The sequence below is a fragment of the Callospermophilus lateralis genome, chromosome 1 (assembly GCF_048772815.1).
Source record: "Callospermophilus lateralis isolate mCalLat2 chromosome 1, mCalLat2.hap1, whole genome shotgun sequence".
In the NCBI taxonomy this organism is placed as follows: domain Eukaryota; kingdom Metazoa; phylum Chordata; class Mammalia; order Rodentia; family Sciuridae; genus Callospermophilus; species Callospermophilus lateralis.
Genome location: NC_135305.1, coordinates 164,216,943 through 164,359,068, shown reverse-complemented (window position 1 = coordinate 164,359,068; position 142,126 = coordinate 164,216,943).

Sequence of the window (142,126 nt, the reverse complement as noted above, 5' to 3'; positions counted from 1 at the left end):
GGTTTAGAGTTAAAAACAGAATTAGGACTAGGGTTAGGTCTAGGGATAGGGTTAGTGTTTGCTTTTGGTTAAGGATTATGTTAGGGCTAGGGCTCAGGGGTTTTTTTAGGTCTAAGTCTAGAGTTATGGTTATATTTAGGATTAGGCTTAGGTCTAGAGCTTCTATTAAGGCTAGGTTTAGGTATAAATTTACTGGTAGGGCTAGTTTTAGGGTTTGGTTTAGGGTTAGGGTCAAATTTAGACTGAGGATTTGTGTTAGGGTTAGGATTTGAGTTAGGGTTAGAGCTAGAATGAGGGCTAGGTTTAGAACTAATAATAGGGTGAGGGTTTGGATTAGGCTATGGATTAAGATTAGGACTGAGTTTAGCATTATGGATAGGGTTCGGCTTAGGGTAAGTGATAGAGTTAGAGCTAGGGTTAGGGCTAGGTTTAGGATTAGGGTTAGGGCTAGGCTAGGTTTAGGTTTAGGTTTACTTCTAGGGTTAGGTCTCAGATTAGGGCTAGTTGTTCTGTTAGGTTTAAGACTATGGCTAATATAAGAACTGAGGTTATGTTTAGAGTTAGTATTTGGTCTTGATTTAGTGTTAGCGCTATCTTTAGGGTTAGTGTGATATTTAGAATTAAGGTTAGTGTTAGAATATAAGTCAGGATCAGGGTTATTTTTTGGAATAGGACATGAATTAGAGATAGAAGCTTATGGCTAGGTTTAGGGTTAGGGTTTGTTTAGGTTAACATTTAGGGTTATGACAATGGCTCTGTTTTGTTTAAGGGATAAGGCTAGGGTTATGGCTAGTTTTAGGATTAGCAATAGTGTTAGGTCTAGTCGTAGGTTGAGGATTAGGCTTGGGTTTAGGGTCAAATATAGAGTTATGGTTAGATCTATGAGAGGATCTGGGGCTTTGGTTCAGGCTAAGGTTAGGGCTTGTGTTAGGTTTATTGTAATGGATACGGTTAGATCTAGAAAAAGGGCTAGGGGGAGAGTTAGAGTTAGTCTTAGGCCAGGGTTAGGGGTAGAGTTAGGATTAGGGCTAAATTAGAGATAGGATTAGTGCTAGGGTTAGTGTCAGGGTTAGGCCTATGTTTAGGGCTAGAGATATGGTTAGTGTTAGCGTTAGGGGAAAGGATGGGGTTATACCTAAGTTCAGGTCTAGGGCGAGTTTTAAAATTAGAGATAGGGCTAGAGTTAGGGTTTGGTTTAGGATTAAGGCTAGGTATAGGCCTAAGATGAGGACTAGTGTTTGTGTTAGGGTTAGGGCTAGGATTAGGCCTGGGGGTAATGTCAGGTCTCAGTTTCTGGTTATGATTAGTTTTAGGGTTAGGTTATGGCTAGGTCTAGCGTAAGTGTTAGGTTTAGGTTAAGGGTCAGGTTTAAAGCTTGGTGTATTATTAGTGTCAGGGTTCAAGTAGGGTATGATTTAGTTTAACAGTTAGAGTTAAGGCTTGAGTTAGTGTTAGGGATAGGGTTAGAATTCAGGTTAGGGTAATTGATAGGGTTAGGTTGAGGGTTCAGCTTAGGTTTAGAGTACGGAATAGGGTTAGTGTTAGCAATAGTGTTAGCATTAGGCCTAATGTTACCATTTGGGTTAGGCTTATCTTTAGAATAATGGATAAGGTAAGAGCTAAGGTTAGGGCTAGGGTTAAATTTAGAATTAGAACTAGGGTTAGGGTTAGGCCTAGGGTTCATGTCAATGTTAGGTTTGGGGTAAGTATTAGCATTTGAGCTAGGATTAGGGCTAGTGTGAGGGTTAGGGTTAGATTCATGGCTAATGTTAGGGTTAGGGTTGGGTTATGTTTAGATTAAGGTTAGAATTTGAAGTAGAATTAGGGTTAGGGCGAGGATTAGGGTTAGGGTTAGGTCTAGGCTTATGGATAGGATTACAAAAAGGCTTAGGTTTAGGGCTAGGATAAGGTCAATGTTTTGTGTGAGGTTTATGGCTATCATTAGGGCTATAGGTAATTTAAGAGCTAGGGATATGATTATGGCTAGTTTTACGGTAAGGGTTATGGATAAGTCTAGTGTTTAAGTTAGGTTTTGGGTTAGGTTAAGGTTTAGAGCCAGAGTTTGTTTAGGGTTAAGGGTCAGTGTTCATGATAGATTAGGTTTAGGGTGAGTGCCAGAATTACGACTAGTGTTGGGTCCAGGGATAGAGTTAGTCTTTAAGTTAGGTTAACAGTTATTTTTAGGACTAGTGCTAGGTTTTTGTTAAGGGCTAGAGCTAGATTTATGACTATATTTAGGATTAGGTTTTGTCTAGTGCTAGGATTAATGTTATGTTTGAGTATAAGTTTACCGGTATGGGAAGTGTTAAATTTCGGTTTAATGTTAGGGTCAGGTTTATAATTAGGGTTAGTGTTAGGGTCAGAACAAGGGTCAGGGTTAGGGTTACGTTTAGAGCTAGAATGAGGGCTAGGATAGGACTAGTAATAGAGTTAGACTTTGGGGTAGGTGAAGGATTAATTTTAGGACTATGGAAGCATAAGAGTTAGGGTTTGACTTAGGGAAAGGGATAGGGTTTAAGGTAGGGTTAGGATTAGGGTTAGATTTAGGGTTAGGGTTAGGGTTAGGATTAGAGTTAAAAATAGGTTTAGATCTCAGATTTGGGCTAGGATTCGTGTTATCATTAGGGCTAATGAAAGAACTAGGTTTCTGTTTAGGGTTAGTTCTAGGGTTAGTATTAGGTCAATGTTTAGAGCTAGGGTTAGTGTTAGGGGCCGAGTTAGTGTCAGGGTTATTTCTAAAGTTAGGGTTAGGACTAAAATTAGGGCTAGGTTTAGGACCATGTGTAGTTTTAGGGTTTGGTTTAGGTTAAGGGTTAAGGTTATGGCTCAGTTTTGTTTTAGGATTAGGGAAAATTTAGGGCTAGTTTTCCAATTAGCATTGGGGTAGGGCTAGTATTAGGGTGAGATTTATACTTGATTTTAGTTTCAGATCCAGGTTTAAGCCTTGGGCTAAGGTTAGGGCAATGTTTGGGGCTAGGGATAGGCCTAGCTTTAGGGTTATGGTAAGGAATAGATTTAGAACTAGTGATAGGGCTAGGGTGAGAGTTAGAGTTAGTCTTAGGGATAGGGATAGGGTTAGGTTTACTGTTAGGGCTAAATTAGGGCTAGGAATAGTGCTAGGGTTAGTGTTAGATTTAGTCCTAGGTTTAGGGCTAGGGTTAGGGTTAGCATTTGGGTTAAGGTAAGGTATGATTTTACAGCTATGTTTAGAGCTAGAACAAAGGTTAAAATTAGGGTTAGGGCTAGGGTTAAAATTAGGGGTAGAATTAAGGCTAGGCTTAGAACTAGGATTAGGTCTAGGAATAGGGCTAATGTCAGGTCTCGGGTTAAGGTTAGGGTAGGGTTAGGGATAGGGCTATGGCTCAATTTTGTTTTAGAACTAGGCCTAAGGTTAGGGCTAATTTTATGATTAGCAATAGTGTTAGGGCTAGTGGTAGGGTGAAGTTTAGGCTTAGATTTATTGTTATGGTTACATCTAGGTTTAGGGCTATGGCTAGAGTTAGGGCTAAGTTTATGGCTAGTGTTAGAATTATGGTAACAGATAGGATTAGAATTAGAAAGAGGGCTAGGTTGAAAGTTCAAGTTAGTCTTTGGGCTAAGGTTAGGGTTAAGTTTAGGCTTAGGGCTAAATTTGGGCTAGGATTAGCGCTAGAGTTAGTTAGGGTTAGGCCTAGGGTGAGGGTTAGTCTTAGTGTTATGGTTAAGGTTAGGTTTAGGGGAAGGGATAGGGTATTGCTAGCTTTAGGGCTAGGGCAAGGGTTAGAATTAGGGTTAGGACTAAGTTTAGGGTTTAGGTTAAGATTAAGACTAGGTTTAGGGCTAGGCTGAGGGTTTGTGTTAGGGATACGGCTAGGATTAGGGTAAGGGCTAATGTCAAGTCTAGGTTTATGGTTAGTATTAGTTTTAGTGTTAGGATATGGCTATGTCTATGGTAAGGTTTACTTGTAGGTTAAGGGTCAAGTTTAGAGCTAGGTGTATTATTAGGGTCAGGGTCCGGGTAGGTTTTGGTTTAGGTTAAGACTTAGAGTTAATGTTTGTATTAGTGGTGGGTTCAGTTAAGGGTTAGGGTAATGGATAGAATTAGGTTTACGATTCTAGTTACGTTTAGAGTAATGGATAGTGTTAGTGTTAATGATAGGGTTATCGTTAGGCCTAGGGTTAGCATTTGGGTTAGGCATTTCTTTAGGGTAATGGATAAGGTTAGAGCTAAGGTTAGGGCTAGGGTTAAGGTTAGGATTAAGGTTAGGGTTAGGGTTAGGCCTAGGGTTAATGTTAGGGTTAGGGTTAGGGTAAGTGTAGGCATTTGAGGTAGGGATAGGGCTAGGGAATGGGTTAGGTTTTGAGTTATGTTTACAATTAGTGTTAGGGTTACTGTTAGGTTTAGGGTTACAGTTAGTGTTAAGTTTAGTGTTAGGGTTTGGGTTAGGGTTAGGGTTTGGGTTAGGGTTGGGGGGGTTACAGTTAAGATTAGGGTTACATTTAGGGTTAGGATTAGGCTTAGGCTTAGGGTTAGTGTTAAGTTTAGGGTTAGTGTTTTTGATAGGGTTGGGTAGGGTTAGGGTTCAGGTTAGGGTTATGGTCAGTTTTAGAGTTAGGTTTAGGGTTAAGTTTAGGTTTAGTGTTAGGGTTAATGTTAAGTTTAGGGTAAGGGTTTGTGTTAGGGTTTGGTTTTGGGTTAGCGTTAGCGTTATATTTAGCAAAAGGATTAGGGTTAGGGTTAGTGTTATGCTTAGGGTTATTGTTAGGGTTAATTTTAGTGTTACAATAAGAATAAAGGTTAGGTTTAGGATTAGTGTTAGGTTTAGGCTTGGGGTTAGGGTTTGTGTTAGTTATACAGTTATGGTTGGGGTGAGGATTTGTGTTAGGTTTAGAGTTAAAATTAGTGTTAGGGTTAGTGTTATGGTTAGTGTTAGGGTTAGGATTAGGCAAGGATTAGGGGTTAGGGTTAGGTTAGGATTAGGGCTTGTGTTAGGGTTAGAGTTACAGTTAGGGTTTGTATTGGGGTTATTGTTAGGACGTAGGTTAGTGTTAGGGTTACAGTTAGGGCTAGGGTTAGTGTTCGTGTAAAGGTTAGGCTTGGGGTTAGTGTTAGGGTATGGTGTAGGTTTACGGTTAGTGTTAGGGTTACTGTTGCAGTTATGGTTAGGGTTTGGGTTAGGATTAGTGTTGAAGTTAGGGTTATGGTTAGTTTTATGGTTAGTGTTAGGGTTAGGGTTATATTTAATGTTAAGGTTAAAGTTAGGTTATAGTGAGATTCAGTGTTAGTGATAAGGTTAAGTTTATGCTTTTTATAAGGGTAAGGGTTAGGGTTAGGATTAGGGTTAGTGTTCGAGTTATTGTTTAGGTTAGGGTTTGTGTTAGGGTTAGCTTTAGGGTTAGGTTTAGGGTTACTCTTAGGATTAGATTTAAAATTAGGGTTGCAAATTTGGTTAGTATTAGTGTTAGGGTTAAGTTTAGGGTTAGTGTTAGTGTTTGGGTTAGGGTTATAGTTAGGCTTAGGCTTAGGGTTAGTGTTAGGTTTAGGATTAGGATAAGGTGAGTGATAGGGTTAGGGTAACAGTTAAGGTTAGGGTTAGTGTTAGGGTTAGTTATAGGTTTAAGGTTACGGACAGGTTAGGTTTAGGGTTAGGTTAGTGTTTTGTTAGGGTTAGTGTTAGGATTAGGGTATGATTAGGATTAGATTTAGGGTTAGGGTAATGGTTAATGTTAGGGTTAGGGTTATTGTTTGTGTTATGGTTAGGATTAGTGTTAGTGTTAGTGTTAGTGTTAGGCTTAAGGTTATTTTGATGAAAAGGGTTAGATTTTGTGTTAGGGTAAGGGTTAGGGTTAGGGTTAGGATTAGGATTACCCTTAGGGTTATGGATAGGGTTAAAGTAAGTGTTAGTGTTAAGGTTAGGGTTAAGAGTAGTGTAAAAGAGTTAGGTTTAGGGTTAGGGTTGGTGTTAGGGTTAGGATTGGTGTTAGGGTTATTTTTAGGGTTAGGGTTAGGGTTTGGTTTAGTGTTACAGTTAGTGTTAGTGTTAGGTTTAGGGTTAGTGTTATGGTTACCATTAGGAATAGAGTTAAGGTTAGGATTAGTGTTAGCATTAGGGTTAGGATTAGGGTTAGTTTTAGTGTTTGGGTTATTGTAAGGGTTAGGTTTAATATTATGGTTAGTGTTAGGTTTATGTTTATTGTTAGGGTTAGGGTTAGTATTCGGGTTTTGTTAGGGTTACAGTAATCTTTAGGTTTGATGTTAGGGTTAGAGTAAGGATTAGGGTTAGGGTTAGGATTAGGGTTAGAATTATGGTTAGAGTTAGTGTTATGGTTAGTGTTAGTGTTACTGTTATGATTAGGGTTATGCTACATTTAGGTTTAGTGTTAGCGTTAGGGTTAGGGTTAGTTTTAGTGTAAGTGTTAGTGTTAGTTAAAAGTTAAGGTTAGTGTTAGGTTATGTTTAGGGTTATGTTTTGGATTAGGGATTGTGTTAGGGTTATGGTTAAGGTTAGGGTTAGTGTTACGTCAGGCTTACGGTTATGGTTAGAGTTAGGATTACTGTAAGAGTTAGTGTTAGGATAGGGTTAGGGTAAGGGTTAGGTTTAGTGTTATGGTTATGTTTAATTTTAGTGTTAGCATTAGGGTTAGGGTTAGGATTAGAATTTGTGTTAGGATTAGGGTTAGGGTTAGATTAGTGTTAGGGTTAGGCTGAGGTTTAGGGTAAGTTTTATGGTTAGGGTTAGGGTTATGGTTAGTGTTATGGTTAGGGTTTGGGTTAGGGTTATGGTTTAGATTACGGTTAGGTTTAGTGTTATGTTAGGGTTAGGTTTAGGGTCAGGGTTAGGACTCGTGTTTGGGTAAGGGTTAGATTTAGGTTTAAGGTTAGTGTTATGATTACATTTAGTATTAGTGTTTAGTTTAGGGCTAGGGTTAGAGTGAGGTTTTGGGTTAGTGTTTGGGTTTGGGTTAGCTTTAGGTTTAGGATTATGTTTGGGGTCAGGGTTAGTAATGTTAAAGTTAGGATTTGATTAAGGTTTTCTGTTAGTGTTAGTGTTAGGGTTAGTGTTATGCTGAAGGTTAGTGTTAGGGTTAGGTTTGGTTTAGGGGTTAGGTTTAGGGTCCTGTCAAGTTTAGGATTAATGTTAGTGTTAGCTTTAGGTTTAGGGTGAGGGTAGAGTTAGGGATAGGGTTAATGTTAGTGTTGAGTTTAGGGTTAGCGTTAGTGTTTGGGTCTGGGTTATTGTTAGGTTAAGGATTAGTGTTAGGGTTAGAGATAGGGTTAGTGTTAGGTTTAGGGTTAGGATTAGGTGAGTGTTAGGATTAGGGTCAGGGTTAGGGTTACTTTTAGGTTTCAGTTTAGGGTTAGGACAGGTTTAGGTTTAGGGTTAGGTTAGGGTTTGTGTTAGGATTAGGGTAAGGCTTAGTAGGGTTAGGGTTAGTGTTAGGGTTAGGGTTAGTGTTAGAGTTAGGGTTAGTGTTAGTGTCAGGGTTAGAGTTAGGTTTATTATTAGGGCTAAGGTTAGTGTTAAGATTAGAATTACAGTTAAGGTTAGTATAGGGTTACGGTTAGTGTTAGGGTTAGTTTTATGGTTTCTGTTAGGGTTAGGGTTACAGTTACGATTAGGGTTACATTTAGGGTTAGGGTTAGGATTAGGGTTAGGTTTAGGGTTAGTGTTTGGGATAGTTTTAGGGTTAGAGTTAGGGTTAGGGTTAGGGTTCGGGTTAGCGTTAGGGTTAGATTTAGCATTAGGATTAGGGTTTGGGTTATTGTTATGGTTAGCGTTATGCTTAGAGGTAATTTTAGGGTTATGGTTAGAGTTAGGGTTAGGTTTAGTGTTAATGTTAGGTTTAGGCTTGGGTTATCATTAGTGCTAGTTATAGAGTTATGGTTGGGTTTAGGATTTGTGTTAGTTTTAGGGTTAAAGTTAGTGTTAGGGTTATTGTTAGGTTTAGGGTTAGGCAAGGGTAAGAGTTAGGCTTACGTTAGGGTGAGGGTAAGGGTTAGGGTTTGTTTTAGGGTTAGGGTTAAATTTAGGGTTTGTATTAGGTTATTGTTAGGATGTGGGTTAGTGTTAGGGTTTGTGATAAAGTTAGGTTTGGGGTTAGTGTTAGAATAAGGTGAGGTTTACGGTTAAGGTAAGGGTTAGTTTTACAGTTAGGTTTAGGGTTTGGGTTGCATTAGTGTTTGGGTTAGAGTTAGAGTTAGTTTTATGGTTACTGTTAAGGTTAAGGTTAGATTTAGTGTTAAGTTCAGAGTTAGGTTCATAGTGAGATTTAGTGTTAGTGTTAGGGTTTGGTTTATGTTTAATATTAGGGTAAGGATTAGGGTTAGGATTAGTTTTAGGGTTTGGGTTAGTGTTTAAGTTAAGGTTTTGTGTTAGGGTTAGCTTTAGGGTTCAGGTTAGGGTTAGAGTTACTGTTAGGATTATGTTTAGGGTTAACGTTGTGGTTTGGGTAGGTATTAGTTTTAGGGTTAAGGTTAGGGTTAGAGTTAGTGTTCGGGTTAGGGTTACAATTATGTTTAGGGTTAGTGTTAGGTTTAGGGTTAGGATAGTGTTACGCTTAGTGTTAGGATTAGGTGAATGTTAGGGTTAGGGTAATGGTTAAGGTAAGGGTTAGTATTAGGGTTAGTGTTAGAGTTAGTGTTATGGTTAGGATTAGGGTTAGGGAAGTGGTTAGTGTTAGGATAAGGTTTATTTTTTTGTTAGAGTTAGTATTAGTTCTAGGGTTAGTGTTAGTGTTACTGTTATTGAAAAAAGTTAAGGGTTATATTAGGGTTAGGGTTAGGGCTGTGATTAGGATTATCTTTAGGTTTAAGGATAGTTTTAGGGTTAGTGTTAGGGTTAAGTTAAGGGTTAGGAGTAGGGTAAAATTTAGGTTTAGGTTTAGGGTTAGGAATGGTGTTAGGATTAGAATTGGTGTAAGGGTTATTTTTAGGGTTAGTGTTAGGATTAGGTTTAGTGTTACGGTTAGCATTAGGGTTAGGTTTAGGGTAGTGTTATGGTTAGCATAAGGAATAGAGTTAAGGTTAGGGTTAGTTTTAGCATTTGGGTGAGAATTCGTTTTAGTGTTTGGGTTACGGTTAGGGTTATGCTTAATTTTATGGTTTGTGTTAGGTTTATGGATAGGGTTAGGGTTAGTGTTAGTGTTCGGGTTAGAGTTAGGGTTATGGTAAGATTTAGGGTTGATATTAGTGTTAGTTTTATAATTAAGGTTAGGTTTAGGGCTAGGTTTAGGGTTAGGCTTAGGGTTATGTTTAAGTTTAGTTTTAGGGTTAGGGTTAGACTTAGGTTTAGGTTTAGTGTTAGGGTTTGTGTTATGGTTAAGGTTTGGGTTCGGGTTAGTTTTACAGTTAAGATTAGTGTTACAGTTAGAGTTAGGGGTAGTATTACGGTTAGGATTAGAGTTAAAGTTAAGGTTAGTGTTAGTGTTAGGGTTAGTGCTAGTGATTGTGATAGGGCTAGGTTTCGGGTTAAGTTTCAGGTTAGTTTTAGAGTTAGGGTTAGGGTTGGGTTTATGGTTAGTGTTAGGGTTACTGTTAGGGTTAGGTTAGTGTTTGTGATAGGTATAGGGTTAAGTTTATTATGAGGGTTATGTTTAAGATTAGAGTTAGATTTAAGTCTAGGCTTAGGGTTACGGTTAGTGTTAAGATTAGTTTTAGGTTTAGGGTTAGGGTTACTGTTAGTTTATAGGGTTAGGATTGGGTTTGGGGTTAGGGTTGGTGTTAGGTTTAGGGTTAAGGTTAGGTAAGCGTTAGGGTTAAAGTTAGTTTAAGGTTTGTTTAGGGTTTGTGAAAGGGTTAGTGTTAGGGTTAGTGTTTGTGTTAGGGTTAGGTTTAGGGTGTTGGTTAGTGTTAGGGTTACGGTTAGGGATAGGGTTAGTCTTCATGTTAGATTTTCGGTTAGGGTTAATTTTAGGGATAGTTGTAGGTTTATGGTTAGATTTAGGTATAGTGTAACAGTTAAAATTAGGGTTAGGTTTAAGATTCGTGTATGGGTTAGTGTTAGTGCTAAGGTTAGTTATAGTGTTAAGGTTAGGGATAGGTTTAGGGCTTGGTTTAGGTTTAGGGTTAGGTTAGGGTTCATGTTAGTGTTAGGGTTATAGTTATGGTTAGTTTTAGGGTTAGGTTTAGTGTTATGGTTAGGTTTTTGTTTAGTGCAAGTGTTAGGGTTAGGGTTCATGTTAGTGTTAGAATAGGGTTAGTGTTAGGTTTAGGTTTAGGTTTAGGGTTAGCTTTAGTGTCAGGGTTAGGGAGAGTGTTAGGGTTAGGGATAGGTCTAGGGTTAGGGCTATGGTTAGGTTTAGTGTTAGTGTTTCAGTTACTGTTAGGGTTAGTTTTGGGGTTCATTTTAGGCTTAGGTTTAGGGTTATGTTTAGAGTTAGTTTTAGGATTAGGGTTAGTGTTAGGGTTCAGGTTAGGTTTAGGTTTACTTTTAGAGTTCAGGTTAGGGTTAGGTTTAATTTCAGGATTGTGTGTGTGTAAGGGATATGGTTTGTGTTAGGGTAAGGTTTAGGGTTAGGGTTTGTGTTAGGGTAAGGGATAGGGTAAGTGTTAGCGTTAGGGTTTGGATTAGAGGTAGCGTGAGGCTTAGGGTTAGGTTTAGGTTTACTTTTAGGGTTACTTGTAGTTTAGGGTCATTGTTAAAGTTAGGGTTTGTGTTAGGTAAGAGGGTGAGGGTTAGGGTTAGAGTTAGGTTTAGGGTTAGGTTCAGTGTTAGTGTTAGTGTTAGAGTTAGGGTTAGGGATAGTATTAGGGTTAGGGATAGGTTTTAGTGTTACTACTAGGTTTAGGGTTAAGATGAGGGTTAGGGTTAGTGTTATGTTTAGGTTTAGTGTTGGGTTAGGGTTAGGTTTTTGGTTAAGGTTAGTTTTTGGGTTTGGGTTGCTGTTAGGGTTCAGGTTAGGGTTAAGATTATTTTAGAATTAGGATTATGTTTTGGGTTAGGGTTAGTATTAAGGTTAGTGTTAGTGTCAGAATTATGGTTTATGTTAGGATTAAGGTTAAGTTTAGGTTTTGTGTTACGGTTAGAGTTAAAATTAGGGTTTTGGTTATGATTGGAAAGAGGGTTAGAGTGTGGCGTCGGGTTAGGTTTAGGGTTAGTTTTAGGGTTTTGGGTAGTTTAGGTGTAGTGTTAGCCTGAGGGTTAGGTTTAGTGTTAGGGTTAGGGTTAAAGTAAGGGTCAGGGGTAGAGTTAGTGCTAGGTTTAGAGTTAGGTTTAGTGTTAGGGTTAGTAATAGGCTTAATGTTGGGGTTATGGTGAGTGTTAGGATTAGGGTTAGGTTTAGTGTTAGGGTTTGTGTTAAGTTTAGGGTTAGGATTAGGGTTAGGGTTAGTTTTAGGGTTACGGGTAGTTTAGGTGTAGTGTTAGCCTGAGGATTAGGTTTAGTGTTAGGGTTAGGGTTAAAGTAAGGGTCAGGGATAGAGTTAGTGTTCGGTTTAGAGTTAGGCTTAGAGTTAGGGTTAGTAATAGGGTTATTGTTGGGGTTATGGTGAGGACTAGGGTTAAGTTTAGTGTTAGGGTTTGTGTTAGGTTTAGGGTTTGGTTTAGGGTTAGGGTTAGTTACAGGGTTAGGATTGGGGTTAGGTTTAGTGTTAGGTTTAGGGATAGTATTATGGTTAGTGTTATGGTTAGAGTTAGGGTTAGGGTTACGTAAGTGTTAGGGCTAGGTTTATGGTTAGGGTTAGTGTATGAATTAGTGTTAGGAATAGGATTAGTTTTAGTGTTAGGGTTATATTTAGGTTTAGGGTTACTGTCAGGTTTAGGGTAAGGGTTAGTGTTAGGTTTGGAGTTAGGTTTAGGATTAGGTGAGGGTTAGCATTAGGGTTATTGTTAGGTTAAGTGTTAGGGTTAGCCTTAGATTTACTGTTAGTGTTAGGGTTAGGTTTAGGTTTGGGTTTAGTGTTAGGGTTAGTGTTATGGTTAGGTGTAGGTTTAGGATTAGATTTTATGTTAGAGTAGGGTTAGGGTTAGGGTAAGTGTTTCGGTTAAGTTTTGGGTAGAGTTAGGGATAGTGTTATTGATCAGTATAGGTTTAGGGTTAGGGTTAGTGTTAAGGTTAGGGTTAAGTTTACATTTAGTTTTAGGGTTGGCATTAGGTTTAGGGTTAGTGTTAGGGTTAGGGTTAAGTTCAGTTTTAGGGTTAGTGTTAGGATTAGAGTCTGTGTTAAATTTATGTTTAGGATAAGGTTTATGTTTCGTGATAGGGATAAGTTTAGGGTTTGTGTTATGTTTAGGTTTAGGGTGAGGGTTACGATTAATGTTTTGGGTTAGGTTTAGTGTTAGTGTTAGGGTTAAGATTAGGGTTAATGTGAGTTTTAGTGTTAGGATTAGCTTTCAGGATAGCGTTAAGTTTACGGGTAGGGTTAGGGTTAAAAACAGGTATAGGTTTAGTGTTAGGTTTAGGGTTAGGTTTAGTTTTAGGGTTAAAGTTAGGGTTAGAATTTTTCTTAGTATTAGGGTTAAGATTAGGGATTACGTTTATGCAAGTGTTAGTAATAGGATTAGGGTTACGGTTTAGATCTGGGTTAGGACTGGTGTTTGGGATACTATTAAGGTAATGGTTAGGGTTAGACTTAGGGTTAGTGTTATAGTAAGGGTTAGAATTTGGTTTAGGTTTAGGGTTAGTGGTAGGGTTAGGTTTAGGTTTCAGGTTAGTGTTAGGATTAGTGTTAGGGTTAGGGTTAGAAAAAGAGTTAAGTTTAGATATACGTTTAGAATTAGTGTTTGTGTTAGAGTTAGGGTTAGTTTTAGGATTAGTGATAGGTTTAGTGTTAGTGTTAGGTTAAGGGTAAGAGTTAGGGTTAGGGTTAAGGTTAGGGTTAGTGTTATGGTTAAGTTTAGGGTTTGTGTTAGTGTCAGCTTTAGGGTTTCGGTTAAGATTAGGGTTAGTTTAGTGTTAGGATTCGGGTTTGCGTTAGTGTTACGTTTAGGGTTAGGGTTAGATTTAAAGTTAGTGTCAGTGTTAAGGTTAGGGTTAGAATTAGGCTTAGGTTTAGGGTTAGAAATAGTAATAGGGTTAATGTTAAGGTTAGGATTAGTGTTAGTGTTAGGGTTATTGTTAGTTTCAGGGTAAGAGTTAATATTAGGTTTAGGGTTAGTGTAAGTTTAGGGTTAGGGTTAGGTTAATGAGAGAATTAGGGTTAGGGTTAGGGTTCGGGTTAGGTTTCCTGTTAGGGTTACGTTTAGTGCTCATGTTAGGGTTAGGGTTATGATTTGGTTTACAGTTAGTGTTAGGGTTAGAGTTAGTGTTAGGATTAATGTTAGGGTTAGTGTTAGGGTTAGATTTAGTGTTAGGTTTAGGTTTAGTGTTTGCGTTAGTGTTAGTGTTAGGGTTATGTTTAGGTTAAGGTATAGTGTTAGCTTTAGGGATAGGTTTAGGGTTAAAGTTAGGGTGAGGGTTACGATCAGTGTTAGGTTAGAGTTAGGATTAGGGTTAGTGTTAGGGTTAGTGTTATGGTTAGATAAGGGTTAGCGTTAGGGTTGGGTTAGGTTTAGTGTTATGGTTTGTATTAGGGTTTGTGTTAGAATTAGGGTAAGTGTTAGGGCTAAAGTTAGGTTTAGTAATAGAGTTAGAGTTAGGGGGAGTTAAGTTAGTGTAAGGTTTAGAATTAGTGTTAGGGTTATGGTTAGTGCTCAGGTTAGGGGAAGTGTTAGGGTAAGTTTGAGGGTTAGGGTTAGGGTTATTTTTAAGGTTAGATTTCATGTTGGGTTTTGGTTTAGTTTTAGGGTGAGGATTAGTGTTAGGGTTAGGTTTTGGTTAGTTTAAGGCTTAGTGTTACTGTTTGTGTTAGGGTTAGGGTTACTATTAGGGTTAGGGTTACAGTTCAGATTATGCTTAGGTTTCGTGTTAGGGTAAGTGTTACAGTTAGGGTTAGGGTTAGTGTTAGAATTAGTGTTAGGATTAGGGTTTGGGTTAGAGTTACAATAAGGGATGGGTTTAGGGTTAGTGTTAGGATTAGAGATAATATTAGGGTTATTGTTATTGTTAAAGTTTGAGTTCGTGTTAGTTTTAGAGTTAGGATGAGTGTTAGGGTTAGGGTTAGGTTTAGGTTTAGGGTTAGGGTTAGTTTTGGTGTTTGAGTTAAAGTTAGGGTTAGGGTTATGGATAGTGTTAGGCTTAGAAATAGATTAAGGGTTAGTGTTAGGCTGAGATTAAGGTTTATTTTGTGGTTAGTGTTAGTGTTAGTCTTAGGGTTAGTGTTAGGGTTAAGTTTAGGGATGGGATTAGTGTTAAGACAAGGGTCAGTATCAGGGTTAGTGATAAGTTTACATTTAGTTTTAGGGTTAGGGTTACTGTTAGTATTAGTATTAGGATTAGGATTAGGGTTAGGCTTAGTGTTAGGGTTAGTGTTAATTTTTGTGCTAAGGTGAGTGTTAGGTTTAGGGTTTGGGTTATGGTTAACTTTAGGATTCAGATTAGGTTTAGTGTTGGGGTACGGTTAAGTTTGGGTTAGTGTTAGGGTTAAGGTTTGTGTTAGGGTTAGTATTAGTGTTAAATTTAGGAGTAAGTTTATTGTTAGTATTATCGTTAGATTTAGATTAAGGTTAGATTTAGGTTTAATGTTAGGGTTATGGTAAGGTTTAGTTTAGGTTTAGGGTTGGGGTTAGGTTAGGGCTAGGGTTATGGTTAGCATGAGGGTTTGTGTTAGGGTTAGAGTTAGTGTTAGGTATAAGGTGAAGTTTAGGGTTAGGGTTCAGATTAGGGTTTGTATTAGGGTAAGGGTTAGGGTTAGGTTTTGTGTTCAGGTTGGGATAGAATTAGGGTAAAGGTTACGTTGGGTTTTGGGATACAGTTAGTGTTAGCAATAGGGTTAGAGTTAGTGTTAGGGTTAGAGTTAGGGCAAGCTTTAGGGTTAGGGATAGTGTTGTGTTGCGGGTTAGAGTTTGGGATAGGTTTATGGTTAATGTTAGGTTTAGTGTTAGAGTTAGGGTTAGGGTTAATTTTAGGGTTAGTTTATATTTACAGTTAGGATTAAGATTACATATAGGGTTAAGGTTAGTTTAGGGTTAATGTTAGTTATAGGGTTAGAGTTAGAGTTAGGGTTATTGTTACGGTTAGGATTAGGGTTAGTTTTAGGGTTAGTAAAAGTGTTAGCATTACAATTAGTTTTAGTGTTAGTGTTAGGGTTAGAGTTAGGTTTAGTGCTAGTGTTTGGATTAGGTTTAGTGTTAGTTAGGTTAGGTTTAGGGTTCGGGTTAGTGTTAGGGTTAGGGTTAAGGTTTCTGTTAGGGTCAGGTTTAGGGTTAAAATTTCAGTTCAGATTAGGGTTAGTTTAGTGTTAGGATTAGGGTTTGGTTAGTGTTATGGTTCGGGTTAGGCTTAGTGTTTCATTTAGTGTTAGGGTTAGAGTTAGAATTAGGATTAGAGCTAGTAATAGAGTTAGGGTTTCTGTTAGTGTTAGGATTGGAGTTAGGGTTCCTGCAAGTGTTAGTTTTAGGGATACAAACAGTGTTAGGTTTAGTGTTAGGGTAAGGGTTATGGTTACTGTTAGGTGTAGTGTTAGGTTTAGGGGTAAATTTAGGGTTAGTTTTAGGGTTAGGGTTACAGTTAGTTTTATGGTTAAAATTAGGGTTAAGTTTAGAGTTTGTGTTAGGGTTAGGGTTAGTTTTAGCTTTAGTTTTATGGTTAGTGTTAGGATTCGGGTTAGAATTTGGTCATGTTAGGGTAAGGGTTGGGTTAGGTTTAGGGTTATAGTTTGTGTTAGGGTTTATATTAAGCTTAGAGTTAGGGTTAGGGTTATGGTTAGGTGTAGGGTTCAGGTTAGGTTCAGGGTTTGGGATAGGGTTATGGTTAAAGTTAGGTTTAATGTTAGGGTTAGGATTAGGGTTAGTTTTAGTGATAGAATATATTTAGGGTTAGGATTAGGTTCACGTTTGAGGTAAAGGTTATGTTAGGGTTCTTATTAGTGTTAGAGTTAGTGGTAGGGTTAGGTTTAGATTTAGAGTTAGGGTTAGCTTTAGGGTTACGGTTAGAGTAAGTTTTAGGTTTAGTGTTAGGGTTAGGGTTAGTTTTAGGGTTAGTGTTAGGGTTAGTGATAGGGTTAGGGTTAGATCTTGGGTAAGGGATATGGTTAGGGTAAAGTTTAGTGTTAAGGTTAGGTTTAGGTTTAAGGTTAGGTTTAGTGTTAAGGTTTGGTTTAGGGTTAGGTTTAGGGTTTGGTTAGGGTAAGTTTTAGGCTTAGTGTTAGGGTTTGTTTTAGGGTAGGGTTAGTATTTGGGTTAAGGTTACAGTTTGGATTGGGGTTAGGTTTAGGATTAGGGTTAGAGTTAGTGTTAGAGTTAGGGTTATTTTTAGCATTGGGGTTACAGTTAGAGTTAAGGTTAAGGTTTAAGGTAGTGTTAGGGTTACTTATAGGGTTATGGTTAGTGTTAGAATTATGGTTAAGGTTTGTGTTAGGGTTAGGGTTAAGATGAGTCTTAGGTTTAGTTTTAGGTTTAGGGTAAGTTTTAGTGCTTTGGTTAAAATTAGTGTTAGGGTTATGGATAGTGTTAGGGTTAGAGTTAGGGATATGTTTATTGTTACGATAAAAGTTAGGTTTAGGGTTAGTGTTAAGTTTACATTTATTTTTAAGTTTAGGGTTGGTGTTACTGTTAGGTTAGTTTTAAGATTAGGGTTAGTGTTAGTGTTCGGGTTATGGTTAGTGTTAGGTTTAGTGATAGGTTTAGTTTTATGTTTAGTGTTAGTGTTAGTGACAGGGTTAGGGTTGTGGTTAGTTTTAGTGTTACGTTAGAGTTAGGATTAGTGTTAGGGTTAGTGTTAGTGTTAGGGATACAGTTAAAATTAGTGTTAGGGTTAGGGTTCATGTTAGGTTAGGGTTAGGTTTAGGTTATGAATAGGGTTAATGTTAGGGTTAGGTTTACGGTGAGTGTTAGGACTAGTGTTAGATTCAGTGTTAGGGTTAGTGTTAGGGTTTGTGTTAGGGTGAAGTTTAGGGTTAGGGTTAAGTTTACAGTTAAAGTTAGGATTCATGTTAGGTTTATGGTTAGGCTTAGTTTTAGGCTAGGTTTAGGGTTGAGGTTTGTGTTAGGGGTAAATTTAGGGTTAGGTTTTGGGTTTGGGTTATTGTTAGTGTTTATCTTTAGTTTTAGGGATAAGGCTAGTTGTAGAGTTAGTTTTAGGTTTAGAGTTAAGATTAGGTTTATGTTAGGGTTAGTGTTAGGTTAGGGTTAGCGTATGGTTAGCATTAGGGTTTGTTTTAGGGTTAGGGTTAGTGTTAGTGTTATGGTTAGGGTTGTGGTTAGGGTTTGTGTTAGCGTTTGGGTTAGGGTTAGGGTTTGTGTTAGGGTTAGGGATAGGGTTAGTGTTAGGGTTAGAATTAGGGTTAGAGTTAGTGTTAGGATTAGGGTTAGGGTTAGTGTTAGTGTTAGGGTTAGGGTTAGTGGTTGTGGTAAAGTTCCGGTTAGTGTTAATATTAGGGATAGTGTTATGTTTGGGATTAGGTTTAGGGTTATTGTTAGCATTACGATTAGGGTTAGGATTTATGGTAGTGTTAGGGTTAGGTTTAGGATTATGATTAAGGTTAAAATTAGCATTAAGTTTTGGTTAGTATTATGGTTAGTTTAAGATTCATGGTTAGGTTTAGGGTTAGTGTTAGGGTGGGGTTAGGGTTAGGGTTAGTTTTGGGTTTGCATTATAGTTAAGTTTAGGGTTAGTGTTAGGGTTAGCATTAGGGTTAGTTTAGGGTTAGGGTTAGTGTTAAGTTTAGGGTTAGGGTTAGTGTTGTTTTTAGGGTTAGGGTTATGATTAGTTTTAGGTTTAGTGTTAGGCTTAGTGTTAGGGTTAGTGTTAGTGATTCAGTTAGGGTTAAGTTTAGGGTTAGTTTTATGATTGGGGTTAGTTTTTGTGTTAGAGTTAGGATTAGGGTTAGTTTTAGGGTTAGTGTAAGAATTAAGGTTACAGTTATGGATAGTGTTAGGTTTTGCCTATGGTTAAGGTTAATCTAAGGCTTGGGTTATGGTTACAGTTACTCTTAGGGTTAGCATTAGAATTAGGTTTAGGTTTAGTGTTAGGGTTAGTGTTAGGGTTATGGTAAGGTTTAGGGTTAGGGTTATGGTTAGGTTTAGAGTTAAAGTTAAGGTTTGGGATAGAGTTATGGTTAAAGTTAGGTTTAGTGTTAGTGTTAGGGTTAGGGTTTCTTTTAGGGTTAGGTTATATTTAGTGTTAGGATTAGAATTAGGTTTAGAGTTAAGGTTAGGTTTAAACTTAGTGTTAAATTTTGCATTAGAGTTAATCTTATGGTTAGGTTTAGGGTTAGGGTTAGGGTTAGTGTTTGGATTTGGGTTAGAGTAAGGTTTAGTGTTAGGGTAAGGATTAGGGTTTGTTTTAAGTTTAGGTTCAAGGTAAGTGTAAATTTAGGTTTACAAGTAGGATTAAGGTTAGGGTTAGGGTAAGTGTTAGTGTTAATTCTTGTTTTAGAGTTTGTGTTAGGTTTAGTTTCAGGTCTATGTTTATAGTTAGGGTTAGTTTTAGTTTTAGGGTTAGGGATATGTTTAAGGTTTTTGTTAGGGTTAGGGTAAGGGTTAGGGTTAGGTTTAGGCTTAGGGTTAGTGTTAGAGTTAGGTTTAGTGTTAGGGTTAGGTTTTGTGTTAGGGTTATGGTTAGGTTTTGTGTTAGGGTTAGGGTTAGGTTTTGTATTCGGGTTAGTGTTAGGTTAGGTTTTGGTTTACAGTTACAATTATGGTTAGATTTAAGGTTATGGTTAGTTTTAGGGTTAATGTTAGGGTTAATGTTTGCTAGGGTTTGAGTTAGTGTTAATATTAGGTTTAGGGTTAGGGTTAATGTTAGGGTTTGGTTTAGTTTTATGGTTCATGTTAGTGTTTGTTAAATGGTTGTGGTTAGGGTTAGGGTTGTGATTACTGTTAGGATTAGATTTAGAGTTGGTTTAGGGTTCAGATTAGGGTTTGGGTTAGTATTAGGGTTAGATTTAGGGTTAGTGTTAGGGTTACCGTTATGGTTAGGTTTAGTGTTAGTGTTAGTGTTAGGGTTAATGTTAGGTGTATGGATAGTTTTATGGTTAGGGTTAGAGTTATTATTAGTTTTATGTTTAGCGTTAGTGTTTGTGTTAAGTTTGGGGTTAAATGAAGGCTTAGGGTAGTGTTAGTTTTAGGGTTAAAGTTAGGGTTAGGGTTGCAATTTGGATTTGGTTAGAATTAGGGTTAGGGTTAGTGTTAGGGTTATTGTTAGATTTTGTGTTAGGGTTAAGGTTAGCTTTAGTGTTAGGTAAAGTTTATGGCTAGGATTATGGTTATGGTTAGTGTTAGTGTCAGTGTGTGTTATCAGGTTAGTGTTAGGTTTAGGTTTTGGGTTAGGTTTGGGTTAGGGTTAGTGTTAGAGTTAACGTTTGTGTTAGGCTTCGGTTTTGGGTTATTGTCAGGTTTAGTATTAGGGTTAGGGTAACAGTTATTGTTATGTTTAGGGTTATGTTTTTTTTAATTTTTTTTTATTGGTTGTTCAAAATATTACAAAGCTCTTGACATCACGTATTACATATATTAGATTCAAGTGGATTATGAGCTCCCATTTTTACCCCAAATACAGATTGCAGAATCACATCGGTTACACATCCACATTTTTACATAATGCCCTATTAGTATCTGTTGTATTCTGTTACCTTTCCTATCCTCTACTATCCCCCCTCCCCTCCCCTCCCCTCCCATCTTCTCTCTCTACCCCATCTACTGTAATTCATTTCACTCCTTGTTTATTTTCCCCTTCCCCTCACAACTTCTTATATGTAATTTTGTATAACATTGAGGGTCTCCCTCCATTTCCATGCAATTTCCCTTTTCTCTCTCTTTCCTCCCACCTCATGTCTTTGATTAATGTTGGTCTTTTCTTCCTGCTCTTCCTCCCTGCTCTGTTCTTAGTTGCTCTCATTATATCAAAGAAGACATTTGGTATTTGTGTTTTAGGGATTGGCTAGCTTCACTAAGCATAATCTGCTCTAATGCCATCCATTTCCCTGCAAATTCCATGATTTTGTCATTTTTTAGTGCTGCGTAATACTCCATGGTGTATAAATGCCACATTTTTTTTTATCCACTCATCTATTGAAGGGCATCTGGGTTGGTTCCACAGTCTAGGAATTGTGAATTGTGCTGCTATGAATATCGATGTGGCAGTATCTCTGTAGTACGCTCTTTTAAGGTCTTCAGGGAATAGTCCGAGAAGGGCAATGGCTGGGTCAATGGTAGTTCCATTCCCAGCTTTCCCAGGAATCTCCATACTGCTTTCCAAATTGGCTGCACCAGTTTTCAGTCCCACCAACAATGTACCAGAGTACCCTTTTCCCCACATCTTCGCCAGCACTTGTTGTTGTTTGACTTCATAATGGCTGCCAATCTTACTGGAGTGAGATGGTATCTTAGGGTGGTTTTGATTTGCATTTCTCTGACTGCTAAAGATGGTGAGCATTTTTTCATGTACTTGTTGATTGATTGTATGTTCTCCTCTGAGAAGTGTCTGTTCAGGTCCTTGGCCCATTTGTTTATTGGTTTATTTGTTATATTATTGTCTATTTTTTTTTTTTGAGTTCTTTGTATACTCTGGATATTAGAGTTTTATCTGAAGTGTAAGGAGTAAAAAATTGTTCCCATGATGTAGGCTCCCTATTTACCTTTCTTATTGTTTCTCTTGCTGAGAAAAAACTTTTCAGTTTAAGTAAGTCCCATTTGTTGATTCTTGTTATTAACTCTTGTGCTATGGGTGTCCTATTAAGGAATTTGGAGCCCGACCCCACAATATGTAGATCAGAGCCAATCGTTTCTTCTATCAGACGCAGAGTCTCTGATTTGATATCTAATTCCTTTATCCACTTTGAGTTAACTTTTGTGCATGGCGAGAGGAGGGGATTCAGTTTCATTTTGTTGCATATGGATATCCAGTTTTCCCAACACCATTTGTTGAAGATGCTATCCTTCCTCCATTGCATGCTTTTAGCTCCTTTATCAAATATAAGATAGTTGTAGCTTTGTGAATTGGTCTCTGTGTCCTCTATTCTGTACCATTGGTCCACCCGCCTGTTTTGATACCAGTACAATGCTGTTTTTGTTACAATTGCTCTGTAATATAGTTTGAAATCTGGTATCGCTATACCACCTGATTCACACTTCCTGCTTAGAATTGCTTTTGCTATTCTGGGTCTTTTATTTTTCCATATGAATTTCATGATTGCTTTCTCTATTTCTACAAGAAATGCCATTGGGATTTTGATTGGCATTGCATTAAATCTATAGAGAACTTTTGGTAATATCGCCATTTTGATGATGTTAGTTCTGCCTATCCATGAACAGGGTATATTTTTCCATTTTCTAAGATCTTCTATTTCTCTCTTTAGGGTTCTGTAGTTGTCATTGTATAAGTCTTTCACCTCTTTTGTTAGGTTGATTCCCAAGTATTTTTTTTTTTGAGGATATTGTGAATGCAGTGTTTTTCCTCATTTCCAATTCAGAAGTTTTGTCGCTGATATACAGAAATGCCTTTGATTTATGCGTGTTGATTTTATATCCTGCCACTTTGCTAAATTCATTTATTAGTTCTAGTAGTTATGGTTATGATTAGGTTTCATGTTATGGTTAGGGTTAGGAGTAGGGTTAGAATTAGGGTTAACAATAGTGTCAGGGTTCGGGATAGGTTTAGGTTTAGTGTTAGGGTTAGGGTTAGGGTTAGTGTTATGTTTAGGGTTAGGCTTAAGAATAGAGTTAGTGTTATTGCTAGCGTTAGGGTTAGGTTTAGGGTTATTGGTAGGGTTAGCATTCGGGTTAGGTTTAGGGTTACCAGTAGGGTTAATGTTAGGATAAGGATTAGTATTAGGGTTAGGGTTATGGTTAGGGTTAGGTTCAGTGTTAGGTTTAGGTCTCGAGCTAGCATTAGGGTTAAGATTACAGTTAGGGTAATGATATTTTTAGTGTTAGGTTCAGGTTAGTTTTAGGGTAATGAGTAGGTTAGGTTTAGGAATAGTGGTAGGGTCAGGCTGAGGATTAGCATTAGGGTTAGGGTTAGGGTTAGGATAATGGATAGGGTTAGACCTAGTGATAGAGCTAGGGTTATGTTTAGATTCAGGATAGGGTAGGGTTAGGTTTAGGTTTAGTGCAAGGATTAAAGTTAGGGTTAGGTATAGGGTAAGGGTTAGGGATAGGTTTAGGGTTCAATTTAGGGTTAAAGCTAGGGTTGTTTTTGGACTAGGAATAGATTTTAGGTTACATTAGGGCTCTTCTTAGGGATACAGCTAATGTTAGAACTAGGGTTACGATTAGGGTTAGTTTTAGGGTTACATTTAGGGTTGAGTATAATTGTAGGATTATGTTTAGGTTTAGGGTGTAGTTTTTAACTAGGTTTAGTGTTAGGGTCACAGTCAGAATCTTGATTCATTTTATGGTTAGGGATTGGACTCAAATTAGGGGTAGGCTTAGGGCTAGATGTAGGGTGAGGATTTGGTTTAGGTTAAGGGTTAGGGTTTCAGCTCAGTTTTGTTTTAGTGATAAACCTAAATTTAAGGGAAGTTTTATGATTTTCATTAGTGATATTGCTAGTGATTGGGTGAGTTTAGGCTTAGGAGTAGATTTAGAGTTATGGTTAATTCTAGTGTTAGTGCTATGACTAGGGTTAGAGCTAAGATTAGGACTAATGTTTTGTTTATGGTGAAGGATAGGATTAGAACTAGGAATAGGGCTATGACAAGAGTTAGAGTTAGTCTTAGGGCAAGAGTTTGGGCTAGGGTTAAGACTAAATTAGGAATAGGAATAGGCCTAGGATTAGTGTTAGGCTTAGGCCTAGGATTAGGGCTATTTTTATGGTTAGGTTTAGGGTTAGGTTTAGGGGAAGGACTGCCTGTTTGATTTCCACCTCCATTTCCTTTTACCCATAGGTGACAAAATGAAGTGAAACCTTAAAATACAAAGTGTTAATGATAGCGAACCATTGAATTGAGAAGACCACTCCTTGGGAGCATACTAATTCTACTAAAGATGACTCATGCCCAGTATCAAAAAAAATTGAACAAAACTAACTCTCATCTTAACATTACCTCTAACCCTAACCCTAAACCTAATATTAACCCTAACCTGATTAGAGAACCATTGATCCTAGAATTCCCACCCTTGGGGAGCCTTGAGGGGCAAGCTAAGTGATGAATCCTATGCAACATCAAACAAATCTGACCAAATAATTATGGGCGGTATTTCAGTACATGCATATTTTCCTGTTTGCTCCCAAAGGTCTCTCAGATTAAGTTGTTTTTGCATGCTTAAGCATAGCCCTACTTTTACAAGGAACATACCAGAGTTTCTACAGAGAACTCATGGAGTGTGTAAAGTTTCAAGCAGCTACCACAAACCCTGTTTGATTTTCAACTCCATTAACTTTCCCATATAGGTCAAAATGAAGTGAAATCTTAAAATACAAAATGTTCCTGAGAGTGAACCTGTGAACAGAGAAGTTCTAAACCTGGGGAAGAGAGTAAATCTAGCTAAAAGATAAATCATGCCAAGTATCAAATAATTTTGAATAAAACTAACTCTAACCCTAACACTAGCTCTGACCCTAGCTCTTTCCCTAACCCTAACTTTTTATGAAACCTTTGACTGTAAAAATCCAAACTTGATCATCCCAGTGAGAAAAGCTAAGGGATGAATGCTTTACAGTATCAATGAAATTTATCCAAAAAGATGGTGGAGTATATCAGTACATGCATATTTCTCTGTTATCTCATAAAGGACACTTAGATAAGGTTGCTTTTACATGCTTCAGCTTAGGCCTACTGTCACAAGAACAAACCAAAGATTTCTTCCAGAAATTTGATGGAGTGTGAAGTTTCAATCAGATAGCACCAAGGCTGTTTGATTTTAGGCTCCATTTCCATTTACCTGTATAGGACAAAATGAACTGAAACTTTAAAATACAAACTGTTCCTTACAGTGAACCATTGAACCTCAGAGGCCCAAACTTGTGGGATACAGAAAGGATAGGAGAAAAATGAATCCTGCCCAGTATCAAAAAGATTTGAACAAAACTCACTGTAATCCTAATACTAGCTCTAACACTATCCCTAACACTGTCCTTAACAGAAATCCTAACCTGTTTGAAAAACTTTTTATCCTAGAAAACCCAAACATGGGGAGCCTAGGGGGCTAAGATATCAGATGAATCCTATGCAGTATCAAAGAAATATGACCAAATAATTGAAATGGTATTTCAGTTCATGCATATTTCTGTTTTCTGCTAAAGGGCTCTCAGATAAATTTGTTTTTGCCATCTTGATCTTAAGGCTACTTTCACTAGGAACAAACCAGAGAGTTCCCACACAGAACTGATTAAAAGTTTGAAGTTGCAAGCAGCTAGCACCAAACCAGTTTGATTTCAACCTCCACTTTCATTTACCTATATAGGTCAATATGAAGTGAAACCTTAAAACACAGAGTGACCCTGTTAGTGAACCATTGAAATGAGAAGGCCCAAACCTGAGGAGCATATTAAGGCTAGGTAAAAGATGAATCCTTCCAAGTATCAAAGAAATTTGTATAAAACTTACTCGCACCCTAACACTACATCTAACACTTCCCCTAACCCCGAAACTAACACTAACCTTAACCTGATTAGAGAACCATTGATTCTAGAATTTCCACACTTGGAGAGCTTTGTGGGTCAAGATGAATAATGAATCCTACTCAGTATCAAACAAATATGACAAAATAATTATGGGAGGAATTTCAATGCATGCATATTCCCTGCTTTCTCCTAAAGGGCTCTCAGATAAAGTTGTTTTTGCATGCTTCAGCTTAGACCTACACTCACAAGGTATGTGGGAGAGTGTCCCCACAAGAATTGAGGGTGTGTGTGCAGTTTCAAGCAGCTAGCATAAACCCTGTTTGATTTCCAGGTCCATTTACATTTACTCATATAGATCAAAATGAAGTAAAATGAAAATATTAACTTTTCCAGACACCAAAACGTTGACCCAAAATGCCTAAACCTGGGAAACAGAGTAAAGTTAGATAAAAATGAATCCTGGATTTTATCAAAGAAATTTGAATTAATAACTTTAACCCTTATACTACCTCTCAACTGAGCCCTAATCCTAACCCTAAACATTAACATAGCCCTATCCCTAATCCTAACTTTAACCCTAATTTTAACTGTAACCTTTGCCCAAACCCTAGTTCTAACTCTATCCACTACGATAACTCTAACCCTAACCCTAATGATAAATGTAGCCCTAACCCGAACATTTACCCCTGCTCTAACTGTAACCCTTGCCCTAACCCTAAATCTAGCTCCAACCATAAACTTACCCTAAACCTAACTCTAACCCTAGGCCTAACCCTAACCCTAATCCTAACCCTAACACTAGCCCTAATCCTAACCATAAACGTAGCCCTAACCCTAGCTCTAATCCTATCTTTTACCATAAACTGAAGCCTAACCCAAATGCTAACAATAGAACTAAAACTAACTGTACAGCTATCCCTAAGGTCATTCAAAACTCTAAAACTTACCTGAACCTTTTGGGTTCATATCCATTACTCTAAACCTAATGCTAATTTGAGCCTTAACTCTAAACCTTAACCAAAACCAATCCCTAATCATGACTCTGACCGTAATAACACACCTAGCTCTAAGCCTGACCTTTACCCTAAACCTAACCCTTACAGTAGACCTAATCAAAACCCAACATTACAACAACCAACCATTAACTGCAATACTAGACCAGACATTAGCCCTAACCCTAACACAAACCCTCATCCGAGCCGTAAACCTAGCTTTAATCCTAACCCTCACCCTAACCCTAATCCAAGACCTAATCCTAACCATAACCCTAGCCCTAACCTTCACTGTATCCATTACCCTAAACACAACCTTTATCCTAATGCTAACCCTAAGACTAATCCTAACCCTATCACTATCCCCCAAACTATCAATTACCCTAAACCTTACCTGAATCCTAAACCTAACCCTACCTTTACCCTAACCCTATCTTTAATTTGAGCCATAACCCTAAACTCAAACCTAAATCAAGCACTAACACTGGCCCTAATCCTAATAATTCCCTTATCTGTAAACCTGATTCTTACTCTATACCTAACCCTTAAAATAGACCTAGCCGTAAACATTTCACTAAAACTATCCCTAACTGTAACCCAACATTAGCCCTAGCCATAGTTCTAGACCTAACCTTAACATAAACTCTAGCCCTTATCCTAGCCCTAAACAGCCTTAATTACAAACTAAACCTATCATTACTCTAACCCTAACACTAACATTGATTCAAGTCCTAACTTTAAACCTTAACCTATCCCAAACAATAACCCTGACCTTGACCCTAATAAAACCCCTAGCTCTAAACTTGAACATAACACTACACCTAACCCTTACCCTAGTCAAAGCCATAATTTTAACCCTAAAACTATCTGTAACCATAATTCTGGACCTGAAATTAGCCCTAGACCTAGCCCTAATCCTAGTCCTAAACATAAAACAAACCCTAGCCCTCATTCTAGCCCTCCACCTAGCTTTAATTATAACCCTAAGCCTAACCCTACCCCTAACCCAATTGTAACCCTCACCCTACCTCTATACCTAGCTATAATGCCATGTCTTACCCTATTTTAAACCTAACCTTAACCCTGACTCTAGGCTTAAGCCAAAAGATAAACCTAGCCCTAATCCTAGCACTAATTTAGCCCTACTCCAACCCTAACACTAACCCTAGCCCTAAGACTCACTCTAAATCATGGCCTATAACTATCCCTAATTCTAACCCTATCCCTTACCATAACCCTATCTCTAGCCCTAATCCTTGACCTATCCTTAGTCCCAGCTCTAACCCTAGATCTAAACCTAACTCTAAATCTAACCCTAACCCTAAGCCTAAGAACACTTACACTATCCCTAAACCTAACCTTAGAACTAAACCAAAACCAAGCAAGAGCCCTAACCCTAAACATTAACTTAATCCAAACCCTAACACTAAACCTAGTCCTATCCCTAGCCCTAATTCTAGTTCTCACAGTAAATTTAAAACTAACGCTGACCCTGATTCATATCCTAACAATCAACCTAGCTCTAAACACTGCCCTCAAGTTAAACCTTAAACTGAATGCTAAGATTAACCCTACCAATAATTCGAGTTCTATCCCTAATCCTAAAATGAACCCTGACCTGATATTTATTTTAACACAAACCCTAGTTATAAATATCACCCTAAACTTAAACCTAACCCTAACACTAAACCTAACGATAAGACTAAAACTAACCTAAATTTAACCCTAGTTCTTACATTAGCAGTGACCCTAATCCTATCTCTAAACCTAACACAAACACTAGCCCTAATCTGAGCTGTAAATCTAGATTTAACCCTAAGTCTAACCCTAACCATAGCCCTAAACCTAGCTCTAAAACAATCTTTTACCCTAAGCAAACCCCTAAAACTAAGGATAACCCTAGACCTACCCCTAATCCTTAGGCTAAACAAAACCCTAACTCTATTAATAGCCCTAACCCTAGCTCTCATTCTACTTCTAAACCTATCCCAAATTCTAAAATTAACCCTGATGCATATACTGACACTACCACTAATCCTAGGTCTAACTCTAACCCTAACTCTAAGCCAAAACCTATGGTAATTCTATCCCTAGACCTAACCCTGAAGCTAACTCCCAGCCTAGCCCTAACCATAGCTCAGAACCTAACATTTACACTAAACATACCTAAAACTAACCCTTGTTCTAACTCTCAACGTAACCCTAACTCAAGACCTAATCCTCACCATAACCCTAGCCATAACCTTAACTCTAACTATATCCATTACCCTAAACATTACGTTTTAAGCTAATATAACCCTAGGCCCAATCCTAACCCTACCATTATCTCCCAAACTGTCAATTAACCTAAACCTAACCTGAACCCTAAAACTAAGCTAATCATTACCCGAATGCTAACCCTAAAGCTAATTTGAGCCCTAACCCTAAACTCAAACCAAAACCAAAGCCCAACCCTGTCTCTGACATTAATAATTTCCCTAGCTCTAAACCTGACTATTACCCTATACCTAACCCTTACACTAGACTTAGCCATAAACCTAACTCTAAAACTATCCCTAAACATAACCCAAGACCTGACTTTAGCCCTACCATAATCCTAGACCTAACGCTAGCACAAACCCTAGTTTTTATCCTAGCCCTAAACATAGCCTTAATTATAACCCTAACCCTAACCCTAGGCCTAACCCTAATACTAAACTTTGCTCTAATCTTAGCCCTAATTTAGCCCTGTCCCTGTTCCTAACCCTAACCCTAGCCCAAAGACTAACTCTAACTCTCACCCTAGCAATAACTCTAGTTCTAACCCTCTGCTTTACTGGAAGCCTAATCCTAGGCTGAACTGTAGGTCTACCCGTAGCCCTATTCATATCCCTGGCCATAACCCTAGATCTAACCCTAACTCTAAATATAACCCTAACAATAAACCTTAGCATAAACCTAACCCTAGCCCTAACCCTAGTTGTAGCTCCAAAACAAACAGAGCCATAGACCTAACCCTAATCCTTACATAAATTAAGCACTATTTGTGCACCTAGCCCTAACCCTAACAATAATTCGAGTCTTAAGCCAAACCCTAAAACTAACCTTCAAACTGACTCTGACCTTAACACTTACCCTAGGTCTAAACATTACCCTAACCCTAAACCTAATCCCAGCACTAGACCTAGTCCTAACCCCTAACACTAAAATTAGCCCTAATCATAATCCTCGTACTTACATTAGCCATAATCCTAACCCTAGCCCTAACTTAACCCAAATCCTAGCCCTATTCCGAGCCCTAACCCTAGCTTTAACCCTAAACCTAACTCTAACCCTATCAGTAATTGTAGCCATAACCCTAGCTGTAACCCCAGATCTAACCCTATTCATTATCCTAACCATAAACCTAACCCTAATGTTAATCCTAGGCCTAAACCTAACTCTATTCCTAATCTTCACTCTATCCATTACCCTTAATCTTACCTGAAACCTAAACCTAACCCTATCATTATGCTCATCCAAACCTTAATGCTAATTTGACTCCTAACTTTAAACCTTATCCTATCCAAAACACGATCATGACCATGACCCTAATAATACCCTTAGCTCTAAACCTGACCCTAACTCTAAACCTAACACTTACAGAAAGTGTAGTTATAAACCTAACCTTAAACTATCTTTAACTGTAAACATAGACATGAAATTAGCCCTAACCATAATCCTATCCCTAAACCTAGCCTTAATCCTAACACAAACCATAACCCGAGCCCTAACCCTAATTCTAACCCTCTCCCTAACCCTTAAACTATCTATAACCCCATCCCTTACCATAAACCTAACCATAACAATAAACCTAACCCTAACTTCCGCCCTAACCTTAGGCCTAATACTAACACTAAGTCTAGCACTAATTCTAGCTGTAATTTAATCCTATCCTAACCCTAACCCTAACCCTAAGACTAACTATAATTCTTGCCCTAGCCCTAGCCCTAACCCTAGTTCAATACTTAGTCCTATCTTAACTCTAGATCTAAACCTAACTTTAAATCTAAACCTAACTCTAAATTTAACTGTAATCATAAGCCAAACCAAACCCTAACACTACCCCTAATCATAATGCTAATCATAAAACTTGCCCTAGCAATGGCCCTAGACATAAAACAAAACAAAGCCATATCCTTAACCAAAATTCTTAACCTAAACCAAACCCAAACCTTGCACCTAACCCTAACCCTAACTCTAAAAATTACTCTCACCCTGATGCTGACCCTAACACTAATTTTAGCTCTAATCATCACCCTAACTTAAATTAACCCAAACACTAGACCTAGCCTTAACCATAACACTAAAACTAGCCTTAATTGTAATCCTAGATTGTACATTAGATGTTATCATAACACTAGCCCTAACTCTAACACAAATTCTTCCCCTAATTCTAGTCCTAAACTTAGCTTAAACCCTAATCTTAACCCTAACACTAGACCTAACCCTAACCCTAACCCGAGCTCTAACCCGAGCTCTAACCCAATCCCATAGCCTAAGCCAAACCCTAAACCAAATGTAAACCCTAGTCCTAACCCTAATCCTTAGCCTAACTTCAACTCTGACCATATTACTAGTCTTATCCCTAGCCCTCATTATACCTCTAAACCTAACCCTGACCCTTATCTGACCCTACGGTAACCCTAGGTTTAAACCTGACCCTAAACCTAAACCAAAACCTAACACTAGACCTACCAGTAATTCTATATTTATACCTAAGCCTAACACTAGATGTAGACCCAAAGCTAATCCTAAATATAGCTATAACTCTAGCCCTAGACATAAGCAAAATCTTAGCACTAGCCCTAACAATAACCCTTAACCTAAATCAAACACTTACCCAACCCCTAAACCTAAACCTAGTTCTAATTCTGGCTCTAACCCTAAACCTAACCCTATCCCGAACACTGACTTTGATCCTAACACTTAAACTAGTTCTAAACCTGACACTAACCCAAAACCTGGACCTAACACTAGACCTAGACATAACCCTAAACCTAAAACTAGCCCTAAACATAACCCTAGATTTTACATTACCCACAGTCCTAACCGTATCCCTAAACCTAACACAAAACCTAGAGCTAATCCTAGGCCTAAACTTAGCTCTAAGCATATACCTAAGCCTAGCCCTAACCCTAAATCTAACTCTAACCCTAACCCTCTCCTTAGACCTAACCCTATCTCAAATCCTAACCCTTACACCTAACATAATCATAGTCCTATCCTAAATCCTAATCCTAAACCTAGCCCTAATCCTAACCTTAACCCTAGACCAAACTTTAGCATTAACCATATCCATTACCCTAACCCTAACCCTAACACTAATTAAAACCCTATCCCTAACACTAAACCTAACTCTAACCATCATCTTGAACTCAGAAGTGAAGCTAAACCTATCCCTTTCACTAGCCCTAACCCTAGCTCAAACACTAACCCTTATCCTAAACTAACCATACCTTAACCCTAAACTAACACTTACCCTAACTCTAACACTTACCTTAAATTAAACCCTAGCCCTATCCCTAAACCTAACCCTAATCCTAGACTTAATCCAAACCATAATGTAGCCCTAACCCTAGTTCTAAAACTATCAATCAAACTAAACATAACCCTAACCCTAATGCTAACCCTAACCCGATCTCTGAAACCTAACGCATCCATTACCTTAAACCTTAACTAAAACCTAAAGTAAACCCTTCCATTACCTTAACTTTAAACCTAACCCTAATTCTAATTTGAGCCCTAACCCCTTAACCTTAACATAAACCAAACACTAACCCTGACCCTGATCGTGAAACTAATAATAATTTTAGCTCTAAAGCTGACCTTTAACATAAACCTAACCCTTACACTAGACCTAGCCATAAAGTAACACTAAAACTATCTTTAACCATTACCCTAGACCTGATATTCTCCTAGCCTGAGTTCTAGCCCTAACCCTATCAGAAAACCTATCCCTCATCCTAGCCCTAATCATATCCTTAATCCTAAACTGAACCATAACCCTAGGCCTATTCCTAATTCTAAACCTCACCCTAGCTATAACACCACCCATTCCTCTAAACTTAACCCTAACCCCAGTGCTAATTATAATCCTAGCCCAACACCTAGGCTTAACCCTAACACTAACTCTAGTCCTAATTCAAGCCCTAATTTAGTCCTAACCCTAACCCTCACCCTAAGCATACTCTAAAGAAGAAATCTAATTCTCACCCTAGACGTATCCCTAGTTCTAACCATATTCTTTACCATAAACCTAACTCTAGCCCTAACCCTAGCACGAGCCCTAACTATATATCAGCCCTAACTCTAAATCTAACCCTAACCCTAAGCCTAAACTTCACTCTAACACTAGCCCTGACCTTGATGCTAATCCAAAATCTAGCCTTAACCCTAGCCCTAGCCCTAAAAAAAACTGAGCCATAGCCCTAACTGTAACCCTTAACCTAAACCAAAACCTAACCCTACACCTAGCACTAACTTTATCTCTAATTCGAGTGCTAAACCTAACACTAAATCTAACCCTGACCCTGACACTGACACTAAATGTAACCCTTGCTCTAAACATCACCCTTACCCTAACCCTAAAACTGGCACTAATTGTAATAGTAGTTCATATATTAGCCATAGCCCTAACCCTAGCCCTAACCAAACCCAAAACCTAGCCCTTATTTGCTAATTAACCCTAGTTTTAAACCTAACCCTAACCCAAAACCTAGCTCTAAACCTTACCCTTACCCTAGCCAGAATCTTAACCATAACCCTAGCCCTATCACTAGCTCTAACCCTATTCATTACCGTAACCATAACCATAACCCTAATGGTAACCCTAGGCCTAACCCTAACCTTATCGCTAACCCTAGCCTTATTTATTAACCTAAAAATTATCTGAATCCTAAACCTAACCGTATCATTACCCTAAACCTAATGCTAATTTTAGCCCTAATCCTAAACTTAACCTAAGCCAAACCCTAACTCTGACCCTTCCCGTAATAATATACCTAGCTCTAACCCTAACCCTACCCCTAAACCTAACCATTATACTAGACCTAGCCATAAACCTAACCCTAAAACTATTCCTAATGTAACCATAGATCTAACATTTGCCCTAGCTGTAATCCTAGCCCTAACCTTAAAACAAACAATAGCCCTAAACCTAACCCTAACCCTAAACCTAACCCTAATCCTATCCATTACTCTAGCCCTAAACTTAGCTCTAACCTTATCAATTACCCTATACATAGCCCTAATTCTAATGCTAACCATAGGCCTAAATCTATCCCTATGTCTAACCATAAACCCATCCATTATGCTAAATATAACCTGAACCCTAAACCTAACCCTTTCATTACCATAACCCAAACCCTAATGCTAATTTGAGCCCTAACCCTAAACCCTAACCTAAAAAAACCCTAAACATGAACCTGACTATACTAATACCCCTAGCTCTAAATTTGACCCTTACCCTAAATCTTTTTTTAAAAGAGAGAGTGGGAGAGAGTGGGAGGGGAGAGAGAGAGAGAGAGAGAGAGAATTTTTAAATATTTATTTATTAGTTCTCAGCGAACACAACATCTTTGTTTGTATGTGGTGCTGAGGATCGAACCCGGGCTGCATGCACACCAGGCGAGCGCACTGCCGCTTGAGCCACATCCCCAGTCCCCTTACCCTAAATCTAACCCTTACACTAAACATAACCATAACCTGATCCCCAAAACTATCTCGAACCGTAACCCTAGAACTGACATTTGCCCTAACACTAATCCTAGCCCTAACCAAACACAAACCCTAGCCCTCATCCTAGCCCTGAACCTAGCCTTAATCATAACTCTAACAAACCCTAGCCCTAATCCTAATTCTAACCTTTGTCCTAGCCATAAACCTAGCTCTAACCCCATATTTACACTAAACCAAACCTAAGCTCAAAACTAACCCTAGGCCTAAAAATAAACATAAACCTAGCCCTATTCCTAGCCCTAATTAAGCCCTATACCTAACCAAACCCTAAGCCTAGCCCTAAGACTAACTCTCACTCTCACCCTAGCCCTATCCCTAGTTCTGACCCTATTTTTATCATAATCCTAATCCTAGCTATAAACCTAGTACTAATGCTAGCCATATCCTTAGCACTAGACCTTACTATAGATCTAATCCTAACTCTAAATCTAACTCTAAACCTAAGATTAGTGTTAGTGTTAGTTAGAAATAGGTTTATTTCTAGTGCTAGTCTTAGATTTAAAGTTAGATTTACAGTTAGATTTAGAGTTAGGATTACTACACTAGTCCTAAACCTAATGCTAATCTTAAAACTAGCCCTAACTATAACCCTTGCCCTAAAACAAAATCAAGCTATAGACCTAACTTTAAAGATTAACGTAAACCAAAACCTAACTCTAAACCTAGTCCTAACCCTAGCCCTAATTCTAGTCCAAACCCTTACCCTAAAACTACCCCTGACCTAAATTTTGACCCTAATACTAACCCTAGGGCTAAACATCACCCTAATGTTAAACCTAACACTAAAACTAGACCTAGTCTTAACTGGATTTCTTATAACTAGCCCAAATCATAACTCTATGGCAAACATTGGCTGTAACTCTAAATCTAGCCCTAACTCTAACCAAAATTTTTTCCTAATCTGAAACCTAACCCTAGCTTTAACACTAAACCTAATCCTAACACTAGCCGTAACCCTACCCTAAATGTAGCCCTAATCCTAGGTCTAACCCTATCCCTTACACTAAGCAAACCCTAAACCTAATAGTAACCCTAGTCCTAACCCTAAACCCATTACTATCCTAATCCTAGTCCTCATTCTATCTCTAATCATAACTCAAATCTGACACTTATTCTGACTCTAATGGTAACCATAGGTCTAAACCTGACCCTAATCCTATAGTGAACCCTAACACTAGCACTAGAAACAAACCTATTCCTAAACCTAGTCCTAACACTAGCCCTAGACCTAAACCTAATCCTACATCTCGCAATATCTCTAGCCCTAGACACAAATAAAACCTAGCCCTAGCCCAAATAATAAACCTTAACCTAACGCAAACTCTAACCCTACCCTTAGACCTAACCCTAGTGATAATTCTGGCTTTAACCCTAAAGCTAACTCTAACCTGAACACTAACCCTGACCCTAACACTAACTCTAGCTCTAAACATCATGCTAGCACTAACCCTAACCCTAACACTTACTTAGCCATAACACTAACCCAAAACCTGGCCCTAATCATCACACTAGTTTGTACATTAGCTGTAGCCCTAACACTCTAGCCCTAACCTAACCCACCTATTCTGAGTGCTAACCCTAGCTTTAACCCTAACACTAACCCTAGCCATAAGCCAGTCCCTAACTCTTCCCTAACCCTAGCTCTTATCCAATATTTAACCTTAAGCCAAAACATAAACCTAATAGTAACCCTAGTCCTAACCCTATTCCATAGCCTAACCCATATACTAACCCTATTACTAGTTTTAACCTAGCCCTCATTCTAGCTCTAACCGTAACTCAAACTCTAATCCAAAACCCTGAAACTTATACTGACCCTAACACTAACCGTAGGTCTATACCTGACCCTAACCTGAACCTGAACCCTAACATTAGCCCTACTGGTAATCCTATAACTAAACCTAAACCTAACACTAGTCCTAGACCTAAACCTAATCCTAAATCTACCATGACTCTAGCCCTAGACCTGAACAACAACCTTACACTATCCCTAAAAATCACCCTTAACATAACCCAAACACTCACCCTACTTCTAGACCTAACCCTAGTCCTAATTCTGGCACTAACCCCAACATTAACTCTAACCTGAATACTGACCCTGACCCTAACATAAACTTAGCTCCAAAGCTCACCCCAACTCAAAACCTAATCCTAACACTACACCTAGCCATAACCCTAACTCTAAAACTAGCCCTGAACATAACCCTAGCTCTTAACTACCAATGGCACTAAAATGAGGCTTAAAATAACATGAAACCTAGCCCTAATCCTAGGCCTAAACCTAGCCCTAAGTGTAACTCTAAACTAACCATAGCCCTAACCCTAACCCTAACCTTCCCCTTAAATCTAACCCTAGCTCAAAGCCTAACCTTTACCCTAAACATAACCATAGCTCAATCCCAAACCCTAACCTAACCCAATCCCTAATCCTACCATTAACCATAGACCTAATTATAGCTCTAATTCTATACACTACCCTAACCGTAGCCCTAACCCTAGCTCTTAACCTATCCATTACCCTAACCATAATCCTAACCCTAGGCTTAAGCCTAACACTATCACAATCTCTAAACCTATCCATTACCCTAAAACTAACCTGTACCCTAATCCTAAGTCTATTCACTACCCTAACCCTAACTCTAACTCTAACGTTAATTAAAGACCTAAACCTAAACCTTAACCTAAACTGAACCATAAGCCATACCCTGACCTTAATATTACATCTAGTTCTAAATTGACCCTTACCCTAAATCTAACGCTTACATTAGACTTAACCATAAACATAACCCTAAATCTATCCCTAACCGTAACCCTAGACTTCACCCTAGACACCCTAACACAAACCCTAACTCTAAACCTTATCCTAACTGGAAAACTAACCCTAACACTACACAAACCCTAAATCTACCCATAACCATAATCTTAGCTCTTACATTACTCATACACCTAACACTAGCCCTAAACCTCACACACAACCTAGCCCTAATCCTAGCCCTAAATATAGAACTAAGCATAACCCTAACCCTGTCCCTAGCACTAATCTTAACACTAACCCTGACCCTGGCACTAACCCTACTCAAACTCTAATCCTTATCCTAAACATAACAATAGCCCTAATGCTCAACCTAACCCTAAACCTAGCCCTAATCCTAACTGTAACCGAGCACAAATCCTAGCACAAACTCTATCCATTTAACTTTAACATAACCCTAACCCTAATGCTAACCCAAGCCATAACCCTAACCCTAACCCTAACCATAGCACTGACTCTTACTTTTACCCTCACCCTAGCCCTTACCCTAGCTCAAACCCTAACACTTCTGCTAAACTAACACTAACATTATTCCTAGGCCTATCTCTAAACCTAGCAAAAATCCTAATGTTAACACAAGCCCTAACACTAGCACTAACCCTATCCTTTACCCTAAACATAAATCTAACCCAAATGGTAACTGTAGGCCTAATCCTAATTGTATCACTAACACTAACCCTATCTATTACTCTAAACCTAACCTGAACACTAAACCTAACGAAATCCATTTCTTTAACCCTAACCCTAATGCTAATGTGAGCCCTAACCCTAAACCTCATCCTAAAACAAACACTAAACTGGACTCTAACCATAATAATACACCTAGCTCTAAGCTTGACCTTTACACTAAACCTAACTTTCCACTAGACATAGCCATAAACCTAAAGTTAACATTATTCCTAAAAATAACCCTAGGCCTGGTATTAGCCCTAGCTCTAATCCCAGCGCTAAACCTAACACAAACCCTAGCCCTCATCCTAGCCCTCATCCTAGCCCTAAACCTAGCCTTAATCCTAACCTGAACAGTCACCATATTCCCATACCTAATTTTAACCCTCGCCCTTCCCCTGAAGCGAACCATAACCTCATCTCTTCCCCTAAAACTAACATAACCCTAACACTAACACTAACCCTAATTCTAGCCCTAACCACAGGCCTAACCCTAACACTAAACCTATCACCAATCTAGCCCTAATTTAGCCCTAACCATAAGCAAATCCCTAACTCTAACCCTAAGAATAACTCTAACTCTCAACCTAGCCCTATTTCTATTTCTAAACCTGTCCATTACCGTAACCCTAACACTAACTCTAAAATTAGCCCTAACCCTAGATCTATCCATAACTCTAAATTAGGTTATAAACTCTAAATCTAACTCTAACCTTAAGCCTAAACCTCACCCTACCACTAGCTGAACACTATCGCTAATCATAAAACTAACCCTAACCCTAGCCCTAGCCATAAAACAAAACTGAGCTATTTCCCTAAACCTAAATCTAACCTAAACCAAAACTTAACCCTACAACTAGCCATAACTCTAGCTCAAATTTGAGTCCTAGGACTAAACCTAACCCGACACTGACTCTTATCCAAAAACTAACCCTAGCTGTCTATATAACCCTAACCATAAAGCAAATACTAACACCATTCCTAGCCCAAATCCTAACCCTAAAACCAACCCTAATAATAACCCTAGTTCTTACATTAATGTTAGTCCTAACCCTAGCCCTAACCCCAAACAAAAATAGCCCTAATATGAGACCTAAAACTAGATTTAACCCTAACCCGTGTCCTAAGCAAAACCCTATCCATAATGCTAACCCTAATTCTAATCATAATCTTTAGCCTAAATCAAACACTAACCCTATTACTAATCAAAATTTTAGCCCTCATTCTAGTCCTAAACCTAGTAAATAACCTAACCCTAAAGTTCACCCTTATTCTGACCATATCACTAATTTTAGGTCTAAACTGGACCCTAACCCTAAACTGAACCCTGAAACTAGCCCTACCAGTTAACTTTTACCCAAACCTAACCCTAACACTACCCTTAGACGTAAACCTAATCCCAAATCTAGCAATAACTCTAGCCCTAGATCTAAACAAAAACTTAGTCTTAGCTCTAAAAATAAACTTTAACCTAAAACAAACAATAAAACTATCCCAGACCTAACCCTACTCCTGATTCTGGCTTTCACCATAACTCCAATCTGAACACTGACCCTGACACTAACACTAAACCTAGCTCTAAAAATGACTCTAAACCAAAATCTAAACATAACACTAAAATTAGCCATAACTCTAACCCTAAAACTAGCCCTAATTAAAACCCTAGATCTTACATTACCTATAGCACTAATACTAGATCTACACCTAACACAAAACCTAACCCTAATTCAAGGCCAAAACCTATTATAAGCATAACTCTAACTCTAAACCTAGCCCTAACCCTAAGCCTAACCCTCACCTTAGACATAACCATAGCTCAAAGCCTAAACTTTGGCCTAAACATAACCCTGGCCTTATCCCTAACAATAACCCTAACCCTAGCCCTAACCCTCACACTAACTTTAAACTTATACATAAACCTTATGATAACCCTATTCCTAATGCTAACACTAGGCCTAACTCTAACCCTATTGTAAACCCTAAATCTCTCCATTATTGTAAACTTATGCTGAACCCTAAACCTAACCCTATTCATTAACTTAATCCTAACTCTAACCCTAATGCTCATTTGAACCCTATCCCTAAATCTTAGCATAATACAAACCATAGCCCGGACACTGAACCTAAAAATACCCCTAGCTCTAAAACTGATCCTTGCCCTAACTTTAACAAATACACTAGACGAAGACATAGACCTAATCCTAAATCTACTCCTAACTGTAACACTAAACCTGACATTATCCCTAGCTCTAATTCTACACCTAACCCTACAACAAACCCTAGCCCTCATCCAAGCCCTAAACCTAGCCTTAATCATAACCCTAACCCTAACCCTAATCCTAGCCCTTATCCTAATTCTAACCCTCACTCTACCTCTAATTGTAGCTATAATACATCCCTTACCCTAAACTTAACCCTAAACCTAGCCCTAATGCTAGGCCTAAGCTGAACACTAACCCTAGTTATAATCCTTGCCCTGATTTAGACGTATCCCTAAAAATAACCATAACCCTAGCCCTAATACTAACTCTAACTCTCACCCTAGCCTTATCCCTAGTTCTATCCCTATCATTTACCATAACCCTAAACCTAGCCCTAACCCTTGCCCTATCCTTAGACCTAGCCCTAACCATAGACCTAACCCTAACTCCAAGTCTTAACTAACCCTAAACCTAAGCCTAACAGAATCATTGGCCCTAATCCTAATGCTAATCATATAATTTTTGACTAAACAAAACTGAGTAATAGGGGCTGAGGTTGTGGCTCAAGTGGTAGCACATTCACCTGGCATGTGCGGGATGCTGGGTTGGATCCAGCCATTATGAAGTCAAACAACAACAAGTGCTGGCGAGGATGTGGGGAAAAGGGTAGTCTTGTACATTGCTGGTGGGACTGCAAACTGGTGCAGCCAATTTGGAAAGCAGTATGGAGATTCCTGGGAAAGCTGGGAATGGAACCACCATTTGACCCAGCCATTGCCCTTCTCGGACTATTCCCAGAAGACCTTAAAAGAGCGTACTACAGAGATAAGGCCACATCGATGTTCATAGCAGCACAATTCACAATTGCTAGACTGTGGAACCAATCCAGATGCCCTTCAATAGATGAATGGATAAAAAAAAATGTGGCATTTATACACCATGGAGTATTATGTGGCAGTAAAAAATGACAAAATCATGGAATTTGCAGGGAAATGGATGGCACTAAAGCAGATTATGCTTATTGAAGCTAGCCAATCCCTAAAAAAACAAATACCAAATGTCTTCTTTGATATAATGAGAGCAACTAAGAACAGAGCAGGGAGAAAGAGCAGGAAGAAAAGATTAACATTAAACAGAGACATGAGGTGGGAGGGAAAGGGAGAGAAAAGGGAAATTGCATGGAAATGGAGGGAGACCCTCAATGTTATACAAAATTACATATAAGAGGTTGTGAGGGGAAGGGGAAAATAAACAAGGAGGGAAATGAATTACAGCTGATGGGGTAGAGAGAGAAGATGGGAGGGGAGGGGAGTGGAGGGAGGATAGTAGAGGATAGGAAAGGTAGCAGAATACAACAGTTACTAATAGGGCATTATGTAAAAATGTGGATGTGTAACTGATGTGATTCTGCAATCTGTATTTGGGGTAAAAATGGGAGTTCATAATCCACTTGAATCTAATGTATGAAATATGATATGTCAAGAGCTTTGTAATATTTTGAACAATCAATAAAATAAGTACAAAAAATCTATCAAAAACTAAAAAACTATTAAAAAATTAGAAATTCTCTCTCTCTCTCTCTCTCTCTCTCTCTCTCTCTCATTCTAAAAAAAAAAAAAAAAACCTGAGCAATTGTCCTAATCTTAAACCTTAACTTAAACCAAACCCTAACACTAAACCTAGACCTAACCCTAGCCCTAATTCGAGTCCTAACAATAACCTTAAACTCTTGAACTTGAGAAGAGTTTGTTTGATGAACGTAGCTGCCCCATTGTTTGGGGCATATATATTAATGATCGTCAAATCTTGTTGGTGTATGGTTCCCTTGAGCAGTATGTAGTGTCCTTGTTTATCCCTTTTGATTAACTTTGGCTTGAAGTCTATTTTATTTTATATCAGTATGGACACCCCTGCTTGTATATCAGTGACAAATCCACTGAAATGAAAATGAAGACAACCACCCCATTCACAATATCCTCAAAAAAATGAAATACTTGGGAATCCACCTAACAAAAGAGGTGAAGGACCTATACAGTGAAACTGCAGAACCCTTAAGGAAGAAATAGAAGAAGATCTTAGAAGATGAAAAAATATACCCTGATCATGGATAGGCAGAACTAACATCATCAAAATGGCGATAGTACCAAAAATTCACTATAGGTTCAATGCAATGCCAATCAAAATCCCAATTGCATTTCTTGTAGAAATAGATAAAGCAATCATGAAATTCATATGGAAAAATAAAAGACCCAGAATAGCAAAAGCAATTCTAAGCAGGAAGCGTGAATCAGGAGGTATAGCGATACCAGATTTCAAAACTGTACTACAGAACAATAGTAACAAAAACAGCATGGTACTGGTACCAAAACAGGCGGGTGGACCAATGGTACAGAATAGAGGACACAGAAACCAATCCACAAAATTACAACTATCTTATATTTGATAAAGGGGCTAAAAGCATACAATGGAGGAAGGATAGCATCTTCAACAAATGGTGCTGGGAAAACTGGAAATCCGTATGCAACAAAATGAAACTGAATCCCTTTCTCTCACCATGCACAAAAGTTAACTCAAAATGGATCAAGGAGCTTGATATCAAATCAGAGACTCTGCATCTGCTAGAAGAAAAAGTTGGTTCCGATCTACATATTGTGGGGTCGGGCTCCAAATTCCTTAATAGGACACCCATAGCACAAGAGTTAAAAACAAGAATCAACAAATGGGACTTACTCAAACTAAAAAGTTTTTTTTCTCAGCAAAAGAAACAATAAGAGAGGTAAATAGGGAGCCTACATCCTGTTAACAAATCTATACTCCTCACACTTCAGATAGAGCCCTAATATCCAGAGTATACAAAAAACTCAAAAAAATAAGCAATAAGAAAACAAATAACCCAATCAACAAGTGGGCCAAGGACCTGAACAGACACTTCTCAGAGGAAGATATACAATCAATCAACAAGTACATGAAAAAATGCTCACCATCTCTAGCAGTCAGAAAAATGCAAATCAAAACCACCCTAAGATAACATCTCACTCCAGTAAGATTGGCAGCCATTATGAAATCAAACAACAAGTGCTGGTGAGGATGTGGGGAAAAGGGTACACTTGTACATTGTTGGTGGGACTGCAAATTGGTGCGGCCAATTTGGACTTAACCCTAGACCAAACCATAACACTAGTTCTAAACCTAAACAAAAACCTATCCCTAGCCCTTAAAGTAACCCTTAACCTAACACAAACACTAACCCTACACATAGATCTAAACCTAGTTTTAATTCTGGCTGTAACCCTAACTCTAACTCTAACCCAAACACTGACCCTGCCTTTAAGAGTAAACTAACTCTAAATTTGACCCTAACCAAAAATCTAAACATAACACTAGACCAAGCCAAAATCCTAACCCTCAAACTAGCCCTAATCATAACCCTAGCTCTTACATTACCCACATCCCTAACCCTACGTCTAAACCTAGTACAAAACCTAGAGCTAGTCCTAGGCCTAAGCATAACCCTAACCCTAACCCTAACCTAACACTTGATTAGTCCTAACCCTAGCTCAAAGTCTGATCCTTATCCTAAACATAAACCTACACCTATCCCTATATATTCCCCTAACACTAGCCCTAATCCTAAACTTAACCCTAGCCATAAACCTACCTCTAAACCTACCCATTACCCCAAAACTAACCCTAAACCTATTGATAAACCTAGGCCTAACCATAACCCTAAACCTAACCAGAAAAATAACACTAGACCTAACCCTAAACCTCACAATTGCCATAGACCTAACTCTAGCTCAAACCCAAACCCTTACCATAAATCTAAACATAACCATATCCCTAAACCTGAAACCTAAACCTCAATCTAACAATAACAATAACCCTATGCCTACATATAACCATATCCATTACTCTAACCCTAACACTACCCCTATTGATGATGCTAGCCCTGATCCAATCTTAACGCTAACCCTACTGTAATCATATCCCTAGACCTAACTCTAAACCAAACCCTAACTCTAACCTGATCTTGACCCTAATAATTCCCCTAGCTCTAAACCTGACCCTTAACCCTAAACGTAACCCTTCAACTAGACCTAGCCATAAACCTAATCCTAAAATTGTCCTCTCCTCAACCGAAACCCCACACCAGACATTAGCCCTAAACCTAACCCTAACCCTAACAAAAACCCCAGCCCTTATTCTAGCCCTAAAGCTAGATTAATCCTAACCCTAACCCTAACCCTAGCTCTAACCCCAATACTAACCCTAGCCCTAATGTTAGCCCTAATTTCACCCTATCTTTAAACCTAATCATAACCTTAGACCTAAGAATAAATCTAACTCACACACTAGCCCATCACTAGTTTTAACCCTATCCCTTAACATAACCCTAACCCTATCCCTAAACTTCGTTCTATCTCTTGCCCTATCCATAGCCCAAGCACTAACCATAGATCATAATCTATCTCTAAATATAACCCTGATGCGAAGCCTAAACCTAACCCTAACACTAGACCTAACCCTAACACTAATCCTAAAACTAGCCGAAATTCTAGCCCTAGACCTAAAACAAAACTGAGCCATAAGCTCCATCCCTAACCCTTAAAATAAACCAAACCATAACCATACACCTACCCCTAAACCTAGCCATAATTCGAGTTTTAAGACGATCCCTAAAGCTAACCCTGACACTGACTCTGACATTTACACTAAACCTAGCCCTAATCTTAACCATAAAATTAGACCTAATCATAAACCTTGTACTTACATTAGCCACAATGCTAGCCCTACCACTAACTTAACTCAAATCGTAGCCCTATTCCGAACCCTAACACGACCTTTAAAGCTAAACCTAACCCTAACCCTAGCTCTAGCCCTAATCATAACCATAATACTAGCCCGAACCCTATACATTACCATAAAAATAACCCTAACTTTAATGCTAACTCTAGGCCTAAACCGAACCCTATCTCTAATACTATCCCTACCCATTTCCCTAAACCTAACATGAACCCTAATTCTAAGCCGATCATTATGCAAACCCTTACCTTAATGCAAATTCAATCCCAAATTTAAGCCTTCATCTATTCCAAACCCTAGCCAAGACCTTCACCTTAATAATACCCCCAGCCCTAAACCTGACCCTAAAGCTAAACCTAAAGCTTACACTAGAGGTACACATATTCCTAACTCTAAAAATATCTTTAAACATAATTCTAGACTTGAAATTATCCATACTCCTAATCCTAGCCTTAACCCTAGAAAAAACCCTAGCCCTCATCCTCGCCCTAAACCTAGCTTTAATCATGACCCTATATCTAACCCTTATTCTCAACATCACCCTACCTCTAAAACTAGCATAACACCATCCCTTACCCTAAACTAAATCCTAAATCTAACCCTAGTTAAATTCTTAAACTGAACACTAAACATAGACTTAATCCTAACCCTAATTTAGCCCTATTCCTAACCCTAAACCTAACCTTAGCCCTAAGAATAACAATACTTCTCACACTAGCTTTGTCACTAATTCTAATCCTAGCCCTTACCAATACCCTAACCCTAGCCCTAACCCTTGCCCAAACCTTAGTCCTAGCCCTAACCCTAAGCCTTAGCCTCATGCTAACACTAAACCTAATCCTAACGCTAATCATAAATCTAGCCCTAACCCTACCACCAGCAGTAAAACAAAACTGAGTAATAGCCCTAACCCTAAACCTAACTTAAACCAAACCCTAACACTACACCTAGACCTAACCATAGCCTTAACTCGAGTCCTAACTCTAACCTTAAAAGTATACCTGACACTGACTCGTATGCTAAACTCACCCTAGCTTGAAACACTATCCTAAACTTAAACAAAACTTAACAGTAACCCCAGCCCTTATGTGAGTCCTAACCCTAAACCTGACCGTGACTCATATCCTAAAGCTAACCCTGGATCTTAATATCACCCTAAACTTAAACTTAACCCTAACACTAAAACTACCCCTAACCCTAAAACCAACCCTAATTGTAACCCTAATTCTTATATTAGTGGTGGCCCTAACCCTAGTCCTAACCCTAAAACAAAACTAGCCCTAATTTGAACCCTAAACCTAACTTTAACCCTAACCCTAACCTAACTCTAGTCGTAAACCTAGCTCTAACTGTCTCCCTTACCCTAAGTGAAAATGTAACCCTAATGGTAAACCTAGATCTATCCCTAATCCTTAGGCTAACCAAAATCCGGATCCTCTCAATAGTCCTGACCCTAGCCCTCATTCTCACTCTAATCCTATCCCAAACCCTTACACAAACCCTTACCCTTATTCTGATCCTAATACAAATCCTAGGTCTAAAACTGACCCTCAACCTAGAGCAAACACTAACACTAGCCATACCGCTAACTTACATGTAAACCTAAACCTAACCCTAGACCTAAGACTAACTTTAACACTCACAGTAACCCTCTCGCTAGTTCTAAGTCTATCCATTACTATAAAACTAACCCTAGCCCTAACCCTTGCCCTATCCTTAGTCCTAGCCCTAACCCTAGATCTAACCTAACTCAAAATCTAACCCTAACCCTAGCGTAAGCCAAACACTAAAATTATCCCTAACCCTAACCCTAGCAGTAAAACAATCTGAGCAATAGCCCTAACCATAAACCTTAACCTAAACCAAACCCTAAAACTACACCTACATCTATTCATAGCCTTAATTCGAATCCTAAACTTAACCTTAAATCTAACCCTGATCCTGACTCATATCCTAACACTCACCCTAGCTCTAAACACCCTCCTAACGTTAAATTAAAACCCTAAAGTAAACCTACTCTTAATTCAAGTCCTAACCCTAATTCTGACCCTGACTCATGTCCTAACACTAATCCTAGCTCTAAATATCATTGTAACCTTAAACCTAATCCTAACACTAGACCTTCCCCTAATGTGAACCCTAAAACTAACCCTCATTGTAACCCTAGTTATTACATTAGTCATTGCCCTATAATTAGCCATAACCCTAACCCAAAAACTAGCCCTAATCTGAGCCCTAAACCTAGATTGAACCCTAACCCTAACTCTAGCCGTAAACCTAGCTCTAAGGATATCCTTTACACAATAAATATCCCTAACCCTAATGGTAGCCCTAGACCTATGCCTAATCCTTAGACTAACCATAATCCTAACCTCATTAATAGTCCTAACCCTAGCCCTCATTCTACCTCTAATCCTATCCCAAATCCGAACACTAACCCTGACCCTTATTCTGACCCTAACACAAACAATAATTCTTATCCTGACCCTAACACTAGACTAAAACCTAACATTAGCCATGGATCTAAACCTAATCCTAAATCTAGCTTTATCTCTAGCCCTAGACCTAAACAAAAACCTAGTCCTAGGCCTAACAATAACCCTTATTTTAACACAAACAATAACCCTACACCTAGACCTAAACCTACTCCTAATTCTAGTGGTAAAACTAACTTGAACTCTAACCCAAACACTGACTCTGCCTTTAATAGTAAACCTACTTCTAAACATGACCCTAACTGAAAATCTAAACCTAACACTAGATCACGGCATAACCCTAATCCTAAAACCAGTCCTAATCATAATCCTAGCTCTTACATTCCCTCGGCTTTAACCCTAGTCCTAAACCTAACACAAAACTGAGAGCTAATCCAAGGCCTTAACCTAGCCCTAAGCATAAACCTAAACCTAACTCTAGCCCTAACCCAAACCTAAACCTCGCCTTAGTCCTAACCCTAGCTCAAAACCTAACTCTTACTATAAACATAAATCTAGAACTATTCCTGAATCTAACCCTAAACCTAGTCCTAATCCTAACCCTAACACAAGCCCTAATCCTAGCTCTAAATTTGCCCATTACCGTAACCCTAACCCTAACCCTAATTGTAACCCTAGCCTTAACCCTAACCATAATCCTAAACCTAAACAGAAAACAAACCCTAGACCTAACCCTAAGTTATTATTCGCTATAGCCCTAACCATAAATCAAACCCTAACCCATACCATAAACCTAAACATAACCATAGACCTAACCCTAACCCTAAACTTAAATCTAGCCCTGTTTATAACCCTAAACTTGCATCTAACTGTATTTATTACCCTAACCAAAACCCTAAACTTAATTATAACCATACTCTAACCCTAAACTAAAACCTCAACCTACCGTAATCTTTTCCCTAAACATAATTCTGAATCTAATCCTTGTTCCAACCAAAATCATAGCTCAGAATCTAACTCTTACATGAAACATAACACTAACCCAAAACCTAGTTCTAACCCATACCCCAACATTAACTCAAGACCTAATCCTAACCATAAGTCTACCAGTAAACCTAGCTCTAACGGTATCCATTAACCTAATCATAACCCATACTCTAATGATAATTCTAGGTCTAACCTTATCTCAAGACCTAATCCTAACAATAACCCTAGCCCTAATCTTAACTCTAACTGTATCCATTACCCTAAACATAACTCTTTCCCTAATGCTAAACCTAGGCCTATCCCTAAACCTATCACTAACTCCAACCCTATCAATAACCCTAAACTTAACCTGAACCATAAAATCTAACCCTATCATTTCCCTAACCATAACCCTAATGCTAATTTGAGCCCTAACACTAAACTCAAACCTAAAAGAAACGCTAACCATAACCTTGAACCTAATGACTACACTAGCTCTAATCTGATCCTTACCCTAAACCTAATCCTTACATTAGACTTAGCCAAAACCTAACCCTAAAACTATCCATAACCATAAACCTGGACCTGACATTAGCCCTAGATATAATCCTAGCCCAAACTTGAACACAAACCCTAGCCCATATTAGCCCTAAACATAGCCTTAATTATAACCCTAACCTTAAACCTAGGCCTAATTTAAAACTAACCATATCCCTGGTTTTAGACCTAACTTAGTCCTATCCCTAACCTTAACCCTAACCCTAGCCCTAAAATTAAGTCTAACTCTCTCCCCAGCCCTAAAACTATTTCTAACACTATCCCTTACAGAAACTCTAAACCTAGCCCTAAACCAAGGCCTAACCCTAGCCACTTTCTTAGCCCTCTCCCTAACTCTAGATCTAACCTTAACTCTAAATCTAACCCTAATGCAATGTCTAAGCCTAAACCTAACACTAACCAGAACCCTAACCCTAATGCTACTCCTAAAACTAGTCCTAACTCTAGCCGTAGCCCTAATACAAAACCGAGCCATAGCCCTAACCCTAATTCTTAACCTAAACCAAACCCTAACCCTACACCTATCCCTAACCCTAGCCCTAATTCTAGTTTTAAGCAGAACCCTAAAATTTACCCTAACACTGATTCTGACTCTAACACTAACCCTAGCTTTTAAAATCACCCTAAACATAACCCTAAACATAAAACTAGGTCTAGCCCTAACCCTAACTGTAACCCTAAAATTAGCCCTAATTGTAAACCTAGTACTTACATTAGCCATAACCCTAACCCTAGCCCTAACTTAACCGAAAACCTAGCCCAATCTGAGCCCTAAACTGACCTTTAACCCTAACCCTAACCATAACCCTAAACCTAGCACTAATAATAAATACAACCTTAGCTCTAAACCTAGCTCTAACCCTACCAATTACCCTAACCATAATCCTAAACCTAATGCTATCTCTAGGCCTAAACATTACCATATCCCTAATCCTATCCCTATTCATTATCCTGAACCTAACTTGAAACTTAAAACTAACTATATGGTTAACCTAATCCTAACCCTATTCTAATTTAAGCCCTAAATTTGAACCTTAACCTATCCCAAACACTAATAATGACATCGACTCAAACAATACCCTTAACTCTAATCCTGACCCTAACCCTAAACCTAACCCATACACTACATCTAACCTAACCCTAAAACTATCTTTAACTTGAAAGCTAGGGAACTGAAATTAGCTGTAGCACTAATCCTAGCCCGAAACCTAGCCTTAATCCTAACCAGAAGCATAACCAGAGGTTTAACCCTAATTCTAACCCTCGCCCTAGCCCTAAACCTTGCTATAATTCCATCCCGTACCCTCAACCTAACCATAACCCTAAACCTAGCCATAATCTTAACCATAATCCTTGCCCTCAACCTATGCCTACCCCTAAAGTAAGCCTAGCACTAACCCTAATTTAGTCCTATCCTAAACCTAAACCTAGCCTTAAGACTAACTCTAATTCTTGCCCTAGGCCTAGCCCTAATTCTATCCTTAGCCCTAGCCCAACACTGGATCTAAACCTAACTCTAAATTTAAACCTAACTCTAAATTTAAACATAACCACAATCCTAAACCAAACCCTAACACTAGCCCTAACAATAAGGATAATCCTAAAACTGGCCTTACCACTAGCCCTAGTATTAAAACAAAATCAAGCCATATCCCTAACCCTAACCCTTAACTTAAACCAAATCATAAACCTACACCTAGCCCTAACCCTAACTCTAAAAATAATCCTGAATCTGACACTGATCCTAACACTAATCCTAGCTCTAAACATCACCCTAACCTTAAATTAACCCTATCACCAGACCTAGCCTTAACCCTTACCGTAAAACTAGCCCTGATCGTAACCCTAGTTCATACATTTGTCGTTGTCATAACACTAGCCTTAACCCTAACACAAATCCTACACCTCATTCTAGTCCTAAACCTATCTTAAACCATAATCTTAACACTAACACTAGTCCTAACCATAACCCTAACCCTATCCCTTACCCTAAGCCAAACCCTAAACAAAATGTTAACCCTAGTCCTAACCCTAATCCTTAGCCTAACTTAAACACTAACAGTATTACTAGTCTTAACCCTAGCCCTCATTCTAGTTCTAATCCTAACCCTTACCCTTACTCTGATCCTAACAGCAACCCTAGGTCTAAACCTGACCCTAACCCTAAACCAAACCAAAAAACTAGCCCTACCAGTAAGCCTATATGTATACCTAACCCTAAAACTAGATCTAGACCAAAACTAATCCTAAATATAGCTATAATTCTATCCTAGACCTAAACAAAATCCTATATCTATATCTAGCCCTAACAATAACCCTTAAGCAAAATTAAACACTTATCCTACCCCGAGACCTAATACTAGCCCTAATTCTGGCTCTAACCCTGACTCTAATCCTATCCAGAACACTGACTCTGCCCTAAAATTAACCTATCTCTAAACCTGACCCTAACCCTAGGTCTAGTCCTAACATTAGACCTAACCATAACCTTAACCCTAATACTAGCCCTAATCATAACCCTAGCCCTAACCCTATTTTAACCCTAATCTTAATCTAACAGTAGCCCTAACCCTAAGCATAGTTCGAACCTAGCCCTAAACCTAACACAAAATCTAGCCATAATCCTAGGTGAAAACTTAGACCTAAGTATAACCCCAACCCTACCCTAGCCCTAACACTAACCCCAAAACTAACCCTTGCCTTAAACGTAATCCTAGCTCAAAGCCAAACCCTTACCCTAAATATTACCCTAGCCCTATCCTTAATCATAACCCTAATCCTAGCTCTTATCCTAACTTTAATCCTAGCTCAAACTATAGTTCTAACCCTGTCAATTACCCTAAACCTAATTGTAACCCTATACCTTACACTAAGTTTAACCCTAACCATAAATGTATCCAAGACCTAACCATAAACCTAAACCTCACCATAGCTAATGCTAGCTGAAACATTAAGCTGTACACTAAATCTAATCCTACGACTAGCCTGATCTATATCCTAACCTTAACTCTAACTCTAAATCTATCATTATCCATTACACTAAACCTAACCCTAAGTGCAATGAAATCTGTAGCCATAACCCGAACCCTAAACAAATACCTAACCATAAACATATCCCTACACCCCAAAGAAAACCTAAACCTAGCCCTAGCAATTTCCCTAGCTCAAACATTAACCCTTACCCTAACGTAACCATAACACTAGCCCTAAACTTAACACTTACTGTAAACCAAACCTAGTTCTATCTCTAAACCTAACTCTAATTTTAGATTTAATCCAAACCATAGCCTATCCCTAAACCTAGCTCTAAATCTATCCATTATACTAAATATAATCCTAACCTAATGCTAACCTTAACCCTATTGCTAAACCTAACCCATCCATTACCCTAAACCTTAAATGAAACCTAAACCTAACCCTATCCATTACACTAACATTAAGCCTAAACCTAACACTAATTCAAGCCCTAATCCTAAACTTTGACCTAAACCAAATGCTAACCCTGACCATGGCCTAATAATACCTCTAACTCTAAACCTGACCTTACCCTAAACATAGCTCTGACACTAGACCTAGCCATAACCTAACCCTAAATCTATCCTTAATCATAACCCTAGACTTGACATTAGCCCTAGCCCTAGTTCTAGCCCTGAACCTAACAGAAACCCTAGCCCTAAACCTAGCCTTAATCCTAACCTAAACACTAACTATAGTGCTAATCCTAATTCTAACCCTCACCCTAGCCCTAAAGCTAGCTATAACTCCACCCATTCCCCTAAACTTAATCCTAACCCCAATGCTAATCCTAAACCTAGCCGTACCCCTAGTCCTAACCCTAATACTAACCCTAGCCCTAATCCTAGCCATAATTTAGCTTTAACCGTAACCCTAACCCTAACCCTAAGCCTAATCCTAAATCTAACTCTCGTCCTAGCCATTTCAATAGTTCTAACAATATCCCTTACCATACCACTAACCCTAGCTCTAATCCTAACCCTGGATCTAACCCTAACTCTAAATCTAACCCTAATCCTAAGCCCAAACATCACCCTAACACTAACACTAATTCAAAAATCTAGCTCTAATCATAGCACTAGTCAAAAAAAAAACCAACAAATGAGCAAACAAACAACAACAAAACAAACAAACAAACAAACAAACAAACAAACAAACAAACGAGCAATAGCTCTAACCCTAAAGCTAACCCATAGAGGTCAAGATGAAGTGAAACCTTAAAACACAAACTGTTCCTGACAGTGAACCTTAACTTGAGAAAGCCCAACCTGGGAAACATGTTAATGCTAGGTAAAAGATGAATTCTGACCAGTATCAAAGAAATTTGAACAAAACTGAATCTAACCCAAACATTAGTTCTAACCCTAGCCCTAACCTATTCCTAAAACTAAACCTTTCCTGTTTATAGAGCTTGATCATAAAGGTCAAAAACTTGGGGTGGCTAGTAGGGCAAGGTAACAGATGAATCCTGCCCAAAATTCTGACCAATAATTGTGGAACGTGTTTCAGTACATGCCTATTTCCCTTGTGTTCTCCTAAAGAGCTTTTGGATAAATTGTTTTTTCATGCTTTGGCTTAAGGTACTTTCACAAGGAAAAAAACAGAAAATGCCCACAGTGAAGTGATTAAGAGTGTGAATTTTCATGCAGCTAGCACCAACACTGTTTGATTTCCAGCTCCATTTCCGTTCACACCTATAGGCCATAATGTAGTGAAAACTAAAAATTCAAACTGTTCCTGACACTGAAACATTGAACCTTCAGGCCCAAACTTAGGAAGCCTACTAAGGTTGGTCAAAGATGAATCCTGTACAGTATCAAAGTAATCTGATCAAAAAAATTAGAAGCTCTTTCAGTACATGTGTATTTTGCTTGGTCCTAAAGTACTCAGAGATAAAGTTGTTTTTTTCTACTTCAGCTTAGGGATACTTCACAGGAAAAAAAACAGAGAATGCTCACTGAGAACTGATTGAGTGTGTGAGCAGCTAGCACAAACCCTGTTTGATTTCCAGCTTCATTTCCATTTACCCCTATAGGGCAAATATAAGAGAAAATAAAAATTGAAACTGTTCCTGAGAGAAAACCCTTTTACATGGGAGGCCCAAACATTTGGGGTATAGTAAAAATAGAAAAAAGGGGAATCCTGCCCAGTATCATAGAAATTAAAAAAAAAAAAAACAAACTAACTCTAACCCTAACACCAGGTCTAAAACTAGTCATAAAATGAAGTCTAACACTAAATGTAATCTGTTTAGAGAACCTTTGATCATAGAAGTTTTGAAATTGGGGAGTCTAGTGGGGTAAGCTTACAGATGAATCATGGGCAGATTCAAAAAAATCTGACAAAATAATTGGGGGAGCTATTTCAGTACATGCATATTTCCCTGTTTTCTCCTTAAGTGTTCTCAGATAAATTTGTATTGCATGCTTCAGCTTATTACTAGTTTCACAAGGAACAAAGCAGAGAGTGCTCACAGAGAACTGATTGAGTGTGTGAGGTTTCAAGCAGTTAGTACTAACCTTGTTTGATTTCCAGCCCTATGACCCATGTAGGTCAAAATGAAGTGAATTCATAAAATACAAATTGTTCCTCTCATCAAAGAATTGAACCCAGAAGGTAGAAACCTGGGGAAAATAGTAAGGCTAGGTAAAAATGTATTATGCCCAGTATCAAAAAAATTTGAACAAGACAAACTCTAACCCTAACACTAGAACTAACTCTATCCTAACCTGTTTAGAGAACCTTTGATCATAGAAGTCTCAAAGTTGAGAAGCCTAGTGGGGCAAGCTAACAGATGAATCTTTCCCAGTATCAAAGAAATATGACCAAATAATTGGGGGAGGTAGTTCAGAACATACATATTTTTCTGTTGTCTCCTAAAATGCTGTCGCATAGTGTTGTTGTTGCATGCTTCACCTTTGGGATACTTTCACAAGTATAAAAACAGAACAACCTCACAGAGAACTGACTGAGTGTGAAGTTTCAAGCAGCTAGCAAAAACCCTGTTTGATTTCCAGCTCCATTTTCATTTACCCATATAGGTCAAAGTGTAGTGAAACCTTAAAATAAAAACTGAAATACTGACAGCAAACCAGTGAACCTAGAAGGCCCAAACCTGGGGAACATAGTAAGGCTAGGTAAAAGATAATCCCACCTAGTATCAAAGAAATTTCAACAAAAATACTGTAAACCTAACACTAGATCTATCCTTAATCCTAATCCTACAGCTCACCCTAGCCTCTTTAGAGAACTTTTGATTTGGAAGTCCCAAACTAAGGGGAATTGCCCTAGTGGGGCAAGCTAACAGATGAATCCTGCAGCGTATCAAAGAAATCTGAGCAAATAAATGGGGGAAGTGTTTCAGTACATCCATATTTCCTTGATTTCTCCAAAAGAGCTCTGGGATAAAGTTGCTTGCATGCTTCAGCTGAGGGCAACATGCACAAGGAACAAACCAGAGAGTGCCCACAGAGAACTGATTGTGTGCAGTTTCAAGCAGCTAACACCAATACTGTTTGATTTCATGCTCCATTTCTTTTCAACAAAATAGTTCAAAATAAAGTGAAACCTTAAAATACAAACTGTTCCTAATAGCAAACCATTGAAGGGATAAGGCCCAAACCTGGGGAAAATAGTAAGGCTAGGTAAAAGACAAATTATGCCAAGTATCAAATGAATTTGAACAAAACTCACTCTAACTCTAAAACTAGAAACAATCCAACCCTAACCTAATTCTAACCTGTTTAGAGTACATATGATCATAGAAGTCCCAAACTTGGGGAGCATAGAGGCACAACTTAACAGTTGAATCCTGTGTAGTATCAAATAAATTTGATAAAAAATTGGGGGAGGTATTTCAGTACATTCATATTTCTCTGTTTTTTCTTAAAGTGCTCATGGATAAATTGTTTTTCGTGCTTCAGATTAAGGTGAGGAACAACCAGAGAGTGCCAACAAAGAGCTGATTGAGTATGTGATGTTTCAAGAAGCTAGTACTAACTCTGTTTGATTTTCAGCTCCATTTTCATTCAGATCTATAGGCCATAATAAATGAAACCTAAAAATTCAAACTCTTCCTGACAATGAAGTGACAAAACTTGAAAACCCAAATTTGGATATCCTACTAAGACTAGGAAAAGAATGAATCCTCTACAATATCAAAGTAATCCATGCAAAAAAATGAAGCTTGCTTCTAAAGTGCTCACAGATAAAGCTGTTTCTTTCTAATTCAGCTTTGGGCTACTATCAAAAGAAACAAATAAGAAAATGTGCACTGAGAACTGATTTAGTGTGTGAAGATTCAAGCAGCTAGCACAAACTTTGAGTCCAGCTCCATTTTTATTCACCTCTATAGGATAAAATGAGGTGAAACATGAAAATTAAAACTGCTCCTGAGAGTAAACCCTTTTACTAGGAGGCCCAAACATGGAGAGCATACTAAGAGTAGGAAAAAGATAAATACTGCACAGTATCCAAAATGTTGAAAAAAAACTAACTCCAACCCTAACACTAGTTATAACCCTAACCATAACCCTAAGCCTAACCTGTTAGGAGAACCTTTGATCATAAAAGTTTTAAACTTGGGGAGACTAGTGGGGAAGCTTACATATGAATCCTGCACAGTATCAAAGAAATCTTACCAAATAATTGGGGGAGGTATTTCAGTACATGCATATTGCCCTGTTTTCTCCTAAAGTTCTCTTGGATAAACTTGTTTTGCATGATTCAGCTTATCGCTACTTTTAAAGGAAGAAAACAGACAAGTGCCCACACACAAATGATTGAGTATGTGAAGTTTCAACCAGCTAGCACCAACCCTCTGATTTCCAGCTCAATTCTCATTTACCCATATAGGTCAAAATGAATTGAGATATTAAAAACAAACTATTCCCAACAGCAAACCATTGAACCAAGAAGGCCCAAAACTGGGGCACATAGTAGGCTAGGTAAAATATAAATCTTCCCAGTATCAAAGAAATATGAACAAAACAAATTCTAACCCTAAGTAGCACTAAAGCTAGCCATAACCCTAACCATAACACTAACCCTTACCTGTTTAGAGAACCATTGATCCTAGAAGTGCCAACCTTGGGGAGCCTAGTGGAGCAAGCTAAAAAATGAATACTGTGTAGAATCAAAGAAATCTGATCAAATTCTTGGGAGACTTATTTTAGTACATACATGTTTCTTTGTTTACTTCTTAAGGGCTCTCAGATACAGTTTCTTTTGCATGCTTCATCTTTGGCCTACTTTCAAAATAAAGAAACCAGAGAGTGCCCACTGAGAACTGATTGTGTAAAGTTTCAAGCACCGCCTGCCAACCCTGTTTGATTTCCAGCTCAATTTTCATTCACATTAGTAAGCCATAATGAAGGGAATCCTTAAAATACAAACTTCCTAACAGCGAACCATTGAACCAACAAGGCCCTAACCTGTCGAGCATAATAAGGCCAAATAAAAAATGAATCTGCCCAGTATCATAGAAATTTGAAGAAAACTAGGAACACATGGGTGCTCTCGGCACTGATTGAAGGTTCAGCTGTGCACTTTCTCTGGGTGCAGACAGCAGTCTCAGCCACACAGGCGCTCTCTGCACAGATGGAAGGCAGCACAGAACACAGAGGCTTTGCTTGCGGGTAACCAGACCGAGCTCTGGACACAGCACAAGGTCACTCCAGAACCACCCACCTCAACAAACACCATACATTGGTAATAGATGAAATTCATCTTGCAAAGCCTTCCTCGCCATCTATCAGTGGGCGTGGCTACTAGCTTGGTTCTGCAGCTTATCAGGTACCTGGTTTCCAACTCCCCTACCTCCAGCTGTGATAACTCAAGATTTTTCTCGCAAGCTTTTGGGGGCTGTAGCTATCAATGCGGACCAGCAACTGTACAGGCATCTGGTTTCCAATTCAGAGAGTAAGAGTAAGGGAGGTTCCAGGTAGAAGCTCAAGCCCTCTCACCGTGGCTACCTCCACCACCCTGAGCACAGAAACTCAAGCTAGGAATAGACAACTTCACCTACTGCAAGAAAAGAAGAAAGAGTTCTGAGAGAGTTTTTTTTTCTTTCTTACATTTCTTTTCTTGCTCTTCTCATCCATTCTCCTCTACCCTTCCCCCTCTGCTCCTCACAACCTCAACATATGTGAAACCAAGAACTTTCCATGAAATTGGACTTTAAGAATTGAATCACTAGAATTGTATAACATAGAGGTATTGCATAGGCCACACCTCACCACCTCTTTATTTGCTCTTATTTTCTTTCTCCCTCTTTTTCTTTCTTTCCTTGTAATTTTTTCTTCTTTTTTCTTTATTCTTCTATCCCACTTTCAGCCTCCTAAATTTTATTATTCATACATAGGGTAATTTTATGAATACAGATAAGGAGTTTGAATTTATACCTTCTTCCATAAATTCCTCCTATGATTTCGTGTCTATTCATTAGAGTTCTCCTCCAAAGTTGCTAAGTTAGATTAATCACATACCCTCATTCCTTTCCCCCTTAACATAGCACCCTACCCCTGAACCTCAGTTTTCTATACACCACCAGAAATGGTATCTCTTTTGTGAAACTAATGACTATATTCTAAATAATAATTGAAGCCAACATCTGTAGACACAGAGTCTAAATATAAATGTATTTATAATGGTTATGCTTAGGCTTCGGCTTAGGGTTAAATTTAGAGTTAGGTTTTTATCTATGGTTAGGGCTAGGGCTAAGGAAACAGCAAGGGTTAGGACTAAGGTATGGGTTAGGTTAAGTATTATGATAAGGGATAGGGTTAGAATTAGGGATAGGGCTACTATGAGAGTTAGAGTTAGTCTTAGGGCTAGGATTAGGGTTGGTGTTAGGGTTAGGGATAGGGCTAAATTAGGGCTAGTGTTAGTGTTAGGTTTAGGCCTTGGGTTAGGGTTAGAGTTAAGAATACATTTATGGTAAGGTATTGGGTTATAGCTAGGTTAAGGGCTAGGGCAAGTTTTAGTATAGAGTTCAGGCTAGGGTTATTTTTAGGGTTATGATTAAAGCTACGTTTAGGGCTAGGATGATGGCTAATGTTTGTGTTAGGGTTAGGGCTAGTATTAAAACTAGGCCTATGTGAGGTCTAGGGTTACAGTTAGAAATAGATTCAATGTTAGGTTTATGGCTTGGTCCAGTGTAGGGGTTAGGTTTATACTAAGGGTCAGATTTAGAGCTAGGGTTATTATTAGGGTCAGGATCAAGGTGAGGGTTTTTGTTAGGTTAAGGTTTAGGTTTAGGGCTTGCATTATCATTAGGGTTTTCGGTTAAGGTAATGAAAGGGTTAGGTTTAGGGTTTAGGTGTGGTTTAGTGTAATGGATAGGGTTAGGGTTAGGCCTAGTGTTAGCATAAGGGTGATCATTAGGGTAATGGATAGGGTTAGACCTAAGATTAGGGGTAGGGTTATGTATAGGATTATGGCTTTTGTTTGGGTTAGGGTTAGGGTTTAGGTGTGGTTTAGTGTAATGAATAGGTTTAGGGTTAGGCCAAGTGTTAACATAATGAGTTATCATTAGGGTAATGGATAGGGTTAGACCTAAGATCAGGGGTATGGTTATGTATAGAATTAGAATTTTTTTTTTTTTTTTTTTTTTTTAGTTAGGATTAGATTTACGTTTAGGGTTAAAACTCATTTTAGCAGCTGGGGATGTGGCTCAAGAAGTACCGTGCTCGGCTGGCATGCGCAGGGCAATGGGTTCGATGCTCAGCACCACATACAAATAAGATAAAGATGTTGTGTCCACCGAAAACTAAAAAAAAGTAATAATTATAGAAACTAGGTTTAGGACTCGGATTAAGGCTAGGTTTGGGGTTAGGTTAGGGCTAGAGTTAAGGTGACGGCTAATGTACAAAATAGCGTTATGATTAGAGCTAGTGATATGGTCAGGGTTAGGGCTACTTCTAGTGTTAGGTTTGAGTTTATGGTTAGGATGATGTTTAGAGCTAGGTTTAATATTAGGGTCAGAGTCAGGGTCCGGATTAGTTTTCAGGTTAAGGTTAGGACTAGAATTAGAGATAGGATTGGGGCTAGGTGTAGGGTTAGTGTTTGGTTTGGTTAAGTATTAGTGTTAGGATTATGATTCAATTTTGTTTTAGGGCTAGGGGTAGAGTTAGGCCTAGTTTTAGGATTAACACTAGGATTAGGGCTAGTGTTAGGTTTAGGGTTAGATTTACAGTTAGGTTTAGATCTAGGCTTTGAGCTAAGGCTAAGGATAGGGCTAAAATTAGGGCTAAATTTAGGGCTAGGATGAGGGTGATAGTAAGGGATAGGGTTAGAACTAGGTATAAGGCTAGGGCGAGAGTTAGAGTTAGTCTTAGGGCTAGGGTTAGGGTAGGGTTTGGTATAGAGCTAAATTAGGGCTGGGATTAGGACTAGGGTTAGTGTTAGGTTTAGGCCTAGGTTTAGGGCTAGGGTTTGTGTTAGGGTTAGGGTTAGGGTTAGGTTAAGGGATGCGATTATAGCTACTTTTAGGAATAGGGTGAGGATTAGAATTAGGGTTATGGTTAGGTTTAGTTATATGATTAAGGCAAGGTATATTGCTAGGATGTGGTATAAGGTTTTTTTAAGGATTAGGAGTAGGAATAGAGGTGAGGCTAATGTTAGGTCTAGGATTACAGTTAGGGAGAATTTTAGGGTTAGGTTTATAGCTAGGCCTATTGTAAGGTTCAGGTTTATTGTTAGTGTCAGGTTTAGAGCTATAGTTATTTTTAAGGTAAGGGTCAGGGTTAGGGATTTTATTAGATTAAGGTTTAGGGTTAAGGCTTGAGTTATCATTACAGTTAATGATAGTTTTAGGTTTAGAGTTCAGGTTAGGTGTAGGGTAATGGATAGGGTTAGGGTTAGGGATAGGATTAGGGTTCAGTCTAGGGTTAGCATAAGCGTTAGGGTTATCATTAGGGTAATTGATAAGGTTAGAGCTAGTTATAGGGCTAGTGTTATGCTCAGGATTAGGTCTAGCGTTAGGCTTAGATTTAGGTTTAGGACTAAAGTTAGGGTTATGGTTAGCTTTAGAGTTAAAGCTAGGGTAGGGCTTGGGTTAGGGCTAGATTTTGCAATACGTTAGGGCTATGGCAAATGTAAGAACTTTGTTATGATTAGGGCTAGTTTTAAGGTTAATGTTAGAGGTAAGTATAGTTTTAGGGTTAGGTTTAGGGTTAGGGTGATGTTTACAGCTAGGGTTAGTGATAGTGTCAGGGTCAGTGTTCAGTTTAGAGTTATGGTTAATGGGAAAGCCAGAATTAGGACTAGGGTTAAGTCTAGGGAAAGTATTAGTGTGTGGCTTTAGGCTAAGTGTTATTATTAGGGCTAGGGCTAGAATTTTCTTTAGGTCTAGGGCTAAAGTAATGAATAGATTAGGAGTAGGTTTAGGTCTAGGGATAGTGTTAGGGTTAGGTTTAGGTATAAGGTTACAAGTAGGGGTAGTGTTAGAGTTCTGTTTAGGGTTAGGTTCAGTTTTAGACTTAGGATTAATGTTAGGGTCAGAATAAGGGTCAGGGTTAGGGTTAGGATTTGGGTTATGATTACAGCTAGAATGAAAACTAGGGTTAGGACTACTAATAGCATTAGAGTTTGGGTTAGGTTAAGGATTAGGATTAGCATTATATTTATGTTTTGGTATAGGGTAAAGGATAGGATTAGAGCTAGGGTTAGGGTTTAAGCTAGGTTTAGGGCTCAGATTAGGGCTAGAATTTGTGTTAATGTTATAGCTAGGGTTAGAGCAATGGCTAATGTAAGAACTAGGGTTTTAGGCTTAGTTTTATGGTTATGGTTAGGGGTTAAACCTCTAGTGTTAGGATTAGGTTTAAGTTTAGGGTGAAATATAGAGCTAGTGTTAGTGTTAAGTTAATAATAGTCTGAGTCAGGTTTAGTTTTAGGGTTAGGTTTAGGACTCGAATTAAGGCTAGCGTTACTATGAGGGTTCAGTTTAAAGTTGTTGTGTTTAAAGCTAGGGTGAGTGTTAAGATATGAGTCAGAGTTAGGATTAGTATTAAGGTTAAGATTAGGACTCAAATTAGGGCTAGGGTTAGGTCTAGGTGTAGTGTTAAGGTTTGGTTTAAGTTAATGTTTAGGGTTACGGCTATTGTTAGGTTTTGTTTTACTGCAAGTGTTAGGGTTAGGAGTAGTTTTATGATTAGCATTAGGGCTAGGGCTAGTGTTAATGTTAGGCTTAGGCTTAGTGTTAGGGTTAGATTTAGAGTTAGGGTTAGATCTAGGGTTAAGACTAGGAATAAGGATTAGGCAATATTTATGGCTAGGTTTAGGGCTAAGGTTATGATTACAGTAATGGATAGGGTTAGAGGTAGGGATAGGGCTAGTGTAAGAGTTAGAGTTATTCTTAGGGCTAGGGTTAGGGTTAGGTTAGAGTTAAGTTATTCTTAGGGCTAGGGTCAGGATAGGTTTAAATTAGGGCTAGAATTAGGGCTAGGGTTAGTGTTCACCTTAGGCCTAGAGTTAGGGTTAGGGTTAGGGTTAAGGTTAGGGTAAGGAATGGCGTTATAGCTAGGTTTAGAGGTAGGGTGAGGGTAAGGATTAGAGTTAGGGCTATGGTTAGGGTTAGGTTATGATTAAAGCTATGGTTTATTTCAGGTTAGGACTAGCATTAGGGCTAGGGCTAATATCAGATCTAGCATTATGGTTAAAGATAGTTTTACGGTTAGGTTTATAGCTACATGTAATGTAAGGTTTAGGTTTAGGTTAGGGTCAGGTTTAGAGCTAGGCGTATAATTAGGGTCAAGGTCTGCGTTAGAAGTTTGGGATAGGTTAAGGTTTAAAGTTAGGGCTTGAATTAGCGTTATGGTTAATGATACTGTAATGATAGTGTGAGGTTTAGGGTTTAGGTTTGGATAAAAATAATGCATAGGTTTAGGATTAGGGATAGGGTTAGGTTTAGGGTTAGGGTTAAATCTCGAGTTAGGGCTTGGATTAGGGCTAGGTTTTGGGTTAAGTTAGTGCTAGGGTTAGGGGTAAGGCTAATATAAGTACCAGGGTTACAATTAAAGTTAAATTTAGGGTTAGGGTTAGTGGTAGGTCTTGTGTTAGGTTTAGGGTTAGGGCTAGGGTTAGGGTGATGTTTAGACTAGGGTTAGTATTTTGGTCAGAGTCAGGGTCAGTGTTCCTTCTAGTTTTCAGCTTAAAACTAAAATTAGAGGTAAGGTTATGGTTAGGGTTAGGGTTTGGTTTAGGTTAATGGTTAGGGTTAGGGTTATGGCTCAGTTCTGTTTTAGGGCTAGTGTTAAAGTTAGATTTAGAGTTAGGGTTAGGGTTAGGCTTAGGATTGGTATATGATTTAGAGTTAAAATTAGATCTAGTTTAGAGATAGAGCTCATGATAGGGCCAGGGTTAGGGCTAGGGTTAGGGCTAGGATTAGGATTCCATAAAGGGATATGGTTAGAACTAGGGATACGGATAGAGTGGGAGTTAGAGTTAGTCTTAAGTCTAAGGTTAGGGCTAGGGTTATGAATAGGACTAAATTAGTGCTAAGATTAGTGCTAAGGTTAGATCTTTGGTTAGGCCTACATTAGGTTTAGGGATAGGATTAAGGTAGGTTTAGGGCTACGATAAGGGCTGGGGTTTGTGTTTGGTTTAAGGCTAGGATTAGGGCTATGGCTAATGTCAGGTGTCAGCTTATGGATGGGGATAGTTTTAGGATTAGTGTTATGGCTAGGTCTAGTGTAAGGGTTAGGTTTAGTGTAAAATTCATCTTAGAGCTAGGAGATTTATTAGGGTCAAAGTAAGTTTTAGAGTTTTTTTGAGGTTAGGTTTTATTGTTAGGGCTTGAATTAGCAGTAGGGTGTGGGTTAGGGTAATTATAGGGTTTGGTTTAGAGTTAATATTAGGTTTAGGGTAATTGATAGGGTTAGGGTCAATGATAGGGTTAAGGTTAGGCCTAGGGTTCGCATTAGGGTAAGGGTTGTGGTTGGTATAATAGATAGAATTAGAGGAGAGTTTAGGGCTAGGTTTATGGTTTAGAACAGTGCTTGAATCAGGGTTAGAGTTAGTCTTAAAACTAGGGTTAGGCTTGGGTTTATGTTTAGCATAAGGGTTAGGTTTTGAGATAGGGTTAGGGCTAGTGTGAAGGTTAGGTTTAGGGTTACTTCTAGAGATAAGATTATAGTACTCATAGGGTTAAGGTTAGAATTAGGACTAAGGACATAATTAGGGATAGGGTAATGGTTAGGGTAATGTATACAATTAGATGTAGATTTAGGGCTATGTTTAACTTTAAATTGAGGTTTAGGCTTAGAGTTAGGTCTATGGTAATGTTTAGATGTATAGTAAGAGTTAGGGTTTGAGTTAGGGTTAGGTCTATGGCAAGTGTGAGGTTTAAGGTTAGGTCTAGGGTTAGTTTTCCTGTTAGGTTTAGGTTTAGCATTAAACTTAGGATTATCAATAATGTTAGGTTTAGGTTTAGAGTAATTGGTAGGTTTAGAGCTGGGTTTAGGTCTAGGGTTAAGGTTAGATTGAGGGATAGGTGTAGGTTTATGTTCAGAGTAATGTTTAGGCTTTGAGCTAGGATTAGGACTAAGGCAAAAGTTGCGTTAGGTTTAGGACTATGGATAGGGTTAGGGTTATGCTTCCTGCTTGATTTAGGCCTAGGATTAGCTCTAGGTTTTGTGTTAGGTTTAGGCCTAGGATTAGGACTGTGGGTTATGTAAGAGCTAGGGTTATGTTGAGACCTAGTTGTAGAGTTAGGGTTATGGCTGCCTCTAGTGTTAGGTTTAGTTCTTTGGGTAGGGTCATATTTAGAGATAAGTTTACTCTAAAGGCATGGTCAGTGTTTGGGTTAGACTTAGTGTTAGGGTTACAGCCAGAAATCAGACTATGTTTATGTCAAGTGTTAGGAATAGTGTTTGAGTTATGTTAAGGATAATTGTTAGGGCTAGTGCTAGGTTTATGTTTAGGTCTAGGGTTAGAGTTAAGGCTACAAATAGAATTTGGTTTAGGTCTAAGGCTAGTGTTAGGGTTTGATCTAGGTTTAGGGTCAGTTTTAGACCTAGGGTTAGTTTTAGGGAGAGAATAAGGGTCAGGATTAGCATTAGGGTTTGGAATAGGGTTAGAGCTAGAAGGAAGGCTAGGGTTAGGACCATTAAAAGGGTTAGAATTTTTGGTAGCCTAAGGATGAAAGATAGCTCTATGGTTACTATTAGGGTTAGGGTTTTTCTTAGGTTAAGGAATAGACTTAGAGCTAGGGTTAATGCTAGACTTAGGGTTAGGGTTAGGGTTAAATATAGGTTTAGAGCTTGGATTAGGTCTAGTTTTTGTGGTAGCTTTAAGGATAGATTTGGGCATTGGCTAATGTATGAGCAAGGGTTACCATTAGGATTAATTTTGGTTTTAGGGTTAGGGTTACGTCTAGTGTTTTGTTTAGGTTTAAGGTTAGGGTAATATTTAGAGTTAGGGTTATTGTTAAGATATGAGTCAGCATCAGGGTTAGTTTTAGGGTTAGATTTAGGACTCAAATAAGAGCTAGGGTTACTGTTAGTGTTTGGTTTAAGGTGAGGGCTGTGTTTAGAGCTAGGGTGACTATTAGGATTTCAGTCAGGGTTCGGGTTAGCTTTAAGGTAAGGGTTATGACTTGAATTAGGGCTAGGGTTACTGTTAGGGTTTGGCTTAAGTTTAGGGTTGTCTTTTAGAGCTAGGTTCAGTGTCAGGATATGAGTCAGGTCAGGGTAAGTTTTAAGGTTAGTGTTAGCACTCTAATTAGGGCTAGGGTTACATCTAGGGGTAGTGTTAGTGTTTGGTTTAAGTTAAGTTTTAGGGTTAGGGCTGTTGCTCAGTTTTGTTTTATTCCTAGGTTTAGGGTTTGGTCTAGTTATAAGATTAGCATTAGGGTTAGGGATCATGTTAGTGTTAGGCTTAGGCTTTGGGTTAGGGTTAGATTTGGATTTAGTGTTAGATCTAGGATTAGGGCTAGGTCTAAATATAGGGCAAGGGTTAGGGCTAGGGTTATGGTTACGGTAACGATAGGGTTAGAACTAAAGCTAGAGCTAGGATGAGAGTTTGAGTTAGTCTTACGCCTAGGTTTTTGGTTAGTTTTAGGGATAGGGCTAAGTTAGGGCTAGGATTATTGCTAGGGTTAGTGTTCATCTCAGATCTAGTGTTAGGGCTAGGGTTATAGTTAATTTTAGGGTAAGGTATGGTTTTATAGCTAGGTTTAGAGATAGGATGAGGGTTAGAATTAGGGTTAGGGTAATGATTAAGGCTAGGTTAATGGCTAGATTGAGGGCTAGGGTTTGTTGTAGGGATAGGTCTAGAATTAGGGCTAGGGCTAATGTCAGGTCTACTGTTACAGTTTGGGGTAGATTTAGGGTTAGGTTTGTGTCTATGTCTATTGTAAGTGTTAGGCTTAGGGTAAGAGTCAGGTTTAGAGCTAGGTGTATTTTTAGGGTCAGGATCAGGATTAGGGTTTGTTTTAGGTTAAGGTTTAAGGATAGGGCTTAAATGAGCATTAGCGTTAGAGTTAGGGTTAGGGCAATTGACTTGGTTAGGTTTAGGTTTCAGGGTAGGTTTAGGGCAATGAAGAGCTTTAGGTTTAGCAAAAGGGTTTGGGTCATGTCTAGGATAAGCATTAGGATTAGGGTTATCATAAGGATAATATATAGGGTTAGATCTATTGTTAGTGGTAGGGTTAGGTTATGTTTTGGTTTAGGGCTAGTAACCCTAGCTTAGGGTGAGGGTTAGGGTTATATTTATGGTAAAGTTTAGGTTTTGAGCTAGGGTTAGGTATAGGATGAGGGTTAGGTTTAGTGTTATGGTCACGGTTAAGGTTTAGGGTTAGGGCTAGGGTTTTCATTAGGGTTAGGATTAGTTTTAGGGTAATAGATTGGGGTTATATGTAAGGTTAGCTTTACGGTTAAGGTTAGGTTTAGGTTAAAGTTTATTTTTAGGGCTAGGTTTACTGTAGGTTTTAGGGTAAGAGTTAGGGTTTGACTTAGGGCTAAGGCTATGGCAAGGTTTAGGTTTAGGGTTAGGTCTAGGGTTAGGTTTATGGTTTGGGTTAGGGTATCGGTTAGGGTTGGGAATAGGGTTATCATTAAGGTTAGGTTTAGAGTTATGGTAATGTCTAGGATTAGAACTAGTGTTAGGTCTAGGGTAAAGGTTAGGATTAGGGCTACAGTTAGGGTTATGGTTAGGGATAGTGCTATGGTTATGTTTAGGCTGAGGGTTAGGCTTTGAGCTAGGGTTACGATTAAGGTGAAGGTTAGGGTTAGAGTTAGGACTAGGGTTAGGATAAGGGTGATGTTTATGCTTAGGGTAGATTTAGGCCTCAATTAGAGTTAGAGTTTTTTAAGTTTTGTGTTAGGTTTAGGCATAGGGTTAGTGCTATTTGTAATGTAAGATCTAGGGTTCTGATTACAGCTTGTTTTAGGGTTAGGGTTACTGCTAGGTCTAGTGTTAGGATTAGGTTTTGGGTTAGGGTCAGGTTTAAAGTAAGGTTTGATGTTAGTGTCAGGGCAAGAGTTCAGGTTAAAGTTAGGGTTATGGTGAAACTAGAATAGGAGTAGTGTTAGGTCTAGAGGTAGAGTTAGTGTTTTGTTTGGGATAAGGGTTATTGTTAGGGCTAGCACTATGTTTTTTTTAGGTCTAGGGCTAGAGTAATAGCTAGATTTAGGATTAGGTTTACGTCTGGGGCTAGGGTTCAGATTAGATTTAGGTCTGGGGCTAGTGTTCGAATTAGGTTTAAGTATAAGTTTACTGGTAGGTCTAGTTTTAGGTTTTGGTTTCGGTTTAGGGTCAGGTTTAAGCCTATAATTAGTGTTAGGGTCAGAATAAGGGTGAAGGTTAGGATGAGGTTTTGGGTTAGGGCTGTATCTAGAATGAGGGCTAATGTTAGGACTAGTCATAAGGTTATTCTTTGGGTTTGGCTAAGGATTAGGATTAGGTCTAGAGGTAGCATTATGAATAGGGTTTGGCTTAGGGTAATGGATAGGATTAGAAATAGGGTTAGGGCTCGGATTAGGGTTAGGTTTAGGGCTAGTTTTAGGGTTAGGTTTAGGGTTAAGTCTAGTGTTAGGGCTCGGGTTAGAGCTATTTTTGTGTTAGAGTTAGGGCTAGGGTTTGGCTAAGGCCAATGTAAGAACTAGGATTACAATTAGGGTTAGTTTTAGGGTTAGAGTTTTGGCTAGGTTTAGTGTTAGCATTAGTTTTAGGGTTAGGGTAATATCTAAAACTAGGGTTTGTGTTTGGAAATGAGTCAGGGTGAGGGTGAGTTTTAGGCCTAGGACTCGAATTAGAACTCGGGTTATGGATAGTTATGGGTTAGGGTTTGGTTTAGAGCAATGGCTCGGTTTTCTTTTAGGGCTAGGGCTTGAATTAGGTCTAGTTTTAGGATTAGCCATAGTGTTAGAGATAGTGGTAGAATGAGATTTAGGCTAAAAATTAGGGTTAGATTTAGAGTTATGGTAAGATCTAGGGTTAGGACTCAGATTAGGGCTATTGTGAGGGTTATGGTAATGAATAGGGTTATAAATTAGAAGTAGGGCTAGGGTGTGAGTTAGAGTTAGTCTTAGGGCTAGGTTTAGGGGTAGGGTTAAGGTTAGGGTCCATATAGGGCTAGGATTAGCATTATGATTAGTGTTAGGGTAAGGATTATGGTTAGGGCCAGGGTTAGGGTTAGTTTTAAGGGAAGGGATGGGGTTATATAGCTAGGTTCAGTGCTAGGGCAAGGGTTATATTTAGGACTAGGTCTAGGGTTAGGGTTCGGGTTAGGATTAAGTCAAGGTTTAGGGCTAGGATGAAGGCTAGGGTTTTTATTAGGGTTAGGGCTAGGATTAGGGCTAGGAATAATGTCAGGTCTAGGGTTATGTTTAGGAATAGTGTTAGGGATAGGTTTATGGTTAGGTCTAATGTAAGGGTTAGGTTTAGTGTAGGGGTCAGGTATAGAGCTTGGTTATTATTAGGGTCAGAGTATGGTTTAGGGTTTGGTTTGGGTTAAGGTTTAAGGTTAGGGCTCAAATATAGCATTAGGGTTAGGGTTAGGTTTAGGGTTAATGTAATGGATAGAATTAGGTTTACAGTTCAGGTTATGTTTAGAGTAATGTACAGTGTTAGTGTTAAGGATAGGTTTAGGTTTAGGCCTAGTGTTAGCATTTGGTTTAGGCTTATGTTTAGAGTAATGAATTGGTATAGTGCTAGTGGTAGGGCTTAGGTTAAGGTTAGGATTACTGCTTTGGTTTGGGTTACTCCTATGGTTAGTGTTAGGGTTTGGTTTAGGGTAAGTGTTAGGGATTGAGCTAGGGTTAGGGCTAGGGTGGGGGTTAGTCTTAGAATCAGGGCTACAGTTAGGGTTAGGGTTAGAGTTAGGGCTATGGTTAGAATTAGGTTTAGGGTTATGTTTAAGGTAATGGATAAAGTTAGATCTAGGATTTGGGCTATGGTTACACTTAGTATTAGGGAAAGAGTTAGGGTTAAGTTTAGAGCTAGGGTTATGTTCAGACTAAGGGTTAGAGTTTGAGCTAGGGTTAGGCTAGTGACAGCATTAGGCTTAGGATTTGTGCTAGGGTTAGGGTTAAGGTTATTTTTAGGTCTAGGTTTAGGACATGTTTTAGGGCTAGGTTTTGTGTGAGGTTTATGGCTAGTGTTAGGGCTATGGGTAATGTAAGAGCTAGGGTTATGGTTATGGCTAGTTTTTGGGTTTAGGGCTATAGATATTTCTAGTGTTAGGTTTTATTTTTGGGTTATGATAAGGTTTAGAGCTAGGGTTTGTGTTAGGGTAAGCGTCAGTCTTTGGGTTAGCATTGGGTTTATGGTTAGGGCCAGAATTAGAATTAGGGTTAGGTCTAGGGCTAGGATTAGCCTTTGCCTTAGGTTAATGGTTAATTTAGGGTTAGGGTCAGGTTTTTGTTTAGGACTAGGACTAAAGTTATGGCTATATTTAGGATTAAGTTTAGGTCTAGTGCTAGTGTTATGGTTAGTTTTATGTATAGGTTTCCTGGCAGGGCTAGTTTTAGGGTTCAGTTAAGTGATAAGGTCAGGCTTTGACATAGGGTTAGTGTTAGGGTAAGAATAAGGGTAAAGTTTAGGCTTAAGCTTCAGGTTAGGATTAGAGATAGAATATGGGCTAGGGTTAGGACTAGTAATAGAGTTAGAGTTTGGGGTAAGCTAAGGATTAGGGTTAGATCTAGGGTCGCATTAGGGTGAGAGTTTTGCTCAGGGTAAGAAAGAGGTTTAGAGCTAGGTTTTGGGTTAGTTTTAGGGTTAGGGTTAGAATTAGGGTTAAAGCTATGGTTGAGGCTCAGATTAGTGCTAGGTTTTCTGTTAGAGTTAGGGCTGTGGCTAATGTAAGAACAAGCTTTACGGTTACAGTTAGATTTATGGTTAGGATTCGGGCTAGGTCTCCGGTTTGGGAGACCTAGCCCTAGTTAGGTTAAGGTTTAGGGTGATGTTTAGAGGTAGGGTTAATTTTATGGTCAGAGTCAGGGTCAGTATTAGTTGTAGGGATAGGGTTAGGACTAGGTGTAGCATTAGGATTTTTGTTTTTGGGCTATGGCTAGGGTTAGAGCTAGTTTCCAAATTAGAATTAGGGTTAGCACTAGTGTTAGGGTAAGGTTTAGGTTTAGAGTTAAGGTTAGATCTAGAGTTAGGGTTAGTTCTAGGTTTAGGACTATGTCTAGGGTTAGGACTAATGTCAGGCCTAGTGTTAGGTTTAGGCAATAGATAAGGTTGGTACTAGATATAGGTCTAGGGCTAGAGTTAGGTTTAGTCTTAGTTCTAGGGTTAGAGTTAGCGTTACACTTAGCAATCAATTAGGGCTAGGATTAGAGCTATGGTTAGTGTTAGGATTAGGCCTAGAGATAGGACTAGGGTTTGTGTTAGTGTTAGTGTTAGGGTTATGGTTAGGGGAAATGATGTGGTTATATTTAGGTTCAAAACTAGGGCAAGGGTTGAAATTAGGGTTTGGGCTCGGGTTAGGGTTCTGGTTAGGATTAAGGTTTGTTTTAGGGCTAGGATGATTGCTCGGGTTTGTGTTAGGTGTAAGGCAATAATTAGGAAGAGTGCTAATGTCAGGTCTAGGGTTCCGGTTAGGGATACTGTTAGGGTTAATTTCATGGCTTGGTATAGTTTAAGGGTTATGTTTAGGGTAAGGTTTAGGTTTTAGAGCTAGGTGTGTTATTTTAGAGTCAGAGTCTTGTTCAGAATTTGGGTTAGTTTTTGGTTTAGTTTTAGTCTTCAAATTAGCATTAGGGTTAGGGTTAGGGTTAGAGTTAGAGTCATTGATAGGGTCAGCTTTAGTGTTCAGGTTAGGTTTAGGTAAGGATAAGGTTCGTGTTAGTGATAAGTTTAGGGTTAGGCCTAAATGGACAGGGTTAGATTTAGGTTTAGTACTAGGGTTAGTGTTAGGTTTATTGTAACTGTTATCATTAGAGCTAGAATTAGGACTATGGCAAGGGTTATATTTATGGTTAAGTCTAGGGTTAGGTTTACAGTTAGGGTTAGTGTAGGTTTAGGTTTAGGACTAAGGTTAAGTTTACAGTTAAGGTTAGAGTAGGTTTAGGGTTAGGGCTAGTGTTATCATGAGGTTTATACTTAGGGTTAGGGTAATGATTGTGGTTAGAGCTATGTTTAGAGCTATGTTTGGGTTAGGCTTATGTTGAGAGTAATGGATAGGTTTAGATCTAGGGTTATGGTTAGGATTAGGGCTAGGGTTAGGGTTAGGCCAAAGGTTAGTGTTAGGGTTAGGTTTAGGTTAAGTGTTAGGGTTTGTGCTATGGTTAGGGCTAGGGCGACTGTTAGGGTTAGTGTCAGGTCTAGGTGTAAGATTAGTGTTAAGTTTTGTGCTAGGGTTAGCATTAGGGTTAGGGTTATGTTTAGGGTAATGGATATGGTTAGAGCTAGAGTTAAGGCTAGGATTATGGTTAGGATTAAGTCTAGGGTTAGGTTTAGGGTTAGGGCAGTTTTAGGGCTAGTGTTAGGTTTAGGGTAATGGTGAGGGCTATGGTTAGGTTTAGAGTAAACACGAGCTTTAGGGCTCAGGTTAGGGCTAGATTTTGGGTTAGGTTAGGGCTAGGATTAAGGCTATGGCTAATGTAAAAACTAGAGTTATGATTAGGGTTACTTTTAGGGTTACGGTTAGGGCTAGTTCTAGTTTTAGGTTTAGGTATACTTTTAGGGTGATGCTAGGGTTAGTGTGAGGTCAGAGTTGCGCTCAAGGTTAGTTATAGGGTTAGGTTACGACTGGGATTAGGGCTAAGGTTAGAGCTAGGTGTAGGGTTAGGTTTTGGTTTAGGTTAAGGGTTAGGGTTAGAGCTATGACTAGGTTTTGTTTTAGGGTTTAAACTAGATTAGGGCTACTTTTAGCATTAATGCTGTGTTAGGTCTAGTGTTTGTGTGAGGTTTAGGCTTAGGGTTAGGGTTGGACTTAGAGTTATGGTTAGTTCTAGGGTTAGGGTTAGGATTAGCTTAAGGGTTAATTCTAGAGTTAGAGTCAGGGGTAGATTTGGGGGAAGGGATGGGGTTATAGCAAGGTTCAGAATTAGGGCAAGGGATATAATTAGGCATAGGGCTAGAGTTAGGTTTCAGGTTAGGATCAAGTTTAGATATATGGCTAGGATGAGGGCTAGCTTTTGTGTTAGTGTTGTGGCAAGAATTAGGGCTAGGGCTAATATCAGGTCTAGGGTTATGGTTAGGAATAGTTTTCAGCTAAGATTTATGCCTAGGTCTAATGTCAGAGTTAGGTTCAGGTGAGGTTCAAGTTGAGAGCTAGGGGTATTGTAATAGTCCGAGTCAGGTTTGGGGTTTGGGTTAGGTTGAGACTTAGGGTTATAACTCAAATTAGCATTAGGTTTGAGTTAGCGTTAGGGTAATGGATAAGGTTAGGTTTAGGCTTCAGTGTAGGTTTAGGGCTCAGGTTAGATTTAGGGTAATGGATAAGGTTAGGGTTAGGCCTAGGGCTAGCATTAGGTTTATGGTTATCATTAGGGTAATGGATACAGTTAGAGCTAGGGTTAGAGCTAGGGTTATTTTTAGGATTAGGGCTAGATTTAGGGTTAAGGCTAGGGTTAGGTTTAGGGTATGGGTTAGGGTATGAACTAGGATTAGTGCTAAAAATAGGCTTAGGTTAAGGATTAGGTCTAAGATTAGGATTAGGTTTACCATTAGGATTAAGGTAATGAACAGGTTTTGGTGTCGGGTTAGGGTTAGGTTTAGATTTAAGATTAGGGTTAGTGTTAAGTTTAGCATAATTGTTAAAGTTTGAGCTAGGGTTAGGACTACAGCAAGGGTTAGGTTTGTAGTTAGGTCTAGGGTTAGGTTTACAGTTATGTTTAGAGGAGGTTTAGGGTTAGGGCTAAGGTTTTCTTGACGTTTATGGTTAGAGTTAGGGTAATGGGTGGGGTTACAGATAGGGTCATGTCTAGTTTTAAGTGTGGGATTAGGGCTAGGGATAGGGTTATGGTTAGGCTTATCATTTTCCTATGGTTAGGTAAAGGGTAAGGGTCAGGGATTGAGTAAGTGTTAGGGCTAGGTTGAGGTTTCAGGTTAGAGTCATAGCTCGGGATAGAGTTATGGTTATGGTTAGGGTTAGGAATAAATTTAGCATTAGGTTTAGGGTTATGGTTGGGGTAATGGATAGAGTTAGAGCTAGGGTTTGGGCTATTGTTACGGTTAAAATTAGGGCTATGATGGGGTTATGTTTTTGGCTAGGGTTATTTTTTAGGGTAAGGGCTAGGGTTTGAGCTAGTGTTAGTGCTAGGACTAGGTAGAGAATTAGGTTTAGCCTTAGGTCTAGGGAGAGGATTATGGTAGGTTTAGGGTTAGGGTTAAGTTTAGGGCAAGGGTTATCATTAGGGTTAGGATAAGGGTTATGGTAATGGATATGGTTAGATATAGGTTTAGGTTTAGGTTTAGGTATTAATTTAGTTTTAGGGTTAATGTTAAGGTTATGGTTATGTTTAGGTTTATGGTACGGGTTAGGTTTTGTGCTAGGGTGAAGGCTATGGCGATTGTTAGTTTTAAGGTTAGGTCTATTGTAAGTTTGCTGGCTAGGGTTAGGGTTAGGGTTAGGGTTAGCGTTAGTGATAGGGCTAGGGTTAGGCTTAGGGTTAGCATTAGGGTAAGGGTTATTGTTAGGGTAATTGATAGGGTTAGAACTTAGGTTAGAACTAGAGTTATGGTTTGGAATATGCCTTGAGTTAGGGTTAGAGTTAGGGTTAGAACTAGGGTTAGGGTTAGGTTTAGGGTTATGTTTAACATAAAGGTTAGGTTTTGAGCTAGGTTTAGGGCTAGGTTTAGAGTTACGTCTAGGGATAGGATTATGGTATGTTTAGGGTTAGGGTTAGAGTTAGGGTTAGTTTTATCATTAATGTTAGGGTTAGGGTTAAGGTAACAGATAGGGTTAGGTTAGGTTTAGATTTGGTTTAGAGTTAGAATTAGTGATAGGGTTAGCATTAGAGCTATGGTTATGTTTAGGTTTATAGTTAGGTTTATGGTTTGATCTAGAGTTGGAGCTATGCTGAGTTTAATTTTGGGGTTATATCTATGGTTAGTTTTCCAGTTAGGGTTAGAGTTAATGTTAGGGTTCAGGTTAGGATTATCAATAAGTTTATGGTTAGGGTTAGGGTTTTGGGTAGTTTTAGAGCTAGTTTTAGGGCTAGGTTAAGTTTAGGATTTGGGCTAGGTTTTGCGTGAGAGTTAGGGATGGGTCTAAGTTTATATTTAGTGTAAATGTTAGGCTTTGAGCTATCTTAGGACTAAGGTGAGGGCTACGGTTAGGTATAGGGCTAGTGTTAGTGTTACTAGGGTAATTCTTAGGGCTAGGTTTAGGCCTAAAATTAGCTCTATGCTTATATTTAGGTTTAGGCCTAAGGTTAGGGCTATGGGTAATGTAAGATCTAGGGTTATGATTAGGGCTAGTTTTAGAGTTAGGGTTATGGCTTGGTCTAGAATCAGGTTTAGGTTTTGGTTAGGTTCAGGTTTAGAGTTAGGTTTAGTGTTAAAGCCAGGATCAGTGTTTGGGTTAGAGTTAAAATTAGGGTTAAAGCCAGAATTAGGACTAGGTTTCGGTCTAGGGGTAGAGTTAGTCTTTGGGTTAGGTAAAAGTTTTTTTAGAATTAGGGCTAGGATTTTGTTTACATCTAGAGCTAGAGTTGAGGCTAGATTTAGGATTCGGTTTAGGTCTAGAGCTAGTGTTAGGGTTAGGTTTAGGTATAAGTTATCAAGTAGGTCTAGTATTAGGTTTTGGTTTAGGCTTAAAGTCAGGTTTAGACCTAGAGTTTATGTTATGGTAAGAAGAAGGATCACTTTTGTGGTTAGGGTTTGGGAAAGCATTAGAGCTAGAATGAGATCTAGTGTTCAGACTATTAATAGGGTTAAGATTTGGTTACTCTAATGATTAGGAATAGGTCTAGTGTTAGCATTAGGGTTAAGGTTTTGCTCATGGTAAGGCATAGGTTTAGGGCTATGGTTGGGTTTATGGTAAGGGTTAAAGCTAGGTTTAGGGCTCAGATTCAGACTAGTCTTTGTGTGAGGTTTCAGGCTAGAGTTAGGTCAATGGCTAATATAAGAACTAGGATTACAATTAGGTTTAGGGGTAGGGGTAGGTCACGTATTAAGGTTAGGTTTAAGATTAGCATGATATTTATATCTAGGGTTAGTGTTATGATATCAGTCAGGTCAGGGTTAGTTTTAGGATTAGGTTTAGGATTCAAATAAGGGCTAGGTTTACTGTTAGGGTTCAGTTTTAGTTTAGGGTGGTGTTTAGAGCTAGGATGAATGTTAGGATATAAGTCAGGTTCAGGGTTATTTTTAAGGTTATGTTTACACCTCAAATTAGGGCTAGGATTAGTCTAGGTGTAGTGCTAGGGTTTAGTTTAAGTTAAGGTTAGTGTTAGCCCTGTTGCTTGGTTTTGTTTTAGTGCTATTGTTAGGGTTAGGGCTAGTTTTATGATTACCTTTACTGTTAGGGCTAGGGTTATGTTTAGGATTAAAATTAAGACTAGATTTAAGACTAGGATTAAGGCTAGATTTGTGTTAGGTTTAGGGCAAGACTTAGGGCCAGGACTAATTTCAGGTCTAGGTTTACAGTTAGTGATATTTTTAGGGTTAGATTTATGGTTAGGTCAAATTAAAATGTTACGTTTAGGGAAGGGTCAGATTAAGAGCTGGGGTATTATTAGGGTCAGAGTCAGGCTTTGGGTTTGTGTTAGGTTAAGCTTTAGGGTTAAGGCTCAAATTAGCATTAAGGTTAGAATTAGGGTTTGGGTAATGGATAGGGTTAGGTTTAGGGTTCAGGATAGTTTTAAGGTAATGGATATGGTTTGGGTTTATGATAGGTTTAGGGTTAGGCCTAGGGTTAGCATTAGGGTTAGCATTATATTTAGGGTAATTTATAGGGTTAGACCTAGGTTTAGGGCTAGGATAATGGTTAGGATTAGTGCCAGAGTTAGGGTTAGGGTCAGGGTTAGGGCGAGGGTTACACTTAGGATTAGGTTTAGGGTACAGTTTAGGGTTTGAGATAGGATATTTGCTATGGCTAAGGCTATTTTAGGGTTTGATCTAGGGTTATGGTCATGGTTAGTGTTACAGTTAGGGCTACGGTTTTCATTAAAGTTAGGGTAATAGATGTCAGGTTAAAGATAGGTTTAGGTTGAGGTTAGCGTTAGAATCAGGATTAGAATTAGGGTTTGAGCTATCTTAGATTTAGGGTTAGGATTAAGTTCACTGTTAGTTCTAGGGTTAGGTTTATGTTTAAGTTTAGGGTAGGTTTAGCTTTAGTTTCAGTGTTATCATTAGGGTTAAGTTTTTGCTTAGGGTATGGGTAGGGTTTGAAATAGGGTTAGAGCTAGGGTTAAGGTTAGAATTAGGGCTCGAATTAGGGTTAGTCTTAGACCGTGGGTTACTCTTAGGGTTAGGTTAAGTGTAAGGGTTAGGGATTGAGCTAGGTTTAGGGATAGGGCGAGGGTTAGGGTTACTGTCTTGGCTAGGGTAAGTTTAGGGTTAGGTTAAAGGCTAATGTTAGCATTTGTTTTAGAGTTATGGTTAGTGTAATAGATAGAGTTAGAACTAGGGTTTGGGATGTGATTACATTTAGGAATAGGCCTAGAGTTAGGTTGAGGTTTAGGGTTTGGGCTAGGGTTATGTTTTGGGTAAGGTTTAGGGTTTGAGCTAGGGTTAGGGCTAGAATGAGGGTTAGGGTTATGGTTAGGGCTAGGGTTAGGGTTTGGATTATACTTAGGGTTTGGTTTAGGGCTGTAATTAAGGCTAGGTTTTGTGTGAGGTTTAGGGCTAGTGTTAGGTATATGGGTAATGTAAGAACTAAAGTTATGGTGATGGCTACATTTAGAGTTCGTCTAGTGTTAGGGTAAGGTCTTAGGTTAGGATAAGGTTTATAGCTATGGTTTCTGATAGGGGAAGTGTCAGGGTTTAGGTTAGGATTAGGTTTAGGCTTAGTCCTGAAGGTTAAGGGTTATTGTTAGGGCTAAGGCTAGGTTTATGGCTGTATTTAGGATTTGGTTAGATCTAGGGCTAGTGTTAGTGTTAGGCTTAGGGTTAGGGTTACTGGTAGGGCTTGTGGTAGGTTTCAGATAAGGGTTAGGGTCAGGTTTAAACCTAGGTTTAGAATTAGTTAGAATAAAGGTCAGTGTTAGGTTTGGGGTTTGGGTTAAATTTAGAGCTAGAATGAGTGCTAGGTTTAGGACTAGTAGTAGAGTTAGGGTTTGTGGTAGGCATAAAATTAGGGTTAGGGCTAGGGTAGCAATAGGGTGAGGGTTTGACTAAGTGTAAGAAATAGAGATACAGCAAGGATTAGGACTAGGAATAGGTTTAAGGTTAGGGCCAGGGTTAGGGTTAGGGTTAAAGCTAGGGTTAGGCCTTGAATTAGGGCTAGGTTTTGTGTTATGTTTGGGCTATGGGTAATTTAAGAACTGCCATTATGATTATGGCTAGTTTTATGGTTAGGTTTAGGTTGAGGTCTAGTGTTAGGATTAGGTTTAGGGTTAGGGTGAGGTGTAGAGCAAGGGTTAGTGTTAAGGTAAGAGTCAGGGTTAGTATTAGTTCTAGGGTTAGAGTTAGAACTCGAATTAGGGCTAGGATTAGGGCTAAGTGTAGGATTAGGATTTGGTTTAGGTTAAGGTTAGAGTCATTGCTATGGCTCGGTTTTGCTTGAGGACTAGGGCTAGGATTAGGGCTAGTTTTCAAATTAAGGTCAGGGTTAAAACTAGTGTTAGGGTGTGGTTTAGTCTTAGGGTAGGGTTAGATTTAGAATTAGGGTTAGATCTAGGTTTAGGGCTACAGTGAAGTTTAGGGCTAGGTTTAGGTCTAGGGTTTTAGTTATCATTAGAGATAGGTTTAAAACTAGGGGTAGGAATAGGGTGAGAGAGTTAGTGTTAGTGTTAGGGTTAAATTTAGGGTTAGAATTAGTGCTTAATTATGGCTAGGATTAGAGCAAGGGTTAGTATTAAGGCTGAGCGTAGGCTTATGGCTAGGGTTATGGTTATGGTTAGATATGTTGTTATAGCTAGCTTTAGAACTAGGTAGAGGGTTAAAATTAGGGTTAGGTCCATGGTTAGTGTTAGGTTTAGGAATAAGGGTAAGATTAGGGCTAGGATTAGGGCTAGAGTCTGTTTTAACATTAGGGTTTCATTAGGGCTAGGGCTAAGGTCAGGTCTAGGTTTATGGTTAGAAATAGTTTTAGGATTAAAATTATTAGAGTTAGGATTTAGGCATATGGATATGGTTAGGTTTAGCGTTCAGGTTAGGTTTAGGGTAATGTATAGGTTTAGGGTTAGGAATAGATTTAGGGTCATCCTAGGGTTAGCTTTAGGGTTAGGATTAGGATTAGGGTAATGTATAGGGTTACAGCTCATGTTAGGGCTAGGTTTATGGTTAGTGTTAAGGCTAGGATTCAGGGTTAGGTTTTTGGTCATGTCAAGAGTTAGGGTTAGGGTTAGGCTTAGGGTAAGTGTTCGGGCTAGAATTAGGTATGGTTAGGTTAAGGTAGTCTTAGGTCTCTGATTAGGGATAGGTTTTGAGTTAGGTTAGGGCTAGTTTTAGGGCTACAGCCAATGTAAGAACTAGGGTTACAATTAGAACTAGTTTTAGGATTATGGTTAGGGCTAGGGCTAGTGTTAGGTTTAGGTTTAAGTTTTGAGTGATGTTTACAGCTAGGGTTATTGTTATGGTAAGACTCAGGGTCAGGATTTGTTTTAGGGTTAGAGATAGGACTCGAATTAGAGCTAGGCTTAGGGCTAGGTGTAGGCTTAGGGTTTGGTTTATGTTAAAGTTTAGGGTTAGGGCTATGGCTCGGTTGTTTTGTAGGGCTTTGGCTAGGGTAGGGCTTGTTTTAGGATTACCATTAGTGTTATGGCTGGTGTTAGTGAGAGGTTTAACTTAGGGTTAGGGTTAGATTTAGAGTTAGGTTTAGATATAGGATTAGGACTAGAGCTAGGTTTAGGGCTAATGTAAAAACACGTGATAGGATTATGGTAAGGGATAGGTTAGAAATAGAAATAGGACTGAGGCGAGAGTTAGAGTTTGTCTTAGAGCTAGGTTTACGTTTGGTTTAGGGCTAAATTAGGGCTAGGATTAGGTCTAGTGTTTGCATTAGTGTTAGGCCAAGTTTTAGGCTGACGTTTATGTTTAGGAATAGGGTTAGGTTTAGGGAAAGGGATGGGGTTAGAGCTATTATTAGGGATAGGTCGAAGGTTAGAATATGGTTAGTGCTAGGGTTATGGTTTGGTTTAGTAATAAGGCTAGGTTTAGGGCTAGGATGAAGGCTAGGGTTTGTTTTATGGTAATGGCAAAAATTAGGGCTAGGGCTAGTGTCAGGTCTAGGTTTACATTAGCTATAGATTGAGGGTTAGATTTATGGCTAGGTCTAGTGTAAGGGTTCAATTTAGGGTAAGGGTCAGGTTTAGAGCTAGGGCCTTTATTAGGGTTAGAATTAGGTTTTGGGTTTGGTTTAGGTTAGGTTTTAGGTCTAGAGCTTGAATTAGCATTAGTGTTTGGTTAGGGTAATGATAGGTTTAGGTTTAGGGTTCATGTTAGGTGTTGGGTAATTGATAGGGATAGAGTTAGCAAAAGGTTTAGGGTTAGGCCTAGGGTTAGCCTTAGGGTTATGGTTGTGCTTAGGATAATGGATAGGGTTAGGTCTAGTTTCATGGTTTGTATTAGGGCTAGAGTTTGGGTTAGGCCTAGGGTTAGTTTTAGGTTTAGGTTTATTATATGGTTTAGAGTGTGAGATAGGGTTAATGCTAGGTCAAGATTTAGGTTTAGGGTTAGGTCTAGATTATAGTTACGGTTAGGGTCAAGGTTAGTGTCAAGGTTAGGGCTAGAATTATCATTAGGTTTAGGGTATTGGATAGGGTTTGGTGTGGTGTTAGGTTTAGGGTAATGGTTAGGGTTTGAGCAAGAGTTAGGTCTATGGCAATGGTTAGGTTTATGGTTATGTCTAGGGTTAGGGTTAGGGTAGATTTAGGGTCAGTTATAGGGTTATCATCAGGGTTAGGTTTAGGTTTAGGGTAATGGGTCTGGTTAGAGCTAGTGTTTGGGCTAGGGTTATCATTAAGTTTAGGGTTAGAGTTAGGGTCATATGTAGGTTTAGAGCTAGGTTTAGGAAAAGGGTTAAGGTTAGGATTAGGGCTAGGGTTAAGGTTAGGTTTAGGTTTAGGCCATGGGTTATTGTTAAGGTTAGGTTAAGTTTAAGGGTTAGGGATTGAACTAGTGTTTGGACTAGGACAAGTAATAGGGTTAGAGTAACTGTGAGTGTTAGGGCTAGGGTTAGTGTTAGGGTTAGAGTTAAGATTAGGGTAATGAATAGAGTTAGAGGTAGACTTTGGTCTATAGTGATGGCTAGTTTCAGGGTTAGTGATATGACTAGGTCTATTGTCAGGGTTATGTCTTTTGTTAGGATAAGATTTAGAGCTAGGGTTTGTGTTAGGGTAAGTGTCAGTGTTCTGTTTAGGGTTAGGATTATTGTTAGGGCCAGGTTTAGGACTAGGGTTTTCTCTAGGGGTAGGGTTAGTTTTTGTGTTAGGTTAAAGTTTATAATTAGGGCTAGGACTAAGTTTTTGTTTAGGGCTAGGCCTAGAGTTATCACTAGATAAAGGATTAAGTGTAGGTCTGGGTCTAGTCTTAGGGTAAGGTTTACTTATAGGGTCTCAGGTAGTGCCAATGTTAGGGCTCACTTTAGGTTTAGGGTCAGGTTTAGACCTATGCTTAGTGTTAGGGTCAGAATAAGGGTCAAAGTTAGGGTAAGGGTATGGGATAATGATAGAGCTAGATTGAGGATTAGGGTTAGGACTAGTAACAGAGTTAGGTTTTGGGTTAGGGTAAGAATTAGGTTAAGAACAAGGGTAGATTTAGGGTTAGAGTTTGGCTTATGGTAAGGGATAGTGTTAGTGCTAGTGTTAGGGCTAGGGTTAGGGTTACGGGTAGGGCTAGGGTTAGTGATAGTGTTAGGGTTAGTGTTAGGTTTAGGGTTAGTTCAAGGATTAAAGTTAGGATTAGGTTTAGGGTAAGGTTTAGGACTTGGTTTTGGTTTAGAGTTAGGGTGAAAGCTAGGGTTGGGGCTCGCATTAGGGCTACATTTTGGGTAACATTAGGGCTAGTGTTAGAGATACAACTAATGTAAGAACTGGGGTTATGATTAGGGCTAATTTTAGGGTTTCGGTTAAGGCTAAGTCTAGTTTTATGGTTAGGTTTAACTTCAGGGTGATGTTTTTATGTAGGGATAATGTTAGGTTAAGAGTCAGGGTCAGAGTTAGTTTTAGGGTTGGGGAAAGGACTCAAATTAGGAGTAGCCTTCAGGCTAGATGTAGGGTTAGAATTTGGTTTAGGTTAAGAGTTAGGCTTAGTGCTATGGCTCATTATGTTTTAGGGCTAAGGATAAAGTTAAGGGTAGTTTTACAATTAATGTTAGTGTTACTGCTAGTGATAGCATGAGTTTAGGCTTAGTGGTCCATTTAGAGTTATGTTTAATTCTAGGGTTAGGGCTATGGCTAGGGTTAGGGCTAAGGTTAGGTCTAGTGTTTGGGTTACGAGAAGGGATAGGATTAGAACTACGAATAGAGCTAGGGCGATAGTTAGAGTTAGTCTTAAGTCTAGGGTTAGGGTTATGTTTAGGGCTAAATTAGGGCTAGGGAAATGTTTAAAATTTGTGTAAGGGTTAGACCTAGGGTTAAGGCTATGTTTAGGATTAGGTTTAGGGGAAAGGATGGGGCTATAGCTAGGTTTAGGGCTAGGGCGATGATTAGAACTAGGTTTAGATCTAGGATTAGGTTTGTGTTAGAATTAAGGTGAGTTTTGGAGTTAGGGTGAGGCCTGGGGTTTGTGTTAGGGTTAGAGCACGTTTTAGGTATAGGAATAATGTCAGGTTTAGGGTTATGGCTAGAAATAGTGATAGGGTTCGGTTCATGGCTAGGTCTAATATTAGGTTTAGTTAAGGCCCAGGTTAAGAGTAAGGTGTATTTTTAGGGTCAGGGTCATGTTTTGGGTTTGTGTTAGGTTAATTATTAGGGTTGGGCTCCAATTAGTGTTAGTTTTAGAATTAGGGTTAGGTTTATGGTTAGGTTTAGGTTTAGGATTCAGGTTAAGATTAGGGTAATTGGTAGGGTTAAGGTGAGTGATAGGGTTAGGGTTGGGCCTAGGGTTAGTATTTGGGTTACGGTTATTGTTAGGGTAATGAATAGCATTAGAGGTAGGGTTAGACTAGGGTGTTGGATAGGATTAGGACTAGAGTTAGGGTTAGGGTTAGGCTAGGGCTAAGATTAGGGTTTGCGTTAGGTTTAGGGTACAGGTTAAGTTTTGAGCTAGGTTTAGTGCTAGGGTGAGGGTTAGGTTTAAGATTATGTTTAGGGTTAGATTAATGGTTAAGGTTAGGTTTAGTGTGAGGGTTAGGGCTAAGGTTATCTTTAGAGTTAGGTTATTGGATAGGGTTATATGTCAGGTTAGTGGTAGGAGTAGTTTTAGGTTTAGGATTAATGTTAGGACTAGCGCTAAGATTATCATTGGGCTAAGATTATCATTAATGGGAAGGGTTAGATGTCAGGTTAGGGTTAGAGGTAGTTTTTGGTTTAGGGTTAGTGTTAAGGTTAGGGCTAAGGTTAGTATTAGAGTAAGGGTTAGGGTTTATCTAGAGTTAAGGATACAATGAGGGTTAGGTTTAGGGTTAGGTCTAGAATTATGTTTACAATTAAGATTAGAGCTAGTGTTATCATTAAGGTTAAGATTTGCTTTAGGGAATTGGATAATTTTAGAGATAGTATTAAGTTTTAGGGCTAGTGTTAAGATTATGATTAACACTAGGATTAGGATTAGGTTTAGGGATAGGGTTAGGGTTATGTTTAGGGTTCGGTTTTGGGTTTTAACTAGGGTTAGGTCTAAGGCGATGGTTAGGGTTAGCGTGAGGTTTTCTTTAGGGTAAGGTATAAGTTTAGGTTAGGGTTAGAATTACACTTTGGGCTAGATTTAGGGTTAGGGTTAGGGCTAGGTTTTGTATTAGGTTTAGAGGTAGTCTTAGTGCTATGGTCATATAAGGGGTATATTTACAGTTATGGCTATGTCTAGTGTTAGGTTTAGGTTTCGGTTAGGGTCAGTTTTATAGCTAGGGTTAGTCTTAGTGTCAGGGTCTGTGTTTGGATTAGGGTTAGGGTTAGGGCAAAGCCAGAATTAGGATTGGTTAGATGTAGAGTTAAGGTTAGTGTTTGGCTTAGGTTAAGGGTTATTATTAGAGCTATTGCTAGTTTTCTGTTTAGGTCTTGGTTAAAGACTTGGCTAGATATAAGATTTGGTTTAATCTAGGGCTAGTGTTAGGGTTAAGTTTAGATATAAGGTTATGGGTAGGGCTAGTGTTAGGGTTTGGTTTAGGTTCAGGGTCAGAATAATTGTCAGGGTTATGGTTAGGATTTGGGTTATAGTTAAAACAAGAATGAGGGCTTGGGTTAGAACTAGTAATAGGGTTAGGGTTTGGGTTAGACTAAGAATTAGCTTTAGGACTAGGGTTAGCATTAGGTTTTGAGTTTGGGTTTGGTAAAGGATAAGGTTAGAGCTAGGGTTAGAGCTAGGGTTTGAGTTAGGGTTAGGGCTAGTGTTAGAGTTAGGGTTAGGGTGACATCTAGGGTTAGGTTCCAGATTTGGGTTAGGTTTTGGTTAGCATTAAGTTTAAGGTTATGGCTAATGTATGATCTAGGTTTATGATTAGAACTAGTTTTAGAATTAGGGTTAGGACTAGGTCTAGTTCTAGTGTAAGGTTTAGGTTTCGGGTGATGTTTAGAGGTAGGGTTAGTGTTAATGTAAGAGACAGGTTCAGGGGTACTTTTAGGGTTAAGATTAGGACTCGAATTAGGGCTAAGCTTAGGGCTACATGTAAGGTTAGGGTTTGGTTGAGGTAAAAGTTTAGAGTTAATGTTATGGCTAAGTTTTGTTTTAGGGCTAAGCCTATAGTTAGGATTACTTTTAGGATTAACATTAGGGTTAGGGCTAGTGTTAGGATTAGGTTTAGGTGTAGAATTTTGGTTAGATTTAGAGTTAGATTTAGATCTAGTGTTAGGCAAGGTGTAAGGTTAGGGCTAGGGTGATTCTAGGCTTAGGGATAGGAATAAGGTTATGGTAAATGATATGGTTAGAATTAGGGCTAGGACTAGGGCAAGAGTTATAGTTAGTCTTAAAGCTAGGGTTTGGGTTAGGTTTAGGATTAGGGCTAGGGTTAGTGTTAGGGTTAAGGTTTGGGTTAGGTTTATGGTAAGCAATGGGGTTATAACTAGGTTTAGGCTAAGGAAAGAGTTAGAATTAGGGTTAGTTTATGATTAAGGCTAGGTTTGGGGCTAGGATGAGAGCTAGTGTTCGTGTTAGGTTTAGGGCTAGGATTTGGGCTAGGGCTAAGGTCAGGTCTAGGGTTAAATTTAGGGAGAGGTTTCGGGTTATGTTTATCGTTAGGTCTATTGTAAGGGTTAGATTTAGGGTAAGGATCAATTTACAGCTATGTGTATTTTAGGGTCAGTGTACAGCTTAAGGTTTGGTTTAAGTTAAGATTTAGGTTTAGAGCTTGAATTATCATTAGGGTGGAGTTAGGGTTAGGGTAATGAATAGGCTTAGGATTAGGGTTCAGGTTAGTTTTAGGGTAGTGGATAGGTATAGGGATTGCAATAGGGTTAGGGTTAAGACTAGGGTTAACATTAGGGTTAGGATTATGGTTAGGGTAATGGATAGAGTAGAGCTAATTATTATTAGGACTAGGGTAAGTGTGGTGGATATAATTAGAGCTGTGGTTAAGGTTAGGATTAGGAATAGTGTTTGGTTAGGGTTTGGGATAGGGATAGGGTTATGTTAAGGGTAAAGCTTAGGCTTTGATCAAGGGTTAGGTCTAAAGCGAGGCTTAGAATCAGGGTTAGAGCTAGGGTTATGTTTAGGGTTACACTTAGGGCTATGTTCAGGCCTAGGATTAGGGCTATGTTTTGTGTTAGTTTAGGCCTAGGTTTAGGGCCATGGGTAATGTAAGAGCTGGGATTATTAATAGGGCTAGTTTTAGGGTTAGGGTTATGGCTAGGTCTAGTGTTAGAATTACGTTTGGGGGTTAGGGTGAGCTTTGTCGGATTATGTTAGGGTCAGGGCCAGTGTTAGATTATAGTTAATATTGGGGTTAGTGCCAGAATTAGGACTGGGTTTAGGTCTAGGTGTAGGGTTAGTATTTGGGTAAGGTTAAGGGTTATTGTTAGGGCTAGGGCTAGGTTGTTGTTCAGGTCTAGGGCTAGAGATATGGCTAGATTTAGGATTAGATTTAGGTCTAGGGCTAGTGTTAGGTTTAGGTTTATGTATAGGATTGCCAGTTTAGGTTTAAGTATAGGATTAGGGTTCCGTTTCAGGTTAGGGTCAGGTTTAGACCTACGGTTAGTGTTAGGGTCAGAATAAGTGTCAGGGTTGGGGTTTGGGTTTTGATTAGTGGTAGAGCAAAAAAGAAGGATAGAGTTAGGACTAGTAATAGGGTTAGGGTTTGTGTTAGGCTATAGATTAGGTTAGGAGTAGGGTTAGCATTAGGTTTAAGGTTTAGCTTAAGGGAATGGATAGGGTAAAAGCTAGGATTAGAGCTATGGTTAGGGTATGGGTTAGGGCTAGTTTTAAGGTTAGGGTTAAAAATAGGGTTAGTGTTCAGATTAGGGCTAGGTTTGGGGTTAGTTTGGGGTTAGGTTGGGGTTTGTGTTAAGCCTACAACTAATGTTTGAACCAGGGTTATGATTAGAGCTACTTTTTGTGTAATTGTTATGGCTAGGTCAAGTGTTGGGGTTAGAGTTTGCATTAGCATGATATTTAGAGCTAGGGTTAGTGTTAGGGTCAGGGTCAGCGTTCAGGTTACAGTTAGGGTTAGGTTTAAACCAAGAATTTTCACTAGAGTTAGGTCTAGTGGTAGGCTTAGTATTTGTGTTAGGTTAAGTTTTATCATTAGGGCTAGGGCTAGGTTTTTGTTTATATCTAGGGCTAGAGATATGGCTAGATTTAGGATTAGGTTTAAGTCTAGGGATAGTGTTATTGTTAGGTTTAGGAATACGTTTATTTCTGGTGCTAGTTGTAGGGTTCAGTATAGGTTTAGAGTCATGTTTAGACCTACGGTTAACATTAGGGTCAGAATAAGTGTCAGGTTTGTGTTATGGTTAGAGCTATAATGAAGGCTAGGGTTAGCACTGGTAATAGGGTTAAGGTTTGGGCTAGGCTAAGTATTAGGGTTAGGCCTAGGGTTAGCATTAGGGTTAGAGTTAGCTTAGGGTAAGGGATAGAATCAGAGGTAGGGTTAGGACTATGTTTAGGGTTAGGGTTAAGGTTACGGCTAGTGTTAGGTTTAGGTTTAGGCTTAAATCTAGGGTTTGGTCTTGCATTAAGGTTATGTTTTGGTTAATGTTCGGGCTAGGTTTAGAATTATGGCCAATGTATGAACTAGGGTGTCTATTTGGGCTAGTTATAGGATTAGGGTTAGGACTAGGCCGAGTGGTAGGATTAGGTATAACATTAGGGTGATGTTTAGAGCTAGGGTTAGTGTTAGGGTCAAACTCAAGGTCAAAGTAGTTTTAGGGTTAGGGTTTGGACTTAAATTAGGGCTAGGGTTAGGGCTAGGTGTATGGTTAGGTTTGTTTTAGGTTAAGTTTCAAAGTTAGAGTTATGGCTCGATATTGTTTTAGGGCTAGGGCTATGGTTAGGGCTAGTTTTGGACTTAGCATTAGGTTTAGGGCTAGTGTCAGGTTTAGGTTTAGGCTTAGGGTTAAAGTTAGATTTAGATTTAGGATTAAATCTAGAATTAGGTCTAGGGCTAAGGATAGGGCTACTGTTAGGTCTTGGTTTATGGCTAGGATTAGGGTTATGGTAAGGGATAGGGTTAGAACTAGGAATACGACTAGGGTGAGTGTGAGAGATAGTCTTACAGGTAAGCTTAGTTTTTTGTTAGGTATAGGGCTTAATTAGGGTTAGAAATAGGGCTAGGTGTATGGTTATGTTTAGGCCTAGGGTTAGTTTTAGGCTTACGGTTAGGTTAAGTGTAAGTGATAGGGTTAGAGCTAGGGATAAGGCTAGAATAAAGTTTAGAATTAGGGTTAGGGGTAGGTTTTCATTCAAGTTATGATTAAGGCTAGTTTTAGGACTAGGATGAGGGCTAGGGTTTGTGTTAGGGTTAGGGCTAGGATTAGTGTTAGGGTGAATGTCAGATTTAAGGTTATGGTTAGGGATAGTTTTAGGGTTTGGCTTATGGCTATGTTTAGTGTAAATGTTAGGATTAGGGGAAGGATCAAGTTTAGAGCTAGGGGTATTATTAGAGTCAGGGTCAGGTATGGGGTTTTGTTTAGGCTAGGGTTTAGGGTTAGGGCTCGAATTAGCAATAGGTTTTGGTTTAGGGTAATGATAGTGTTGGGTTTAGGGTTCAGGTTAGATTTCGCATAATGGATAGGGTTATGGTTATGGACAGGGTTAGATTTAGTCCTAGGTTTAGCCTTATAATTAGGGTTGTGTTTATGGTAAATGATAGGGTTAGACCTAAATTTAGGGCTAGGGTTATGGATAGGATTAGAGCTAGTGTTAGGGTTAGGGTTATGGGTTTGGTTTGTGTTATGGTTAGGATTAGAATTATGGCTAGGGCAAATGTCAGGTCTAGGGTTAGGGTTAGGGTTAGTTTTAGGGTTAGGTTTATGGCTAGATCTTGTACAAAGTTTAGGTTTAGGGGTAGGGTCAAGATTAGAGCTAGGTATATTATCATGGGAAGGGTCAGAGTTAGGGTTTGGGTTAGGTTAAGGTTTAGGGTAAGGGCTCAAATTAGCATTAGGGTTAGGTTTAGGGTACTGATAGGTTTAGGTTTAGGGTTCAGGTTAGGTTTAGGTTAATGAAATAGGTTAGGGTTAGGGATAAGTATAGGGTTAGGCCTAGGGTTACCATTAGAGTTATGGTTATGGTTAGGGTATTGGATAGCGTTAGAGCTAGTGATAGGGATAGGGTAACTGTTAGAATTCTTGCTGGTGTTAGGGTAAGTTTTAGGGTTAGGTTCTAGATTAGGGTTAGGTTTAGATTTAGGGTTAAAGCTAGGGTTAAAGCTCAGATTAGGTCTTGGTTTGGGGTTTGGTTAGGGCTAGGGTTAGGGTTATGTCTAATGTATGAACTAGTGTTAAAATTAGTGCTAGTTTTAGGGTTAGGGTTAGGGTTAGGGCTAGGTATAGTTCTCTGGTTATGTTTAGGGTTAACATGATGTTTAGAGCAAGGGTTATTGTTAGGGTCACTGTCAGAGTCAGGTTTAGTGTTAGAGTTAGGTTTGTAAATTGAATTATGGCTAAAGTTAGTACTAGGTGTATGGTTAGGGTTTGGTTAAGGTTAAGGGTTAGGAATATATGTTAGTTTTGTGTTAGGGCTAGGGCTACGGTTACAGTTAGATTATGGGTTAGCATCAGGGTTAGGGCTACTGTTAGGTTGAGTTTTAGGCTTAGATTTAGGGATAGATTTAGAGTTAGGGTTAGATCTAGGGTTAGAGCTAGGCCTACGGCTAGGGTTAGGGCAAGGTTTAGGGTTATGGTAATGAATATGATTAGAACTAGAGATACGGCTAGGGTGAGAATTAGAGTTAGTCTTAGTAGTACTCTTAGGGCTAGAGTTAGGGTTAAATTAGGGCTAGGATTAGGGCTAGGGTTAGTGATAGGTTTAGGGGTAAATTAGGGTTAGGGTTAGGGCTAGAGTTAGGGTTAGGTTTAGGGCTAAATTAAGGCTAGGATTAGGGCTAGTGTTAGTGTTATGGTTAGGGCTAAATTAAGGCTAGTATTAAGACTAGGGTTAGTGTTGGGGTTAGAGCAAGGGGTTGGGCTAGAGTTAGAGTTAGCATTGGTGTTAAGATTAAGTTTAGCAGAATGGGTGGGGTTATAGCTAGCTTTAGGGCTAGGGTGAGGGTTAGAATTAGGATTAGGCCTAGGGTTATGGTTCGGTTTAGGATTAAGGCTAGATTTAGGGCTAGGTTAAGGGCTAGGCTTTCTTTTAGGGTTCTGGCTAGGACCAGGTCTAGGGCTAATATCAGGTCTAGGGTTAATGTTAAGGATAGTTTTAGGGTTAGGTTATTGCTAGGTCTAGTGTAAGAGTTAGGTTTAGGTTAAAGGTCAGCTGTAGGGATAGAATTATTATTAGGGTCAGAGTCAGGGTCAGGGTTAGCATTTGATTTAGCTAAGGTTTAAGATTAGAGCTCAAATTAGCATTAGGTTTAGGTTTAGGGTAGCATAATGGATAAGGTTTAGTTTAGGTTTCAGTTAAGGTTTAGGGTTATGAATGGGTTAGGTTTAGTGATCGGGTTAGGTTTAGTTTAATGGATAGGTTTAAAGCTAGGGTTAGGGCTAGGTTATGGTTTGGATTAATTCTAGGATTAGGGCTAGGTTTAGGGATAGGCCTAGTGTGTGATTTAGGGTAAGTTTTAGGGTAAGGGTAATTGTTAGGTTTAGGTCTAGGGTTATGGTTAGTTTAGGTAAGGGTTAGTGTTTGAGCAAGGATTAGAGCTAGGGTGAGGGTTTGCCGCAGTCTCTGGCTGGGCAGAAATACCGAGTCTCCACACAGCTTGTAGATTCAAACAGCAATTCTTTATTTCCGAACTCACACCGGCCATCTACAAACACGTTCTGGGGGAATCCACGTTCTCTGCCCAAATCCACTCTCTGCCCAAATCCACTACTCCTGGGCTTCTGTCTCCCAAATATACTGTCTGACCCTAAGAACTCAAGAGGAACTCAGCAGCAGGATACGCCCTATTCTAAAGGGGGAACACCCTAATCTCCTATTATGCTAAACCAGGAACACCCTAAACACGGGTCCGCCCTGGTTTTTGAGCAAGGTCACCTTACATGCAATGTCCTGCAAAATGTCCTATTTCCATGAGTCCTTCCACTAAAGAAACATGGGGGTACGCTGGCAAGGAAATTGTCATACCTACTTGGCCGATGGCTCCCAGCATCTCCCCCCTTCTGATTAATTAAACAACAAGTAATGTGGCTTAAGGACCGTGCCTGGTAGGTTGTCCAGGTCAACATATGGTTCTTACCCGTCATTGGAAAACTGACCTTTAGGCGTCAGCCTCATGTCTTAGGTTGATACCACTGCAACTGGATCATACCCGTCACTGACTACCGGTCCAGCATACAGCCATACTTGTGGATAGGTCTATGCACCGGTGGGGGGGGTGAGGTTCTTTGCCTCACCTCTGTTGGCCCCTAAATTTGGCCTTGGTGCCAGTGGGGCAGTGAGGTTAATGTGGCTTAAGGACCGTGCCTGGTAGGTTGTCCAATTCAACATATGGTTCTTACCCGTCATTGGAAAACTGACCTTTAGGCGTCAGCCTCCTGTCTTAGGTTGATACCACCGCAATTGGATCATACCCGTCACTGACTACAGGTCCAGCATATAGCCATTGGCCCCCAAATTTTAGACCATCACTAGCAGAAGGGAGGAGGATACAGAAATGCCATGACACCAAGCCAATTGACAGTTCCTTTGGAAAAATTGCATCACTGGTGACACCATCAGCAAAGATATGTCAGCATTACCACAATTAACATGTGGTGCGCTGGCAAGGAAATAAAAATTGCATCACTGGTGACACCATCAGCAAATATATGCCAGCATTACCACAATTTGCTGCACTAAACGTAGTTACATAGTCCAGGAAAGTTCTGCAAGGGGTTCAAAGTGGAGGAATCTATCAATATGCCCGTCTCCTCCCAAAGTCCGTTGCCTCCCAAAGTAAGTTGACTCCTTGATTGAGCATACTTGTTGAGTTATATTCATAGGGATGAAGATAAGAATTCTGGCAATGATGCTAAAAAGACATTATCCTGAAAAGAATTATTAAATATAATGAAAAGGAAAGGTGAAAGTAAACAAACAGATCTGTTAACCTCCTTAAAAAACAATCCTTAACAGCTGTTTACCTGATTTAAATTAGTAAACAAGCAGATCTGTTAACCACCTTTAAAAACAATCCTTAACAGCTGTTTACCTAATTTAAATTAAGCCATTTAAATCACGTGAATAAAATAATAATAATAATAATGTGGATCCATTTTTCATGAGCGCTCCTCATATATGAAATATGGACATACGCACACACAGACATACAACACAAAACACAAATGTGCAAACAAACGTACAACACATAAGATAATAAAAAGGCCTTGTAGCTTTACCTAGGTGAAATCTCCATTGCAATGTTTAAAAACTCCACAGTCAAAAAATAAAACTGATCAAAAAAAAAAAAAAACAAAAAACAAAACATTAACCTAGGTGTGTATGAGCTCAAAAAATAAAATAGAACCTTATGATGTGGAAAAATGCAATAATAAAATAGATATTGAAAAAAGCATCCTGGTTAATCACTGTCGCAGATGTAAGAATGGCCAAGCTGGAGTTCTGGATATCAGCTATTATGGATTTGAGTCAAATCATCTTCTTTTCGATCTGTAGAAATCGTTTTAGTTAGTCTTTCTGGAATCCAAATCGGTTGCTGTTCTCCCTGTGGAAACACACAGATAGAGTCCCGACTCCAGACAATCACTGGGTCAGGACCTTTCCATTGTTCTGTTAGAATATCTTTCCAAAGTACCTTAGGCTTATGAACATTTTTTGGATACATATGTCTTTCCGCAGCACTAAGTCCTGATGAATCCAAATTTAAAAAGTTTAGAGTAAAAAGGGTTATTTTAAGTTTATCTTTGGGGGATATATACCCCTTTCCAATTTTTAAGATTAACTAGGCTTCGAATGATGAAATCTTTCCTCCATCATGAAGGCATCTTAACCACCTTCAAATTAACCTTTTAAATCCTTGTAATTATCATCTATACTGTACTATTAAATGTACTTTTTCACCACCTACAGCTTCACTCTTTTAAACGAGGCTTAGATTCTGTTTAAATCGCTTAATGTTAGTTTACATGGCTGCCCTTCAACCAAAGGCCTTTTTTACTCCATTAAGAAGCTTTTTCTCAATCTGCCATGTACAAATATCTTTTTCTTCTTTTTCCTTTCTCAAACTTTTAAAGTAAGTCTAGTTTCCTCAAAATCTTTTAAAATGGCATTTTACAACTTTTTACTTTACCACACAGAGATTGTCTCATCTAGAAACATTTTTTAACCTTTATATTAAAATATATTTCCACATCTTGAATCTTTTTATATCTCTTTTTTAACCATTAACCCTTTTTATAAATTCACATTCTGAAACAACCCTTATAAAATTTCTGATTTAGACAAATTACTCCACTTTAATAAGATGAAATACTTCCATGTTTTTTATGGTACTATAATACTGTAATTGAAACCCAACTGAAACTTCTTATACTCTTTGTATGTAAATTACACCTGATAGAATCTTAACACTTAGTAACCTTGTTTCAGCAAAGACATAGACCAAAGCAATATTAAACATTTTTCCATTCACCAATTTATGAAAACACACATAATGATTAAATATATTACCTTATGGAACTTAATAAGTAAAGAGTACTTGATTTCATATTTAGTGGTTGATATTTTAACACTCTAGTTTTGTAAATTAATCAGATGTCTGTAAAAACCAAGATTTTAGACAAGCGTAGTAAACAGAACTAGCCATCTCTTTCTTGTTGAAGAAAAATCCTTCTACAGGATACCATGATGGTCCCAATGATATATTTAATAACTCGTCTTTAAAAAGCAATGGGCTACATTTTTGTATTGTATCAACATATGCCCTAATTGTTCTTGGTCTTACTGGGGTGCTTCCTTTCTCTAACAATTTCTCTTCCTTGGATGCGAACAACTTCAAACCTTGAGTCAACCATTTTCCCCAGTTTGCCTGAGAAAGTTCTAGAAACAGGCAACTTGAAATAAAAACAAAATAAATCAGAACAAGAACACATTGTTTTTTGAAATGCTCACCCATTCTTTCGCTCTCCTTCAGGGGTGAGTAATTTCACTTACATTCAAGTTTTAGACATTCCACGTACGAGCCACCAAATGCCGCAGTCTCTGGCTGGGCACAAATCACAAGTCTCCACACAGCTTGTAGATTCAAACAGCAATTCTTTATTCCCGAATTCACACCGGCCGTCTACAAACACGTTCTGGGGAAATCCACGTTCTCTGCCCAAATCCACCACTCCTGGGCTTCTGTCTCCCAAATATACTGTCTGACCCTAAGAACTCAAGAGGAACTCAGCAGCAGGATATGCCCTATTCTAAAGGGGGAACACCCTAATCTCCTATTATGCTAAACCAGGAACACCCTAAATACAGATCCGCCCTGGTCCTTGATCAAGGTCACCTTACATGCAATGTCCTGCAAAATGTCCTATTTCCATGAGTCCTTCCACTAAAGAAACATGGGGGTACGCTGGCAAGAAAATTGTCATACCTACTTGGCAGATGGCTCCCAGCAAGGGTTAGGTATAGGTTTAGGTCTAGGTTTACATTTATGGTTAGAATTAGGTTTAGTGTTAGGGATAGAGTTTTAATTACAGGGAGGGTAAGGGTTAGGGTAACAGATATGGTTAGAGCTAAAGTTCAGGCTAGGCTTAACGTTAGGATTCGGGTTAAGGATAGGGTTAGGGTTAAGGATAAAGCTAAAGTTATGTTTAGTGTAAAGGTTAGGCTTTGAGCTAGGGTTAAATCTAAGGCGAGGCTTATGTTAAGGCTAGGTTTAGGGCTAGGGTTAGGCTGGGAGTTATGCTTAGAGCTAAGTTTAGGCCTAGGATTAGGGCTAGGTTTTGTGTTAGGTTTAGGACAATGCATAATGTATAAACTAGGGTTAGGTTTAGGGCTAGATTTAGGTTTAGTATTATGGCTAGCTCTAGTGTTAGGTCTAGGTATTGGGTTAGTGTAAGGTTTACAGCTAGGTTCAGTGTTAGAATCAGGGTCACTTTTGGGGATAGGGTAAGGGTTAGGGTTAGAGCCAGAATTAGCACTAGGTTTAGATCTAGGGGTAGGGTAAGTGTTTGGTTTATATTACGGGTTATTTTTGGGGCTAGTGCTAGCTTTTTGTTTAGGTCTAGGGCTAGAGTTATATGTATATTTAGGATTAGCTTTGGGTCTAGGTCTAGTTTTAGGCTTAGGTATAGGTATAGGGTTACCAGTAGAGCTAGTGTTAGGGTTTGGATTAGGGTTAGGGTCAGGTTTAGACCTAGGGATACTATTAGGGTCAGATGAGGGTCAGAGTTATGTTTAGAGGTAGAATGAGGGCTAGGGTTAAGACTAGTAATATGGTTAGAGTTTAAGTTAGGCTAAGGATTATGATTAGAATTAGTGTTAGCATTTGGGTTAGGGTTTGGCTTAGTGTAAAAAATAGGGTTAGAGTTAGGCTTATGGCTAGTGTTAGGGTTAGGCTTAGGACAAGTGTGAGGGTTAAAGCTAGGTTTAGGTCTCGGATTAGGGGTAGAATTTGTGTTAGGGTTAGGGCTACAGTTAGGACAATGACTAATGTATGAACTAGGGTTATGATTAAGACTAGTTTCAGGGTTAGGTTAAGGCTAGATATAGTGTTAGGGTTAATTTAAGGTTAGGGTGATTTTTAGAGCTAGGATTAGTGTTAAGGTCAGTGTCAGGGTCAGGGTTAGTTTTAGAGTTAGTTTTAGGGCTACTTGTAGGGTTAGGGTTTGATTTTGGTTAAGGGTTAGGATTAGGGCTATGGTATGGTTTTGGTTTATCATTAGGGCTAGGGATAGGGCAAGTTTTAGGATTAGCATTATGGTTAGGGTTAGTGTTAGGGTTTGGTTTAGGCTTATTGTTACAGTTATATTTAGAGTTAGGTTAGATTTAGACTTAGGCTTAGTTCTATGGTTAGGATTAAGGCTAAGGATAGAACTAGGATAGGGCTAGGGCAAGAGTTATAGTTAGTCTTATGGCTATGTTTAGGTTTAGGATAGAATTAAATAAAGGCTAGAGTTAGCACTAGGCTTTGTGTTAGGCCTAAGTTTAGAGCGAGGGTTATGGTTAGGTTTATTGTTATTGTTAGTTTTTATGTACACGGTGAGGTTATAAGTATATTTAGGCCTAGGTTGAGGAATAGAATTAGGGTTAGGGCTCAGGTTATGGTTCAGGATAGAATTAAGCCTAGGTTTAGGGCTAGGATTATGGCTAGGGCTAATTTCAAGGCTAGTGTTATGGTTAAAAATAGTTTTAGGGTTAGGTTTATGGCTACATATAGTGTAAGGGTTAGGTTTAGGGTAAGGGTCAGATTTAGAGCTAAGGGTACTAATAGGGTCAGGGTCATGATTAGTGTTTTGGATAGGTTAATGCGTAATGTTTTGGCTTGAATTAGCATTAGAGTTGGAATTAGGGTAAAGATAGGGTTACATATAGGTTTCAGATTAGGTTTAGGTTAATGGATAGGGTTAGGATTAGGGATACAGTTAGGTTTAGGCCCACATTTAGCATTAGGGTTAGGGTTATGGTTAGGGTAATAGATAGGGTTAGAGATAGGGGTACAGCTAGGGTCAATGTTATGATTATTGATAGGGTTAGGCTAGGGTTAGTGTTAGGGTTAAATCTAGGGTTACGGCTAGGGTTATAGTTACAATTAGTGATAGCTTTAGAGTTAGGGGTAAATCTAGGGATAGTATTCAGAATAAGGCTAAGTTTTGAGTTAAGTTAAAACTAGGTTTAGGGTAACGGCTAATGTAAGTACCAGGGTTGCGATTAGGCTAACTTTAGGGTTAGGGTTAGGGCTAGGTCTATTGTTAGGTTTACATATAGGGTAAGCGTGATGTTTAGAGCTAGGGTTAATGTTAAGGTCAGAGTCAGGGTCAGGGTTAGTTTTAGGGTTTGGCTTAAAACTCGAATTAGGTCTAGAGTTATGGCTAAGGGTAGGGTTAGGCCTTAGTTTATATTAAGGGTTAGGTTTAGGTCTATGGCTTGTTTTTTGGGGGGGTGCTAGTGTTAGTGCTAGTTTTAGGATTAGCCTTAGGTTTAGGTCTAGTGTTAAGTTTATGTTTAGGCTAAGGTTTATGGTTAGATTTAGAGTTAGGGTTAAATCCAGAGTTGCTGTTAGGACTATGAATAGGGCTAGTGTTAGACCTATGGTTTGGGCTAGGCTTAGGATTCCAGTAAATTATAGGGTTAGAACTAGGGTTAGGACTAATGTAAGACTTAGAGTTAGTCTTTGGAGTAGGGTTAGGGTTAAGGATAGGGATAGGGCTAAAGTAGATCTAAGATTAGGTCTAGGGTTAGTTTTAGGATTAGTCCTACATTTATTTTTAGGGTTATAATTAAGGCTATGTTAAGGGCTAGGATAAGGGCTAGAGTTTGTGTTAGGGTTAGGGCTAGTATCATGGCTATGGCTAATATCAGGTTTAGGGTTATGCTTAGGGATGGTTTTAGGATTAGTTTAATGGCTAGGTCTAGTGTAAGGGTTAGTTATAGGGTAAAAGTGAGGTTTAGAGCTAGAGGAATTATTAGGGTCAGTCTCAGTGTTATGGTTTGGTTCAGGTTCTAGGTTAGGGTTAGGGCTAGAATTAGCATTAGGGTTAGGGTTAGGGTAAGATTGGATTAGGTCTAGGATTCAGGGTAGGTTTATGGTAATTGATAAGTTTGGAGATAGTGATATGTTTAGGGTTAAGCCTAGGATTAGCATTAGGGTAAGGGTTTTGTTTAGAGTAATAATATTGTTAGACTTAAGGTTAGGGCTAAGTTTATGGTTAGGATTAGGTCTTGATTTTGAGTTAGGGTGAGAGTTAGAACTAGGGTGAGGTTAGAGTTATTTATAGTGTAAGGGTTAGGTTCTGAGCTATGGTTTGGGCTGGGTTGAGAGTTAGGTTCAGAATTATGTCTAGGGGTAGAATTATGGTAGACTTTTGGTTTGGGTTAGGGTTATGATTATACCTAGGATTAGTGGTAGTGTCAGTAAAAGGGTCAGAGTTAGTGTTATGGTTTTGGATAGGCTTAGATCTAGAATGAGGGACAGGGTAAGGGCTATTAATAGGATTAGTGTTTTGGTTAGCCTAAGGATTAAGTATAGGTCTAGGGTTACCCTTAGGTATAGGGATCTACTTTGGTAAGGGATTTGTTTAGAGCTAGGGTTATGGCTATGTTTATGGTTAGAGGTAGGGTTAAAGTTTGGTTTATGGGTCGGATTAGGCCTAGGTCTTGTGTTAGGGTTAGGGCTAGTGTTAGGGCAAGGGCTAATGTAAGATCTAGGGTTACCATTAGGGTTAGTTTTATTGTTATGGTATGGATTATGTTTAGTGTTAGGGTTAGGTAAAAGGTTAGGGTGATATTTATAGCTAGGGTTTATGTTAGGATAGGAGTCAGGGTTAGCCTTAATTTTAGGGTTAGTGTTACGATTCAAATTAGGGCTAGGGTTACTGTTAGTGTTCAGTTTATCATGAGGGCAGTGTTTAGAGCTAGGGTGAGTGTTAGGATATGAGTCAGGGTCAGGGTTGTTTTTAAGCTTGGGGTAAGGACTCAAATTAGGGCTAGTGTTAGGTCTAGTTGTAGTGTTAGGATTTGGTTTAAGATAAGTTTTAGGGATAGGGCTCATACTCGGTTTTGTTTTAGTCCTAGAGTTAGGGTTAGAGCTAGTGTTAGTGTTAGTCTTTAGCTTAGTGTTAGGGTTAAATTTGAAATTAGGGTTAGATCTAGGGTTAGGGCTAGAACCAAGAATACTGCAAGGGTTATGGCTAAGTTTAGGGTTATGGTAATGGATAGGGTTGAACTAGGGCTAGGGCTAGGGTGAGAGTTAGTCTTAGGGCCAGGGTTAGGGTTAGACTTTAGAGTTACAGTTTAGAGATTAGAGATAGGGCTAAACTAGGGCTAGGATTTGGGCTAAGTTTAGTGTTTAGTTTTAGCCTATTGTTAAGGTTAGGTTTAGGGTTAGGTTTAGAGTTTAGAGTTACAGTTTAGGGTTTAGGTATAGAGTTAGGACAAATTTTGGGGTAAGGGATGGCTTTATATCTAGGTTTAGAGGTAGGTTGATGGTTAAAATTAGGGTTAGGGCTGTGGTTAGGGTTATGGTTATGATTAAGGCTAGGTTTAGGGCTAGGATTAGGGCTTTGATTTTTTTTGGGTTAGGGCTAGTATTAGTGCTAGGGCTAATTTCAGGTTCAGAATTATGGTTAAATATAGTTTTAGGATTAGGATTATGGGTATATCTAATGTAAGGGTTAGGTTTAGTGTTAGCATCTGGTTTGGAGCTAGGGGTACTATTGGGGTCAAGTTCTGGGATGGGTTTGGGACAGGTTAAGTTGAAAGGTAGGGCTTGAATTAGCATTAGGGTTAAAGTTATGGTTATGGTAATGGACAGAGTTAGAAATCAGTTTAGGGCTAGGTTATGGTTATTATTAGGGCTAGGTTTGGGTTAAGTTAGTGCAGGGTTAGGGTTATGGCTACTGTAAATACTAGGGTTATGATTATGGCTAATTTTAGTGTTTTAGGGCTAAGTTTACTGTTAGGTTTAGGTTTGAGTTTCAGGTGATGTTTAGACCTCGGGTTAGTGTTATTGTCAGAGTTAGGGTCAGGGTGAGCTTTAGGGTTTGGCTTAAAACTCGAATTAGGGTTGGGGTTTGGGCTAGGTGTAGGGTTAAGTCTTGGTTTAGGTTAAGGTTTAGGATTAGAGCTTTGGCTCAGTTTGGTTTTAGGGCTAAGGTTAGGGTTAGTGACATTTTTACCATTAGTGTTAGGGTCAGGGCTAGTCTTAGATTTAGGCTTAGGCTTTGTTTTAGGGTTAAATTTAGAGTTAGGTTTTTATCTAAGGTCAGTGCTAGGGCTAAGGATAGGGCAAGGGTTAGGACTAGGATTTGGGATGGGTTCGATTTATGGGAAGGGATCAGATTATAATGAGTGATAGGGCTAGTGTGAGAGAGTTATTCTTATGACTAGGATTATGGTTAGCTTTAGGGATAAGGCAAAACTACAGCTAGGGTTAGTTTTAGGGCTAGTGTTAGAGCTAGTTTTAGAATTATCTTCAGGGTTAGGGCTAGTTTTAGGCTTAGGCATGGAGTTAGGGTTAGATTTAAAGTTAGGTTTTGATCTAGTGTTAAAGCTAGGGCTAAGGATAGGGCAATTGTGACGACAAGGGTTAGGGTTAAAGTTAGGGTTATAGTTAGGGTAAGAGATGTGGTTTTGGCTAGGTTTAGGGCTGGTGAAAGAGTTAGTATTAGGGTTAGGGCTTAGTTAGGCTTAGGGTTATGATTAAGACTAGGTTTATGTCTAGGGTGAGGTTTAGGGTTTGTGTTAGGGTTAGGGATAGTATTAGGGCTAGGGCTAATGTCTAGTCGAGGGTTAAAGTTAGGGCTAGATTTAGTGTTAGATTTATAGCTTGTTCCAGTGTAAGTATTAGATTTAGGGTAAGATACAGGTTTATATCTAAGGTTATTTTTAGGGTCAGGGTCACGGTTAGGGTTTAGGATAGGTTAGGGTTTAGGTTTAAAGTAATGACAGGGTAAGTTTTAGGGTTTAGGTTTGTTTTAGTGAAATGGATAGGGATAGGGTTAGGCCTAGGGTTAGCTTAAGGGTTAGAGTTATTGTTAGGGTAATGGATAAGTTTAGAACTAAGTTTAGGGCTAAGTTATGTATAGGATTTGCACTAGTTTTGGTTTAGGGTTAGGTTTAAGTTCAGGGTTAAAGCTAGGTTTAGGATTCGAATTAAGGCTAGATTTTGTGTTAGGATAGGGCTAAGGTTCCAGCCACAGCTAATGCATGAATTAGGGTTATGATTAGCACTAATTATAGGGTTAGAGTTAGGGCTAGGTTTAGTGTTAGGTTTAGTTTTAAAGTGATAATGATGTTTAGAGCCAGGGTTAGTGTTAGGGTAAGAGTCAGGGTCAGCGTTAGTTTTCGGGTTAGGTTTAGGACTAGAATTAGGGATATGGTTAGGGCTCGGTGTAGGGTTAGGTTTTGGTTTAGGTTAAGGGTTAGGGTTATGGCTATGACTCAGTTTTGTTTTAAGGCTAGAGCTAGGGTTAGAGCTTCTTTTAGGATTCACATTACTGTTAGGGTTAGTGTTTGGTTCAGGTTTAGGATTAGATTTAGGGTTAGATTTATGGTTAGGGTTAGATCTAGGGTTATGGCCAGGGTTATGAATAGGGCTAGGGTTACACCAAGGGTTAGGACTAGGATTAAGGTTTTAGTAATGGATAGTTAGAACTAGGGTTAGGGTTAGGGTGAGAGTTAGAGTTAGTCCTTGAGCTAGAGTTAGGTTTGGGTTAGAAATAGGGGTAAATTAGGGCTAAGATTAGGGCTAGGTTTAATGTTAGGGTTAGGCCTAGAGTTTGGGTTAGGGATAAAATTAAGGCTATGTTTACGTCTAGGATAAGGGCTAGAGTTTGTGTTAGGGTTAGCACTAGGATTAAAGCTAGGGTTAATATCAGGTCTAGGGAGAAAGTTAAAAATAGTTTTAGGGTTAGGTTTATGGCTAGGTCTTGTGTAAGGATTAGGTAGGGTAAGATTTAGGTTTATCTCTAGGGGAATTATTAGGGTCATGCTCAGTGTTAGGGTTTAGGTTTGAGGTTAGATTAGGGCTCAAATTAGCATTAATGTTAGGGTTAGCATAATGATTGGGTTAGGTTTAGGGTTCAGGGTAGGTTTAGGGTATTTGATAGGTTTGGGGAAAGTGATCGGGTAAGTTTAAGCCTAGCGTTAGCATTATGGTAAGGGTTATTTTGGGGAGTAATGGATACAGTTAGAGTTAAGGTTAGGGCTAAGGATTATGGTTAGGATTAGGTCTTGTGGTAGGGTTAAGGTAAGGGTTAGAAGTAGGATTAGGTTTAGGGTTTATGTTTAGCCTACAGGTTAGGTTCTGAGCTATGATTAGGGCTAGGCTGAGAGTTAGGTTTAGAGTTAGGTCTAGTGATAGGATTATGGAAAATTTTGGGTTAGGGTTGGGGTTAGGGTAAGACCTAGGTTTAGTGTTAGGTTCAGAATAAGGGTCAGGGTTAGGGTTAGTGTTTGGGATAGTGTTAGAGCTATAATGAAGGCTAGGTTTAGGACTATTAATAGGATTAGGGCTTTGGTTAATCTAAGGTCTAGGGATAGGTCTAGGTTTACTCTTAGGTTTAGGTTTTTACTTAGGGTAAGGGATTGATTGAGATCTAGGGTTAGGGCTATGGTTAGGGTTAGAGTTAAAGTTAATGCTAGGTTTCAGACTTGGTTTAGGACTATTTTTGTGTTAGGGTTAGGGCTAGGATTAGGGCAATGACTAATGTAAGAACTAGAGTTACCAGTGGGGTTTGTTTTGGGGTTAGGGTAAGGGGTAGGTTGAGTGGTAGGGTTAGGTTTAAAGTTAGGGTAATATTTATAGCTACAGTTTTTGTTATGATAGAAGTCTTCATCAGGGTTAGTTTTATGGTTAACATTAAGACTTGAATTATGGCCATTGTTGATGTTAGTGTTTGATTTGAGTTCAGGGCAGTATTTAGAGCTAGAGTGAGTGTTAGGATATGAGTCAGGGTCAGGATTAGTTTTAAGGTGAGGCTTAGGACTCGAATTAGGTCTAGGTTTAGGTCTAGTTGTAGTGTTAGTATTGGGTTTAAGTTAAGGTTTAGGGTTAGGGGTATTGTTCAGTTTTGGTTAGGGGTATTGTTCAGTTTAGGGTTAGGGCTAGATTTACAATTAGCATTAGAATAAGTGATAGTGTTAGTGTTAGGCTTCAGGTTAGATTTAGAGTTAGGGTCAGGGCTGGGACTAACTTTAGGGCAAGTGCTAGGGCTAGTGTTAGGTTTACAGTAGCATATAGGAATAGAACTAGGGATAGGGCTAGGGCAAGAATTTGATTTAGACTAAGGGCTAGGGTTTGGATAGGTTTAGAGATAGAGCTAAATTAGGGCTAGGATTAGGGCTAGGTTTTGTGTTTAGCTTAAGCCTAGGGTTAGGGTTAGGGTTAGGTTAAAATTTAGTGTAAGGGATGAGATTATTGCTAGGTTTAGAGGTAGGGTGTGAGTTAAAATTAGGGTTAGGTGTAGGGTTAGAGTTAGGGTTATGATTAAGGCTAGGTTAGGGCTAGGATGAGGGCTAAGTGTGTTTTTAGGATTGGGGCTAGGATTATGGCTAGAGCTAATTTCAGGTCAAGAATTATGGTTAAAGATAGATTTAGGATTAGATTTATGGCTATGTCTAGGCTAAGGGTTAGGTGTTGGGTTAGCATCAAGTATAGAATTAGGGGTATTATTAGAGTCAAGGTCTGGTTTAGGTTTTGGGATAGATTAAGATTTCAAGTTTGGGCTTGAATTAGTTTTAGGATTAGGGTTAGGGTCATGATAAGGTTAGATTTAGAATTCAGGTTAGGTTTGGGGTAACAGAAGTGTTAGGATTCGGGTCATGGTTAGGTTTTTGCCTAGGGTTACCATTATAGTTAGGGCTATGGTTATGGTAATAATAGAATTAGAGATCAGTTTAAGGTTAGAGTTATGGATACAATTAGGGCAAGCGTTAGGATTAGTTTAGGTTTAACGCTAGGGTTAGGGCTTTGATTAGGGCTAGATTTTGGGTTATGTTAGTGCTAGGTTTAGGATTACGGCTAATGTAAGTACTAGGTTTACAATTAGGGCTAGTTTTAGGGTTTTAGTGCTTGGATTAGTGTTAGGGTTAGGTTTAGGGTTAGGGTGATATTTAGAGCTGGAAGTGTTAGGGTCAGTGTCAGGTTCAGATTTAGTTTTAGGGTTCGGTTTCCAACTCAAATTAGGGCTACGGTTAGGTCTAGGTGTAAGGTTACTGTTTGGTTTAGGTTAATGGTTAGGGTAAGAGCTATAGCTCGATTTTCTTTTAGGGCTACAGCTATTGTTAGGAGTTGTTTTAGGATTAGTATTATGGTTTGGGCTAGTGTTAGGGGTAGGCTTAGGCTTCAGATTAGGGCTAGATTTAGAGTTACATTTTGCCTAAGGTTAGGGCTAGGGATAAGGATAGGGCAAGGGTTAATACTTGGGTTAGGCTAGGGTTAGATTTATAGTAAGGGACAGGGTTAGAAGGAGTGATAGGGCTAGTGTTAGAGTTGGAGTTAGTCTTAGGGCTAGGGTTAGAATTAGGGTTAGGGATAAGGCTAAATTACGGATAGGGTTATGTTAGGGCTAGGATTAGGGCTAGTTTTAGGATTAGGCTTAGGCATTGAGTTAGGGTTAGATTTAGAGTTATATTTTGATCTAGGGTTATTTCTAGGGCTAAGAATAAGGCAAGGGTTATCATTAGGGTTAGGGTTGGAGTTAGGGTTTATTTTAGGCTAAGCTTGTGGTTATAGCTAGGTTTAGGGCAATGTGAAGGTTAGTATTAGGGTTAGAACTAGGGTTACGGTTGGGGTTATGATTAAGGCTATGTTTAGGGCTACGATGAGGACTAGGATTTGTTTTAGTGTTAGGTATAGTATTGGGGCTATGGCTAATGTCAGGTCTAGGGTTAAAGTTAGGGGTACATTTAGTGTTAGGTTTATGGCTTGGTACAATGTAAGGGTGGTTTTTGGTTAGGGTCAGGTTTAGATCTAGGGTTATTTTTGGAATCAGGGTCATGATTAGGGTTTGGGTTAAGTTAGTGTTTAGGTGCAGGTATTGAATTAGTGTTAGATTTAGTGTTAGGGTAATGGCAGGGTTAGGTTTGGGTTTAGGTTTGGTTTAGTGTAATACATAGGGTTAGGGTTAGGTCTAGAAGGGTTATCAGAAAGGTTAAGTCTAGAAAGTTAGGTCTAGAAGGGCTATCAGAAGGGTTAAGGTTATTGTTTGGGTAATGGATAGGGTTAGTCCTAAGGTTTGGGCTAGTGTTATGTATAAAATTAAAGCTAGTGTTTGGGTTAGTGTTAGGTTTAAATTTATGGTTAAAGCTAGGTTTAGGACTCAGATTAAGGCTAGGTTTTGGGTGAGTTTTGGGCTAGGGTTAAGGCTACCACTAATGTATGAAGTAAGTTTATGATTACAGCTAATTATATAGTTAGATTTAGGTCTAGGTCTAGTGTTAAGGCTAAGTTTACGGTGATGATGATGTTTAGAGCCAGGGTTAGTGTTAGGATCATAGTCAGGGTCTAGGTTAAACTATAATTTGGGATAGGATTAGGGCTAGGTGTAGGATTAGGGTTTGGTTTAAGATAAGGGTTAGGGTTAGGGCTATGACTCCATTTTGTTTTAGGACTAGGGGTAGGGTTAGGGCTAGTGTACGTGTGAGATTTAGGCTGAGGTTAAGGTTTAGGAATAAGAGTAGAGTCATGTTTAGATTTAGTCTTAGGGTTAGGGTTAAATTTAGAGTTAGGTTGAGATCTAGGCTTTGACATAGGGCTAAGTATAGGGCTAGGGTAGGGCTACGTTTAGGGCTAGGTGTATGGTGATGGTAAGGGATAGGTTAGAACTAGGTTTAGGGCTAGTTTGAGAGTTAGAGTTAGTCTTAGGGCTTAGGGCTCAATTTAGCATCAGGGTTAGTGTTAGGGTTACAGTAATGGATATGGTTAAGTTTAGGGTTAAGGTTAGAATTAGAGTAATGGACAGGTTTAGGGTTAGGGATAGGATTAGGTTTAGGCTAGGGATAGAATTCGGTTAGGGTTATGGTTAGGGTAATGATTGGATTAGAGCTACAGTTAGAATTAGAGTTATGGTTAGGTTAGAGCTTTGGTTAGGGTTAGGCCTAGGGTTAGTATTTGGTTAACGTTTTGGTTAGGTTAATGGATAAGATTAGAGCTAGGGAGAGGCTAGGATTATGGTTAGAATTAGGGCTATGGTTTGGGTTAGATTTCGGGTTAGGACAAAATTTAGGTATATGGTTAGGTTTAGGTAAAGTGTTAGGGCTAGTGTTAGGGTTGGGGCTAGGATTAAAGCTAGGGTTAGGGCTCTGATTAAGTTTAGGTTTTGAGTTAGGTTAGGGAAATTTAGGACTAGGGATAATGTTAGAACTAGGGTTATGATTAGGGCTAGTGTTAAGTTTACCATTATGTCTAAATCTAGTGTGTAGATTAGGTTTAGATTTAGGGTGATGATTAGAGATAGGGTATGTTTACCATCAGAGTCAAGATCAGAGTTAGGGATAGACTCAAATTAGACTAGGGTTAGGCTAGGTGTAGGGTTAGGGTTTGTGTAAGGGTTAGGATAAGAATTAGGGATAGGTCTAATGTCATATCTAGAATTATTGTTTGGTTAGGGTTAGTGTTAGGGCTTTGTCACAGTTTTGTTTTACAGTTAGGGCTACTTTTAGGATTAGTTATAGTGTTGGCATTAGTGGTATGGTGAGGTTTAGGCTTAGGTTTACTGTTATGGATAGATCTATGTTTAGTGCTATGGCTAGGTTTAGGGCTAAGGTTAGAGATAGTGTTAGGGTTATTAACGGATAGAGTTAGAACTGGAAATTGGGCTAGGGCGAGAGCTAGTCTTAGGGCTAGGGTTAGGGTTAGGTTTAGGTTTAGGGATAAATTAGGCCTAGATTTAGGGCTAGGGTAAGTGTTATGGTTAGGCCTAGGTATAGGGTTAGGGTTAGGGTTAGGGGAAGGAATGGGTTTGCTGCTAGGTTTAGGGCTAGGATGTAGAGCTAGGGTTATGATTAAGGCTATATTTAGTGCTAGGATGAGGATTTGTGTTAGGGCTAGGGCTAGAATTAGGGTTAGGGATAATGTCAGGTCCAGATTTATGGTTTGTGTTAGTTATAGGGTTGTGTTACGGGTAGGTCTAGTGTAAGGGTCAGGTTTAAAGTTATGTGTATTATTAGGGTCAGGGTCTGGGTAGAGTATGGTTTAGTTTAGGTTTTATTGTTAGGGATTGAATTAGCTTTAGGGTTAGGGTTATGGATGGGGTAATGGATAGAATAAGGTTCCAGTTAGGTTTAGAGTAATGGATAGGTTTAGTGTTAGCAATAGGGTTATTGTTAGGCCTAGGGACAGCATTTGGGTTAGGCTTATCTTTAAGGTAATGGATAGTGTTAGAGCTAATTTAGGGCTAGGGATAAGGTTAGGTTTAGGTTTAGGGTTAGGCTTAGGCTTAGGGTAAATATTATTGTTAGGCTTAGAGTAAGTGTAGGCATTTGAGCTAGGGTTAGTGCTAGGTGAGTGTTAGAGTTTGAGTCATGGCTAGGGTTTGGTTTAGTGTTAGGGTTATCTTGAGACTAAGGCTTAGAGTTTCAGCTACAGTTAAGGCTAGGGTGAGTGTTAGCATTAGAGTTAGGTCTAAAGTTATGGTTAGTATTATGTTTAGGGCTAGGTTTAGGTCTACGATAAGGGCTAGGTTTTGTGTTATGTTTGGGGCTAACGTTAGGGCTATGGGTAATGTAAGAGCTAGAGATATAGTTATGGCTAGTGTTAGGGTCAGGGTTATGGATAAGTCTATGTTAGGGTTAGGTTTTGATTTAGGATAAGGTTTAGAGCTAGGGTTTCTATTAGGTTAAGGGTCATTGTTGGGTTAGGATTAATTTTATGGTTAAAGCCACAATCAGGACTAGCATTTGGTCTAGTGATATGTTTAGTCTTTACGTTAGGTTAAGGATTATTGTTATGGATAGTGCTAGGGCTTTTTTCTTAGGGGTAAGGCTAGATTTATGACTCTATTTACGATTAGTTTTGGTCTAGTGCTAGTGTTACTGTTAAGTGTAAGTATAAGTTTACCGATAAGGGTAGTATTAGGGTTCACTTTAGGGTTAGGGTAAGGTTTAGATCTAGTCTTAGTATTAGGATCAGAATAAGGGTCATGGTTAGGATTAGGGTTAAAGATAGAATGAGGACCAGGTTAAGGACTAGTAATAGTAATAGGGTTTGGGGAAGTTAAGGATTAAATTAGAACTAGAGTAGCATTAGGGAGACGGTTTTGCTTAGGGTAATGGATAGGGTTAGATGTAGGGTTACGGTTAGGGTTAGAGTCAGGGCTCGGATTAGGCTAGGATTTGTGTTAGCATTAGGGATAGGGCTAATGAAAGAACTAGTTTTCTGATTACGGTTAGTTCTAGGGTTAGTGTTATGGCAATGTATATTGCTAAGGATACCGTTAGAGTCTGACTCAGGGTCAGGGTTATTTCTATGGTTAGGTTTAGGACTCAAAATAGGGTTAAGTTTAGGGATAGGTGTAAGGTTAGTGCTTGGTTCAGGTTTAGGGTTAGGGTTAAGATCATAGCTCGGTTTTGTTTTATGGCTAGGGTAGGGATAGAGCTAGTTTTCCAATTAGCATTAGGTTTAGGATTAGTGTTAGGGTGAGGTTTGGGCCTAAGTTTAGGGTTTACAATCAGGTTTAAGGCTTGGATGATGGTTTGAGTTAGGGTTGGGGCTAGGGATAGAGCTAGGGTTTGGATTATGGTAAAGGATAGGTTTTGAAATTTGGATAGGGCTAGGGCGAGAATTATAGTTAGTCTTAGGGCTAGGCATAGGATTAGGTTTAGGATTAGGTTTAAATCAGGGCTAGGATTAGTCCTAGGGTTATTGTTAGCTTTTGGCCTAGAGTTAGGGCTAGGCTTAGGGTTAGCGTTAGGGTTAGAGTAAGGTATAATGTTGCAGCTACATTTTGGGCTAGGGCATGGGAAAAAATTAGGGTTAAGGCTCTGGTTAAGGTTAGGGCTAGGATTAAGCTAGGCTTAGGTTTAAGATTAGGGGTAGTGTTTTTGCTAGGGTTAGGGCTAGGATTAGGTCTAAGGCTAATGTCAGTTCTAGTTATGGTTGGAGATAATTTTATGTTTAGGTTTATCACCAGGTCTATTGTAAAGTTTACAATGAGGATTAGTGTCAGGTTTACAGCTAGGGGTATTATTAGGGACAGAGTCAGGATTAGGGTATGAGTTAAGTTAAGGTTTAGGGTTAGGGCAAAAATTAGCATTAGGGTTAGGGTAATGGATATGGTTAGGTTTCAGTTTCAGGTTATGTTTAGTATTATGGACAAGGTTATGGTAAGGCATAGGGTTAGAGTTAGGCCTAGGGATAGAATTTGGTTAAATATATAGTTCAAATAATGGACAGGATTACAGCTAGTTAGAACTAGGGTTATGGTTAGGTTAGGGCTATGATTAGGTTTAGGTCTAGGGTTAGAATTTCCTTAGGGTTATGATTAGGGTAGTGCCTAAAATTATATCTAGGTTGAGGGCTAGTGTTATGGTTAGGAATAGGGCTATGGTTTGGTTTAGGTTTTGGGTTAGGACAAGGTTTAGGTTTATGGTTAGGTTTAGGTTAAGTCTTAGGTCTAGGGATAGGGTAAGTGCTACGATTAAAACAAGAGTTTGGGCTGGGATTAGGACTAGGTTTTGGGTTAGGTTAGGGCTAGTGTAGTACTACGGTAATGTAAGAACTACGGTTATGATTAGAAATAGCTTAAGTCTAGGTCAAGGTCTAGTGTTTAGATTAGGTTTAGGTTTAGGGAGATGATTACAGATAGGGTAAGTGTTAGAGTCAGAGTCAGGGTCAGTGTTACTGATCAGGGTTATGGATACGACTCGAATTAGGGCTAGGATTAAAGCTAGGTGTAGGGTTATGTTTTGTGTTAGGGTTATGGTAAGAATTAGGGATAAGGCTAATGTCAGGTCTAGCATTACCATTCGGCTAGGGTTAAGTTAGGGCTATGGCTCAGTGTTGGTTAAGATCTAGAGCTAGGGTTAGGGCTAGTTTTAGGATTAGCAATAGTGTTAGGGCTAGTGGTAGGATAAGGTTTAGGCTTAGATGTATTTTAATGGTTAGATCTAGGTTTAGGGCTACGGCCTGCACTAGGGTAAGGTTAGGACTAGTGTTGGGGTTATGGTAATGGATAGGGCTAGAACTAGAAATAGGACTGGGGTGTGATTAGAGTTATTCTTTGGGTTGGGGTTAGGTGTAGGTTTAGGCTTAGGGCTAAATTATGTCTAGGATTAGCGCTAGGGTTAGTGTTAGGTTTAGGTCTAGGGATAGGGATAGGGTTATGGTTAGTGTTAGTGATAGGATTAGGGTTAGATTTAGGGGAAGGGGGTTAAAGCTTGGTTTAGAGCTAGGGATTGGGTTAGAATTTGAATTAGGGCTAGGGCTAGGGTTCGTGTTAGGATTAAGGGTAGGTTTATTGCCAGGATGAGGGTATGTGTTAGGGCTAGGGCTAAAATTAGGGCTAGGGTTAATGTCGGATCTAGGTTCAAAGTAAGTGGTAGTTTTATGATTAGGTTATGGCTAGGTCTAGTGTAAGGTTTAGGTTTAGGTAATGGTCAGGTTCAGAGCTAGGTGTTTTATTAGGGTCAGTGTCCAGGTATGGTTTGGTTTAGGTTAAGATTTAGGATTAAGGCTTGTATTAGAATTAGGGCTCGGTTTAGGATTTGGGTAATGGATAGGGTTAGGTTTAGGATTCAGGTTAGGTTTAGAGTAATGGATATGGTTATTGTCAGTGATAGGGTTAGTGTTAGGCCTAGGGATAGCATTTGATTTAGGCTTATCTTTAGGGTAATGGATAGGGTTAGAGCTAAGGTTACGGCTAGGGTTAAGGTTTAGTTTATGGCTAGGGTTAGGGTTAGGCCTAGTGTTAGTGTCAGGATTTGATTTAAGGAAAGTATTAGGGTTTGAGCTAGGGTTAGGTCTTGGGAGAGGGTTAGGTTTAGAGTCACGGTTAGGGTTAGGGTTAGGGTTAGTGTTATGATTAGAGAAAGGGTTAGAGTTTGAGCTAGGTTTAGGAATACTTCGAGGGTTAGGGTTAGGGTTAGGTCTAGGGTTATGGTTAGAGTTACAATTAGGGCTAGGTTTAGGGCTAGGATAAGGACTTGTTTTGTGTGATTTTTATGGCTAGCGTTAGGGCTATGTGTTATGGTTATGGCTAGTTTTAAGGTTAGAGTAATAAATAAGAATAATGTTAGGGTTAGATTTTGGGTTAGGATAAGGTTTAGAGCTAGGGTTTGTGTTAGGGTAAGGGTCAGTGTTTGGGTTAGGGTTAGGGCCAGAATTAAGAATAGTGTTGGGTCTAGGCATAGGTTTAGTCTTTGTGTTAGGTTAAGGGTTATTATTAGGGCTAGTTCAAGGTTTTTGTTTAGGGCTAGGGCTAGATTTATGAATCTATTTAAGAATAGGTTTAGTCTAGTGCTAGTGTTAATGTTAGGATTTTGTATAGGTTTATTGGTAGGGGAAGAGCTAGGGTGCGGTTTACGGTTAGTGTCAGGTTTAGATCTAGGGTCAGTGTTAGGGTCAGATTAAGGGTCATGTTTGGGGTTAACGATAGAACAAGAATGAGGTTGAGGTTTAGGACTAATAAAAGAGTTAGGATTTGGAAGAAGATAAGGATTAGTGTTAGGACTAGGGTAGCATTAGTGTAAGTGTTTGGATTAGGGTAATGGATAGGATTAGAGGTAGGGTTAGGATTACGAATAGGGTTAGGGACAGGGTTAGGGTTAGGAATAGAGTTATTGTTAGGATTAGGTTTAGGGTTAGGGTGAGAGATTGAGTTAGTTTTAGGGTTAGGGTTACCGGTAGGGATAGTGTTAGTGTTTGGGTTAGGGTTATAGTTAGGTTTGGGATTAGTGTAAGGTTTAGGGTTATGGTTATTGTTAGGTTAAGGTTTAGGATTATTTGGGTGCTAGAATTAGGTTAATGGTTGGGGTCAGGGTTAGTGTTAGGGTTAAGGTTATGGTTAGAGACAAGGTTAGGTTTAGGGATAGAGTTAGTGTTAAAGTTAGAGTTAGGGTTAGTGGTTCGGTTAGTATTAGGTTTATAAAATTTGTGTTAGGTTTAGGGTTTGGGTTAGGCTTAGGGTTATAGTTAAGACTATGGTAATGCTTAGGGTTAGGTTAGTATTAGAGTTAGGGGTAGGGTTAGTGTTAGGGTTAGTGTTTGGTTAGGTTAGTGTTCGGTGAGTTTAGGGTTAGGATTATGATTTGGTTTAGGGTTAGGGTTAGGGTTTTTGTTAGGTTTAGGGTTAAGGTTATCATTAGTATTATGCTTAAGATTGGAGTTAGAATTAGGGTTAGGGTTAAGGTTAGTGTCAGGTTTAGGTATAAGGTTAGGTTATCTATAAGGTTAGTGTTGGGGTTAGGGTTAGTTTTAGGGTTGGGGTTAGGGTTAGTGTTAGGGTTAGTGTTAGGGTTAGATATAGGATTATGTTTATGAAGGGGTTAGGGTTAGGTTAGAGTTAGGGTTATGGTTTCGTTATAGTTTGTGTTAGGCTTAGCATTAGTTTAAGTGTTTGTGTTAGGGTTAGGGTTAGGGTGTGGGTTCATGTCAGGGTTAAGGTTAAGATTAGGTTTAGTGTTAGGATTAGGTTTAGTGTTAGGTTTATATTTAAGGTTAGTGTTAGATTTAGGATTAGGGTTAGTTTTAGTCTTAAGGTAAGGGTTAGCATTGGGGTTAGTTTTAGGCTTAGAGTTTGGGTTAGGGTAAGGTTAGGGATATGGTTAGAGTTAGGGTTAGGATTATGTTTTGGGTTAGGGTTAGTGAAAAGTTTAGAGTTTGGATAAGGGTTATGGTTTGTGTTAGAGTTATGGTTAGGGTTACAGTAGGATTAGGTGTAAAGTTAGGGTTAGGGTGAGTGTAGGGCTAGTTTTAGGGTTAAGGGTACTATTAGGGTTAGTGTTAGGGTAAGTGTTAGGGGTTACTGTTAGGGTTAATGTTAGGTTTAGCGTTTGAGTTATGGTGAGATTTAGTGATAGGGTTACAGTTTGGGTTAGGGTTAGTGTTACGGTTAGTGTTAGTGTAAAGTAAGGGTTAGGGGTAGGGTTAGATTAGGTTTAGGTTTTCGTTTGGATTAGGGTTTGTGTTCCGGTTAGGAATTGGGTTAAAAGTAAGGTTACGGTTAGTGTTAGGATTAGTTTTAGGGTTAAGGTTGGGCTTAGGGTTCATGTTAGAATAAGGATTAGGGTTTAAATTACTGTTTGGGTTAGGATTAGAGATAGGTTAAGGGTTATTGTTAGATTTAGATTAGTGTTAGTTTTAGGGTTAGTGTTAAGCTTTAGGTTAGGGTTAGAGTAGTGTTAAATTAAAAATAGGCTTAGTTTTAGAAATAGGATTAGTGTTAAGGTTAGTTTTAGTGTTAGGGTTAGGTTTAGGGTTAGGTTAGGGGAATATTTAGGGTTAGGGTTGGGACATTTTAGGGTTTGATTTAGGGTTACTGTTAGGTTTAGGTTTAGAGTTAGGTTTAGAATTAGCTTTAGGGCTATGATTAGGGTTAGGGTTAGTGATAGATTAGGGTTAGGGTTAAGTTTCGGTTTAGGTTTAGGGTTAGTATTAGGGTTAGGTTTAAGTTTAGGTTTAGGTTTAGGGTTAGGGTTAGTGTTAAGGTTAGGGTTAGTGTTAGGGTAAGTGTTAGAGTCTCTTTTAGGTTAAGGGTTAAAATTTGTGTTAGGGTTATGGTTAAATTTAGGGTTTTGTTAGAATTAGTATTAGTGTTTTTGTTAGGTTTCAAGTTCGTTTAGTGTTAGGTTTAGATTTAGGGTTAGTATTAGGTTAGGGTAATGGTTCATTTAGTGTTAATGTTAGAGTTAGGGTTAGAAATAGGTTTCATGTTAGTGTTAGAGTCTTCGTTAGAGTTTTGTTAGGGTTAGTATTATGATTTTGGTTAGGTTTAGGTTTAGGGTTAGTGTTAGAGTTAGGGTTAGGGTTAGTGTTTTGTTAGGGTACTGTTGCGGTTAGGTTTAGTTGTAGAATTATGGTAATAGGTGTAGTTAGTGTTAGGGTTACGGTTAGTGTTAGGGTTAGGGTTAACATTAGGGTTAGTGTTAAAGTTACTATTAGTGTTTAGGTTAGGTTTAGGGATAGGGTAAATATTACTTTTAGGTTTCGGGTTAGTGGTAGGTTATATTAAGGGTTAGAATTAGGGTTATTGTTAGTGTTATTGTCAGGGTTAGTGTTAGGGTTAGGATAAGGTTTAGGGCTAGGGTTAGAGTAAGAAAAGTGTTACTGTAAGTGTTAGGGTTAGGGTTAGTGTTAGGGTGAGGTTTAGGTTTAGAGTAAATTTTAGTGTTAGGGTTGTGTTAGGGTTGGTGTTAGGGTTACGGTTTGGGTTAAGTTTAGGGTTACGGTTACAGATAGGACTCAGGTTAAGGTTAAAAATAGGGTTAGAATTAGTTTTGGGTTTTGGTTAGGGTTATGGTTAGAATTAGGGTTAGTGTTAAAGTTAGGATTAAGGTTAGCATTAGGGTTTGTGTGAGATTTAGTGTTAGGATTTGTGTTAGGGTTAGGGTTGGGTTACGCTTAGTGTTACAGTTAAGATTATGGTTATGGTTAGAATTAGGGTTAGTATTAGGGTTAGGGTTAGTGCTAGTGTTTGTGATAGGGTTAGGTTTAGGCATAGGGTTCAAGTTAGATTTAGAGTTAGTTTTAGAGTTAGGTTCAGGGTTGGCATTAGTGTTAGGGTTAGTGTTAGGGTTAATATTCGGTTAGGGTTAGGGTTTATATTAGGATTAAGGTTATCATTAATGTTATGGATAAGATTATATTTAGAATTAAGATTAGAGTCAGCGTTAGGGTTAGGGTTAGGGTTATGTTTAGAGTTAGAGTTAGTTATAGAGTTAGGGTTATATTTAGGGTTAGTGATAGGGTTATTATTAGTGTTTTGGTTAGGTTTAGTGATAGGGTTAGTCTTAGTGTTAGAGTTAGGGCTTGTTTCAGGGTTTGTATTAGGAGTATGCTTGGGGTTAGGGTTAGGTTTATGTTATGTTTAGGATTAGGTGTATTTTTAGGGTTAGTTTAGGTTTAGGCTTAGTCTTAGGGTTAGGGTTAGGGTTTGTGTTGGGTTAGTTTTGAGGTGAGAGTTTGTGTTAGAGTTAGGGTTAGGGTTAATTTTCTTGATAGGGTCAGGTTTAGGGATTATTTTAGGTTTAGTTTTATGTTTAGGGTTACTTTTAGTGTTAGGATTTGGGATTGTGTTAGGGTTAGAGTTAGGGTTAATGTTAGGATCAGGGTTATATTTAGGGCTTAGTGTTAGTGTTAGGTTTATGTTTAGAGTTAGGATTAGAAATAGTGTTAGCGTTAGGGATATGTTAAATATTAGAGTATGGATTAGGGTTAAAAGTAGCCTTAGTGTTAAGTTTAGGTTTAGGGTAAGGGTTAACAATACAGTTAGTATTGGGGTTAGAAAAAGTGTTTGGTTTAGGGTTAGTTTTAGAGTTAATTTTAGGGTTAAGTTTAGTGTTAGAATTAGGGTTAGGTTTAGGTTTTGTATTAGTGTTAGGGATAGTGTTAAGGTTAGTGTTAGGTTTAGGGTTAGGTTTAGGCTTTGGGTTAGAAATAGGGTTAGGCTTAGGGTTAGTATTAGTGTTAAGTTTAGGGTTAGTGTTAGGGTTAGGGTTAGGGTTATTGTTAGGTAAGGATTTGGGTTAGGGTAACATTAGGGTTAGGTAATGGTTCGGGTTAGGGTTACATTAGGGTTAGTTAATGATTAGGGTTAGGTTTAGGTCAGGGTTAGTATTAAGGTTAGGCTTAGCGTTAATGTTAATGTTAGTGTTAGGGTTATGTTTAGGTTTAGGTTTAGGGTTAGGGTTAGTGTTTGTTTAGAGTTAGTGTTAGGGTTAGCCTTTAGTTTAAGGTTAGTTATAGGGTTAGGGTTAGGGTTAGGTTCAATATTAGGTTTCGGATAAGTTTTAAGGTTAGTGTTTGAATTAGGATTATTGTTAGTTTTAGGTTTCGGGTTTGTGTTAGTGTTAGTTTTAGTGTTAGGTTAGTTTTAGGGTTAGGGTTAGGGTTCGTGATACAGTTAGGGTTAGGGTTAAGTTTAGGGTTAAGGTTATGGTTGGGTGGGGCTTAAGATTATTGTTTGGGTTAGGGTAAGTGTTAGATTTAGCTTTAGTTTTAGGTTTAGGTTTAGGTTTGGGGTTAAAATTAGGGTTAGTGTTAAGTTTAGGGTTAGGATTATTGTTAGTGTTAGGGTTAAGTTTAATGTTAGCATTAGTGTTGAGGTTAGGGTTAAAGTAAAGTTTAGCCTTAGCGTTTTATTTTGGGTTACAGTTAGGGATAGGGTTAGTGTCAGGGTTTGAAATAGGGTTAGTATTAGGATGAGTGTTAGGATTGTTAAGCAGGTTAGGGTTATGGTTCGGGTGATAGTTAATATTAGGGTTAGGTAAAGGTTAGTGTTAGGGTTATGTTAGCTATTGGGTTATGGTTTGGGTTAGAGTTTGTGTTAGAATTAGGGTTAGGGTTTGGGTTAGGGTTACGTTAGGGTTTGGGCTAGGGTCTGAGTTTGTTATATGATTCAGGTTAGGATTAGGGATGGGCTTATTGTTATTTTTAGGGTTAGGTTTGGGGTTATGTTTACGTAAAGGTTAGGTTTAGGATTAGATTTACGGTTAGAATTAGGGTTAGTTTTAAAGTTAGTTTTAGAGTTTGTCTTAGGGTTATTTTTAGCGTTAAGGTTAGTGTTAGTATTAGTGATAATGTTAGGGTTATACTTTGTAATAGGGTTATAAATACTTTTAGGATTTGTTTTAGGGTTAGAGTTAGGGATAGTTTTATTGTTAGTATTAGGGTTAGAGTGAGGCTTAGGGTTAGTTTTAAGGTTACTGTTAGTTTTAGGGTTAGTGTTAGGCTAGGGTTAGTGTTAGGGTTAGGGTATATTTAGGGTTAAGGTTAGGGTTAGATTTAGGGTTAGGGTTAGGGTTAAGGTTGGTATAAAGTTATTTTTGGGTTAAGGGTTAGTGTTAAGATTTGGGTTTTAATTAGTTTTATGTTTAGAGGTAGGGTTAGGCTTAGGCTAGGGTTAGGGTTATGGTTTGGGTTAGGCTTTTTCTTAATTTTGGATTAGGGTTACATTAGGGTTAGGGTTAGGGTTAGTCTTCGTGTTTAGGTTACTGTTAGCTTGAGGTTTAGGGTTTGTGTTGGGGTTATGGTTAGGCTTATGATAAAGTTTAAAATTATGTTAGAGTTAGGTTTAGGGTTAGGGTTACGTTACAGTTAGGATTAGGATTACGGTTAGTGTTAGGGTTAGAGTACAGGTTAGAATTAAGATTAGTGTTAGGATTAGGGTTAGGGTTTAGGTTAAATTAGGGTTAGGGTTAGATTTATGGTTCATGATAGGATTAAGACTAGAATTCGTGTTAGGTCTAAGTTTAAGGTTAGGGTTAGGGTTATTTTTAAGGTTAGGTTTATGGTTTAGTTTTATATTTATTGTTAGCGTTAGTGTTACAGTTAGTGTTAGTGTTACATTTAGGGTTAGGGTTAGAGTTAGGTTTAGGTATAGGTTAGGTTTAGGGTTTGGGTTAGGTTTATGTTAGGGTTAGGGTAGAATGTAGGGTTAAGTTTAGTGTTAGGGTTAGGTTTAGTTTTAGTGTTACAGTTAGGGTAAGGGTTAGATTAAGATTAGTGTTAGTGTTAGGGTAAGGGTTTGCATTAAATTAGGGTTAGGGTTAGATTTATGGTTCATTTTAAAATTAAGGTTAGGTTTTGTGTTAGGTTTAGGTTTAGGGTTATGGTTAGGGTTAGGGTTAGTGTTTTGTTTGGGTTATATTTAGTGTTAGCATTAGGGTTAGGGTTAGTGTTAGTGTTATATTTAGGATTAGGATTTGATTTAGATTTAGGGATAGGTTAGGCTTAGGGTTAAGATTGGGGTTAGTATTAGAGTTAGGGTAGAAGTTAGGGTTAGGTTTAGTGTTAGGGTTAGGGTTAGGTTTAGTGTTAGGTTTAGGGTAAGGGTTAGGATTAAGATTAGTGTTAGGGTTAGGGTTAGGGTTAGGGTTTGAGTTAAATTAGGGTGAGGGTTAGATTTATGGTTCATGTTAGGATTGATGTTAGAGGTTTGCGTTAGATTTAGTTTTAGGTTTAGGGCTAGGGTTAGTGTTAGTGTTTGGGTTGGGTTATATTTAGTGTTAGGATTGCAGTTAGGATTAGGTTTAGGGTTAGTGTTAGGTTTAGGATTAGGGTAAGAGTTAGGTTTATTGTTTGAGTTAGGGTTAGTTTTAGGTTTAAAATTAGGGTTAGGGTGAGGCTTAGGGTTATTGTCTGGGTGAGCGTTAGCTTTAGGGTTAGGATTAGGGTTTTGGTTAGGGTTAGGATTAGGTTTAGGTTTAGGTTAGTGTTAACTTTAGGGTTTGTGTTAGGGTTATGTTTAGGGTTAGTGGTATGGTGATGGTTGGTGTTAGGGTTGTATTCGAGTTAGGATTAGGGTTAGGGTTCGTGTTAGAGATAGACTTAGGTTTACTGTTATGTTTTTGATTAGTGTGAGGGTTAGAGTTAGGTTTAGGGATAGAATTAGTATTTGTATTTGCTTAGTGTTAGTGTTAGGGTTAGGGTTAGGTTTAGGATCAGGTTAACTGTTAGTGTTAGTGTTATGGTTAGGTTTAGGTTAGGGTTAGGGTTAGGGTTAGGGGTATAGTTAGGGTTTGTGTTAGGGTTAAGGTTAATGTAAGTTTTAATGTTAAGTTTAGGGTTAGGATTAGGGTTAGCATTAGTGTTTGGGTTTGGGTTTTACTTAGTTTTATGGTTAGTGTTAGTGTTTGAATTAGGGTTAGTATTAGTTTTAGCATTAGGGTTAGGGAGCGGGTTAGTGTTGGGGTTCTGGTGAGGGTAAGGGTTAGGTTTAGATAAGAGTTAGGTTAGGGTTTGTTGAAGTTTAGGGTTATGGTTTAGTTTAGGGTTTGTGTTAGAAATGGGTTATGGTTAGGGTTAGGATTACATTAGGGTAAGGGTTAGGGTGAGGGTTAGGGCTAGGATTTGGGCTAGAGTTAGGATTATTGTTAGGGTTAGGGTTAGAGTTAGTGTTATATTTAGGTACGGGTTAGGTTTAGGGTTATGGTCACGGTTATGATCAGGGTCAAGTTTAACGTTAGGGTTAGGGTTAGACCTAGGGTTAGTTTTAGCATTAGGGTTAGTGTTAGAATTAGTGTCAGCATTATAATTAGCATTTGAGATAGTGTTAGGATTAGGTTTAGAGTTTCTGTTAGGGTTAGCTTTAAGGATAGTTTTATGGTTAGTATTAGGATTAGAGCGAAGCTTAGGGTTACTTTTAGGGTTACTGTTAGGGTTAGGGATAGTGTTAGGTTAGTGTTACTGTGTTAATGTAATGGTTAGGGTTAGGTTTAGGGTTAAAGTTAGGGTTAGCGTTAGAGTTAGGGTAGAGTTAGGATAAGGTTAGTGGTAGGTTTAGGGTTTGGGTTAGGTTTAGGGTTAGTATAGATTTAGGGTTGGGGTAAAGATTAGTGTTAAGATTTGGGTTTGCTTTAGTGTTAGGGTTGCAGATAGGATTATGGTTAGGGTTATGTAAGGTTAAGGGTTAAGGTTAGGTTAGAGATAGGGTTATGGTTTGGGTTACAGTTTTTGTTTGGGTTAGGATTAGGGTTACATTAGGATTAGGGTTAGAGTTAGGGTTAGGGTTAAGTTTAGTGTTCGGTTTTTAGGTGTAGGGTTAGTGTTATGGTTAGGTTAAGTGTTAGATTAAATGTTAGGGTTAGGGTTGGGGTTAGGTTAGGCTTAGGGTGAGGATTAAGATTAGGGTTTGAGTTAGGGTTAGGGTTAGGTTTCGGGATAGATTAGGATTATTTTGGGTTAAGATTAGGGTTAGGGTTAGTGTAATGGTTAAGGTTAAGGCTAAATTTAGGGTTAGTTTTAAAATTACATTTAGGGTTATGGTTAGGGTTTGTTTTGGGATTAGAATTAGAGTTTGATTTAGAGTTCTGATTATGTTTAGGGTTAGTTTTAGATTTAGGGTTAGGATTAGGTTTAGGTTTAGTGCTAGGATTAGTATTGGGGTTACAGTTATGATTTGTGTTAGGGTAAGTGTTATGGTTAGAGTTTGTGTTAGGGTTAAATTTAGATTTAGGTTTTTGGTTATTGTTAGTAAGAGAGTTAAAGTGAAACATAGGGTTAGGTTAGGGTTAGTTTTAGGTAGGTTACAGGAAGGTTAGGGTTGGTGTTAGGTTTAGGGTTAGAAATAGAGTTAATGTTAGGTTAAGGGTAAGGGTTAGGGTTATGGTTATGATAGGTATAGGGTTGACATTAGGGTTTGTGTTAGGATTAGGTTTAGGCTTAGAGTCAGGTTTAGTGTTAGGGTTAGGGTTAAAGTTAGGAAATGGTTTGGGTTAGTGTTATGTTAGGGTTAAGGTTATGTTTTGGATTAGGGATTGTGTTAAATTAATAGTTAGGATTAGGGTTACTTTAGGCTTAGGGTTAGGGTTAGATTTAGGGTTACTGTTAGGTTTAATGTTTGGGTTATGTTTAGGGTTAAGGTTAGGTTTAGTGTTAGGGTTATAGTTAATTTTAGGGTTAGTGTTAGGGTTAGGGTTAGCTTTAGGTTTAGTGTTAGGGTTAGTTTTAGGGTTAGGGTTAGGGTTAGGTTTAGGGTTTATGTTAGGGTTAGTGTTAGTATTAGGTTTAGGTAAGGGTTAGGGTTAGTATTAGGGTTAAGCTTAGCATTAGGGATAGGGTTAGTGTTAGGTTTAGGGTTAGGGTTAGGCTTAGTGATAGGGATAGGTTTGATGTTAGAATTAGTGTTAGAATTAGGGTTAGGGTTAGTGTTAGATTTAGTGTTATGGTTAGTATAATGGTTAGTGTTATGGTTAGTATTATGTTTTGGAGTAAAGTTTGTGTTAAGGTTACGGTTAGGGTTAGGATTAGGGTTACTTTAGGCTTAGGGTTATGGTTAGGTTAGTGTTAGGGTTAGGGTTAAGGATCAGTTTATTGTTAGAATTATGGTTAGTTTTAGGGTTAATGTTAGGTTAGGGTTAGTGTTAGGATAGGGTTAGGTTTGGGTTAGAGTTTGGGTTAATTTAAGTGTTAGGTTTAGTGTTAGGGTTCAGGTTAGGGTTTGGGTTAAGCTTTGTATTAGTGTTAGAATTAGTGTTAGTGTTAGGTTGAGGGTTAGTTTTATGGTTAGTGTAAGTTTTAGGTTATCGGTTATGGTTAGGGTTAACATAAGTGTTTGGGTTGTGTTACAGTTAGGTTAAGGGGCAGTGTTAGATATAGGGTTATGGTTAGTGTTAAGGTTATTGTTAGGGTTAAGGTGAGGCTTAGGGTTACTGTTAGGGAAGGGATAGGTACAGGTCACGGTTAATGTTAGGTTTAGGGTTAGGGTTAGTGTTAGTGTTAGTGTTAGGTTAGGCTTAGGTTTTGTGTTAGGGTAAGGTTTAGTGATAGCATTAAATTTAGGGTTAGTATGAGGGTTAGGGTTAGGATTAGTGTTAGTGACGATATAGGGTTAGGGTTAGGGTAAGTGTTAGGTTTAGTGTTAGGTTTACAGTTAGAGTTAGTTTTAGGGTTAGGGTTAGGGTTAGGGTTAGTTAGGGATAGGGTTAGGATTAAGGTTTGGGTTAGGGTTAGAATAAGGGTTTTTGTAAGGTTTAAATTTAGGTTTAGTGTTAAGTTTAGGGTTACAATTAATATTTGGGTTAGAATAAGGGTTATGGTTAGGGTTAGGGTAAGTTTAGGTTTAGTGTTAGGTTTAGGTTTTGTGTTAGGTTTAGATTTAAATTAGGGTTAGGGTTATGTTAGGGTTAGTTTTAGGGTTAGGGTTTGATTAGTGTATGGATTTCTCTTGGAGTTAGATTTGGGGTTAGGTTTAGTGTTAGGTTTAGGGATAGAATAAGGGTTAAGTTTAAATTTAGGGTTTGGTTTGGGTTAGGTTTAGGGTTAGGTATAGATTAGAATTAGAATTAGGGTTAGGTTAGTGTTAGGGTTATGGTTAGGTTTAGGGTTTTTGTTATGGTGAGGGTTAGTATTATGGTTGGGGTTCAGGTTAGGGATAGGGTTCGGGTGACAGATAGGAAAAGGGTTGGATTTAGTGTTGGGTTTAGAGTTAAGGTTACTGTTATGGTTACGGTTACAGTTAGGGTTAGTGTTATGATTAGGTTTAGTGTAATTGTTATTGTTAGTTTTAGGGTTAGAGTTAGGCTTAGTTTTTAGGTGAGGGTTAGGGTTAGGTTAAGGTTTAGGTTAGGGTTAAGTTTAGTGTTAGGTTTAGGGTTAGGGTTAGGGTAAGTTTAGGGTTTGTGATAGTATTTGTGTTAGTGTTAAAGTTAGGGTTACAGTTATCATTAGGGTTAGATTAGGTTTAGAATTAGGGTTAGTTTTAGGATTAGGGTTAGTTTTAGGATTAGAATTAGTTTTAGGGTTAGAGTTAGTGTTAATGTTATGTTTACTGTTAGGTTAAGGGGTTGTGTTAGGGTAAGTTTTAGGGTTAGGGTTAGGGATATGTAAAGGATTAGGTTTAGATTTAGGGTTATGGTAAGTTTTAGGGTTAGTGTAAATGTTAGTGTTAGGATTAGTGTTAGGGTTTGTGTTAGGTTTAAGGTTAGGTTTCTGGGTTGTGTTAAGATTAGGTTTAGGTTAGGGTTATGGTTATAAATAGAATTAAGTTTAGATTAAAGATTAGGGTAAATGTTAGGTTTAGGTTTAAGTTCGTGATAGTGTTAGGGTTGCTGTTAGGGCTTGTGTTAGGATTCAGGTTAGGGTTAGAGTTTGTGTTAGTGATAGGGTAAGGTTTTGGGTTAGGGTTAGGTAAGAGTTACCGTTAGGGTGATGTTACATTTAGGGTTATAGTTTGGGTTAGAGTTTGTTTTAGTCTTAGGGTTAGGGTTATGATTACAGTTAGGGTTAGGATTAGGGTTAGTGTTAGTGTTAGTGTTAGATTCACCATTAGGGATGCTATTAGGGTTAGGGATAGGGTTAGGGTTAGTGATAGGTTTAGTGTTAGGTTTAAGGTTAGTGTTAGGTTTAGGGTTATGGCTAAGGTTAGACTTAGGGTTAGGTTTAGGGTTATGGCTATGGTTAGACTTAGGGTTAGGTTTAAGATTACCGTAATGATTAGAGTAAGTATTAGGGTTAAGGTTAGAATTTGAGTTTTGGTTAAAGTTAGAGTTAGGCTTAGGGTTAGGGTTAGGTTACAGTAGGGTTAGGGTAAGTGTTTGTGTTAGGGTTAGATTTAGGTTTAGGTTTAGGTTTAGTGTTAGGGTTTGGGTTAGGTTTAGGGTTAAAGTAAGTTTTAGGGTTAGTGTTAGAATTAGGGTTGGTGTTAGGGTTAAATTAGGATTAGGGTTAGGGTTAGGTTAGGGTTAGGTTTATGGTTAGGGTTAGGGTTTTTGTTATGTTTAGGGTTAGTGTTATGGTTATGGTCAGGGTTAGATTAGGATTAAGGTTAGGATTAGGGGAAGGGTTATGGTTAGGATTAAGTTTATGGTTAGGGTTAGGGTTTCTTTTAGGTTTAGGTTTGGTGTTATGGTGGGGTTAAAGTTAGGGTTAGAGATAGGCTTAGGGTTAGAGTTAGCTTTAGCATTATGGTTTGTGTTATTTTGGGGTTCAAGTTAGGTATAAGTTTATGGTTAGGATTAGAATTAAAGTTAGTTTTAGTTTTAGGGTTAGTGTTAGTGTTAGGGTTATGGTTAGGGTTAGTGTTAGGTTTGAGTTAGAGTTCGGGTGAGTGTTAGTGTGAGGGTTAGGGTTAGGGTTATTATTAGGGTTAGTTTTGGGATTCAAGTTAAAGTTAGGGTTAGTGTTAGGATGAATGTTAGGGTTACAATTAGTTTATGGGTTAGTGTTAGTGTTAGGATTTATTTTGCGGTTATTGTTAGAGTTAGGTTTAGGATTAGTGTTTGGGTTGGGTAAGGATTAGTGTTAGGGTAAGTATTCCGTTTTGGGTTGTGGTGACCATTAGAGATCGTTTTATGGTTAGAGTTAGGGTTAGATTTACGTTTAGTATTAGGGTTATGGTTAGTGTTAGACAAGGTTCAGGGTTTGTGTTTGCATTAGGTTGGGGTTAGGGTTAGGGTTAGGGTTAGTTTAAGTTTAGGGTTACGATTAGGATTTGTTTTAGGGTTAGATTTAGGGTAAGGATTAGGGTTAGGTTTAGAGTTAATGTTTGTGTTAGGGTTAGGGTTAAGGTTAAAGTTAGCTTTAGTGGTAGGGTTAAGGTTAGGTTAGGGTTAGTGTTATGGTCAGTGTTAGGGTTAGGGTTAGGGTTTTTGTTAGATTTAGAGTTAGGTTTAGGATGAGGTTTATGATTAGGGTTTTGGTTAGGATTATTTTTAGGGTTAGGTTTAGGATTACAAACAGGATTAGGTTTAGTGGTAGGGTTTGGTTAGTGTGAGCCTTAGTGTTGGTGTTAGGGTTAGGTAGAGGGTTACAGTTAGAATTAGCATGAATGTTAGGATTTGGGTACGGGTTAGTGTTTCTTTTTTTATTAGAGTTTGTGTTAGAAATATGGTTAGTGTTAGGTTTAGGGTTACACATAGGATGAGGGTTAGGTTTAGAGTAAATTTTACGTTTAGGGTTAGTGTTAATGTTAGGGTTAGCTTTAGGATTAGTGTTATTGTTAATGTTAGGGTTAGGGTTTGCAATAGGGTTAGGGATAGTTTTAGTGTTGGAGTTAGTGTTAGGTTTAGGGTTAGTTTTAGGGTTAGTGTTACGGTAAGTGTTAGGATTAGGGTTAGACTTAGGGATAGGTTAAATGTTAGGGTTAGAATTAGGGTTAGGTTTATGGTGAGTTTTACTGTTAAGTATAGGTTTAGGGTTAGTTTTAGGGTTTTTGGTAGTGTTAGGGTTAGTGTTTTTTGTTAGGTTAAGGCTTAGGGATAGGGTTTTTGGTAGGGTTAATAGTTAGGTTTTGGGTTAGGGTTAGGTTTAGTATTATGGTTACGGTTAGGGTTAGGGTTATGGTTAATGTAAGTTTTATGGTTATGGTTAGTATTAGGGTAAGTGTTAGGTTTAGGGTATAATTTATGAACAGAATTAGTGTTAGGATTAGTGTTAGAAATAGGGTTAGTGTAAGGGTTAGGCTTAAGGTTAGGATTAGGGTTAGAATTAGGGATAGGGTTCAGGTTTGTGTCAGGGTTGGTGTTAGGGTTAGTTTTTTTAATTAGTGTTAGGTTTAGGGTAAGGGTTAGGGTTAGTGTTAGGGTAAGGGTAATAATTAGCGTTAGAGTTAGTGTTAGGGATTCGGTTAGGGTCAGGGTTCAGGTTAGGGTATGTGCTGGGTTTAGGGTTAGGGGTAGGATTTGTGTTAGGGTTAGGTTTAGGGTTATATTTGGATTATGATTTGAGTAAGGATTAGGGTTAGGTTAGTGTTAGGCTTAAGGGTAGGTTTAGGGTTAGAATTAGGGTTAGGGTTAGGATTAGGGTTAGTGTTAGTTTTAGGTTTAGGGTTAGGTTTAGTGTTAAAGTTAGGGTTAGTGTTAGGTTGAGGGTTAATTTATGTTTAGGATTTGGGTTAGGTTTAACCTTAGGGTTATGGTTGGATTAGGGTTAGAGTTAGGGTTAGTGATAGGGTTAGGGCTTGATTTAGGTTTAGCATGAGGGAAGGGATAGGGTTATTGTTAGGGTACTTTTTTGAGTTAGTTTCACGGTTATTTATAGTATTATGGTGAAGATCAGGGTTAGTGTTGGGGTTAGGGTTAAAGTTAGTTAAAGATTTAGAATTAGGGTTAGGATTAGTGTTAGTTTTAAGGTCAGTGTTAGGGTTAGGGTTATGTTTTATCTTAGGTTGAGAGTTTGATTTAGGGTTTTGGTTAGGGTTAAGGTAAGGGTTATAGTTGGATTAGGGTTAGAGTTAGGATTAGGGTTAGGGTTAGTGTTAGGTTTAAGGGTAGGGTTATGATTATTGTTACAATTAGGGTTATGTTTAAATGTAGTGTTAGTGTTAGTGTTAGTGTTAGGGTTAGGGTTAGGGTTATTGTAAAGTTTAGGTTTAGTGTTAGGTTTAGGGTTAGAATTATATTTAGGATTAATGATAAGATTAGGGTTAGGTTTAGGGTTAGTATTAGGTAAGGGTTAGGGTTATTGTTAGGGTACAGGTTAGGGTTAGGTTTAGGGTTAGTTTTAGAATTAGGGTAAGGTTCAGGGATAGAAATCGGGTTAGGGTTAGGATTAGTATAAGAGTGAGGACTAGGTTTAATTTTGGTGTTAATGTTAGGTTAGTATTATGTTTAGTGTTAGGGTTATGTTTTGTGTTAGGTTGAGGGTTAGGGTTACGGTTTAGTTAAGGGTTACAGTTAGAATTATGGTGAGATTAGGGTTAAAGTTGGTATAAAGTTTAGGGTTAGGGTTAGTGTTAGGGTAAAGAATAGGGTTATGCAAAGTGTTTGGGTTAGAGTTAGTGTTAGGGTAAGGGTTAGGGTTAGAGTTAGTTTTAGGATGAGAATTAGGATTAGGTTTGGGGTTAGGATTAGTGTTAGAGTTAGGGTTTGTGTTATGGTTATGGTTAGATTTAGTGTTAGTTTGAGGGTTAGGGGTAGTGTTAGTGTTAGGTTTAGGGTTAGTATGGGTTTAAGGTTCTTGTTAGGGTTAGGGTTAAGGTTAGTTTTAGTGTTATGATTTGGGTTAGGGTTAAAATTAAGGTTAGTGTTAGGTTTAGTGTTAGGGTTAGGATTAGTGTTTATATAAGGGTTACGGTTAGGGTCAGGTAAAAATTAGGGTTAAGGTTAGGTTGTGATATGGTTGTGATTTGGGTTATAATTTGTGTTATGGTTTAGGTTAGGGTTAGGTTTTGTGTTAGATTTAGTGTTAGGTTTTGGGTTTATATTAGGGTTGCTGTTAGTGTTAGTGTTAAGTTTTGTGTTAGATTTAATGCTAGGTTTAGTGTTAGGGTTAGGTGTAAGTTTGTGGTTAGCATTAGGATTAGTGTTGGGCTTAGGGTTTGAGTTAGTTTTAGGGTTTATGTTAGGTTTACGCTTAGAGATAGTGTTAGGGATAGGGTTAAGTTTAGGGTGAAGTTTAGAGTAAGGGTTAGGTTTAGGGTTATGAATCGAGTTATGTTTAGGGTTACGGTTAAGATTATTGTTATGTTTAGGGTTAGGATTAGGGTTAGTGTTAGTGTTTTGGTTAGGGTTAGATTTAGGGTTAGAGTTAGTGTTAGGGTTAAATTTTGTGTTAAGTTACTATTAGGATTAGTGTTATGGTTAAGTTTAGTGTTAGTGTTAGTTTTAGGTTTAGGATTAGGTATAGTTTGGGGGTTAGTGTTAGTGTTAGAGTTAGGATTAGGATTACTGTTCTGGTTACCACAAGGGTTAGGGTTAAGGTTAGTCTTAGGTTTAGGGATAGATTAGGGTTAGTGTTACAGTAAAGGTTAGTGTTAGGGTTAGGGTTTGTGTTTGGGTTAGAGTAAGGTTTAGGGTTAGGGTTAGGGTTAGTGTTAGGTTTGGGTTAGGGTTAAGTTTTCAGTTAGTGTTTGGATTAGGATTTGTGTTAGGGTTAGGTTTATAATTACGATTGGATTGTGGTTATAGTTAGGGTTAGTGTTAGGATTAAGTTTAGTGTTAGGTTTAAGTGTAGGATTAGTGTTAATTTTAGGGTTAGGGTTAGTGTTAGTTTTAGGGTTAGGGTTAGTGTTAAACTTAGGGTTAGTGTTAGGTTTTGCATTAGGGTTAGGGATATGGTTAGGATTATGTTTAGGGTTAAGTTTAGTTTTAGAACTAGAGTTAATGTTATTGTTAGAGTTAGTGTTAGGGTTAGGGTTCATTTTACCATTAGGGTTAGGTTTAGTGTTAGGTTTAGGTTTAGGTCTAAGGTTAGTGTTTTTCTTAAGGTTAGGGTTAGGGATAATTTTAGGTTTATAAATAGGTTTAAGGTTAGTGTTAGGGTTAGGCATAGTTTTAGGATTAGAGTTAGTGTTAGGGTTATGTTTAGGGTTATTGTTAGGTTTAAGTTTAGGGTTATTGTGAGTTATAGGGTTAGTGTAAGGGTTAGGGTTAGGGTTAGTTGTAGTGTTAAGTACAGGGTTCATTTTAGCGTGAGGGTTAGGGTTAGTGTTAGGGATATAAGTAGGTTTTGGGTTAGCTTTAGTGTTAGTGTTAGGGTTAAGTTTTCGGATAGTGTTAGTTTCGGTATAATTTTAATGTTAGGGTTAGGGTTAGGGTTAGGGTTAGGGTTAGGCATAGTGTTAGTGTTAGGAATACGTTTAGGGATAGGGATAGAGTTAAGATTAGGGTTAGTGTTATGTTTACTGTGAAAGTTAGTGTTAGGGTCAGTTTTGGAGTGAGGATTGGGGTTATGGTTAGGCTTAGCTTTAAATTTAGGGGTAAGTTTAGGGTTTCAGTTAAGTTTAATCTTAGTTTTAGATTTAGGTTAAGGGTTAGGGTTAGTGTTAGTATTAGTGTTAGGTTGAGGAATATGTTTTGTGTTAGGATAAGGGTTTGGTTTAGGGTTTTTGTTAGGGTTAGTGATAGGATTAGGGTTAGGTTTATTGTTAGAATTAAAATTAGAATGAGGCTTAGGTTTAGGGTTAGTTTTAGGGTTATGGGTAGGATAGTGTTAGTGTTAGGGTTTGCGTTAGGGTTTGGTTAATATTAGGGTTAGAGTTAGTCTTAAGGTTAAGGTTAGTTTTGGTGTAGGGTTTGAGATAGGATTCAGGTTAGGGTTAGTGTTAAATTCAGATTTAGTGATACATTTAGGGTTATTGTTAGGTTAGTGTTAGGGTACGAATCATGGTTTGAGTAAGGGTAAGTTTTAGGTTTAATTTTTCTATAAGGGTTTGGGTTAAAAGATGGGTTTATTGTTAGTGTTAGGAATAGGGTTTGTGTTACATTTATGGTTATATTAGGTTTAGTAGTGTTTGGGTTAGTGTTTCACATAGGTTTAGGTTTAGTGTTTGGGTTAGAGTTAGGGTAAGTGTTACAGTTTGGGTTATGGGTACAAAGAGGGTTAGAGTGAGTCAAAATGTTAGGGTTAGAGTTAGATTTATGGTTACTGTAGGTTAGCTATAGTGTTCGGGTTAGGGTTAGTGTTATTGTTAGTATTCACTTTAGAGTTAAAGTTAATGACAAAGTTAGTGTTGGGATTAGGGTTAGTGTTAGATTAGGGTTAGGTTTAGTGGTAGGATTTGTGTTCATGTTAGAGTTAGGGTTATGGTTAGGTAAGGGTTAGGGTTAGTGTTAGGTTATCGTTAGGGTCATGTTATGCTATAAGGTTTGTGTTAGGTTTACAGTTAGGTTTAGGGTGAAGGTTGTGTTAGGGTTAGGTTTAGAGTTAGGGTTAGGGTTAGCATAAGGGTTAGTTTTAGTGTTAGGGTTAGGTTTAAGTTTAGTGTTAGGGTTATGGTTAGTTTTAGGATTAGTGTTAGGGTTAGGGTTAGGATTAGGCTTAGTGTTAAAATTAGGTTTAGGTTTAGGGTTAGTTAGTTTTACAGTAAAGGTTAGGATTCATGTTAGGTTTAGGGTTAGGGTTAGAGTTAGGATTATTGTTAAGTTTAGGGTTATGGTTAGGTTTACTATGAGTTTTTGGGTTAGAGTTACACTTAGATTTACAGTTAGTGTAGGGCTAGAGTTAGCTTTATTGTTACGGTTAATGTTAGGATTATGGTGAGGCTTAGGGTTAGTTTTAGGTTAGGGTTAGGGTTAGGGTTAGAGTAATTGTTAGGGTTAGAAATAGAGTTAGGTTTAGGTTTATTGCTAGGATTAGGTTTAGGTTTAGGATTACGGTTAGTGTTTGAGTTAAAATTACTGTTAGGGTTAGGGTTTGTGTTAGGGTTAGTTTTAGATTTTGTGTTAGGGTTAGGTTTAGGGTTAAAGCATTAGGTTTAGGGCGAAGTTTAGTGTTAGGGTTAGGTTTAGGTTTAGGTAAAGTTTAGGTTTACTATTAGGGTTAGGGTCAGGGTTGGTAATAGGTTTAGGGATAGAGTTAGGATTAGCGTTAGTGATACGTTAGGGATAGGGTAAGAGTTAGGGTTAGAAATAGGGTTAGGATTAAGATTCGGTTTAGGGTTAGGATTAGTGTTATTGTGAAGATTAGGTTTAGGGTTAGAGTTAGGTTTAGTGTTAGGGTTAGTTTTAGGGTAAGGATTAAGGTCAGGTTTAGGGGAAGGGTTTGGTTAAGGTTTAGGGTTAAGATTAGGGTTATGTTTAAAATTAGTGTTCATGTAGTTTTAGGGTTCTGGTTAGTGTTAGGTTTAGCGTTGGATTTGTCATAGGGTGATTGATAAAATTACGTTTAAGGTTCTGTTTTCACTTTGATTAGGGTTAGAATTAGGATTAGGATTAGGTGTGTTAGGTTTCAACATAGGGTTAGTTTTAGGGTTAGTGTTAAGTTTAAGTTTTTGATTAGGTTTAGGTTAGGGTTAGGATTAGGTTTAGGGTTCGTGTTAGGGTTAAGGTTTAGGTTAGTGTTCACCTTAATTTTAAAGTTAGTGTTAGGGTTAGTGTAAGGGTTTGGGTTAGTGTTAAGGTTAGGGTTAGGGTTAAGATTAGTGTTAAGATTAGGGTTAGGTTTAGGATTAGTTTTAGGGTTACAGATAGTGTTAGAGTTAAATTTATGGTTAGTGTTAGTTTTAAAGTTAGTGTTTGTGTTAGGGTTAGGGTTGCTGATAGGGTTAGAGTTATGGTTAGGGTCATCATTTGTGTTAGGATTAGGGTTATGTTTAGTGTTAGGGTTAGGGTTAGGGTTACAGTTAGAGTAAAATTTTCATTTAGGGTTAGGATTAAGGTTAGAGTTAGTTTTAGTTTTAGGGTTAGTGTTAGTGTTAGTGTTAAGGTTAAGGTTAGGGTAAGGGACAGGTTTAGTGTTAGGTTTAGTATTAGGCTTAAGGTTAGGGTAAATGTTAGAAAAATGTTAGGTTTAGTGTTATGTTAGAATTAGGGTTCTGTTTTTGGTTAGGGTTTATGTTAGGGTTATGGTTAGGGTTAGGTTTAGGGTTGCGGTTAGGGTTAGGGTTAGGTTTAGTGTTATGTTTAATCTTAAGTTTAGGGTTAGGGTTAAGGACAGGTTTAGTGTTAGTGTTATGTTCGGGTTAGAGTTAGGGTTAGGGTTAGGATTAGGGTTAGTGTTAAGGTTAAGTTTAGTGTTAGAATTAGTGTTAGGGTAAAGGTTAGGGTTAGGGTTGGTGTTAGGTTTTGGGTTAGTGTTAGGTTTATGGTTATAGTTAGTGTTACATTTTGGGTTATGGTTAGGGTTAGGATTAGTGTTTCATTAGTTTTAGTTATAGGTTTAGGGATGGTTTTAGAATTAGGGTGAGGTTTAGTGTTAGTGTTAGGGTTAGGTTTAAGGTGAGTCTTGGGGTTAGTATAAGGGTAAGGTTAAGGTAAGGGTTAGAGTTAGAGTTGGGGTTAGGGTTAGGTTTAGGGTTTGTATTTTGGTTAGGTTTATGGTTACAGATAGGGTTATTATTAGTGTTTGGATTAAGTTGAGGGTTAGGGTTAGAAACAGTTTTAGGGTTAGTGTTATCGTTAAGTTTAGTCTAAAGATTTTTATTATCATTAGATTGAGGATTATGGTACGTACGGTTAGTGTTAGGGATAGAATTAGGCTTAGTGTTAGGAATAGGGTAATGTTTTGGGTTAGTGTTAGATTTTGGTTAGGGTTAGATTGTGGTTATGGTTATAGTTAGGGCTAGGGTGTGTGTTACCGTTAGGGTTAGATTTAGGGTTGGGTTAGAATTATGGTTAGAGTTAGGGTTAGGGTTATGTTTAATGTTATGGATAGGGTTAGAATTAGGGTTAGAGTAAGTTTTAGGATTAGGGTTAGAGTTATGGTTACAATTAGTGTTAGTTTTAGCGTTAGGGTTAGGGTTAGTGTTATGGTTAGAATTAGGGTTAGTGTTAGGTTTACCATAGAGTTTCTGTTGGGATTCTGCTTAGTGTTATAGTTTAGGTTACAATAAGGGTTAAGATAAGGGTTAGAGTTAGGTTAGGGATAGAGGTAGGTTTAGGTTTAGGTTGAGGTTTAGTGTTAGTGTTAGGGTTAGGTTTAGGATTATGGTTTGTGTTAGGGTTAGTGTTAGGTTTTAATTAGGGTTAGGGTTAGGGTTAGGGTTCATGTTAGGGTTAGCATTCAAGTTAGGTTTAGGTTTAGGGTTAGGTTTAGGATTAAGATTAGTATTAGGGTTAGTGTTAGGTTTTGGGTTAGCTTTAGTGTTTGGGATAGGGTTATAGTTAGGTTTAGGGTTAGTATTAGTGTTAGGATTAGGGTTAGTTATAGATTTAGTGTAAGGGTTAGGGTGAGGGTTAGGGTGAGAGATAAGATTACAGTTAGGGTTAGGTATAGGGTTTGGAATAAGGTTGCGGTTAGTGTTAGATTTAGTGATAGGATTAGGGTTAAGATTAGTGTTAGGATTAGTGTTATGGTAGGTTTAGGGTTAGTGTTTGTGTTAGGTTTAGGGTTAGTTTTAAAGTTAGGTTTAGGGTAAGTGTTTGGGTTAGGGTTAGGGTTAAAGTTAGAATTCGTGTTAGGGTAGGGTTAGTGTTAGTGTTTGGGTTAGGGTCAGAATTAGGATGAAGGATAGTGTTACGTTAGGGTTAGGGTTAGTTTTAATAAGTCTATGGTTAGGGTGAGGTTTAGTGTTAATGTTAGGCTTAGGGTTAGCTTTAAGGTTGGAGTTGGGGTTATGGTTAGGGTTATGTTAAAGTTAATGTTTTGTTTAGGTTTTGTGTTAGTGTTAGGATTCAGGTTAGGGTTATGGTGAAGGTTATTATTAGGGTTAGGTTTGAATTAGGGTTGGGGTTTGGGTTCCTGTTCGGGTTAAGTTTAGGGTTAGTGTTAATGTGTTATGGTTAGGATAAGGGTTAAGTTTTGTTTTCGTTGTAGGGTTAGGGTTACGGTTAGTGTTAGGGTTAGAATTAAGGTTAGGGTTAGTAATAGGGTAAGGTTTAGGTTTAGGTTTAGTGTTAGTTTAGATTTAGTGTTATAGTTAGGTTAGAGTTAGGGTTTGTGTTACAGTTAGGGTTAGTGTTGGGGTTAGTGTTAGTGTTAGGGTTAAAGTTAGTGTTAGGATTAGTTTCTAGGGTTAGGGTTAGGTAAAGGTTTAGGATTAGGTTTATGGTTAGTTTTAGAATTCGTGTTAGGGTAAATTAGTAATAGGTTTTGTGTTAGGGTTAGGGTTAGTTGTAGGGTTAGGGTTAGGTTTTGTGTTAGGGTTACTGTTAGGGTTATGTTTAGAGTTACGGTTGTGGTTTGGATTAGGGTTAGGGTTCGGGATAGTGTTAGGGTAGGTTTGGGTTGGGGTCAGGATTAGGGTTAATTTTAGCGTTAGGGTTAGGGTTATTGATAGGGTTTGTTTTAGGTTTAGGCTTAGGGTTAGTGTTAGGTTTAGGATTAGGGTTTGGGTTAGGGTTAGGATTAGTGTTAGGGTTAGTGTTAGTGTTTGTGTTAGCATTAGTGTTTGGGTTAAAGTTATACTTAGGTTTAGAATGAATATTTGTGTTAGAGTTAGGCTTAGGGTTAGATTTAGGGTTAGGGTTAGTGCGAGGATTAGGTTTAGGTTTAGGGTTATTGTTATTGTTAAGGTTTGGGTTAGATTGTGGGTGATGGTTAGGTTTAAATTTAGGGTTAGGGTTAGGGTTAGGGTTTGTGTTAGGATAACTGATAGGGTTACTTATAGGTTTACAGTTATGGTTAGGGTTAGGGTTTGGGTTAGGGACATGTTTATGGTAGGTTAAGGTTAATGTTGGCGTTATTGTTATTGTTAGGGTTAGCGTTAGGTTTAGTGTTAGTTTTAGGGTTACAGTTAGGGTTAGGTTAAGGTTAGGGGTATGGTTAGTGTTTGTGTTAGGTTTAGGCTTAGGGTTAGTGGTAGGTTTAGGGTTAGGATTTTGGTTAGCGTTACGATTAGGGTAAGGGTTAGCATTAGTGTTTGGTTTCAGATTTAAATGAGGTTTCGAGTTAGTGTTAGTGTTAGGGTTAGTGTTAAGTTTAGTAATAGGGTTATGGTGAGGGTAAGGTTTAAGTTTAGTGTTAGGGTAAGGATTAAAGATAGAATGAGGATTAGTGTTAGTGTAAGGGTTAGACTTTGGGTTGGGGTTTCTGTTAGGGTTAGGGATAGAGTTAGGTTTTGTGTTAGTGTTAGGGTTAGGTTTATGATTTGGGTGAGGGTAAGGCTTAGTGTTATGTTTAGGTTTAGGGTTTGTTTCAGGGTTAGGGTTAGGGTTAGTGTTAGGGTTACTGTTAGTGGGTGTGGTTAAGGAAGCATTAGTGTTAGGTTTAGGTAAAAGTTATAGTAATGGTTTGGGTGAGGGTTGTTGTTAGGTATACAATCAGCATTAGGGTTATTGTTAGGTTTAGGGTTAGTGTTAGCTTTTGTGTTAGGGTTACGTTTAGTTTTATGGTTAGGTTTAGCTTTAGTATTTGAATTAGGGTTAGTGTTAGATTTAGGAATAGGGTTATGGTGCGGGTTAGGTTTTTGTTTATGATTAGTGTTTTTGTTAGAATTAGAATTAGGGTTAGGGTTAAAATTATAGTTAGGTTTAGGGTTAATATTAGGGATAAGGTTAGACTTAGGGTTAGGGTTTCTGTTAGTGTTAGGGATAGGGTTAGTGTTCAGGTTAGTGTTAGGGTTGGGGTTATGCTTTGGATGAGGTTTAGACTTAGTGGTATGGTTAGGTTTAGGGTTTGTGTTAGGGTTAGTTTTAGGGTTAAGTTTATTGTTAGTGTTAGTGTCAAAATTTGGGTTTTGATGTGTAAGTGTTAGTGTTAGGGTTAGGTAAAATTTAGGGTTATGATTTTGGTTAGGGTTTTTTTTAGGTAAGAATTAGGTTTAGGGTTTGTGTTAGGGTTAGGGTTAGGTTTAGGTTTTGTTTTAGGGTTACGGTTAGTTTTATGGTAAGGGTTACAGTTAAATTTACTCTTTTGGTTTGAGTTAGGGTTCAGGATATAATTATGTTAGGGTTAGGGTTTGGGTTACGTTTAGGTTATTGTTAGTTTTAGGGTTAAGCTTCATGTTAGGGTAAGGGTTAAAATTAGGCTTATGTTAAGTTTAGGTTTATGGTTAGGGTTAATGTGGTGTTAGGGTTAGTGTTAAAATTAAGTTTACTTTTATTTATTGGGTTAGGGTTACATTTATGTTTAGGTTTAGTGTTATTGTTAGGGTTAGGGTTAGTGTTACTTTTAGGGTTAGGATAAAGTTTAGGGTTAGAGTTAGGGTTATTTTAAGTTTATATTTAGAGTTAGGGTAAACATTAGTTTTAGTGTTAGGTTTAGGGTTAGTGTTAGGTTTAAGGTTAGGTTTAGGATTATGCTTCATGTTATGGTTAGGGTTAGGGTTAGGGTAAGTGTGAGGGTTAGGGTTAGGATTAAGTTTGGGTTAAAGTTAGAGTTAAGGTTAGTGTTATAATTAGGGTTAGGGTTAAGTTTAGGATTAGGATTAGGATTAGGGTTAGTGTTAGGGTTTTATTTAGTGTTATGATCAGTGGCTGTGTTAGCATTAGGTTTAGAGTTAGGTAAGGGTGAGGGTTAGGGATAGATAAAGGTCAGGATTATGGTTGGGTTAGGGTTTGTGTTAGGGTTAGAGTTAGAGTTAATATTGGTGTTAGTGTTAAGGTTAGGGTTATATTACTGTTAGTGTTAAGGTTAGGATTAGGTTTAGGTTTATTGTTATGTTTAGGGTTAGATTAAGGGTTTGGGATTGGGTTGGGGTTAATGTAATGGTTAGGGTTAGTGTTAGGGTAAGTGCTATATTATGGTTAGGAAAAGGTTTAGTGTTTGGTTTAGGGTAAGTTTTCAGTTTAGGGTAAAGTTTGGAGTTAAGTTTATTTTTAGGTTTAGGGTTAGGTTTAGATTTAGTGTTAGCATTAGGTTTAGGGTTTGGGTTAAGCTTAGGGTTAGGGTTAGATTTAGTTTTAGTGTTAGGATTAGTTTTAGTATTAGGGTTTGCTTTAGGGTTGGTGTTAAGGTTAGGATTAGGTTTAGTGTTAGTGTTAGGGTGAGGGTTAGTTTTAGGGTTAGGGTTGTGTTATGGTTAGTGTTAGGCTTAGGGTAGGTTAGTGATAGAGTTAAGCTTAGAGTTATGGTTTGCTTAGGGTTCGTGTTGGGGTAGGATAGGGTTAGGTATAGAGTTAGGGTTAGGTTTATGTTTTGTTTTATGGTTAGGGATATGGTTAGTGTTAGTGTAAGTGTTAGAATTAGAGTTTGTGTTATAGTTCGGTTTAGGGTGAGTGTTAGTGTTATAGTTAGGTTTAGGGTGAGGGTTAGGGATAGGATTAGAGTAAGTGTTAGGTTAGGGTTAGGGTTATGTTTATGTTTAGGGTTAGGTTTATGGTTAGTGTTAGTGGTAGGGTTATGGTTAGGGTTAGTGTTAGGGTAAGGTTAAGGTTTAGGGTGAGTGTTAGGTTTAGTATTAGTTTAGTGTTAGGTTTAGGGTTATTTAGGGTGAGGATGAAGTTTATTGTTAGGGATTATGTTAGGGTTAGGGTTACCGTTAGTGTTAGGGTTATGGATATAATTAGGGTTATATTTAGGGTTAGAATTAGGGTTAGGTTTAGTGTTAGAAATATGATTATGTTTAGAGTTAGTGTTAATGTTAGGAATAGGGGTAGAGTTTGGGTTAGTGTTAGTGTTAGGGTTAGGGTTATGATTAGGTTTAAATTTAATGTTAGCTTTGGGGTTATAATTAGGGTCAGGGTTAGTGTCAGTTGAGGGTTATAGTTAGGGTTAGAATTACTGATAGGATTAGGTTTGGGTTTAGGTTTATTGTTAGGGTTATTGATAGGATTAGGTTAGTGTTATGGTTAGTGTTAGTGTTAGGGTTAGGGTTATGTTTAGGGTTTCTATTGGGTTAGGTTTATGATTATGGATAGGGTTATTATTAGTGTTTGAGTTAAATTTAGGTTTAGGTTTACTGTTAGGGTTAGAAATAGTTTTAGGGTTAGTGTTATTTTTAGGTTTACTGTAAAGATTTTTCTTACCGTCAATGTTAGGTTTAGGGTACAGTTATTTTTAGGGATAGGGTTAGATTTAGTATTAGGGATAGGGTAATGGTTTGGGTTAGTGTGAGGTTTTGGTTAGGGTTAGGTTTTGGTTATGGTTATAGTTAGGGCTAGGGTTTGTGTTACCATTAGGGTTAGGTTTAGGGTTGGGTTAGAATTATGGTTAGGGTTAGGGTTACAGGTAGGTTCAATGTTATGGTTAGGATTAGAATTACGGTTAGAGTAAGTTTTAGGGTTAGGGTTAGGGTTACAATTAGTGTTAGTTTTAGTGTTAGTGTTATGGTTACAATTAGGGTTATTGTTAAGTTTAGCTTAGAGTTTGTGTTGGGGTTCTGCTTAGTATTATAGTTTAGGTTACAATAAGGGTGAAGATAAGGATTAGAGTTAGGTTAGGGTTAGGGGTAGGTTTAGGTTTAGGGTAAGGTTTAGTGTTAGGGTTAGGGTTAGGTTTAGGATTACGGTTTGTGTTAAGATTAGTGTTAGGTTTTAATTAGGGTTAGGGTTATGATTAGGGTTCATGTTATCGTTAGCGTTCGTATTAGGTTTAGGTTTAAAATTAGGGTTAGGTTTAGGATTAGGATTAGTATTAGGGTTAGTGTTAGGTTTAAGGTAAGCTTTAGTGTTTCAGATAGGGTTATAGTTAGGTTTAGGGTAAGTATTAGTGTTAGGGTTAGGGTTAGTTATAGGTTTAGGGTAAGGGTTAGGTTAAGGGTTAGTGTGAGAATTAAGGTTACAGTTAGGGTTAAGTATAGGGTTCGGATAAGGTTAGGGTTAGTGTTAGAGTTAGTGTTAGGATTAGGGTTAAGATTAGTGTTAGATTAGTGTTAGAATTAGGATTAGGGTTAGGATTAGTGATAGGGTAAAGATTCGGGTTAGGGTTAGTATTAGGGTTAGTGTTAGGTTTTGCGTTAGGGTTACGATTATGGTTATTTAAGGGTTAGGGTTAAGATTGGGTTAGGTTTAGGGTTAGGGTTTGGGTTAGGATATGTGTTAGGGTTAGGTTTAGGGTTAAGGTTATGGTTAGGTGTAGGGTAAGGGTTAGTATTAGGGTAGGGTTAGGGTTAGACTTAGGGCAAGGGTAAGCATTAGGTTTAGCGTTAGTGATAGTGTTAGCGTTCAGGTTAGGTTTATGGTTAGGGTTTGGGTTAGGGTTATGCTTAGGGTTAGGTTCAGTGTTAGTGTTCGGGTTAGTGTTAAAGATAAGATTTGTGTTAGGGTAAGGGTTATGGTTAATGTTAGGTTTAAGTGTTAGTATTTGTATTTGGGTTAGAGATAGTCTTAGGATTTGTTTTAGGGTTAGTGTTCATGTTAGTATTAGAGTTATAGTCATGGTTATTGTTAGTGTTAGGGTTGGTTTAGTGTTAGGGTTAGTGTTAGTGTTAGGGTTAGTATTAGGGTTAAGTTTAGGGATTGTGTTGGGGTTAGGTGTAGATTTAGTGTTACGTAAGCGTTACTGGAAAGATTAGTAATAGTGTTAGGGTCAAAGTCAGTGTTAGTGTTTGCATTATGGTTAGGTTTTAGGGTTAGAGTTCAGGTTAGGATTGAGGTTGGGATAGGGTTAGTGTTATGGTTAGAGTTAGGGTTAGCAATAGTGTTTTATTTAGAGATAGGTTTAGGGTTAGTTTTAGGGTTAAGTTTAGGGTTAGAGTTAGTGCTATGGTTAGCATTACGGTTAGGGATATGGTTAGTGTTAGGGTTATCATTAGAGTTAGCTTTAGAGTTAGTGTTTGAATGAGTGTTAGGATTAGGTTTAGGGTTAGGTTTAGTGTTAGGGTTTGGGTTACGGTTAGTGTTAGGATTAGGGTTATAGTTAGTTTTAGGTTTACCATTAGGTTTAGGGTTAATGTTAAGATTAGTGCTAGTGTTAGGGTTTGCATTAGGGTTATTGTTAATGTTAGGTTAAGGGATAGGGTTAGTGTTAGGGTATGTGTTAGGGTTAGAGTTATGGTTAGTTTTATTGTTAGGTTAGAGTTTGGGTTAGGGTTAGTGTTAGGTTTATTGTTAAAGTTTGTGTTAGTGTTAGGGTGAGGGTTAGTGTTAAAATGAGGGTTAGGGTTAAAGTTAGGGTTAGTGTTAATATTAGGGTTAGGGTTAGAGATAGTGTTAGTTTTAAGAATAGGTTTAGGGTTAGTGTTAGGGTTAGGTTTAGGTTAGTGTTAGGTTTAGGATTAAGGTTAGGGTGAGTATTAGGTTAAGGGTTAGAGATAGGGTTAGTTTTAGTGTTAGGGTTAGGGTTAGAGTTATGGTTATTTTTAGGGCTAGGTTTATGGTGAGAAATAGCATTAGTTTTAGTTTTAATGTTAGTGTTTAATTTTGCGTTAGAGTTAGGGTTACTGTTAAGGTTAGGGTTAGGTTGAGGGTTAGGTATATTGTTAGGGATAAGTTTAGTGTTAGGGTTATTGTTAGGGTTAGGTTTCGGTGAGCGTTAGGGTTATGGTAGGGTTAGGTTTAGTGTTAGTGTTTGGTTCAGGGTTAGGTTAAAGTTTTAGTATAGTGTTAGGAATTTGGATAGGTTTAGAGGTAGTGTAAGAATTAAGATTAGGGTTAGGTTTAGGATTAGTGTTAGTTTTAGGGTTAGTGCTAGAGTTAGTTTAAGGCTAAGAATTAAGGTTAAGGTAAGGGTTAGGGTTAGTTTTAGGATTAGGATTAAGTTTATGGTTAATTTTAGAGTTAGGGTTAGTGTAAGGGTTAGGGTCAGTATTAGGTTGAGTGTCACGGTTTGAGTTTGGGTTTGTGTTACGTTTAGGGTTATGGTTATGGTTAGAATTAGTGATAGTATTAGGGGTTGGCATTAGGTTTAGTGTTAGGTTTAGGGTGAGGGTTAGTGGTAGGGTTACTGTTAGAGTTAGAGTTAGGGTGACAGTTAATGTTAGGATTACTGTTAGGGTTAGGCTTAGGCTTAGGGTTAGAATTTGTGTTAGGATTAGGGTTATGGTTGTTGTTAGGGTTAGTATTAGGGTTCGGGTTCGGGTTAGGGTTAGTTTTAGGTTTGGTGTTAGGTTTAGGGTTAGTGTTGGGGTAATGGTTAGGGTTAGGTTTAGTGTTAGGTTTTGGGTTATGGGTAGAGTTAGTGTTATATGTTAGGGATAGGGTCAGTGTTATGGTTAGGTTTAGTGTTAGGGTTAGGTTTAGGGTTAAGTTTAGGTTTTGTTTTAGAATTATGGTTAGGGTTATGTTAGGGTTAGGTTTACTGTTAAAATTATTGTTAGGGATAGGTTTATGTTTAGTTTTAGTGTTAGTGTTAAGGTTAAGGTTAGCATGAGTGTTAGAGTTAGGGTTAGGATTAGTGTTATTGTTAGGGTTAGGGTTAGGTTTAGTGATAGGGTTAGGGATAGGCTTAGGGTTAGTGTTAGTGTTAGGGTTAGGATTAGTGTTAGGGTGAGGGTTAGGTTTAGTGTTAGTGTTACGGTAAGTGTTAGTATTAGTGTTAGGAATAGGGTTAGTGCAAATGTTAGGGTTAGGCTTATGTTTAGGTTTAGGGTGAGTTTTAGAGTTAAGTATAAAATTAGGGTTATTTTAGGGTTAGTGGTGGTGATAGGGTTAGTGTTTTTGTTAGGTTTAGGCTTAGGTTTGGGTTTTTGTTTTAGGGTTAAGAGTTAGGGATAGGGTTAGGTCTAGTGTTAGGGTTATGGTTAGTGTTAGGGTTAGGGTTAGGGTTAGTGTAAGTTTTATAATTAGGGAAAATGTTACGGTAGGTCTTAGGCTTAGGGTTAGATTTAAGGCTAGAATTAGTGTTAGGGTTAGTGTTAGAGATAGGATTAGTGAAAGGGTTAGGCTTAGGTTTAGGATTAGGGTTAAATTTAGGGATAGAGTTAGGGTTTGTGTTAGGGTTAGTGTAAGGGTTAGTGTTAGAATTAGAGTTAGGTTTAGGGTTAGGTTTAGGTTTAGTGTTAGGGAAAGGATAAGGTTTAGGGTTACGGTTAGTGTTAGGTATTGGGTTAGGGTTAGGGTTCATGTTAGGGTATGTGTTGGGGTTAGGGTTAAGGATAGAATTTGTGTTAGGGTTAGTTTTAGAATTATGCTTGGATTACGATTTCAGTTAGGGTTAGGGTTAGGGTTAGGGTTAGTGTTTAAATTAGGGTTAGGCTTAGGGTTAGGATTAGTAATAGGATTAGGATTATGGTGAGGGTTACAGTTAGGAATAGGTGTAGGTTTAATGTTTGGGTTAGTGTTAAAATTAGGGTAAGGATTAGTTAAGGGTTAGGGTTAGGGTTAAGTTAGGGTTAGGATTATGGTTTCGGTTAGGGTTTGTGTTAGGTTTACGAGTAGGATTAGGGACTGGGAAGAGGTTAGCTTTAGAGTTATGGTAGGATTAGGGTTATGGCTCATGTTAGGTTTAGAGTTAGTGTTAGTGTAAGTGTTAGGGTTAGGGTTAGTGTTAAGATTAGCGTTAGGTTTAGGGTTCGGATTAGTGGTTTGTTGAGGGTTAGATTTAGGATTAGTGTTAGTGTTAGTTTTAGGGTTAGAGTTAATGTTATGGTTAGTGTTTGGTTTAGGGTAGGGTTAGGTTTACGGTTAGGTTAAAATAAGGGTTACGTTTAGGGTAAGGTTTAGGGTTCGTGTTAGTGTTACGTTAGGGTTAGGGTTAGGTTTGGGTTCATATTAGGGTATGGTTAGGGTTAGAGTTAGATTTCGGATTTGGGTTAGAATTGGTGTAGGGTTAGGGTTAGGGTTAGTGTTAGGGTTAGGGTTAAGGTTAGTGTTAGGCTTAGGATTTGGGTTAGTGTTAGGGTTAGGGTTAATATTACTGTTTGGGTTCAGGTTATGTTTAGGGTTAGTGTTAGGGTTTGGGTTAGTGTAAATTTAGGGTTAGGTTAGGCTTAGGGATATGGTTAAGTTTAAGGTTTATGTTACAGTAAATTCTAGCTTTAGTATTAGAGTAAGGGTTGCGGTTAGGTTTGGGGTTAGAGTTAGTGTTAGGGATAGTGTTAGGGTTCATGTTAGGGTTAGGTTCAGCATTAGGATAAGGTTTTGGTTTAGGTTTAGGGTTATAATTAGAGTTAGTTTTAGTGTTAGGGATAGGGTTATGGTGAGTGTTAGGTTTAGGTTTAGGGTTAGTGTTAGTGTTAGTGTTAGGTTAGGTTTAGGGTGAGTGTTAGGGTTGGGGTTAGGTTTGTGTTTAGGGTTCGTGTTAAGAGTAGTGTTAGAGTTTGCCTTAGAGTTCATGTTAGGGTTAGGGTTACGGGTAGTGTTAGGTTTAGGTTTGGGGTTAGTGTTAGGGTTAGTATTAGGGTTACAGTTAGGGTTAGTGTTATTGTTTGGTTTAGGGCTATAATTAGGATTAGGTTTAGATTTAGGTTTCGGATTAGAGTTAATGTTGAGTTTAAAGTAAGGTTTAGTTTTAATGTAAGGATTAAGGTTAGTGTTAGTGTTAGAATTAGTTTTAGGGTTAGGGTTAGTGTTAAATTTATGATTAGACTTAGTGTTAGTGTTAGCTCTATGTTTAGGGTTAGGTTTAAGAATAGTGTTAGGGTTAGGGATAGTTTTAGGTTTAGTGTTTTGGTTAAGGTTAAAGTTAGGGTTAGTGTTCTGATTTGGGTTAGGGTTAGCATTACGGTTAGTATTAGGTTTAAAATTAGTGTTAGTGTTAGGGTTAGTGTTAGGGTTAATTTTAGATTTAGGGTTAGTGTTAGGATAATTTTACGTTTAGGGTGAGTGTTAGTGTTAGGCAAAGTATTAAGGGTAGTGTTAGGTTTATGGTTAAGTTTAAGCTCAGGGTTAGTAATAGGGTTAGGATTAGGTTTAATGTTAGTGTTAGGGTTACGGTTAGTGTTAGGGTTAGGGTTAGTGTTAGGGTTAAGTAAGGGTTAGTGTTAGGGTTACATTAGGTTCAGGTAAGTGTTAGGGTTAGGGTTTGTCAGGATTAGGGTTAGAGTTAGAGTTACTGTTATGGTTAGTGTTAGAGTTAGAGTTAGGTTTAGGTTGAGTGTTACAGTTAGTTTAGGTATAATGTTAGGGTTAGGGTTAGTTTTATTGTTAGTTGTAGGTTTAGAGTTAGGGTTAGTATTAGGATTATTTTTAGTGCTCATGCTAGGTTTAGGATTAGGATTTGTTTTAGCATTCTGTTTAGGATTAGTGTTAGTCTTAGTGTTAGTGTTACAGTTAGGGTTAGGGTTAAGTGTTATAGTTAGGTTTAGGGTTAGTGTTAAGTTTAGTGTTAGGTTTAGGGTTAGCTTATGGTTAGAATTAGGGTGAGGATTATAGTTATGCTCAGGATTGGGGTTATTGTTAGGGTTAGTAGTAGGGTTAGGGTTAAGGCTAGTTTTAGGTTTAGGGTTAGGCTGTGAGTTTAAGTTAGGGTTAGTGTTAGTGTTAGTTTTAGGGTTAGGGTTGCTGTTAGGGATAGAGTTAGGGTTAGGTTTATGGTTTGTGTTAGTATTAGGGTTATGTTTAGAGTTAGAGTTATGGTTAGGTTTAGGGTTAGTGTTAGAATAAAATTTTGGATTAGGGTTATGTTTAAGGTAAGAGGTAGTATTAATTTTAGGGTTAGAGTTAGGGTTTAGGTTAGTGTTAGCTTTAGGTTTAGGTTTTGTGTTGGGGTTATAGTTAGGGTTATGGTTAGGGCTATGTTAAAGTTTAGGATTATGGTTAGAGTTAGGATTAGGGTTAGGTTTAGGTTAGGGTTAGTGTTAGGATTAGAGTTAGTGTTAGTGTTGGAGTAGATATTAGGGTTAAGATTAATGTTAAGGTTAGGTTTAAGTTTGGTGTTAAATTAGATTTATGGTTCATGTTAGGATTAAAATTAGTGTTTTGTTAGATTTAGGTTTAGGGTTAGATTTAGGGTTAGGGTTGGCTTTAGTGTAAGGTTTAGGGTTATATTAAGTGTTAGGGTTACAATTAGGGTTAATGTTAGGGTTAGGGTATGGGTTTGGGTTAAGTTTAGTGTTAGGGTTATGGTTAGGGTTTTGGTTAAATTAGGGTTAGTGTTAGATTTTTGGTTTGTGTTAGGATTAAGGTTAGGTTTTTTGTTAGGTTTAGGTTTAGGATAAAGGTTGGGGTTAGGATTAGTGTTAGGGGTAGTTTAGGGTTAGGTTTGTAATTAGTATTACTGTTAGGATTAGGGTTCATGTTAGGTTTAGGGTAAGGATTAGGATTAGGGTTAGTGATATGGTAAGGATTACGGTTAGGGTTAGGTTTAAGTTTATTGTTTGGGTTTGGGTTATATTTAGTGTTAGTGTTAGTGTTAGGGTTAGGGTTAATATTAGGGTTAGGGTTAGTGTTACCTTTAGAATAAGTGTTAGGTTTAGGATTAGTGTTTGGTATAGAGTTAGTGTTAGGTTTATGGTTAGGGTTAGAGTGAGGCTTAGGTTTAGTTTCAGGGTGAGGGTTAGCTGTAGGATAGGATTAGGGTTGTGATTAGGGTTAGGGGTATGTTAAGGTTAGTGTTTAGTTTAGGGTTAGTGTTATGGTTATGGTCAGGGTTAGTCTTATGGAAAGGGTTGTTTTTGGATTGTGTTCTGGTCAAAATTAGTGTTAGGGTTCGTGATAGTGATAGGTTTAGGTTTATTGATAAGTTTTGGTTTAGGATGAGGGTTAGAAAGAGGGTTAATGTTATTGTTAGATTAATGTTAGGGTTAGAGTTAGGGTTAGAGT